This window comes from Ranitomeya variabilis, chromosome 2, assembly GCF_051348905.1.
Source record: "Ranitomeya variabilis isolate aRanVar5 chromosome 2, aRanVar5.hap1, whole genome shotgun sequence".
NCBI classification, from domain to species: domain Eukaryota; kingdom Metazoa; phylum Chordata; class Amphibia; order Anura; family Dendrobatidae; genus Ranitomeya; species Ranitomeya variabilis.
Genome location: NC_135233.1, coordinates 53,108,009 through 53,252,187, shown reverse-complemented (window position 1 = coordinate 53,252,187; position 144,179 = coordinate 53,108,009). Strand labels below are relative to the sequence as shown.

Below are 144,179 nucleotides of genomic sequence, written 5' to 3'. Positions count from 1 at the left end.
ATATATGCGCGATTTGAACCCGCCAGAGTGGAGGCCCCTCTTATAAAGCGGATCCATTCTGGTTTATAGACAGGGGACCCCTCTATGACATCTATATATCGCATATGGCCAGTGTTTCTCCCTTATCCCCTGTTCTTCTCTTTCTACTCCTAGATCTGGCATGGAAGGTTCTCAGTCATCACCAGCTCCTGACAACAGTGTTTGGTAAGAGGTACATAGCTGTCCTTCCCCGAGAGCCACTTTTGCTCTGCCAGCTGATAACTAGATCTGCCTATGCTAAATGACATGAGGGATTCACCCGTGATACACGTGTATCTCCTAGCTGATAAATACATGATAAGGAGGGTTCAAAGCCAATGTTTCATAGGAGATTAAAATGGGTCTTTTTAAAACAAGGGTCCAAAGGCTGACAGTAACTTTAAGGGAAGCAGCTGCTAGATAAGGATGGTTAAATAAATCCTGATAAAGGTTTATTCTCCAAAAATTCAAGTTATACCTTAACACCAGTGTGACGACACAGAATTTAATCTTAATTATTCACACGTCTGTTTTCAGTAAGCCAGGAGGCACAGACTTTTATATTTATATTGTTTATATTGACTCTTCTTGTAGGTTAAATTGATATTTGTAATTTGAATGTTATTTACCTCTTATGTCAGCTCCTACAGTTTATTGTACTGCTATCTTTGCAAAACAGGGACACAAGATCACTGATCAATGGATGTTTGCTTAATTTGTTGAATGACTATTGCTTGGGCCCTGTGGCTTGTTGACTTACAAAACAAAAAAAGGAAAAACTATGCAAATTGGTTAAATAAATAAATAAACAAAGAAAGGTAATCTTATCACCGCTTCCCTTTGGACTGTGAATAATGGCTTGAAGGACAACAGTTGTGAACTATAAAAAGGGAATATGCCTCTATAACTAGACATCCAGAGAACCAGAGACTCATTACAAAATCACAGTCATGATCACTCTACAGGATAGCTGCCAGAACATCATGGCTCCATCACAAGGAACTCAGACTTGACATTCTACAGGGTAACAGTTTAGGGGACCACGGCCCCGGCTGAAAGAATACAGATCTACTCGGCGTTTGGTGAGATAAGCACTGGTCCATGCGGCTTCAGCTAGCAGATTAGAGCACCTGCTGACTCCTCGTGTCACCACAATTAGGATGGTGGAACCCGCAGTGATCCCAACAATGGGGCTCTGCAGTCCCATCCTAAATGGATGTGCAGTTCTGCTTCATTCAAGGTCCATACCACCGTTCTCTGGGTTTCTGAGCCCTAATCTTCCTTATTTCTCCGTGATCAGACCACCAGAAATAATCAGATTTTTGGGGAATAACCATTTAATGATTATCTCATTCTGAGGTCTTTATACTTCTGAAAACTATAACAATCAGCTGGAATCACTATACCTTTCTTTGAAGTCAATGATTGTCAATGCCTTGGGGCGGGGGAGCCTTCAGGTTCATTATGATCTTGCTGTCTCCTTATATACAACCAAAACCCTAAAATAAACACAATTTAAGAATTTCATACAAGAAATGAATAAGACAATTATGGCTTTAGGGCTTAGGAGACTAGATCAGGGACTCCATCCTTCACTCTCTGCACAGACACCGGATTTCATAAGCTTCTCTACCACTATTTGGTGGTGCCTTCTCACCCATCTTAGGCTGATGGTGATGTCCACATGATCTCCAGTCTGGGTCACCGTCCATCTGTCATTCAGTTCTCAGCTTCCTTGCGTCGTTTATGTGTGATTGGTTGCAAGTATGACTAAAAAGATAGTAGAAAATTAGCTGAACATTGATTTATGAGCGGAAAACTCCATTCACTTAGAAGTAACAGCAGATAATGAAAACATTTGCAGAACGAATGAAGCGTCTCACATTGAAGACAATACGTCCATTTTGCAGAATAAAACTTTACTACATGAATAGTAAGTCTGCATCTTCATATCGTGGCTTGTGAAAAGCACATGCCTCCATCACAAGGCACAAACTCTCCATACTCCTGATAAACTTTTATTAAGGGAAATCAGTCAGCAAGTTTAATTCCTCTTACCCACTTATACGATCATGTAGGTCATTGTTGGACAGATGCATTGATACCTACCGAGAGCATCCAAAGAAAATCGGCCTTTCTGGTGTCACGATTCCTCCGCTCAGTGTGTCTTGGACGTAGTGACTAACAGCTCATTCATCCAATCTAGTGCAAGGTGTGCTGAGCTGTTGGTATTTTGATTGACAGCTCATTCATTCAAGCTAGTGTAGGGGCGTGCTGAGTTGTCTGTGTTTTGATTGACAACTCAGCGGTCCAATCTGAGACTGGGAGGTGCTGAGCTTCCTTCAGGTGTTACATGTTCTAAGTGATTACCTGGCTACTTAACTAAGTTGCAGGTCCCAGATAGCTTGTACATTGTGCTGTGAATTCAGACATTCTGATCTTCTGTTGCCGGACCCTGGATTTACCTTTTGACTATTGTATTACCCCTTTTGCCTTCACACACTCTGATCTTGGAATTCTGACTCTGAACTATGACCTGACTACGCCTTTGTCTCTTCCCTCTGTTTATGACATACCCTTTTGGCTCTTGACCTCGGACTACCCTGTCTCACTTATTTAACGTATTTTCCGGATTATAAGATGCACTTTTTTTCCCAAATTTTTTTTGGGGAAAATGGGGGTGCGTCTTATAATGCAGATATACTTTATCGGCCGCAGTAGAGCAGGATCCCGGGGTCGCTGCTGGAGGAGGAAAGAGTGGAGCGTTGCTGCAGGCTGGGATGAGGGGTGTTCCAATGTGCGCCGCTGCGGGTGTTCGGTGGTGCGGGCGCTCTGCCGACATTTTGTGAAAACCCAGAGCCCTCGCACTTACAGTACATGGAAAACAAAAAGACGGAGTAAAAAAGTCCCACAGAACATAGTAGCAATAAAAAAAACTTTGATTAGGACAAAATCACATGTAAATCAATTAGTAAAACACTAATGTAGCACATACAGAGAGGAAATATGGAGGAGACATGAAGGTAAGCTGGGTTAGGAAGGAAAAGCCAGATACATCCTGAGTAAGCTAAATAGGAATGACCGTCATCTAACCATAAAACCCTAATGGCTTAGGAAAGCTGAAGACATATATAGTGTCACGCCGTTTTGTCTGTATCTGGTTTTCGGCGTGACAATGCATGTCTTTGCCTTAACCCTTTGCTCCTTTCCCCCTAATTGAGCTGGGATACTGTTGGCTGTTACCTGTATGGAGCCTGCTCTGTTACTTGCTCTGCGGCATAGCCGTACATGGGTGGTTAGGTCTTTGCTCTGCTGCATTACCTTCCTCATGTGCGGTCCCTGGTTGCCGCTGTAGAAGCTGTCCACGGGTTGAGGTCATTTGCAGCTGGTGCATGACTTTCCACATGTGTCTGGGCGTTCAGCTGCTGCCAGGTGCCCTGAGCCTCAGTTCCTGCACTGATTGTGCTGTAATGGTTTCTGTTTGTGCTAAAGGCGTGCACGGCCACACCTCCCCTGCTTTTATCAGGGTTAGTGTGTGTACTTGAAATGCTGTCCCCAGCCAATTGCTGAGCGGCAGCTCCTATATAAAGTTCCCCTGCCCTATGGGCGAGGCCTGAGCTACTCACAAAGCTCCTGAACTTTGCTATGTGTGTTTCTGTTCCTGCACCTCTCCTGTCTATGTTTTGGTACCAAAGTCCTTGCCTTGATTTCTGTTATGTACTGTTCTGGCGCCTGTCCTGGAGGCGGTATATCCAGGCCTGAATCCTTGATCCTGTATCTGACCCTATCTGAACTGTGTCTGCTGTGTTATGTTCCTGGAATGCCTCTGCATTTGGAGCCTCGCACCCAGTGACTTTGAGTCTCTTGTAATAACCGGTGCTTCTGCTGAGCATCTACTACTCTGTGCTCTGGCTACCATGCGGTGCTAGCTCCTGGCAGGCCCAGCAATCCTGCAGTTCTAGCACCATCCCGCTTGAGTTCCTTCCTAGGCCCGATTCCCGGAGCCTGACGACCGCAGTCTGGAACCTGATGACAGCTGCCTGGAGTTTGGAGCCTGATGGCTGTAGTGGTGCCAGTAGGTCGTGTCGGATGTCCGGAACCGAACGACTCCTGTCTGATATCTGCTGGTGACCCTGTGTCCAGATGTCCTGTCTGTACCCTGATGTCCTGCCTGCATCCTGATGACCTCGTGTTCCCTGATGTCCTGATGACCTCATGAACCCTGATGTCCTGACGTCCTGTCTGTGTCCTAATGTCTTGCCTGCATCCTGATGACCTCATGTACCCTGATGTCCTGCCTGTGTCCTGATGTCCCGCCTATGTGTGCCTCGATGATCCGTTGGTGCCTTGGGGTCCACTGGGTGGAAACCTTCTGGGAGGTGTGGAATCGGGAGCCTGGCATAGTCATGTTTGGTTTATGTACTGTGTGACTTTACTTTAGTAAACCTTACTTTCTCTATACCTGAAGTTGTGCGGTGTAATCAAGTTCTACGTGTCTCTTTCCTTGTCCACATGCTCAGCTGCCACAGAACCCCGGTCTCTGGCCTTCCCTAGTTCAGGTAGGCCCGGGTCCCCCTTTGCGGTATGAAGGGTCCGTATTGCGTCCCCAGGGGACGCGCGCCCCACGCCGTCGTGGTCGGTCGGCGTGGGGACATCTATGGGCTGGGCCACATCAGGCTGCAGCTAACCATGACATATAGGTGCCAAAAGCAGCACCCCATAGTCACTCCTAATCAAATAGTCATACATGTTTACCCATAAATAAATGGATGGCTCCCCCAACTTGCCCAGCAGCCCCTTGATGCACGTTTTGCGGTCCAGCTTTCTGTCATATAGACCCATCAAAGTGACCTCAAATGTGATGTGACCCCTAAAAAATATGGTCTTGTAAATTTTGCTGGAAAAATGAGAAATCGCGTGTCAAATTTTAGCCCTTATAATTTATAATTTTTGGTTCCAAAATTGTGCTGATGTAAAGTAGACATGTGAGAAATGCTATTTATTAACTGCTAGATGGAGGCCCGATGCTATCGCATCGGGAGAGCGGTAAAGTCACAATGGGGGCTGGCATGCGGCGCTATTGTTACCTAATGGCATCCTGTGATAATCGAATGACTTTTGCATCAGGGGACTGATGTGCTTGATGCCTACGCTTATATGCATTTAGTCCCAGTGATGCTGTTGCTCTTCAAGAGTCTCATTTGCCCTTTGTTGTCTTCGACATTGTGCCTTTGCTGCTTTCCTTTCATTGTCATTGGCGTATTTTTTATGAAGAGCCATGTTGCCATTGTTATTTGCTTTTTAAAGGGGTTTTCCCACGAATAAAAGTTAATTTTAAAAATTGTCTGTCTGACCGTGTATCAAACATACCACAGCTCCTGGGCAGGAGAGGAAGCAAAAGACAATACTGACATTACAGCAGGAGATCGCAGAGGATACATTTTGTGAGGTAAAATATTTTAAAAAAACAGTCAGTGAAATATTTTACCTCACAAAATTAATCCACTGTAATCCCCTGCTGTAATGTCAGTATTGTCTTTTGTTTCCTCCCCTGCCCAGGAGATGTAGTATGCTCCATACATGGTCAGACACACTCACCTCTGTGTCTGAATGTCTACAGAACATACCACAACTCCTGGGCTGGGGAGGAAGCAAAAGACAATGCTGACATTACAGCAGGAGATCGCAGAGGATACATTTTGTGAGGTAAAATATTTTTTAAAACCAGTCAGTGAAATATTTTAACTCACAAAATGAATCCACTGTGATCCCCCTGCTGTAATGTCAGTATTGTCTTTTGCTTCCTCCCCTGCCCAAGAGATGTGGTATGCTCTGTACACGGTCAGACACAGTCAATTTTTAAAATTAACTTTAGTTCGTGGGAAAACCCCTTTAATATAACCGGCTTCCTCTGCCTGTAGACACGTCGCGCATCTGCCACCAGGATCAGCCGAATGATTCGCATAATTCGCCAGGTGCAGTAAATCAGACCGGTGCCATCTTTGTGCAGACAGATAGTGGCGGTCACATTAAAACTGCGCATGCACTCCTCCTGTACAAAGATGGCGGCAGTCAGTGAATCATTTGTCTGATCCCGGCGGTGGCATGTTCACAACGGTGTTCTGCTGATGGTGCCGCGCAAGAGGCTGTGTGAGTGTGTGTAAGGCCGGTTTCACACGTCAGTGGCTCCGGTATGTGTGGTGACAGTTTCCTCACGTACCGGAGACACTGACTCACGTAGACACATTAAAATAAATGTGTCTCTGCACATGTCAGCGTGTTTTCACGGACCGTGTGTCCGTTTTCAAAACATGGAGACATGTCAGTGTTCGTGGGAGTGCACGGATCACACGGACCCATTAAAGTCAATGGGTCCATGTAAACACGTACCGCACACGGATGCTGTCCGTGTGCCATCCGTGTGCTGTCCGTGTGCGTTTTTTCCTGTCATAGGGTTAAAATTGTAAAAATTGTTGCAATACACAGACACGGACACACGTACAGCACACGGACCCTAAAAACGTACTCACGGACATCACACGGATCCCGCACGGATGGCCTACGTGAGCACACGTACTTCCTGTGCGGCACAGTGAACTGTGGGATTCGAGGACGTCCAGACGGAAGTGGATGACAGACAATTTAAGGTAATTATATAAATAGATTTTTTGTGACATCTCTGTGTGATTTAAGGGCATGAAAGTTCAAAGTTGGAAAATTGCAAAATTTTCTAAATTTTAGCCAAATTTCAGGTTTTTTTTTTTCACAAATAAACGCAAGACATACCGAATAAATTTTACCACTAACGTGAAGTACAATATGTCACGAGAAAACAGTGCTAGAATCACCGGGATCCGTTGAAGCGTTGAATCCGTTGGGTTATTACCTCATAAAATGACAGTGGTCAGAATTGTAAAAATTGGCCCGGTCAGGAAGGTGAAAATCACCCTCGGGGGTAAAAGGGTTAAATGGGTTATCCACCTTTTGGGGGCTTTTTTTTAAGTGCATGTAATTTTTGCAAAAAATAATTTTGGGCATTGGTTTCATTCACAATGTTGTGGCTTTGCCTTCTTTCACATTGTCTCCATGCAAAGGTGGAGTGACCATACCAACAGTGTGGACACTCCCGCTGATTGGCTATACACAAGTTGATCAGCGGTTGTTTAGACCCCATTCACACAGGCTGACAGAACTTTTTTGAGACCGAACATATTGACACTGGGCAATTATTGCTGAGTATTGGCCCATACAAATGGGTATTTATAGTATACTAGCTGTACTACCCGGCTTCGCCCGGGGTAATAACTGCTGTTAGCAAAATAAAATGTGTTAACAAAAATTTATTCTGCACAAAAAACACACAAAACAAATAGATAGAAATGTAATTATTAAAAGGCAAAAACTAAGCTAATAGAAGCATTTTACAACATATATTTCAACACCAGAGATATTCCACACAGATTTAACTAAATTGGCCAAGTAATGTGAAGTAATCTTCTACTACTTATTCGAGAGCCTTTTGATAAACGACATTCTTAGTTTTTCCTTGAGGTGCAAAGACAAACAGATTTTTGGCTGTTCCAACTCTTGAACAGGCCACATAAAGTTGACCATGAGAAAAGCATGGAGATTGTAAATCTAAGCTAGCTGAAGAGCCCGGCGTTGCCTGGGCATAGTAAATATCTGTGGTTAGTTATAGCACCTTACTTCTCTTATTTTCCCATCACGCCTCTCATTTTCCCCATCACATCTTTCATTTTCCCCTCACATCTCCCATTTTCTCCCTCACACCTCTCATTTTCCCCCTCACTCCTCTCATTCCCCCCTAACACTTGTAATTTCGACCTCACATCTGTCATTTTCCGATCACTCCACTATTTTAACTCACTCCTCTCATTTTGCACTCACACCTTTTCATTTTCACCTCACACCTCTCATTTTCACCTCAGTATATACATGTTTGTCATCTCCCTTATATATAGTATACACCTGTATGTCATCTCCTGTATATAGTATATACCTGTATGTCATCTCCCCTGTATATAGTATATACCTGCTGTGTGTCATCTCCCCTGTATATAGTATATACCTGTATGTCATCTCCTCCTATATGTAGTATATACCTGTATGTAATCTCCTCCTGTATATAGTATATACCTGTATGTCATCTCCTCCTATACATAGCATATACCTGTATGTCATCTCCTCCTGTATATACTATATACCTGTAGGTAATCTGCTCCTGTATATAGTATATACCTGTGTGTCATCTCCTTCTGTATATAGTATATACCTGTATGTCATCTCCTGCTGTATGTAATATGTACCTGTATGTCATCTCCTCCTCTATATAGTATATAACTGTGTGTCATCTCCTCCTGTATACAGTATATACCTGTGTGTCATCTCCCCTGTAAATAGTATATACCTGTGTGTCATCTCCTCCTGTATATAGTATATATCTGTATGTCATCTCCTCCTGTATGTAGTATGTACCTGTGTGTCATCTCTCCTGTATATAGTATATATCTGTGTGTCATCTCCTCCATATAATATATAGCTGTGTGTCATCTCCCCTGTAAATAGTATATACCTGTGTGTCATCTCCTCCTGTATATAGTATATACCTGTGTGTCATCTCCTCCTGTATATAGTATATATCTGTGTGTCATCTCCTCCTGTATTAGACCTCGTTCACACGTTATTTGGTCAGTATTTTTACCTCAGTATTTGTAAGCTAAATTGGCAGCCTGATAAATCCCCAGCCAACAGTAAGCCCACCCCCTGGCAGTATATATTAGCTCACACATACACATAATAGACAGGTCATGTGACTGACAGCTGCCGGATTCCTATATGGTACATTTGTTGCTCTTGTAGTTTGTCTGCTTATTATTCAGATTTTTATTTTTGAAGGATAATACCAGACTTGTGTGTGTTTTAGGGCGAGTTTCGTGTGTCAAGTTGTGTGTGTTGAGTTGCGTGTGGCGACATGCATGTAGCGACTTTTGTGAGATGAGTTTTGTGTGGCGACATGCGTGTAGCAACTTTTTGTGTGTCGAGTTGCATGTGACAGGTTAGTGTAGCAAGTTGTGTGCAGCAAGTTTTCGCATGGCGAGTTTTGCGCGTGGTGAGTTTTATGTGTGGTGCCTTTTGAGTATGTGCAAGTTTTGTGTGAGGCAACTTTTGCATGTGTTGCAACTTTTGTGCATGTGGCAATTTTTCCGCGTGTGCAAGTTTTGCGTGTGGCGGGTTTTCCATCAGGTGAGTTTTGCACGTGTGGCGAGTTTTGCATGTGGAGAGTTTTGCGCGTGGCGAGTTTTGAGCGGCGACTTTTGTGTTTCGACTTTTGTGTTTCAACTTTTATGTGGCGAGGTTGGTGTATGTGTGGTGAAATGTGTGCTGAGGGTGGTATATGTGTTCGAGCACGTGGTAGTGTGTGGCGCATTTTGTGTGTGTGTTCATATCCCCGTGGTGGTGTGGTGATTATCCCATGTCGGGGCCCCACCTTAGCAACTGTACAGTATATACTCTTTGGCGCCATCGCTCTCATTCTTTAAGTCCCCCTTGTTCACATCTGGCAGCTGTTAATTTGCCTCCAACACTTTTCCTTTCACTTTTTCCCCATTATGTAGATAGGGGCAAAATTGTTTGGTGAATTGGAAAGCGCGGGGTTAAAATTTCACCTCACAACATAGCCTATGACGCTCTCGGGGTCCAGACGTGTGACTGTGCAAAATTTTGTGACTGTAGCTGCGACGGTTCAGATGCCAATCCCGGGTACACACACACACACACACACACACATTCAGCTTTATATATTAGATGAAAAAGCCATTCCAGGAGGAGCCATAGACTACAGGTTTAGATACATTTCTTACTGATGTAATCAGAGTGTGATACGATTTTTTTCCGAACAGAAGAAGACAGAAAGCAAAATTTCCCTATTTTGTCAGTCTGTGAAAATTGGACTGCACTCAGATGTCATCCGAGTGCAGGCCAACTTGTATGACTTCTATGGCTGAGTGCGATCTGAATATCGGATGGAATTTATGCATGCTGCGATTTCTTTTCTCGGACAGAATCAGACATGTGCATGACCCCATACAAGAACATTGGTCCCAATGCGATCTGACAAAATATCGACCATATGCCCATCTGCACAAGCCCTAACTCTAGCCCTGGTGGCCGTACATCGTGCAATGGTCCTTGAGGTAGAGCGTCATGGTGTGGAGACTAGAGAACTACTGGAAATTAACCTTTTAGCATCAGCAGCAAGTCCTAAAGTCCCTGCAGAGTTTTTTTGTAATGTGTGACCCCATATATGACAACTGTCTCGAATTTTTCGGGGTGTTGTGAATTTTTTTTTTTTTTAAACAACGGTCCTGAAAAATTTGCAATGTCCTAGACACAGTTTACATAAACTCCTTCCACAAATGGGCCTTCCATTTGGTAACTACATTGAATGGAGGGTTAAAAAATTCTGTTTATTTACTTTGCAGTGTACTTAGAGCTTTACAAAGTGGAAAACGTGCTGCAGATCCTCCCCATGTGCACAGGTCTATACGGCGGTACAAAACAATGGAAAATATATGTATAGGGTCTGGGAGTGTGATACTGATGATCAGTAGGATAGGTCATCGATATCACATTGGTGGAGGTCCGACACACGGGATCCTCACTGATCAGCTGTTATCAGCTCCGGATGGACACAGCGTAGAACAGCACAGCTCCTCATTGTGGCAATTCCCCAGTACTGCAGCTCAGCTCCTATTGAAATGAGTAGGAGCTGAACTGTAATACCCAAGAACGGCCACAGGGAGTGCTGTTGTGCTGTTCCTCTCTGTACATCCGGCCTCCACCGGAGCTAATAACAGCTCATCAGTTGGGGTCCATGGGGTCAGACCTCCACCAATCTGATATCAATGACCTATCAATATCACAGTCTTGACGTCGAAGGGGAAAAAAAATATCATGCCAGTGACGAAAGATAGTCCTATGCACATGGCCTGATATTGTAAAAGGCGTATGATGACACAGCCCCTCAGAGGCACACCACTGATCGGAGGCTCCCTGACATCTCTCACATACAAGCGGCCATTATATGAAAGCGAGTGTGATCCCGCACAAATGGAGACGCTGTCAGATAATTCATTGCCTCCGAGCTACCATTTAGCTAATGTGCTTTGTGCTTTTCAGTGAGTCAGTGCCGATGACTGTGCCGCTTCCGTAACGTACGCAGCCATTAATTGCGTTAGCGCCGACGTGATAGATATCTGCTACACGCTCCCTGCCATTAATATGTATTATCAATGTGAAAAAAAGCTCTCATTAAAGGGAACTTGTCAGACCCCCTCGCTGTTCCCAAAGCTCGAATATTAGAATATAAGACAGGATCTGGATTATATACCTTATAGTAGTGATTGGGAACAGTGAGGGGGCTGACAGGTTCCCCTTCAGATTTCCCATCTCTTTTCTGTGTAATTCTCATTGCAGATAAGGAAACATACAACAATATTTCCAATACATTAATATAAACCCGTGAGCCATAACATTAACACAAATGGCAGGTGAAATACATGATATCTGAGCAAAAAGATCCACAGGTCCAGCGATCACGTCGGTAGTCCACGGCCAATGGATCAGAGCCCTCCAAACTGCCTCCTAGATGCTAGTGCAGTGCCCCAGAGTCCTGGTCGTTGCAGTACTGAAGCTCTGCCGCTAAGGGGGGCTATGGTACGTCTGATGGCACTGAAGGAGTTCATCTGACCAGGTATCACATACACCAATACATTTCACAGTCGGGCCTCCAGGGGGAGCTAAGGGTGCTATTTATTAGGCCACTCCTCACCATTGTGGGTAAACTGGGGGTCAGGCAGGAAGTTAGTCAGAAGCTGACTGGGTTGGGACCAGGCAACACCTTGTGGCAGCGGGTGTTGTAGGGGAAGATTCGGTAGGGTCTCTGTCAGGTTTGGGACCCTGACAGAGGCCTGGCTACAAGGAAGAACGTCACGGGACCGTGCCTGCTCAGCATATCGGCGGTGCCCTAAGAAAGGATCAGAAGCGAGATAGATTGTGCTGAGTGAGAAACGAGATCAAAGCAACAAGGAGAAGACCAGTAGGAGTCGTGCTGTAAGATCGAGGCAACATCCTACTGAGGTGCACAACCGGCGGCCGGAACGCCGAGGAAGTATTTATATATCTAGCTCCAAGCAAAACTTCAAACCAACGGCAGGACAGTGTTATGAACTATATTTTTTGGCTCCCTCTTGTGGTCACTAGCAGTATGGCTCTTGGATACTCTTTCCCCAGGTTGGTAGTCACCTGGTTCGTTAAGACTCTGGGTGTTTCTATTTAAACTTCCTGGATTCTTAGTCCATTGCCTGGCAGCAATGTAATCAGTCCTTGTCTGGTTGCTCTTGTCTACTGGTCCTGATTTTTGCAACATAAGCTAAGTCCTGCTTTCTTGTTTTTTGTTTATTTGTATAATTCTGTTTTTTGTCCAGCTTGTTCATAATGTGATTCCTGATTTTGCTGGAAGCTCTAAGGGGGCTGATATTCTCCCCCCATACCGTTAGTCGGTACGGGGGTTCTTGGATATTCAGCGTGGATATTTTTGCAGGGTTTTTCGCTGACCACATAAGTCCGCTTTCTATATTTCTGCTATTATTTAGTGGGCCTCTCTTTGCTGAATCTAGTTCATACTTACGTTTGTCCTTTCCTCTTACCTCACCGTTATTATTTGTTGGGGGCCTGTATCTACTTTGGGGTACCTTTCTCTTGAGGCAAGTGAGGTCTGTATTTTCTCTGAAAGGGTTAGTTAGTTCTCCGGCTGGCGCGAGACGTCTAGAACCAACGTAGGTACGTTCCCCGGCTGCTATTAGTTGTGGGCTAGGATCAGGTATGTGGTCAGCTCAGTTACCACCTCCCTATGAGCTAGTTTTTATGTTTGCAGACTTTGCTGAAGACCCTGAGATCCTCTGCCATTAGGATCACAACAGTATGCCAGGCCAGTGAATAGTTAATGCATTGCAGAAGTGGGATTAAAAGAAAAGAAGTTCTGAGTTTTTTTTTTTTTTTTTTCTTTCTTCCTTCCCCTTTATCTCTGAATGGCTTGAAACTCTGCTGCTGACATGAATCTGCAAACTCTGATTACTAGTGTGGATCAGCTTGCTGCACGAGTGCAGGGCATTCAGGATTTTGTTATTAGCAGTCCTATGTCAGAGCCTAAGATACCTGTTCCTGAGCTGTTCTCTGGAGATCGATTTAAATTTAGGAATTTTAGGAATAATTGTAAATTGTTTCTATCTTTGAGACCTCGTTCGTCTGGAGACTCAGCTCAGCAAGTTAAAATTGTTATCTCCTTTTTGCGGGGCGACCCTCAGGATTGGGCTTTCTCATTGGCATCGGGAGATCTGGCATTGGCGAATATTGATGCGTTTTTTCTGGCGCTCGGATTGCTTTATGAGGAGCCCAATCTTGAAATTCAGGCAGAGAAGGCTTTCCTGGCTATTTCTCAGGGCCAGGATGAAGCCGAAGTGTATTGCCAAAAATTTCGGAAATGGTCCGTGCTTACTCAGTGGAATGAGTGTGCTCTGGCCGCAAATTTCAGAAATGGCCTTTCTGAAGCCATTAAGAATGTGATGGTGGGTTTTCCCATTCCTACAAGTCTGAATGATTCTGTGACGCTGGCCATTCAGATTGATCGGCGTTTGCGGGAGCGCAAATCCGCTAATCCTTTGGCGGTGTTGTCTGAACAGACACCTGATTTAATGCAATGTGATAGAATTCAGACTAGAACCGAACGGCAAAATCATAGACGTCAGAATGGGTTGTGTTTTTACTGTGGTGATTCTACACATGTTATATCAGCATGCTCTAAACGCCTAACAAGGGTTGTTAGTCCTGTCGCCATTGGTAATTTGCAGCCTAAATTTATTTTGTCTGTGACTTTAATTTGCTCATTGTCTTCCTACCCTGTTATGGCGTTTGTGGATTCAGGCGCTGCCCTGAGTCTTATGGACTTGTCGTTTGCCAGGCGCTGTGGTTTTGTCCTGGAGCTTTTAGAAAATCCTATTCCTCTTAGAGGAATTGATGCTACGCCATTGGCGGAGAATAAACCGCAGTATTGGACACAAGTGACCATGTGCATGACTCCTGAACATCGGGAGGTGATTCGTTTTCTTGTTCTGCATAAGATGCATGATTTGGTCGTTTTGGGTCTGCCATGGTTACAGGCTCATAATCCAGTTGTGGATTGGAGGGCTATGTCTGTGTCAAGTTGGGGTTGTCAGGGAATTCATTGCGATTCCCCGTCGGTGTCTATTGCTTCTTCTACTCCTTCAGAAGTTCCTGAGTATTTGCTTGACTATCAGGATGTATTCAGTGAGTCCAGGTCCAGTGCTCTTCCTCCTCATAGGGACTGTGACTGCGCTATAGATTTGATTCCGGGTAGTAAATTTCCTAAAGGACGATTATTTAATCTGTCGGTACCTGAGCATGCCGCAATGCGTTCTTAGACTTAGACTATCGGCTTCTGAATAAAATCACGGTTAAATTTCAATACCCTCTGCCACTATTGTCGGACTTGTTTGCTCGGATTAAGGGTGCCTGTTGGTTCACCAAGATAGATCTTCGTGGTGCGTACAACCTTGTGCGCATTAGGCAGGGAGATGAATGGAAAACTGCATTTAATACGCCCGAAGGTCATTTTGAGTACTTGGTGATGCCTTTTGGGCTCTCTAATGCTCCTTCAGTGTTTCAATCCTTTATGCATGACATCTTCCGGAAGTATCTGGATAAATTTGTGATTGTTTATCTGGATGACATTTTAGTTTTTTCTGATGATTGGGATTCTCATGTAAAGCAGGTCAGGATGGTGTTTCAGGTTTTGCGCGATAATGCTTTGTTTGTGAAGGGCTCAAAGTGTCTCTTTGGAGTGCAGAAGGTTTCCTTTTTGGGTTTTATTTTTTCCCCTTCTGCTGTGGAGATGGACCCAGTCAAGGTCCAAGCTATTCATGATTGGACTCAACCCACGTCTGTTAAGAGTCTTCAGAAGTTTTTGGGTTTTGCTAATTTCTACCGTCGTTTTATTGCTAACTTTTCTAGCGTTGTTAAACCTCTGACGGATATGACCAAGAAAGGTTCTGATGTCGCTAATTGGGCTCCTGCGGCCATTGAGGCCTTCCAGGAGCTGAAGCGCCGGTTTACTTCGGCGCCTGTTTTGTGCCAGCCTGATGTCTCACTTCCCTTTCAGGTTGAAGTGGATGCTTCTGAGATCGGTGCAGGAGCTGTTTTGTCGCAGAGAGGCTCTGGTTGCTCTGTGATGAAACCATGTGCTTTCTTTTCCAGGAAGTTTTCGCCTGCTGAGCGGAACTATGATGTTGGTAATCGGGAGTTGTTGGCCATGAAGTGGGCATTTGAGGAGTGGCGTCATTGGCTCGAGGGAGCTAAGCATCGTGTGGTGGTCTTGACTGATCACAAAAATCTGATGTATCTCGAGTCTGCTAAACGCCTGAATCCTAGACAGGCTCGTTGGTCATTGTTTTTCTTCCGTTTTGACTTTGTGGTCTCATACCTGCCTGGTTCGAAAAATGTGAAGGCTGATGCTCTCTCTAGGAGCTTTGTGCCTGACTCTCCTGGAGTCTCAGAGCCGGCTGGTATTCTTAAAGAGGGAGTGATTTTGTCGGCCATTTCTCCTGATTTGCGACGTGTGTTGCAGAGATTTCAGGCTGGTAGACCTGACTCTTGTCCACCTGATAGACTGTTTGTTCCTGATAAATGGACCAGCAGAGTTATTTCCGAGGTTCATTCCTCGGTGTTGGCAGGGCATCCTGGGATTTTTGGTACCAGAGATTTGGTGGCTAGGTCCTTTTGGTGGCCTTCCTTGTCACGGGATGTGCGTTCTTTTGTGCAGTCCTGTGGGACTTGTGCTCGGGCTAAGCCTTGCTGTTCTCGTGCCAGCGGGTTGCTTTTGCCCTTGCCCGTCCCGAAGAGGCCTTGGACACACATTTCCATGGATTTCATTTCAGATCTTCCGGTGTCTCAGGGTATGTCTGTCATCTGGGTGGTGTGTGATCGTTTTTCCTAGATGGTCCATTTGGTGCCCTTGCCTAAGTTGCCTTCCTCTTCCGATCTGGTTCCTTTGTTCCTTTGTTTTTTCAGAATGTGGTTCGTTTGCACGGCATTCCTGAGAATATCGTGTCTGACAGAGGATCCCAGTTTGTGTCCAGATTCTGGCGATCTTTTTGTGCTAAGATGGGCATTGATCTGTCGTTCTCGTCTGCCTTTCATCCTCAGACTAATGGCCAAACGGAGCGAACTAATCAGACGCTGGAGGCTTATTTGAGATGTTTTGTTTCTGCGGATCAGGATGATTGGGTGACCTTCTTGCCATTGGCTGAGTTTGCCCTCAATAATCGGGCTAGTTCCGCTACTTTGGTTTCGCCATTTTTCTGCAACTCTGGTTTTCATCCTCGTTTCTCCTCGGGTCATGTTGAGCCTTCTGACTGTCCTGGGGTGGATTCCGTGGTTGATAGGTTGCAGCGGACTTGGAATCATGTGGTGGACAACTTGAAGTTGTCACAGGCGAAGGCTCAGCATTTTGCCAACCGCCGCCGCGGTGTGGGTCCCCGACTTCGTGTTTGGGATTTGGTTTGGTTGTCTTCTCGGTTTGTCCCTTTGAAGGTTTCCTCTCCTAAGTTTAAGCCTCGCTTTATTGGTCCTTATAGAATTTTGGAGGTCCTTAATCCGGTGTCTTTTCGTTTGGATCTTCCTGTGTCGTTTGCCATTCACAATGTGTTCCATAGGTCTTTGTTGCGGCGGTACATTGTGCCTGTGGTTCCTGCTGTTGACCCTCCTGCTCCGGTCTTGGTTGAGGGCGAGTTGGAGTATGTGGTGGAGAAGATCTTAGATTCTCGTCTCTCTAGACGGAGGCTTCAGTATCTGGTCAAATGGAAGGGCTATGGTCAGGAGGATAATTCCTGGGTGGTCGCCTCTGATGTTCATGCGGCCGATTTGGTTCGTGCCTTTCACGCTGCCCATCCTGATCGCCCTGGTGGTCGTAGTGAGGGTTCGGTGACCCCTCCTTAAAGGGGGGTACTGTTATGAACTATATTTTTTGGCTCCCTCTTGTGGTCACTAGCGGTATGGCTCTTGGATACTCTTTCCCCAGGTTGGTAGTCACCTGGTTCGTTAAGACTCTGGGTGTTTCTATTTAAACTTCCTGGATTCTTAGTCCATTGCCTGGCAGCAATGTAATCAGTCCTTGTCTGGTTGCTCTTGTCTACTGGTCCTGATTTTTGCAACATAAGCTAAGTCCTGCTTTCTTGTTTTTTGTTTATTTGTATAATTCTGTTTTTTGTCCAGCTTGTTCATAATGTGATTCCTGATTTTGCTGGAAGCTCTAAGGGGGCTGATATTCTCCCCCCATACCGTTAGTCGGTACGGGGGTTCTTGGATATTCAGCGTGGATATTTTTGCAGGGTTTTTCGCTGACCACATAAGTCCGCTTTCTATATTTCTGCTATTATTTAGTGGGCCTCTCTTTGCTGAATCTAGTTCATACTTACATTTGTCCTTTCCTCTTACCTCACCGTTATTATTTGTTGGGGGCCTGTATCTACTTTGGGGTACCTTTCTCTTGAGGCAAGTGAGGTCTGTATTTTCTCTGAAAGGGTTAGTTAGTTCTCCGGCTGGCGCGAGACGTCTAGAACCAACGTAGGTACGTTCCCCGGCTGCTATTAGTTGTGGGCTAGGATCAGGTATGTGGTCAGCTCAGTTACCACCTCCCTATGAGCTAGTTTTTATGTTTGCAGACTTTGCTGAAGACCCTGAGATCCTCTGCCATTAGGATCACAACAGGACAGTCAGTCATAGGCGGGCTGTCTCACTAAAATCACCTAAGAAGACATAGGGGGCAACTTGTGGAGAGGGGCGACTCTAGGGTCCCGGAAGAGCTCCGAGCCTACCCGTCATATGGGTGCGTCCCAACCATAACACCGGGAGGGACGGATTAGCAGAACATCATCTAATCGAGTTGTGAGGGAACATGAGAAACAGACACAACAGTTGTGGGGACTTTCCGTAAGCACAGCAGGGAAGGACCACAACACATAGCGCTAGCAGGAAGGCACAGATTTCCACCTGCAAAGAGAACTCTGGAGGTGCCATTGGACCGGCCGGACTTGCGCGGACTGAGGACCCAGAGATCTTCAGTAAAGAGGTAAAGAGACTGCAACCTGGTGTCCTCGTTATTTACTGCGACCGGCACTTCACAACTACACCATCATTCACCACTCTCTACACCGGACGTCCCCCTGACAGGCAGGGCCACGGACCGGGCCTAGCCACCGTGACAACCCCCAGAACAGAGACTCTGAGGCCCGGTACCGGGTACCCCTCGGCCCTGCGGCAGTGGGGGCGCTCCACTGATATCTCGGGGGTCTCTGTCATTATCTCCTGTTTCCTCCTATACTCCATGACATACTGATAGGGAATGTAGAATGTGAGCCCCAATGGGGACAGCGATGATAATGTCTGTAAAGCGCTGCGGAATATAATATAAGCAAAGCATAATAAATAACAATAATGTGACACATGCATGATGTCCGGCTGCAACTACCTTAAAATTAGCCAGGAAAGGCATTCGATTGGTTGGTACGTGGCGCAATACTATTTATTCAGAGCGCCCCTTATGGTGTACCATATTGTGCCCAAAGATTAGTCCTACTGCATCCAGATAATAATGCCAGACAGGTTCCTAAATAAGACAGCCTAACGTTCCCCATACACATTACGTGAAAGTCTACTGGACCCATCGATTTCAGCCGGACAGGCGGATCTGATGGGTCACGGACAAAGATGAGCTTCTGACAGAGCTTTCTCCTCTCCGCTGAGAACACTCAGCCAAGCTGAGCGCTCAATTATAGGGAGGATTTTGGAGAGAAAGCTATCTGCCAAGGTGCCGAGGTTTTGGACACTTAGGAGCCATTGACCCGGTGTAGATTTGACTTTCTTATGCTTACACCTCTTCCAAAATTAGGTGTATCACGATCTGGTTAGCTAGATATTAGTGATGAGCGAGCATGCTCAGATAAGGTGTTATCTGAGCATGCTCATGTCCTAATCGAGTATTTTGGCGCACTCGAAAAAAATGATTGAGCCGCTGCAGCTGCAAGTCTCATGGCTGTTCGATACCGCAACACATGCAGAGATTGCCTAACAAACAGGTTTTTTTTTTTTTGAGCACGCCAAAGACACTCGATTAGGACACGAGCATGCTCAGATAACACCTTATCCAAACACGTTCGCTCCTCACTACAACAGTCCTTATAAATTTATCCGAAGTGTAGGATAAGCAGCGTGAGCATCGGGAGCCCAGGTCATCATCATGGTCACAGGCCAGTGACCATGCGCCCATATCTAATCCCCTCCAACAGCGACTAGCGATGCCACGTGAAGCTGCTCCAGTAGCGACCAACGTCCCTGGGGTCTGATGAGCGCCATCACGGGCCAGTAGCAGGATTTTAATCAATGTAGTTTAGACTTACATTTTCCAGCTTTTATTTGGATTTTTCTTGCCATTTCAGAGAAATCTCGGAACGATCCTGAGAAAACCTCTTTAGAGTCAAGTCCAAGTATCAGATGAGGCCTTTGATTTTGTTAAAATTTGGAATGCAGAAAAAAATGTATTAAAGCGAAAGCCTGATGATATTCATGTGATGTAAAGGTGCATTACCAACCCACCCATGTGATGACGCACTGCGGCCAACGGAGATCTGCATGAAAATCACAGAAAAATGAACATTTGGGACTAATTATGAAAGATTCATCACATGAGGAAACAGCTCCTCGGCCTGGAAGCCTCATAGATAATCATTTCTTATCACTGGCAGATATCTGACAATATATGGAAACCTGTCACCGGGTTTACAGGGGGTGACCTGGACTTTAACATTGATGGCCCATCCCTAGGATAGGTCAGCAATGCCTGACTGGTGAGGGTGCGACACCCGCCTCCTCCGCCCGTTAGCTGTTTCCGGTGGCGGCACAGTGATATTTCAGTTTTTCTATTTTAGTAAATTTGCAAAAATTTCTACATTTCTGGGTTTTTTTTCAGTGAAGATGGGGTGCAGAGTGTACATTAATGAGAAAAAAAATGAACTTTTTTGAATTTACCAAATGGCTGCAAAGAAACAAAGAGTGAAAAATTTAAAGGGGCCTGAATACTTTCCATACCCACTGTATTCCAATTATTGGCTCCAAGAAGGTATTAACCCTACTGGGCTGAACATAATGTTAAGTCGGCGGAATACGAGAGATGATTATAGGATCCGTAGTACGGAGCACAATGAATATTGCAATGTGGCATCACAGGAGCCTTTAGACAAAAAGCGGACCCTCAGTTTTCAAGGATTTGATACAGAATGGGGGGGTCAGAGTCAAAAATATGCATTTTGGTAACTCCTTCATCGGGGGTTCATGAAGGAATTGCCAAAACACACGACAGGGGCTTACACCATCCCGGACAGCTTGTACTTGCTACACTACCTCACGGGTATGCATTCAGCCTGACATTGTGCTTTACTTTTTCCTGCATTTCCTACATTCATCTACCTTTGCACTTGGCCCTTTTTACTTATGGAGATTTATCTTTGGATTTTTTTGCCATTTGCAACGTCATTATATTATATGCACTTATTTACCATTTTGGAATGATGCATGTCTGACCCGTGTAAGGCTAGTTTCACATTTGCGTTTAAAAACGCAGCGTTTTAAACGCAAACGCAGGTGGTGAAAAAACGCATGTAAACGCGTGCAAACGCTGCATTTTTTAGACCCATGCGTTTTCGCATGCGGTAAAAAAACGTGGCGTTTTGACGCGTTTATTTGCGTTTTTTCCTGCGTTTGCGTTTTTGAAACGCATCCTGAGAAGTGTGTGACAGCTGCCAATCATCAAAATCAACAAGAAAACCCACTATAAATAGAAATAGCTAGGGTTAGGGTTAGGATCCCTAGGGTTAGGGGTAGGGTTAGGATTAGGGTTGAGCGACTTTTCCTTTTTTGAGGTCGAGGGTTAGGGTTAGGATTAGGGTTGAGCGACTTTTTCCTTTTTTGAGGTCGAGTCGGGTTTCGCGAAACCCGACTTTCTCAAAAGTCGAGTCGAGTGAAATCGGCTGATCTTCTTGAAAAGTCGGGGTCGGGGGATCGGCCGAAACACGAAACCCAATGCAAGTCAATGGGAAATCTATATATTTTTATATTTACTTCAGCGCGATATAGCAGAAAAGCCAGTAATTCAATTGCTGGCTTTTCATTTCTCCTGCCTAAACCCGACATGATATGAGACATGGTTTACATACAGTAAACCATCTCATATCCCCCTTTTTTTTGCATATTCCACACTACTAATGTTAGTAGTGTGTATGTGCAAAATTTCGGCGCTGTAGCTATTACATTTAAGGGTTAAATCGTGGAAAAAATTGGCGTGGGCTCCCGCGCAATTTTCTCCGCCAGAATGGTAAAGCCAGTGACTGAGGGCAGATATTAATAGCCTAGAGAGGGTCCATGGTTATTGGCCCCCCCCGGCTACAAACATCTGCCCCCAGCCACCCCAGAAAAGGCACATCTGGAAGATGCGCCTATTCTGGCACTTGGCCACTCTCTTCCCATTCCCGTGTAGCGGTGGGATATGGGGTAATGAAGGGTTAATGTCACCTTGCTATTGTAAGGTGACATTAAGCCAGGTTAATAATGGAGAGGCGTCAATTATGACACCTATCCATTATTAACCCCTTCATGACCCAACCTATTTTGGCCTTAATGACCTTGCCGTTTTTTGCAATTCTGACCAGTGTCCCTTTATGAGGTAATAACTCAGGAACGCTTCAACGGATCCTAGCGATTCTGAGATTATTTTTTCGTGACATATTGGGCTTCATGTTAGTGGTAAATTTAGGTCGATAATTTCTGAGTTTATTTGTGAAAAAAACAGAAATTTGGCAAAAATTTTGAAAATTTTGCAATTTTCACATTTTGAATTTTTATTCTGTTAAACCAGAGAGTTATGTGACACAAAATAGTTAATAAATAACATTTCCCACATGTCTACTTTACATCAGCTCAATTTTGGAAACAATTATTTTTTTTGCTAGGAAGTTATAAGGGTTAAAATTTGACCAGTGATTTCTCATTTTTACAACAAAATTTACAAAACCATTTTTTTTAGGGACCACCTCACATTTGAAGTCAGTTTGAGGGTTCTATATGGCTGAAAATACCCAAAAGTGACACCATTCTAAAAACTGCACCCCTCAAGGTGTTCAAAACCACATTCAAGAAGTTTATTAACCCTTCGGGTGTTTCACAGCAGCAGAAGCAACATGGAAGGAAAAAATGAACATTTAACTTTTTAGTCACAAAAATGATCTTTTAGCGAAATTTTTTTTATTTTCCCAAGGGTAAAAGGAGAAACTGGACCATGAAGGTTGTTGTCCAATTTGTCCTGAGTACGCTGATACCTCATATGTGGGGGTAAACCACTGTTTGGGCGCACGGCAGGGCTCGGAAGGGAAGGAGCGCCATTTGACTTTTTCAATGAAAAATTGGCTCCAATCTTTAGCGGACACCATGTTGCGTTTGGAGAGCCCCCGTGTGCCTAAACATTGGAGCTCCCCCACAAGTGACCCCATTTTGGAAACTAGACCCCCCAAGGAACTTATCTAGAAGCATAGTGAGCACTTTAAACTCTCAGGTGCTTCACAAATTGATCCGTAAAAATGAAAAAGTACTTTTTTTTCACACAAAATTTCTTTTAGCCTTAATTTTTTCATTTTCACATGGGCAACAGGATAAAATGGATCCTAAAATTTGTTGGGCAATTTCTCCTGAGTATGTTGATACCTCATATGTGGGGGTAAACCACTGTTTGGGTGCACGGCAAGGCTCGGAAGGGGAGGCGTGCCATTTGACTTTTTGAATGGAAAATTAGCTCCAATCGTTAGCGGACACCATGTCGCGTTTGGAGAGCCCCTGTGTGCCTAAACATTGGAGCTCCCCTACAAGTTACCCCATTTTGGAAACTAGACCCCCAAAGGAACTTATCTAGATGCATAGTGAGCACTTATAACCCCCAGGTGCTTCACAGAAGTTTATAACGCAGAGCCATGAAAATAAAAAATAATTTTTCTTTCCTCAAAAATGATTTTTAGCCCAGAATTTTTTATTTTCCCAAGGGTAATAGGAGAAATTGGACCCCAAATGTTGTTGTCCAGTTTGTCCTGAGTACGATGATACCCCATATGTGGGGGTAAACCACTGTTTGGGCGCACGGCAGGGCTCGGAAGGGAAGGCATGCCATTTGGCTTTTTGAATGGAAAATTAGCTCCAATCATTAGCGGACACCATGTCGCGTTTGGAGAGCCCCTGTGTGCCTAAACATTGGAGCTCCCGCACAAGTGACCCCATTTTGGAAACTAGACCTCCCAAGGAACTAATCTAGATGTGTGGTGAGCACTTTGAACCCCCAAGTGCTTCGCAGAAGTTTATAACGCAGAGCCGTGAAAATAAAAAATAATTTTTCTTTTCTCAAAAATGATTTTTTAGCCCACAATTTTTTATTTTCCCAAAGGTAACAGGAGAAATTGGACCCCAAAAGCTGTTGTCCAGTTTCTCCTGAGTACGCTGATACCCCATATGTGGGGGTAAACCACTGTTTTGGCACACGTCGGGGTTCGGAAGGGAAGTAGTGACGTTTTGAAATGCAGACTTTGATGGAATGCTCTGCGGGCGTCAGGTTGCGTTTGCAGAGCCCCTGATGTGCCTAAACAGTAGGAACTCCCCACAAGTGACTCCATTTTGGAAACTAGACCCCCAAGGGAACTATCTAGATGTGTGGTGAGCACTTTGAACCCCCAAGTGCTTCACAGAAGTTTATAACGCAGAGCCGTGAAAATAATAAATGTGTTTCCTTTCCTCAAAAATATTTTTTTAGCCCAGAATTTTTTATTTTTGCAAGGGTAACAGGAGAAATTGGACCCCAAAAGTTGTTGTCCAGTTTCTCCTGAGTACGCTGATACCCCATATGTGGGGGTAAACCACTGTTTGGGCACACGTCAGGGCTCGGAAGGGAAGTAGTGACATTTGAAATGCAGACTTTGATGGAATGGTCTGCGGGCGTCACATTGCATTTGCAGAGCCCCTGATGTGCCTAAACAGTAGAAACACCCCACAAGTGACCCCATTTTGGAAACTAGACCCCCCAAGGAACTTATCTAGATGTGTGATGAGCACGTTCAACCCCCAAGTGCTTCACAGAAGTTTACAACGCAGAGCCGTGAAAATAAAAAATCATTTTTCTTTCCTCAAAAAAGATGTTTTAGCAAGCAATTTTTTATTTTCACAAGGGTAACAGGAGAAATTGGGCCCCAATGTTTGTTGCCCAGATTGTTGTGAGTACAGTGATACCCCATATGTGGGGGTAAACCACTGTTTGGGCGCACGTCAGGGCTCGGAAGGGAAGTAGTGACATTTGAAATGCAGACTTTGATGGAATGGTCTGCGGGCGTCACGTTGCATTTGCAGAGCCCCTGATGTGCCTAAACAGTAGAAACACCCCACAAGTAACCCCATTTTGGAAACTAGACCCCCGAAGGAACTTATCTAGATGTGTTTTGAGCACTTTCAACCCCCAAGTGCTTCACAGAAGTTTATAACGCAGAGCCATGAAAATAAAAAATAATTGTTCTTTCCTCAAAAATTATGTCTTAGCAAGTAATTTTTTATTTTTGCAAGAGTAACAGGAGAAATTGGACCCCAACAGTTGTTGCCCAGTTTGTCCTGAGTACACTGGTACCCCAAATGTGGGGGTAAACCACTGTTTGGGCGCATGTCGGGGCTTGGAAGGGAGGGAGCACCATTTGACTTTTTGAATGCAAGATTGGCTGGAATCAATGGTGGCGCCATGTTGCGTTTGCAGAGCCCCTGATGTGCCTAAACAGTGGATACCCCTCAATTCTAACTTCAACACTAACCCCAACACACCCCTAATCCTAATCCCAACTGTAGCCATAACCCTAATCCCAACCCTAACCCCAACACACCCCTAACCACAACCCTAACCCCAACACACCCGTAACCCTAATTCCAACCCTAATCCGAACCCTAATCCCAACCCTAACCCTAATCCCAACCCTAACCACAACTGTAACCCCAACACACCCCTAACCCTATCCGTAACCCTAACCACAAGCCTATTCTTAACCCTATTTCCAACCCTAGCCCTAATTCCAACCCTAACCCTAAGGGTATGTGCCCACGTTGCGGATTCGTGTAAGATTTTTCCGCACGATTTTTTAAAAATCTGCAGGTAAAAGGCACTGCGTTTTACCTGCGGATTTACAGCAGATTTCCAGTGGTTTTTTTGTGCGGATTTTACCTGCGGATTCCTATTGAGGAACAGGTGTAAAACGCTGCGGAATCCGCACAAAGAATTGACATGCTGCGGAAAATACAACGCAGCGTTTCTGCACGGAATTTTCCGCACCATGGGCACAGCGGATTTGGTTTTCCATAGGTGTACATGGTACTGTAAACCTGATGGAAAACTGCTACGAATTCACAGCGGCCAATCCGCTGCGGATCCGCGGCCAATCCGCTGCGGATCCGCGGCCAATCCGCTGCGGATCCGCAGCCAAATCCGCACATGCCATAACCCTAACCCTACCCCTAACCCTAACCCTACCTGTAACCCTAACCCTACCCCTAACCCTAACCCTACCCGTAACCCTAACCCTAGTTCTAACCCTAACCCTAGTGGAGAAAGAAAAAAAATATATATATTTTCTTTATTTTATTATTGTCCCTACCTATGGGGGTGATAAAGGGGGGGGTTTATTTATTATTTTTTTTATTTCGATCGCTGTGATAGAACCTTTCACAGCGATCAAAATGTACTTTTAACGAATCTGCCGACTGGCAGATTCGGCGGGCGCACTGAGCATGCGCCCGCCATTTTGGAAGATGGCGGCGCCCAGCGAGGAGGCGGACGGACACCGGGAGCCTCGGTGAGTATAAGGGGGGGGGGAGATCGGGGCACGGGGGGGGCGTCGGAGCACAGGGGGGTGGCATAGCAGCACGGGGGGAGCGGGCAGGAGCACGGGGCAGCGGAGCACACGACCGAGGGGACCGGACCCCATAACGGAGCACTGGGGGGGCGACCGGTGGGGTGGGGGGGGGTCACATTAGTGTTTCCAGCCATGGCCGATGATATTGCAGCATCGGCCATGGCTGGATTGTAATATTTCACCAGTTTTTCAGGTGAAATATTACAAATCGCTCTGATTGGCAGTTTCACTTTCAACAGCCAATCAGAGCGATCGTAGCCACGGGGGGGGTGAAGCCCCCCTGGGCTGAAGCACCACTCCCCCTGTCTCTGCAGATCGGGTGAAATCGGAGTTAACCCCTTCACCCGATCTGCAGGGACGCGATCATTCCATGACGCCACATAGGCGTCATGGGTCGGATTGGCACGGGTTTTCATGACGCCTACGTGGCGTCATGGGTCGGGAAGGGGTTAATCCAATTGAATGAAAGGGTTAAAAAAGCACACACACATTATTAAAAAGTATTTTAATGAAAAAAACACACAGGTTTTTTTAATATTTTATTGCTCTCTCAATCCACCTGAAGACCCTCGTTCTGTAACAAAGGAAAAATAATAAACCAACAATATACCTTCCGTTGATCTGTCACGTCCCACGATGTAAATCCATCTGAAGGGGTTAAAATATTTTACAGGCTGGAGCTCTGCTAATGCAGCTGTGCTCGTGCCTGTCAAACCCCGGTGAATGAAGGTAATGTAGGTCAATGACCTGTAGTTACCTTCATTCGCAGTGATGCGCCCCCTGCTGGATGTCCCTCGAACGTGGGAAAATATTCAGAAAACTTACCAGGCTCGAGGTCATATGAGGACATCCAGCAGAGGGCGCATCACCGCGAATGAAGGTAATGTAGGTCAATGACCTGTAGTTACCTTCATTCGTGGTGATGCGCCCCCTGCTGGATGTCCTCATATGACCTCGAGCCTGGTAAGTTTTCTGAATATTTTCCCACGTTCGAGGGACATCCGGCAGGGGGCGCATCACCGCGAATGAAGGTAACTACAGGTCATTGAATTACCGGCTTTTCTGCTATATCGCGCTGAAGTAAATATAAATATATATATATATATATGTGTCTCAATGATATATATATATATATATAGTATATAAAAAACGAAACCCGACTTTGGAGCGAAGATCGCCGACCGCCGACCCGATCCCACATTGAGATCGGGTCGGGTTTCACGAAACCCGACTTTGCCAAAAGTCGGCGACTTTTGAAATTGGCCGATCTGTTTCGCTCAACCCTAGTTAGGATCCCTAGGGTTAGGGTTAAGGGTAGGGTTAGGGTTTGGATCCCTTTATCACCTTGACGGTGGGGGGTGGCTTATCAGTGTGTATTCTTGTTTTTTTCTATTGAAACGCATGCGTTTAAAAACGCAACCAAACGCATGTGCTTAAAAACGCATGCGTTTACATAGACAGCAATACGTTTTTTTGCCCAAAAAAAACGCATGTGTTTTTTTGCCCAAAAAAACGCCTCTAGAAATTACTACATGTTGCATTTCCACAAAAAAACGCAAGCATAGAAACGACGCATGCGTCGTCAAAAGCGGCAAAACGCATACAAAAAAAACGCATGCGTTTTTAATGTTAAATATAGGAAAAACGCATTTTTTGCGCTAAAACGCAGCGGCAAAAAACGCAAATGTGAAACCAGCCTAACTCATTTTTTATCTCTGTATTGTACTTTATAGTGTATAACGTCTATCCAGGTGTTGCATTATTCCTCCCGTGATGTCGCCATTTCTATGGTCTTATTTTTAAACTTTATCTGTTTAATAAAATATATTCATTTTTACTTATATCTTTTATTATTCATGATTTGCGTTAGCCTTTCTATTGTAGTAATAGGTATTAAGTGGATAGAACTATCAAACCCATAGAAAGTTCTGTGTGAACGGCTCATGCAGGAACTGTGGACTGCAGAGTGCTATTTTGACTGATCGGTGGGGTCTTAGAACTAAATGGTGGGATTTCAGAACTGATCGGTGGGATCTTAGAACTGATCAGTGGGGTTTCAAGACTAATCAGTGGGGTCTTAGAACTGATCGGTGGGGTCTCAGGACTGATCAGTGGAGCCTTAGAACCGATCACTGGGATCTCAGAACTGATCGGTGGGATCTCAGAACTGATCGGTGAGGTCTTAGAACTGATTGGTGGGGTCACAGAACTAATCGGTGAGGTCTTAGAACTGATTGGTGGGGTCTCAGAACTGATCGGTGAGGTCTCAGGACTGATCAGTGGAGCCTTAGAACTGATCATTGGGATCTCAGAACTGATCGTTTGGGTCTCAAAACTGATCGGTGAAGTCTCAGAACTGATCGGTGGGGTCTCAGAACTGATCGGTAAGGTCTCAGAACTGATAGGTAAGGTCTTAGAACTGATCAGTAAGGTCTCAGAACTGATAGGTAAGATCTTAGAACTGATCGTTGAGGTCTTAGAACTGATCCGTGGAGTCTCAGGACTGATCGGTGAGGTCTCAGAACTGATCGGTGAGGTCTTAGAACTGATCAATAGGGTCTCAGAACTGATCGGTGGGGTCTCAGAACTGATCGTTGAGGTCTCAGAACTGATCATTGGGATCTCAGAACTGATCGATGGGGTCTCAGAATTGATCGGTGGGGTCTCAGAACTGATCGATGAGGTCTTAGAACTGATCATTAAGATCTCAGAACTTATCGGTGAGGTCTTAGAACTGATCGGTGGGGTCTCAGAACTGATCGGTGAGGTCTTAGAATTGATCGGTGAGGTCTTAGAACTGATCAGTAAGGTCTCAGAACTGATAGGTAAGGTCTTAGAACTGATCGTTGAGGTCTTAGAACTGATCCGTGGAGTCTCAGGACTGATCGGTGAGGTCTTAGAACTGATCAATAGGGTCTAAGAACTGATCGGTGGGGTCTCAGAACTGATCGGTGAGGTCTCAGAACTGATCATTGGGATCTCAGAACTGATCGATGGGGTCTCAGAATTGATCGGTGGGGTCTCAGAACTGATCGATGAGGTCTTAGAACTGATCGGTGGGGTCTCAGAACTGATCGGTGAGGTCTTAGAATTGATCGGTGGGGTCTCAAGACTGATCAGCGGGGTCTCAGGATTGATCTGTGGGGTCTCAGAACTGATCAGCAGCACACTGCATCACCTGTCATATACAAAAACATATACCTGCACTTTAACACAAAACCATTTACTTGTTTTTTATGTTTTTTTTAAAGATGTAAAATTCTGTGCTGATTCTATATTTTTAAATCAATCTTAATAGCAGTCAGACCTCCAAATTCTACATATAGCCATAGAGTCTAAGACTAGAGGGCCCCAACAAGGAATTTCTGCTGTAGGAAATAACTAGAGAACATCTCTTCTCGGAAGGCTGCATTATTCCCCCGTTATTCCTCCTAAACATTAAAATTGAGAACTGGGTGTTACCATTACCCTTGTAAAATGGCCTTGTCCCTACACACAGACACCCCAAGCTGGTAATTACCAGTTTTCAATCTATGCATAAATTTCCAGGAGGAGTAAGAGAGGAACAGGTAAAAATGAAAAGTCTTACTTCACTAAAGCAGCATTTAACGGGTTAATAGCCACGGTGGATCGCGATACCACCCACGGCTATTGCGGGTAATTGTCAGCTGTTCAAAACAGCTTACATATCCCGGGAAAGATGTGGGCTCACCACCGAAGCCCACATCAAAGGAAGGGTGTCCGAGAATGCAATTAGAATGCTATGTCTCACTAGGGATTCGGGCTCTAGATCAGAAAAACAAGAGATTCAAATGCTGCAAACATACACTGCTCAAAAAAATAAAGGGAACACTAAAATACCACATCCTAGATATCTCTGAATTAGTGATGAGCGAATATACTCGCTACTCGAGATTTCCCGAGCACGCTGAGGGGTCCTCAGAGTATTTTTTAGTGCTCGGAGATTTAGTTTTCCTCACAGCAGCTGAATGATTTACATCTGTTACCCAGCTTGATTACATGTGGGGATTCCCTAGCAGCCAGGCAACCCCCACATGTACTTATGCTGCCTAACAGATGTAACTCATTCAGCTGCAGCGATGAAAACTAAATCTCCGAGCACTAAAAAATACTCGGAGGACACCCGAGCGTGCTCGAGAAATCTCGAGTAATGAGTATATTCGCTCATCACTTTATCTGAATGAAATATTCCTGTTGCAAATTTTAATTCATTGCATAGTGGAATGTGTTGAGAACAATAAAACATAACAATTATCAATGTAAATGAAAATGAATATCCCATGGAGGTCTGGATTTGAAATGATACTCAAAATCAAAGTGGAAAATCAAATTACAGGCTGATCCAACTTCAGTGGAAATGCTGCAAGACAAGGAAAAGATCCTCAATATTGTGTGTGGCCTCCACGTGCCTGTATGACCTCCCTACTGTACAATGCCTGGGCATGCTCCTGATGAGGCGGCAGAAGATCTCCTGAGGGATCTCCTCCCAGACCTGGACTAAAGCATCCGCCAACTCCTGGACAGTCTGTGGTGCAACGTTGGTGGATGGAGCGAGACATGCCCCAGATGTGTTCAATCGGAATAAGGTCTGGGGAATGGGCGGGCCAGTCCATAGCTTCAATGCCTTCATCTTGCAGGAACTGCTGACACACTCCAGCCACATGACGTCTGGCATTGTCCTGCATTAGGAGGAACCCAGGGCCAACCGCACCAGCATATGGTCTCACAAGGGGTCTGAGGGTCTCATCTCGGTACCTAATGGCAGTCAGGCTACCTCTGGTGAGCACATGGAGGGCTGTGCGGCCCTCCAAAGAAATGCCACCACACACCATTACTGACCCACTGCCAAACCGGTCATGCTGAAATATGTTGCAGGCAGCAGATCGCTCTCCATGGCGTCTCCAGACTCTGTCACGTCTGTCACATGTGCTCAGTGTGAACCTGCTTTCATCTGTGAAGAGCACAGGGCGCCAGTGGCGAATTTGCCAATCCTCGTGTTCTGCGGCAAATGCCAAGCGTCCTGCACGGTGTTGGGCTGTGAGCACAACCCCATCTGTGGACGTCGGGCACTTAGACCATCCTCATGGAGTCGGTTTCTAACCGTTTGTGCGGACACATGCACATTTGTGGCCTGCTGGAGGTCATTTTGCAGGGCTCTGGCAGTGCTCCTCCTGTTCCTCCTTGCACAAAGGCTGAGGTAGCGGTCCTGCTGCTGGGTTGTTGCCCTCCTACGCCCCCCTCCATGTCTCCTGGTGTACTGGCCTGTCTCCTGGTAGCGCCTCCAGCCTCTGGACACTACGCTGACAGACACAGCAAACCTTCTAGCCACAGCTCCCATTGGTGTGCCATCCTGGATGAGCTGCACTACCTGAGCCACTTGTGTGGGTTGTAGAGTCCGTCTCATGCTACCACGAGTGTGAAAGCACAACCAACATTCAAAAGTGACCAAAACATCACCCAGAAAGCATTGGTACTGAGATGTGGTCTGTGGTCCCCACCTGCAGAACCACTCCTTTATTGAGGGTGTCTTGATAATTGCCAATAATTTCCATCTGTTGTCTATTCCATTTGCACAACAGCTGTGAAATTGATTGACAATCAGTGTTGCTTCCTAAGTGGATAGTTTGATTTCACAGAAGTTTGATTTACTTGGAGTTATATTCTGTTGTTTAAGTGTCCCCTTTATTTTTTTAAGCAGTGTATATCCTAAAATTAATCAACAAGGAAAATTAACCCTTTACATGACAGGTTTGACATTTACCTTTATCGGCTTTCTCTTTTCATACATGGAACTGAATATTACTTCCATAATTACTTGCATATTTGTGTCTACACCCAGCATTACAACTCGACCATGTTCTGCTATATGCTTCATTACTAGTGTGGTAATTGCAAAATGTGTGAAAGCGTTATGAATGGGAGGGCAAATGGCCAGCTCATCTGGAAGAGCAGCATAGCTAACCTGTTTATCAGATGCCCCCCCCCCTTACTTCCATTCATGTGCATCAGTCATATGCAATTGAGCCTGAGGGAGAAGAGGCCATGCCACTGGAAAGTCAGAACGTCACAGATTGTCATCGGAGATTGGCCTTGGTGCTCTGGAGATCTATAAATACGGAGGATTCCCTGAATGAGTCTGACTGATCCATCAGAGCTGCCATTGCACTGTCCCTGTGACCAATACCATCCACCATGAACAGCCACACGAACGGAGAAGTCAACCGCAACTATCTCACCAGTTACAATGGAACCATGGACATGAAAAAGACTTTGGTGCAGCAGAGTGTGAACCAGTGCAATAAGGAGCACCACGAAGAGAAGCTGCTGGCCATAGAACGTGCCTACACCACCATCCTGAAAGAACTGGGGGAGAATCCCGAAAGGGAAGGCTTACAGAAGACCCCTCTTAGAGCTGCCAAAGCCATGCAGTACTTCACCAAGGGATATCAGGAGGACATCCATGGTGAGTTCACCGGCACACTGCAGGGGTGGGCAGTAGGTCGGGGGGCACAGATATAGATGGTGAATTGAGACCGGTAACAAAATTGCACATAAAAACACATTCAGTCCTCTGCAGTGTTAGTCATTGTTTACTTGGCGGGAGCGATGACATCACGTACGTCCATGTGACTGCTGCAGCCAATCACAGGGTATACATTCTAGCAGTACTGCTGCGTCTAGTGATTGGCTGCAGTGGTCATGTGGCAGTACAGGATTACAGTCAAAAACTCAATGTTTGATCTGCAGGGGCTTGAACAGCTGAATATCTATTATTAACTTTCCTGCTATTATTATTATTATTATTCTTTTTGTTACAAATCCCAGACAACCCTTTACATTACATCTCTGATAGACTTTACAAGCTACAGAAAGTCTCTGATAAATCACATAGATAATGCTAGTGCAAGATCTAGGACTTCCCTGCTGGCTCACTTCCACAATTCTAGTGTAAACAGTTGTTGGACAAGTTACCCTATGGTTACTGTGCTGCGGGGCAATAATGTTTACACGAGGGGAGATTCTGGTTTTAGCAAATGAAGACGGAATTTTGCTGAACAAAGACATGCAATTTTCCATTATGCTTCTGTATCTCTGAAGACTGATCACTCCAGTGCATTGCTTGTTACGAAGCACAGCTGTAACTATGGCCCTGTACCCAGCAGTGCACCTGAGTGACCATCACCATCATAGGTTATTCCAGATCTACAGGAATGGGGAGAACTTGCTGATTGCTGGAGGTCCGACTGCTGGGACCCCCCAGTGTCCCTGATTGGAGTGGATGTGTGCATGTTGGATTTCCGCTCCATCCTTTGTCTCCTGGAGGAAGCGGAGTTCAGCGCTTGTCTATTTCCGACAGTCCCACTGACAGTGAACGGAGCGGAGGTCAAGCATGCGAACGTCTGCCCCATTCAAGACCAGGCTGCCGACCCCGCTACTCACAATCACAGGGGTATTCCCGCGGTCAAGACCCTCCGTCATCAGCCATGTATCCCCTTTCCTGGCGGTTTTGATATCTACATAAAAAGTTGAATCACTTGTATGTACTTTCCTTTAATTTTGCACCAATTATGATCTAGATTTTGTTTTGTTCTCACTTCGCACCCAAAGCAAACGTGAATCTTGTTTGTTATGTTCACTTTGCAGTCATGTGACTTCATCCGTCATCCACAATGCAGTAACATTAACATCCAAAATAAACAGAAAATGAACCGCTGGACCAGGAAAAATGGCCTTCATGATCCATCCTGAACTATGGGCATTGATTGTGCCTTCAAAATGCTTATATCCAAAAGTAAGGAGTAATCTCTGACCCCAAATATTACTTACCTGACGTCCTGACAATAGGGGGTCGGTCTCCCGTTCCCCTTCTTTGGGGTCATAGCTCGATTAATGTCACTAAGGGCAATGTTGAGCCCATTCATATTAATGTGAGAACGGGACATTGCCAGAAGGCGGGATCCCTGGGAAAATTTGGATAAGAGGTGAAATGAATGGCTAAAGGGGTTCTCCAGTGAAAACAGGCTATCACGTATGGACAGGATGGATGATAACTTACTGATCGGTGGATGTCTCACCGCTGGGACCCACATACTAGGAATTTTTATCTAAAATGGATCAGCAGGTCGGGCACTTGATGGCCGCTCTATTCATACTCTTTGAGCTAGCTGGAAAAAAGTGAGTGCAGTCCTCGGCAGCGCCATATGCAATAAGTGGAGCTCAGGTCACCCACGTGCACTAACGTTCCATTCTAATGGGAATAAAAGTGTCCCGTACCGCAGATCGGTGTCAGATGCCCGCTGATCAGCAAGGTATCCTCTGGATAAGTGATTATTTGTTTTCACCAGACAACCCCTTGAGGCTAAAACCAGATACAAATGCAATTTTCCGAAGAACCCACAAAACAGGTATTTCCAAATGGCACACACCCACTTGTGTACTGGAGACTGAACCCAAGTGTTGGTTACGTAATGCTACATACCGGAAGGGAGCAGACTGCAGAGTAGGGTGCGGGAAGAGGGAAATTTAGGAGAATATACATCTCAAACATGATGAATGCAGATTGTCAGTGACACATTGCAGATTAATACACATGAAAAAGGAAATCCAATCTTACACAATGAGGATAAGACCTGCAGTCAGGCCGGGAATTTCTCTCTGAGCACTGATAATAGGAATGTGTCAGATTGGACAGTGACATTCGCCAATTTATAACATTGTTCAAGTATTGCCATGAAAAAAAACAGAGGAACAGTTGAAAAACAAAATGATGTCTCAGACATAACATTTTATGAGGAACAAAAGTATTTATAGACGTACAAACATGTTAGAGATGTGTCGGGAGTTTTACACAACCAGTCCTCCATTTACTCCTACCTTCCACATGTGACTGCAAAAAAAAGGGTTAAGGTGGTGAACATTCTCCTAGGTGAGATGCTTGGGTATTTATGGAATATAGAATGGAGGGCACTATTATCCCATCCACTTTTATAGAAGAACAATTTAAGGGGGAAGCGTCGTTATGTGCAATTTCTTGTTAAATTTGGAATTAAAAAACAAACAAATCATAAACATTTACTGTAACGATATCTGGATACATTTGTTACAATTGTCAGAATACTGAACTAATGATTTCTGCATCTGTGTATTGCAGATATTCTCAACAATGCCATATTTGATGAAGACCATGATGAAATTGTCATTGTGAAGGACATTGATGTTTTTTCGCTCTGTGAACATCACTTGGTGCCGTTCTTCGGCAGGGTATGTACTAAAAACAACAAGGACAATACACACTAACGCTGTCAGCTATTAAATAAAAGGATCAAGTTATAGATTATTTTTTAGAAAACTGTTTTACCCGATTGTTCGTTGTTATATTCCCTAGTAGTCTCAGACCTTCACTGCTACATACAGGATTTATCTTGCGGTGCATGTGCGGTCGCGCGGGTCTCAGTGTAATGATTATTTTTATTTTTTATTTCTAGGTGCACATCGGCTATTTACCAAATAAAAAAGTTGTTGGCCTGAGCAAACTGGCAAGGTAAGACTCTTCTGGCAGCGACTGCTCTTCCCTGAATAAAAAAGAATCATACTGTCACGATTCTCCCACAATGTCCTAGGGATGGTGTGAGTGACAGCTCAGCCGCCCTATGGAAAGCAGGGGAGTGTCTGGCTGTCAGTGAAGTGAGTGACAGCTCAGCTGTCCTATAGATAACATGAATCATCAATCACTTTGAAAAAACTTGCTCCTCCTTGCGCGAGACAGGACTGAGGGCAAGCTCAGACTACAGAGAAAGAATGAAAAAACAGGCAGAGGGAGGCACACAAAGATTATGCTGAGCTTTCTAACAAGTCTTTTACCTCACTCAGAGCCAGATTCACATCTTCACTGCTCAGTACTGCAGAATATTATTCTCCATGCTATTGCTTCTTTCTGTGTGCAAAGTAAGCAATGAAGAACAGGAAACCTTCTCTCTGTGCCATGTATTGGAGACATCATAGCAGCTGGTCTCCTCTCTCCAGCTCAGAGTCAATATATATACAAATAACTAATGATCTATGCCCATTTTTTTGCTGTCCCCCTATAATTAATCAGCCATTTGATATATTTTTTTTTCCTTCTTTCAGAATTGTTGAAATCTTCAGCCGGAGATTACAAGGTAAGGTTTCATACAGGTTTACAATTTTTTTGTACCATAGATAAATTTAGAACTGAAGGCCGAGAACTATTTTAAAGTAATAAAATTCACAGAAGAAATGAAACAACTTTGTGAAACATTCGGACCTCTTATTACCAAACTAGTAATCATCTGTGATCTCCAATTATACTACTATTGTATATTTTACAGTTCAAGAACGACTTACGAAGCAAATTGCCCTTGCCATCAATGAGGCGCTCCAGCCATTGGGAGTGGCAGTTGTGATAGAGGCTTTGTGAGTAGCATCTTTCTTGTATTGTTTTCCTTTTCTAAAAATTAATCTCTTTAGGATATTATGGATGCTTTTTTTTTTACTAAAATGAATGTATTTCTGGCTAAAAATAATTTGTGCAATTGAGTTTTAGTAAAACTGATGCACCGTTTGTCTTCTATAGCTTCTGTGTTGCACTTAGTATTGCTGGCTGCAGAATGAGTTAAATAAGAGTCCATTAGAAAGCTCATTCTAACTTCCTTCTCCTGAGATATTCTCAGTTGATTTAGGTTGGGGCAACATGGTGACATGTGTAGAGTGACAGTAGGTCACTGAAAAGTCGTGTGCTTTATGACATGCTTACTGACAGATTATCTAGTTAACTCATTTTGCAGCCAACAAGACAATGCAACACATTGGCTACAGAAAGCAACCAGTGAAATTCTTTTTTTTTAATAAAACCCATTTGCAAAAATGAGATTTAGTCAAAAATGAATGCATATAAGTAAATAAAAAGAAAAGGCCCAAGAGATTTCCTATAATTTACACCAGAAATCAGCATGAATTATAAGGGAAATTTGTACCATTACGAGGGGTTGAATACTTTAATTGCACCACTTCCAGGGCTCATATATTGAGGAAGGTTTGTGTTCTTCATTACAGGCACATGTGTATGGTAATGCGAGGAGTACAAAAGATGAACAGCAAAACGGTCACCAGCACAATGCACGGCGCCTTCAGAGACGATCCTAAGACCAGAGAAGAATTCCTCTCACTGATCAAACAATGATCTATCAGCAATATGTAAAAAATGCAAAGTATTATATTCACACAATCAAACTGTAATATTTGTGATTTATTCACAGACGGTGCTCAAAGTTATACAAAATTTTTATCAAAAAAAAATTAATAAAACAAATTTGACTATTGACAGATTCACAGTGAATCGATGAGAGATAACGCTATTGTTGTAGGTGCTGTGTTTTCTTTGTAGGCCTCACTTCGTTTTCAGTAGAATGATGTGCTTTACCAAAAAGCTCTATCTTGGTCTCATCTGTCCACAAGACGCTTTCACAGAAGGATTTTGGCTTACTCATGTACTTTTTGTCAAACTGCAGTTTAGCTTTTTTTTCTGTCTGTGTCAGCAGCAAATTTTTCAACAATTTTGGTTCTCAAGTCTTCTGGTAGTTCTCTTCTCCTCTTTCTGTTCTCCATGCTTAATGTGCAGCACAGACACACAATGCAAAGATTGAATCAACTTCTCGCCTTTTTCCCTGGTTCCAGGTGTGATTTTCATATTGCCCACACCAATTACTTGTCACAGTTGAGTATGAAAAGCATCACATGCTTGAAACAAAGTGGTCTACCGACAATTTTAGAAAACTTACAATTTTATCTGGCCCATTTTTGGGGGATTTTATGTGAAATTATGTTCAATTCGCCTTTTTTTCCCCCTCTTTTTTTTTGTGTTGCTCCAAGACGCACAAAGGAAAGAAACGTGTATAACAAAGCATGCATAACTGCAATAATTTTCTGGAACAATTTCAAGGGTGCCAACACTTTCGGCAATGACCTGCCCCGTAGTTTGCATAATGAATATCTGTATATACTTAAAAAAATAAAAAACCTTCTGCAGGTGGGTGTCGGCCGTGGCACATGCTCTGTAGCATAATTGCATGTTTTATGTGCCAATAACATGTTATTCAGGCTATTCAGCTACAAAAAAAAATCAATTTGAAACTGGCGCCTGCCGCACCTGCGCAGTAGCAGCTATCGGTGTCTATAGCCGATCTGATAGCTGCTACTGCGCAGACGCCAGCTACTGGGGAAGAAAAAATAAATTTCCCCTCCAAGATGGCGCTGCCATCAGACCGGCTATAGCCACAGATTTTTTATTTTTTTTTGTACTTGCTCAATAACGTCAACCACATTTATTACTAGAACACTAAACATGATATTATGCTGCAGAGCAGGTGCCATGGCTGCCACGTGCCTTCAGAAGGTTTTTTTTTTTTTTTTAAGTGTACGCAGATACTCATTATGTAAACGGGGGGCAGGTCAGTGACCTGTCAGCAGGCTGCATTATTAATATCTTATGAAGACCCCCACAGGCCGCCCCGCAGCACGGGCCTATCATTAACTACAAACTGAAAATAAAGAGTAAACAACAATCACAAGACAGATTTAATCAACCAAGGTATCATTGTAATAAGTATAACGGCGCCAACCTGAGACTGTCCGTAGGTTACTGTGCACAATCCTGCTGACAGGTTCCCTTTATTATTATTTATTTATATAGCACCATTGATTCCATGGTGTTGTACATGAGAAGGGGTTACATACAAGTTACAGATATCACTTACAGTAAGCAAACTAACGATTACAGACTGATACAGAGGGGCGAGGACCCTGCCCTTGCGGGATTACATTCTACAGCAGATGTGTCAAACTGCATTCCTCGAGGGCCGCAAACAGGTCATGTTTTCAGGATTTCCTTGTATTGCACAGGTGATAATTTAATCACCTGCACAGAATGATTCCAGCACCTTGTGGAATGCTAAGGAAATCTTGAAAACACTCATGGTTTGAGGCCCTCGAGGAATGCAGTTTGACACCTCTGTTCTACAGGATGGTGGAGAAGGAGACAATAGGTTGGGGGTTGTAGGAGCTCCGGTGTTGGAGAGGCGGTAGCTCCGGTAGTGGTGAGGAGGCATTGCAGGCTGTAGGCTTTCCTGAAGAGATGGGTTTTCAGGTTCTGTCTGAAGGATCCAAATGTGGTTGATAGTCGGACGTGTTGGGACAAAAAATTCCAGAGGATGGGGGATATTCTGGAGAAGTCTTGGAGGTGGTTGGATGAGGAGCGAATAAGTGTGGAGGAGAGAAGGAGGTCTTGGGAGGACCGGAGATTACGTGAGGGAAGATATCGGGAGATTAGTTCAGAGATATATGGAATAAGATGTAAGATGATAACTGAGCTGGGATAAAGGAAGTTACACAGCCCTAATATTGCAGGACAGTTACTATTATATGTGCAAACAATTTTTACTGAATTGCTTTTTTAACATTAACCCCTTAACGACCTTGGACGTATAGGTATCCTGCCTTTGATATTGTCATGCGCCTCTAACAGCCATGGGTGTATCTGAGACCAAAAGCAAAAAATAAACCATCACCCGGCCTCAGATCACAAAAATGGAGATGGTACAGGTCTCAGGAAAATAGCGACAAGCAATTTTTTTTTTCTTTCTACAAACTTCGGAATTTTTTTTTCACCACTTAAATAAAAAACAAGTATCTATAGGCATGTTTGCAATCTGCATACTTGGACTGACCTGGGAAATCATATTGCCTGGTCAGTTTTACTATATAGTAAACATAGTAAATAAAAATGTTTAAAAAAAAAAATAGTGAAATTGCACTTTTGTTGCACTTTTTTTTTTCCTGTTTTCCAGCAATCTATATGGTAAAATCAATGGTGCAATTTGAAAGTCGTGCAAAAAACAAACGCTCATACGGCTATGTTGACAGGGGAAAAAAAAAAAAAAAAAGGTATGGACCTAGGAAGAAGGGGAGCAAAAAAGAAAAATCGCAAGGTGCTGAAGGGGTTACAGGGAAGCACTGGTAAAAACTCATTAAAATTACAAATCTCCTGCTCCTTTTTTGCATCATACTTACAATACTTAAAGCATGAAGGTTGGGGCAGTACCAAGGCAGGAAATATGTGTGCCTGCAGGTGACATCACAGTATTTATTGCCTTCTTGAAGCCTGAGGAAGCTTAAAATGCAGCCGAAACATTGCATCATTAGATTCTAATATCCTGTGTTTGCATCTGCTTCTGAGAGCAGACTTCCTTCTATATTCGCTAAGGCATAAAAGAATAAGGACATCTTTGGAGATTGCTTTTTTTTTTTTCTTTTTTACTTAAATACATGTACACCGTATATCTTTTACACTTTGTTCCCCTGCACCTTACTGGCTGGAGAATGAGCTAACTGAGAATCCATCAGAGAGCGCACTCAGACGGGAGAGCTTAGAACGCTTTTATCTGTCTTCTAGCTTCTCTGTGATCATTTAAGGCCACATGAACATTGGGTCGAACTTTATGATGATAACTCGGCTGTGAGGACAAACTCCGTCAGATCGCGCTCACTGACACATTCTCAGCTACCAATTCAGCAGCCAGCGATGTGCGGGGAAACAAAGCTTGCAAAAGTCAAAACGGTGCAAAATGTTAATGAAAGCCTGATAGCATTTAAGTAAGAAAAATAAAATGCCCTTAAGCGTTGTCTTTTCTTTTAGGTAATGACTTAAAGGGGTATACCCATCTCCAAGATCCTATGCTAACATGTAGTAGGTGTAATAATAATAATAATAATAATAATAATAATAATAGCAGGTACCTCCAACTAAAAATGTAGTATAGTTCTCCTGATAACATGTTGCTTATCCCATGTAGAGGACATTGCAGTAGCTTAGCTATCCATGGTTACGACCAACAGCAACTGTCACTGTATGGGTATGTGCACACGTTCAGGTTTTTTCGCGATAAAAACGCTATAAAAACTCATTAAAAACGCATACATTATGCATCCTATCATTTAGAATGCATTCTGCATGTTTTGTGCACATGGTGCGGTTTTTTCCGCGAAAAAAACACATTGCGGTAAAAAAAAGCAGCATTGTTCATTAACTTTGCGGTTTTTTTCGCGTTTTTCCTGCTATTCTATGCATTGGGAAAAAACGCACACAAAAAACGCACAAAAAACGCGGCAAAAACGCATGCGGATTTCTGGCAGAAATGTCCGGTTTTTGTCAGGAAAATTTCTGCCAGAAATCCTGACGTGTGCACATAGCCTATGAGTGGTCGTAGCCATGGAAACCTAAGCTACTGCAATGCCTTGCACATGAGGTAAGTGACATCGGTTATCAGAAGAACTATGCTACAATTCTAACTGGAGGTATTTGCTAATATTATTATTATTACTACACTACTACTTTTTTGGATAGGATCTTGGAGATTGGGAATTACCCTTTAAACTCAAAGTTCCCCAATTCTCAATTTGGTCAATCATCTGTATGGCAGGCAAAAATTGCATGATCACTGTGGATCGGGCTGCAGAGCCCAGAGAAATCCTGAAGATGGGGAATCCATGGTTTCCTTGTAAAAAAAAGCATTGGTGAGCATGGGAGACCACCCAACCTACGAGCAGTGAACCAGCCGGGGGTCAAGGAACTTCGGATCTCCCATTGTTATGATCGGTGGCATTCCCAGCGGTCGGACACCCAAGGAGTCATACATTCATCACCTTTCCCGTGGATAGGATATACGGTATATGTTGTCGGTTAGACAACCCCTTTAACGTTTCTGTAAATAATACAGGGATATCTTAAAACTAAAGTCTGTAAAACACGGCTTCTATACACAACAAACATCACACGACATAACGTTTTAAAACATTCAGCTTCTTTAATTTACAATACTCATAACTCCGGATCTGCTGATGTTATTCCGTGCGGACCGGGAGCTGTTCACACTCACAGCTGGCGTCTGTTGTGCCAGATTTCTACTATTCCAATCAAGAGAAATAATAATAATAAAAAAATAACCTATTTAAAGACCTATTTACTTCGGCTGAAAATCGTAAGAACAAGCTTTCTCAAAAGGGAATGTATCAGCAAAAAATTACCTACTGTATTGTTTAAATCAAATTTTTGTGTTACATGTATTTTTTAAAAAGGTTTTTTTTTTATATTACGATCTTTATAAAAGTAAAAAATTAGTAATCTTGCAATTTTAACACTGGCCACTGGGGCTTTATTTTTTAGACTCTTGTTTCCTGTCTTTTCAGGAACAGTTTACAGCAGGCTCTTTATCAGCAGAGGCAGGATTAAAATGACAGGTAACGCCTCTATACACAGCTGATAACACAGGATCCACCAATCACAACACAGGATGTCACAGCTCCCCCTCCCTTCACACTAACTTTAGCACACGCTCATTAGATGCTTCAGTACATAAGATAGGATCAGGATCCGACTATTGTTGCTAATGTACAGGTGTTCTTTCCAGAAACAATAAGAAAGTCTAAAAAAGCCTCAGCGGCACACGTGAAATTTGCAAACGTTCTTATTTTCAAAACAGAATGTGACCTGAAAATAAAAATATGCCAAAAATATAAAAAAATTTTTTTATTTAAACGGGTTATATTCTGATGATGCATTCCCTTTAAGAACTATAGTTCCTTTTTTATTAAATTGGAAGCAATGACGCTAAAGTGATACTACAACTCTGCACTGCGAAAATTACAAATTAAATGCAATAAAATAACATAGTAAAGATGAAGCGGAAAAAAAAATAATTCTAAATTCACCCCAAAAGGAAAAAACACAGATCGAGAAAACGTTCATTAATGTCAGAAATGGAAATCTCAGATAACTCGTGTGCTCAGAAAAATAAAAGCGGGACATGAAATATTTACATGGATAATACAGAAGTACATTCTCCGTCCATGGCATTATGCTACAGTCTTACAGCTCTTTACACGGAGGTTTGCTTATAGTTCTTTGTGTCCAGGACCTTCTTGCCACACATGGCGCAGATCCCTAAAACAAGAAAAATAAAAAGTGTGAAGGAGTGAAGATGTCGCCATCGCCTTACAATGATTTATACAGTGCGTTGCCCCTAGGAGATGCAGACATTTTTTTTCCTCCACTTGTTCCAAGAGCCATAACTTTTTTATTTTTCTATCACCATAGCTTTCTTTTGTTGCAGTTTTAATGACACCACTCATATTACTATATAAAAAAAAAAAAAAAAAGTTGAATTAAAAAAATAAATACATTAAAAAAAACAAAACAGAAATTGAGCTGTTATTTTTTGGGGGTTGTTTTTACGGTGTTCACTTGACTTTGTTCTATGGTTCAGTACCATTATGGTGATACAAAATTTACATAGTTTTATATATTTCTTTTACTACGAACTTGGCTTCAGTTGACCATATTCTGAAAGCCACAGTTATGCTGATAAGAATAATAGTCCCATCAGCTGTCGCCTGCTGTTATCAGTTGAATTTAACTTTAATCATTCTCCCCTGCTTGTGCTGATCGCCGGCAAAGCAGGGGAGAATGATGAGAGCCGTCTTCAGCACCCGGGGAACAGTGCTAACTATACCGCTGCTTCTCAGACGCTGGTACATGTCACACTGATGACATCCCTGTGTGTTATATGTGTGTGGGACGTTTTGTGGGCCGTGCTGCTATTTAAAAACTGGACATGTCAACGTATTTGACCGCGGACACACGGTCCATGGAAACACTTGAATGGGTCTATGTGTGCAAGTGTCTCCAGTACATGTGAAAACTGTCCCCACTTGTACCGTACATACTGACGTAGGAAAGACTTAAGAGGGTAAACCATTGCAGCCAGTGCGAGCTCCGATTGCTGCAGTCACTGTCAGGTGCCAGCTAGATACCACAAACAGTTAAGTGCCCATATCAGCCGGAAATGTACTGCGGATGTTGACAAGGGGTTAAACGGATCGTATCCTGTGGACAATCCCCTTTTATTACAATGGTCCTAAGTGATGATCACAGGTGCGGACTTCCAGAAATCAGCTGTAACCTGAAGGAGAATCCAGCAGTAAGTGTTCAGATGTCCTGCAGCGCCACCGCAGGGGAAACAAAGCATTACAAATGGTTCAAGAGCTGATAGACATGTGTTGGGCCCTATAGAGCAAAATATGCTCTTCAAACTTAAAAAACAGGGGTCTTGAATCTACTTCTATAAAGCTCTTGTAATAAGGATTTGCATACTGCCTCCAGACTTTTCTCAAAAAGTTTTGCCAGAAAATCTCGGGGAAATCTGGTCTGCAACCAATCAAGGTCTAGACCACATTCAGACATGGCAGATGTGTGCCACAGATTTCCCTCCAGCAGCGTTTTCACACCCACATACACATGTAGCTAAAAAAATATCTGGAAAAAAAAAAACGACTGTGCTACGGAAAAGCCGTACAATGCATTTAGCGAAATCCGCAGCAAAATCAGAGATGGAAAATATCTGCCTTGTAGTGACGCTGCCTTACTGACACCCCGCTTTCCCAGACTCCAAGATAGGAAGTCGAATATATCTTTCTCGTTTATAAATGTGCAAAGCAGCAGATCAGCCATTCAGGATATCAGAAAAGCTGGGTGAGAAGCCAGTCAGTGACAGCCCTGCAAAAGCTGAACCCCAAAACTTACAAGAATAGGTAATACGGGTTTCTTTAGAGATAAATGCCTATACGAGAGGTCGGTTGTCCTGTTTGGTATAGTCTTGTGATGAGCACCGCAGGGCACTTATCCTGACAGTATTAGATTGCCAGGGGAGCACCTCGTAGTGCTAAATCTTACCTTGGGGCCAGAGGTGCACGACCGTAACGGAAGGTACGAACTCTTTAAAGTGGGTATCAAGGTCGTGCAGTAAACTGTAGGACTAAAGTGGGTCACATAGTGAATTGTCAGGGTAAACCCTTTGCAATGTGCAGACCCCAGTGGGCACTAGCTTTCATCATCCTTTATTTGAATGGGCATCATATACTAATACATTTTCCCAGCGGTGGCCACTAATGGCCGCAGCTCATGGCCAGGGATTTCAGCTAGTGCATCCTTGCAATTATTCCACGGTTTTCTTTTCCACTGCTTACCCTTCTTGTAGGCACATCCTTGGCAATAGTGCGATCCTGGCTGATGAACAGAACTCTTGCAGATACGACATATCGCAAATCGATTTTTTCCATATGGGTCAAACCTACGACAGAAAAAAAATAAAAAATATATATGACAATACTGCATTAATAATTCTGCAAGATTTACTAGGAAATAATAGGTTTGAGCTGAAAGTATCAGAACATGGACATTAATAGCTGTGAGTATTCGTGTGTGAATGAAGATTTGAACACTATCACAAATATATTCCCAAATAACGGGACAGATGGAGGGGACTTGTCTGCAGGATGATGAGATTAAAGCAAGTACTAGTAAATCGGATGATACTTCACCCATTCACGTCTACAGGTGCAAAAAGACAAATCATGTGATATTTACAGATTCATTACAATTAGGTAACATAGGGAACTGTAAATGATTAATAGCTACAGAGAAAAAAGAAAAAAAAACACTGTACACGGATGACGAGGAAAAAAAAAATTATAAAAAAAATAAATCGCCCCACTTTTCTAGATGAATGTCTGACCGAGTTCTTATACGCCAGTGTGACCCTTGTCTCCCCCCATTTGTTGTATATCCTGGAGCATCGGTGCCAATAATTCGGACCCTGCCAGCAATGACTGGATAGTATCAGTCTTTGTAGAGACAAGACACAATGACCTGGGGAATGGGAACGTCCATTGACTTCTTATTTCCAAGAGGAATAGCAAAAAAGCAAAATGTCAGAATTGACAGGTCCTCTTTTTAGGGAAATTTATAAGGGTTGTCCCATAAACTAAAATTGAAAAGGGCCCAGGGTGGAAGAAATAATAATAATAACTAAAAAAAAAAAAAACACCTATACGGACCTCCTAACCTGCACTGCTCCTCCGCCCTCAGTGCTGTGGCCACTGCTGATGTCCCAGTATCCTCATCTGGCAGCGGCCGCAGCCATCACTTTTCATCCGAATAGGAAGATAGACAAAATGAGAAGGCGGCGGCAGCGGCTGATGATTGGCTGCAGCGGTCACATGATGCTCCCTGGTAAATGTGAAAGTCAGGAGACCGGCAAGGGGTACAGTACGACGTGAAAAAAAAAAAGTTGCGCAGGTTAACAAAATGAGTGCAGTTTTTTATGTCTTCCACTATCCTGGGCCCATAAAGGGGAACTTTTAAAAATAGGAGACAACAGCTAAGGCCACATTCACACGGTCAGTATTTGGTCAGTTTTTTACATTAGTATTTGTAGCCAAAACCAGGAGTGGGACAATCAGAGGAAAAGTATAATAGAAACATATGCACCACTTCTGGATTTATCACCCACTCCTGGTTTTGGCTTACAAATACTGAACATGTGAACGTGGCCTTAAACCATCCCTCCTACTTTGCCTCTGCGAAATAGAAGCGAGTTGCTGTCCACGGTATTAGGGAGACTATAGGTGAACGCTATTATTAGTGATTTATATACAACACCCCCTCAGTGAATCTGGTATTTTGGGTTGAAATAAGGGTTTTCCATCTTACAAAAAAAATATTTTTAAAATGCGGGAAATGTTATAACATAAAGGAATATATGCTCAGATATAACCCAGCGCAGCCCCTACGGTGGTCTCTGTAGGGACGGGAATCAATAACGGCCCATTCTTCAATCACCTGACTGCTGGGGCAAGTGATTGGCTGCAGTGGTCCAGAATATCATTGCACCACTGTGCTGGGGCGATCAAGGGTTACAGCTGGTAAAAGTGTTAGCACTATATAACAATCCCTGCATTTTGAGAAAAAAAAAAATGGCCTGGCCAGACAACCCCTTTAATTGTTGGTGACAGATATGACATTTCTTGTTGCTGCTTGGTCTCTACATAGTGATGATTTCATGTAAATCAATGGAGGGAAGGAAGGATTGTCCTATTCTGTAGGCTGGAAATAGCAGTAACCTTTACCGGAAAATTTCCTGGCTGAGGAATTATTAAGTGTTGCCATGGTCACATCTCGGTAAGATCTTCCTGGAATACCGCGCCGTCCTGCGATAGATAGGGTTTATATACGGCGAGCAGATTTCCACTACACTGAAGGTTAGCAACTAAAGGCGCGCCATTCATTGAACTCAACAGGATTTTGGGGTTTCTGATTTTTTTTCCTCCATTTTTTTATTTAGTTTTCTGGGGGGAAACGGGTAAGTGGGGTTTCCTTTCCATCTACCCCATAATTTTATTTTTTTTTACATTATTTTTTAGTCCTCTTAAGGGGATTTGAGCCTGCGATCGTAGTATTGCAGTATATAGGAAAAAACCACGGTTCTGCTATGGAGCTTCGCCTGTAAGTGAGCTTCATTGGAGGACCAAGATGGCAGTCACAGAGGCCTTTAGTAGGCCCCCAGCTGCCATGATAAGCAATCGTTTCCAGAGATCGTGTTGCGGGGAGCCAATGGAAGCCTCTCACCATATTCCCTGGCACGGATATCATTCAAATACTACTGTCAGAGCATAACAGAGGAATTTTAGTGGTTATTTGCAGCGATCAGGGAATGCTCTGGTTGCTGCAGCTACATGCAGATGTCGGCTATGTAGCACAACCGTCATCTGCCTGAGACTGCTTCATACACACATTGTTGGTGCAAGTCATTAAGGATTTAAAGGAGGTTATCTGGTACCACCCGGAGCCGCTTACATTACAATCTTGTATCTCGGTAGGTTTGTGAGGCCGTAATCGGCACTGCTCACCTCTGATGCAGAAGAGAGCGGCTCTGGGCAGCACTTGATGACCCCTTTAAGTGTCTTTTGATGAGGACCCAGAATCTGCTCCTAAATCCTTGTGAAAAAAAAAAAGTGTGTGAACCTACCCTAAGTAACACAGCATCCCCTGCAGCACATTCTTGCATAAAGTGTGGTCATGCCTTTACGATGACCGAGACGCTTAGGTGTTCTTTCCAGTGTGAACTCCCAATTTAAAGCGCTCAGTCATCAGATATATAACATATTACCCTTTTAAGTACCTGGACACTTTTCATTTTTGCACTTTTGTTTTTTCCTCCTCCTATTCCAAGAGGCGTAAATTTTTCATTTTTCCACAGACATCATCATATGAGGGCTTGAGTTGTAGATTTAACCTCTTAACCCCTTCACCCCCAAGGGTGGTTTGCACGTTAATGACCGGGCCAATTTTTACAATTCTGACCACTGTCCCTTTATGAGGCTATAACTCTGGAACGCTTTGACGGATCTTGGCGATTCTGACATTGTTTTCTCGTGACATATTGTACTTCATGTTAGTGGTAAAATTTATTCGATATAACTTGCGTTTATTTGTGAAAAAAATGGAAATTTGGCGAAAATTTTGAAAATTTTGCAATTTTCCAACTTTGAATTTTTATGCCCTTAAATCACAGACATATGTCACGCAAAATACTTAATAAGTAACATTTCCCACATGTCTACTTTACATCAGTACAATTTTGGAACCAAAATTTTTTTTTGTGACGGAGTTATAAGGGTTAAAAGTTGACCAGCAATTTCTCATTTTTACAACACCATTTTTTTTTAGGGACCACATCTCATTTGAAGTCATTTTGAGGGGTCTATATGATAGAAAATACCCAAGTGTGACACCATTCTAAAAACTGCACCCCTCAAGGTGCTCAAAACCACATTCAAGAAGTTTATTAACCCTTCAGGTGTTTCACAGGAATTTTTGGAATGTTTAAATAAAAATGAACATTTAACTTTTTTTCACACAAAATTTATTTCAGCTCCAATTTGTTTTATTTTACCAAGGGTAACAGGAGAAAATGGACCCCCAAAGTTGTTGTACAATTTGTCCTGAGTACGCTGATACCCCATATGTGGGGGTAAACCACTGTTTGGGCGTATGGCAGAGCTCGGAAGGAAAGGAGCGCCATTTGACTTTTCAATGCAAAATTGACTGGAATTGAGATGGGACGCCATGTTGCGTTTGGAGAGCCCCTGATGTGCCTAAACACTGAAACCCCCTACAAGTGACACCATTTTGGAAAGTAGACCCCCTAAGGAACTTATCTTGATGTGTGGTGAGCACTTTGACCCACCAAGTGCTTCACAGAAGTTTATAATGCAGAGCCGTAAAAATAAAAAATCATATTGTTTCACAAAAATGATCTTTTCGCCCCCAATTTTTTATTTTCCCAAGGGTAAGAGAAGAAATTGGACCCCAAAAAATGTTGTGCAATTTGTCCTGAGTACGATGATACCCCATATGTGGGTGTAAACCATTGTTTGGGCGCATGGCAGAGCTTGGAAGGGAAGGAGCGCCATTTGACTTTTCAATGCAAAATTGACTGGAATTGAGATGGGACGCCATGTTGCGTTTGGAGAGCCCCTGATGTGCCTAAACATTGAAACTCCCTACAAGTGACACCATTTTGGAAAGTAGACCCCCTAAGGAACTTATCTAGATGTGTGGTGAGCACTTTGACCCACCAAGTGCTTCACAGAAGTTTATAATGCAGAGCCGTAAAAATAAAAAATCATATTTTTTCACAAAAATGATCTTTTCGCCCCCAATTTTTTATTTTCCCAAGGGTAAGAGAAGAAATTGGACCCCAAAAAATGTTGTGCAATTTGTCCTGAGTACGATGATACCCCATATGTGGGTGTAAACCATTGTTTGGGCGCATGGCAGAGCTTGGAAGGGAAGGAGCGCCATTTGACTTTTCAATGCAAAATTGACTGGAATTGAGATGGGACGCCATGTTGCGTTTGGAGAGCCCCTGATGTGCCTAAACATTGAAACTCCCTACAAGTGACACCATTTTGGAAAGTAGACCCCCTAAGGAACTTATCTAGATGTGTGGTGAGCACTTTGACCCACCAAGTGCTTCACAGAAGTTTATAATGCAGAGCCGTAAAAATAAAAAATCATATTTTTTCACAAAAATGATCTTTTCGCCCCCAATTTTTTATTTTCCCAAGGGTAAGAGAAGAAATTGGACCCCAAAAAATGTTGGCCAATTTGTCCTGAGTACGCTGATACCCCATATGTGGGTGTAAACCATTGTTTGGGCGCATGGCAGAGCTTGGAAGGGAAGGAGCGCCATTTGACTTTTCAATGCAAAATTGACTGGAATTGAGATGGGACGCCATGTTGCGTTTGGAGAGCCCCTGATGTGCCTAAACATTGAAACTCCCTACAAGTGACACCATTTTGGAAAGTAGACCCCCTAAGGATCTTATCTAGATGTGTTTTGAGAGCTTTGAACCCCCAAGTGTTTCACTACAGATTATAACGCAGAGCCGTGAAAATAATTTTTATTTTTTTTCTCAAAAATGATTTTTTTAGCACCCAGCTTTGTATTTTTACAAGGGTAACAGAATAAATTGGACCCCAAAATTTGTTTTCCAATTTGTCCTGAGTACGCTGATACCCCATATGTGGGGGGGAACCACTGTTTGGGCGCATGACAGAGCTCGGAAGGGAAGGAGCGCCATTTGGAATGCAGACTTAAATGGATTGGTCAGCAGCCGTCACGTTGCATTTGCAGAGCCCCTGATGTACCCAAACAGTACAAACCCCCCACAAGTGACCCCATATTGGAAACTAGACCTCCCAAGGAACTTATCTAGATGTGTTTTGAGAACTTTGAACCCCCAAGTGTTTCACTAAAGTTTATAGCGCAAAGCCGTGAAAATAAAAATTCTTTTTTTTTTTCACAAAAATGATTTTTTAGCCCCCAGTTTTGTATTTTTACAAGGGTAACAGGATAAATTAGACCCCAAAAGTTGTTGTCCAATTTGTCCTGAGTACGCTGATACCCCATATGTGGGGGGGAACCACTGTTTGGGTGCATGACAGAGCTCGGAAGGGAAGGAGCGCCATTTGGAATGCAGCCTTAAATGGATTGGTCTGCAGGCGTCACGTTGCATTTGCAGAGCCCCTGATGTACCCAAACAGTACAAACCCCCCACAAGTGACCCCATATTGGAAACTAGACCTCCCAAGGAACTTATCTAGATGTGTTGTGAGAACTTTGAACCCCCAAGTGTTTCACTACAGTTTATAACGCAGAGCCGTGAAAATAAAACATCTTTTTTTTCCCACAAAAATGATTTTTAGCCCCCCAAATTTTTATTTTCCTAAGGATAACAAGAGAACTTGGACCCCAGAAGTTGTTGTTCAATTTGTCCCGAGTACGCTGATAACACATATGTTGGGGTAAACCCCTTTTTGGGCGCACGGGAGAGCTCGGAAGGGAAGGAGCACTGTTTTACTTTTTCAACGCAGAATTGGCTGGAATTGAGATTGGACGCCATGTCGCGCTTGGAGAGCCCCTGATGTGCCTGGACAGTGGAAACTCCCCAATTCTACCTGAAACCCTAACCCAAACACACCCCTAACCCTAATCCCAACGGTAACCCTAACCACACCCCTAGCCCTGACACACCCATAATTCTAATCCCAACCCTAATCCAAACGTAAATGTAATCCAAACCCTAACCCTAACTTTACCTCCAACCCTAGCCCTAACCCTAACCCTACCCCTCACCCTAACCCTAAACGTGACTGAAATACGTGTCACTAAAATACGTGTCACTAAAATACGTGGCACTGAAATACGTGGCACTGAAATACGTGGCACTGAAATACGTGGCACTGAAATACGTGGCACTGAAATACGTGGCACTGAAATACGTGATACGTGGCACTTAAATACGTGGCACTGAAACACGTGGCACTGAAATACGTGATACGTGGCACTGAAATACGTGGCACTGAAATACGTGGCACTGAAATACGTGGCACTGAAATACGTGGCACTGAAATACGTGGCACTGAAACACGTGGCACTGAAACACGTGGCACTGAAACACGTGGCACTGAAATACGTGGCCCTAAAATACGTGGCACTGAAATACGTGGCACTGAAATATGTGGCACTGAAATACGTGGCACTGAAATACGTGGCACTGAAACACGTGGCACTGAAATACGTGATACGTGGCACTGAAATATGTGGCACTGAAATACGTGGCACTGAAATATGTGATACGTGGCACTGAAATACGTGGCACTGAAATACGTGGCACTGAAATACGTGGCACTGAAATACGTGGCACTGAAATACGTGGCACTGAAATATGTGATACGTGGCACTTAAATACGTGGCACTGAAACACGTGGCACTGAAACACGTGGCACTGAAATACGTGGCACTGAAATACGTGGCACTGAAATACGTGGTACTAAAATATGTGGCACTGAAATACGTGATACGTGGCACTGAAATACGTGGCACTGAAACACGTGGCACTGAAATACGTGGCACAGAAATACGTGGCACAGAAATACGTGGCACTGAAATACGTGGCACTGAAATACGTGGCACTGAAATACGTGGCACTATGACTGTCAGAAAATGTTCATTAAACGGTTAGGGGTGAGGTTAGGGGTAGAGTTAGGGTTAGGGTTTGGATCCCTTTATCACCTTGATGGTGGTGGGTGGCTTTTCAGTGTGTTTTCTGTTTTTTTTCGATAAAAATGCATGCGTTTTTAACGCAAACAAACGCATGTGCTTAAAAACGCAAGAAAATACTGCAGGTTGTATTTCTGAAAATGAACGCATGCAGAAAAAAACCGCATGCGTTTGAAAACGCGACCAAACGCGTACAAAAAAACCGCATGCGTTTTCAATGTCAAATATAGGGAAAAAACGCATGCGGTTTTTTGTGCAAAAAACGCTGCAGACAAAAACGCAAGTGTGAAACCAGCGACGCTTTTTATAGCAAAAAAGTTTTTGCGTCTCCACATTTTGAGACCTATAATTTTTCCACATTTTGCTCCACAGAGTCATGTGAGGTCTTGTTTTTTGCGGGACGAGTTGACGTTTTTATTGGTAACATTTTCGGACACGTGACCATTTTTGATCGCTTTTTATTCCGATTTTTGTGAGGCAGAATGACCAAAAACCTGCTATTCATGAATTTCTTTTGGGAGAGGCGTTTATACCGTTCCGCGTTTGGTAAAATTGATAAAGCAGTTTTATTCGTCGGGTCAGTACGATTACAGCGATATCTCATTTATATCATTTTTTTATGTTTTGGCGCTTTTATACGATAAAAACTAAAATATAGAAAAAATAATTATTTTGGTATCGCTTTATTCTCAGGACTATAACTTTTTTATTTTTTTGCTGATGATGCTGTATGGCGGCTTTTTTTTTGCGGGACAAGATGACGTTTTCAGCGGTACCATGGATATTTATATCAGTCTTTTTGATCGTGTGTTATTCCACTTTTTGTTCGGCGGTATGGTAATAAAGCGTTGTTTTTTGCCTCGTTTTTTTTTTTTTTTTCTTACGGTGTTTACTGAAGGGGTTAACTAGTGGGGCAGTTTTATAGGTTGGGTCGTTACGGACGCGGCGATACTAAATATGTGTACTTTTATTGTTTTGTTTTTTTTATTTAGATAAAGAAATGTATTTATGGGAATAATATATTTTTTTTATTATTATTTATTTAGGAATTTTTTTTTTATTTTTTTTTACACATGTGGAAAAATTTTTTTTTTACTTTTTTACTTTGTCCCAGGGGGGGACATCACAGATCATTGATCTGGCAGTGTGCACAGCACTCTGCCAGATCGACGATCTGCTGTGCAGGGCTGCAGGCTTTCCAAGTGTCTGCTCTGAGCAGACACTCGGTAAGCCACCTCCCTCCCTGCAGGACCCGGATGCCGCGGCCATCTTGGATCCGGGACCTGCGGCGAGGAGGGAGGTAGGAGACCCTCAGAGCAACGCGATCACATCGCGTTGCTCCGGGGGTCTCAGGGAAGCCCGCAGGGAGCCCCCTCCCTGCGCGATGCTTCCCTATACCGCCGGTACACTGCGATCATGTTTGATCGCGGTGTGCCGGGGGTTAATGTGCCGGGGGCGGTCCGTGACCGCTCCTGGCACATAGTGCCGGATGTCAGCTGCGATATGCAGCTGACACCCGGCCGCGATCGGCCGCGCTCCCCCCGTGAGCGCCGCTGATCGATGATGACGTACTATCCCGTCGGCGGTCATACGGGCCCACCCCACCTCGACGGGATAGTACGTCAAATGTCGGGAAGGGGTTAAAGACCTCTAATACACCTTTTAACGGTGGCAGTTAAGGGGCCTTATTTCTCAGCGCCGCTTTTTAACGGAGGTGAAAAATAAGTGGCTAGCGTTCCCCAGCGTCGGAAAATCTCTGGGTCTTGGCCTATATCTGCTGTCCGGTACCCGGCAACAATAGCAGATTTTTCCTATTGGTTCATTTTGATCAAACAGTGATCCAAATAAAAAAAATAGTAAATCAACCCCCCCCCTTTATCACTCCCTTAGTTAGGGAAAAATAATATTAAAAATTCTCAATTTTTTCTATTCTTTGCAGTTAGGGTTAGAGTTGGGTTGTGGTTAGGATTCGGATTAGGGATTTGTTAGGGTTGGAGTTAGAATTGGGGGGATTCCAATGTTTAGGCACATCAGGGGGTCTCGAAACGCGACATGGTGCCCGCCATCGATTCCAGCCAATTCTGCATTCAAAAAGTCAAACTGTGCTTCCTCCCTTCTGAGCCCTGCCATGTGCCCAAACAGTGGCTTTCCCCCCACATACGGGGTATCGGTATACTCAGAATTGCACAACACATTTTGTGGTACATTTTCTACTGATACCCTTGTGAAAATAAAAAATTTGAGTCTAAAGTAAATTTTTTGTGGAAAAAAGTTAAATGTTAATATTATTCTGTCCATGGAGCTTTGTTGGTTTTTTTTGCCTGCTAAGCTGCACATTATATTCATACCATTTCGAGGTAGATAAGACTTTTTTTTTTTTTTTTAAAGAGTGATAACTGAAAACCTACAATTCTGGCAGGGTTTTTTTTTTCCTCCATATAATGTACAGATTAAGGTTTAAATAATTCTGTATTTTGATAGATTGGATTTTTTGGGACTAACGATATTAAATAGGTTTATTTTTTAACATTTTTTTTTTATTTCCTTACTATGATATTGAAGTATATAGTGTAATTCTGGCTCTGCAATTTTTCTCTGTTAAAATAATTGCCACCCAAACAGAAACCAATTCGACACCATTATAGTCAATGTTGTCCATCTGGTGCCATAGGACAAATAGGGATTTTTGTGTACTCACCGTAAAATCCTTTTCTCAGAGCCATTCATTGGGGGACACAGACCATGGGACCATGGGTGTATGCTGCTGCCACCAGGAGGCTGACACTAAGTATTACAAAGAAAGTTAGCTCCTCCCCTGCAGTATACACCCCTCTGCTGGCTCCCAGCTAACCAGTTCGGTGCAAAAGCAGTAGGAGATCAATAACAACATATAAGCGTATAGCATGTCACATTATATATGAGAGTATAACATATCAAATGATAAAACAAATACAACTAATAATAGGGAGGGAGCTGTGTCCCCCAATGAATGGCTCGGAGAAAAGGATTTTACGGTGAGTGCACAAAAATCCCTATTTCTCCTTCGCCTCATTGGGGGACACAGACCATGGGACGTCCCAAAGCAGTCCCTGGGTGGGGACAACATCAGATCAGGCCGTGTAACCGCTACTTACAAGTGCGCCAAGGCGGCCTGCAAAGTCCGCCTGCCCAGACTCACATCTGTGGAAGTGTGTGAATTATAGTGCTTCAAGAATGCATGCGGACTGGAGGAATTCGCAAGCTTGCGGTCGTGCTTGCCGACGCCTGGTGCCTAGAGCCCTGAGACAGGGAGATAGGCTGACATCTAGCACGGAAGGACTCCTGGATGGTGAAAAGAATCCACCAGGCTAACGTGGCCGATGAACACGGCTAAACCCTTCCTGTGACCGTCGGGAAGCCTACTTACCATCGAGAAGCCCAAGCAAAGTGTGCAACCTTCGGAAGGACGCCGTCCTCGATACGTACCCACTTGGAGCACTCACTTCTTCCAGATTATGGAGAACCCATTCCATTGTGTGGACTGGAGCCGAAAGAGATGAGAGGACGATGCCCCTGCAACAGTGGGAATACAAAACCACCTTGGCAACGAGGGAAGGGGATGGCTTGAGGGCAACGATGCATTGATGGTAATAAGGAAAAAAGACTGAAAGGAACAGAGTGGCAAGCTCTGAAGACTCATTAGGATGACAAGAACGCAGAGAAAAAAGGGGAGTGACGTTCCCTGATAGTAAAGTCTTTCTGGATCGAAAAAGGAGTCTACTGTAAGATCCCCAGGACCATTAAGGTCCCCCAGATCTAACGGTACGCGGTAGGGAAGAACTACAGGTGAAGGCTCCCTGCGAGAAGGTCCATATTTCCAGTTTTGACGAAATAAGACGGAGAAATACTAGTACCGCAAGCGAGAAAACCTGACATGGTCAGTGCGGGTCTCCCGGGATCACTGGGGGCCTTTTCTGCTTCCAAAAAGATCTCAAGACGTAGTGGAAGAGGAGTTATGGAAATTGGTACCGTGGAAGAAACGGAGCATGCACTGCGATGGACTTGGATCTTGAAGCCAAACCATGAACTGGAGTACATAGGCGTTCAGCTTGGACGCCATCCGACCTACATCTGGAGTACTCCAGTGAAGGCAGATGTGAAGGAAGACTTCCGAGTGAAGTTCCCACTCACATGAGGAGAAAACCCTGACGGCTGAATATGTCAGCCGCCCAGTGTTCTACTCCAGGGACATGTACTGTTGAGATCACCGAATGATAGATCTCGGCCCATCAGAGAGTGCGAGGTACCTCGGCCATGGCGCTTGACTGTGGGTACCTGCGAGATGATTGACGTATGGCACAGCCGTGGCATTATCCAAATTGAAGACGGATGGTTGACCCGCCTAAGGGCAGTGGACCTGCTGTAGGATTAGCCGTACTGTTCGGATCCCCAGAGAAATGATCGGGAGAAGAAGACGGGCATTGGTATCCTTAATAACCATTGGACCAAGAAGAAGGCTCTGGATGAGGAAGGAGCTTAGAGACTACCTTTTGAAAGCCTGATTGACTTGCTGAAAACGAGCGGAGCAAAAGAAAACTACTTCCGTTTTCGTCTTATTGCTCAGAACCCTCCTAGCTAATTGAATGAACCGAGGGAATGAGTGATCAAGTGCATAAGCTCCGTGTTGAAGGGCCACGACCTTGACTCGAGAGAGAGAATTACCATCCTTCTTGTGCAGGATCATCGTCAAAGAGGATCTGCTGGGCTGGGAATGAGGAAAAAACTTGTCTAAGTTTAGCTGCTAGCCCAAGTGAGAGGGTATTGCAAGTGATATAGACGACTTAGCGTAGTCCTTGTAGAGCGGCTAGAAAGTCGACCGAGTAGGGCAGGACGACCATGTTTCTAGGGTGCAAGAAGCACATGACAACTGCTATGAGCGTTGCGACCACTGTGGTGCGGTAGCCAGGCTGAAGGGCGAGGTCGTGACTTGAAAATGCTGTTCGCGAATGGAAAGGAGAAGAGATAATTGTAGAGGGGAAAAAAGTAGGCATGTGAGGGTAAGAAAACCGAATGTCGAAAGATGCCAGAAAACTCCATTTTTTTTTTTTTTGTTTTTTTTTGTTGAAGTAATGGCTGAGCGGAGGAACTGCATCTGAAAAAGGAGGGCCTTGTCAAAGGTTGTTAGAAGTTTGAGGTCCAGGAATGATCATACTTTTCATTTTCTCCTTCGTGAAACCAAGATCTCTTAGATCTAGACTGTCCAGGACAATGCTTCTACTGCTGGATGGGTCTGTAGAAAAAATACGATCCCTTGTTAGTCTCCCGCTCAGAAGATTTGAATTGAAGTCGGTAAGGTCTCTGACCAGGAGACTATTGGTCAAGCAACATCATGTGGCGCTAAAGAAGGGTAGAGCGCTGAACCCGAAGCCACAAGACAGAACGAACCAGATTTGCTATCCGACCGTCTGTGGTTTTTTAATTGATGATACATCGGGCAGGGATACTGGTAGGTATACCACAAGAAATTCCACCCGGTTAGACTGCCAAGTGGCAGAATGAGGGGCTGCAACCAGCAGGCCTCTTGCCATCTTCGTGCAGAGTAGAAAATTAGGAACCTTCGATCCACCATTCTGTTAACAGGGACGTGGAGAGGAATCGTCCGCTTTCTTGCATCATCCCCTAAATTGATACAAAGGGGGGTGCTCGGATGCCAAAGATGTGTGCCTCTGTACATCCCCAGAGTTGAGGTCCCCGGGTGGACAGGGCAGGTTGTTTGGCATTAGGCCTGGATGCAGAAGAGGATACATGGAGGCGACACTGCATGTGTTCGTCTGTTGAAGATGTGGGGGGAATCGGTGCCCTTAAAAGGACCCGTCGCCCATAAAAATCAGACCAGGTATGGCAACCTACTTAGCGGCTTCTGTCCAGTGAATTGCTCGTCGATTTGTTGATGGTATAAATAGGAGAGTCCCTCCTTTTCTGAAGCTCTTGCAATCCAAGGCAATATGCGATCCATATTCAGCGTTGTTCTCAACAAATCATGGGGGAGAGATTAGGAAATGAAAAACTTCCGTTTTGCAGATGCCTGTACGTTTTTCTAGAACACTTGCGGCCCCTGCTAGCGGACGCTCCCATGTAGGAGAGGGACCATGTATCTCGGTCCTGCGAGCACTCTGAGCCACAGAGGGTTCACAGAGGGATTCAATCTCTTGGTCCGAGAAAACCATGGGTTGCGGTTAGGGGATGAGTGGCGAAGGCTCCAGAGCTCAGTTAGGGTGACCAGCTTCGGATTGATGATGTGCCCTTAAGACCAGTAAATACTGGTCATGCGCCTTTAAGACTAGGGAATACTGGTCGTGCGTCTTTAAGACCAGGGTATACTGGTCTTGTGCCTTTAGGAGGAGGGCATGCTGGTCATGTGCCTTTAAGAACCAGGACATACTTGTCATATGCTTTGAAGACCAGGGCATACTGGTTATGTGTCTTTAAGTCCAGGGCATATTGAACACGTGCCTTTAAGACCAGGTCATACTGGTCATGTGCCCTTAAGACCAGGGCATACTGGTCATGTGCCCTTAAGACCAGGGCATACTGGTCATGTGCCTTTAAAAACCAGGTCGTACTGGTCATGTGCCTTTAAGACCAGGGCATACTGGTCACGTGCCTTTAAGACCAGGACATACTGGTCATGTGCCTTTAAGACCAGGTCATACTGGTCATGTGCCTTTAAGACCAGGTAATACTGGACATGTGCCCTTAAGACCAAGAAGTACTGGTCATGCGTCTTTAAGACCAGGGAATACTGGTCACGTGCCTTTAAGACCAGGAATACTGGTCATGCGCCTTTAAGACCAGGGCATACTGGCCATGTGCGTAAGACCAGGGTATGCTGGCCATGCGCCTTTAAGACCAGGGAAAACTGGTCACGTGCCTTTAAGACCAGACAATACTAGACATGCGCCTTTAAGACCAGACAATACTGGACATGCTCCTTTAAGACCAGACAATACTGGACATGTGCCCTTAAGAACAGACAATATTGGACCTGCGCCTTTACGACCAGCCAATACTGGACATGCGCCTTTAACCCTTTCACGACATGCGCCGTACATGTACTGCGCATGTCGGGTCCCCTGCTTTGATGTGCGCTCCGGCGGTGAGCGCACATCAAAGTCGCGACATGTCAGCTGTTTTGTACAGCTGACATGTGCGCGCAATAGCGGCGGGTGAAATCGCTATTCACCCGCCGCTATTAACCTGTTAAATGCCGCTGTCAAATGCAGACAGCGGCATTTAACTACCGCATCCGGCCGGGCGGCCGGAAATGACGTCATCGCCGACCCCCGTCACATGATCGGGGGTCGGCGATGCATCAGGAAGGTAACCATAGAGGTCCTTGAGACCTCTATGGTTACTGATCGCAGGTAGCTGTGAGCGCCCCCCTGTGGTCGGCGCTCACAGCACACCTGCAATTCTCCTACATAACAGCGATCTGATGATCGCTGTTATGTAGCAGAGCCGATCGGGCTGTGCCTGCTTCTAGCCTCCCTTGGAGGCTACTGAAGCATGGCAAAAGTGAAAAAAAAAAGTTTTTAAAAATGTGAAAAAAATATTAAAAATATAAAAGTTTAAATCACCCCCCTTTCGCCCCATCCTAAATAAAACAATAAAAAAAAAACAAACCTACACATATTTGGTATCGCCGCGTTCAGAATCGCCCGATCTATCAAATAAAAAAAAGCATTAACCTGATCGCTAAACAGCGTAGCGAGAAAAAAATCCGAAACGCCATAATTACGTTTTTTTGGTCGCCGCGACATTGCGTTAAAATGCAATAACGGGCGATCAAAAGAACGTATCTGCGCCAAAATGGTATCATTAAAAACATCAGCTCGGCACGCAAAAAATAAGCCCTCACCCGACCCCAGATCACGAAAATTGGAGACGCTACGGGTATCGGAAAATTGCACTTTTTTTTTTTTTTTTTAAGCAAAGTTTGGAATTTTTTTTCACCACTTGGATAAAAAATAACCTAGACATGTTAGGTGTCTATGAACTCGTAACCTAGAGAATCATAATGGCAGGTCAGTTTTAGCATTTAGTGAACCTAGCAAAAAAAACAAACAAAAAACAAGTGTGGGATTGCACTTTTTTTGCAATTTCACCGCACTTGGAATTTTTTTCTCATTTTCTAGTACATGACATGGTAAAACCAATGATGTCGTTCAAAAGTACAACTCGTCCCGCAAAAAATAAGCCCTCACATGGCCATATTGACGGACAAATAAAAAAGTTATGGCTCTGGGAAGGAGGGGAGCGAAAAACGAAAACACAAAAACGAAAAAGGGCCGCGACTTGAAGGGGTTAAGAACAGAGAATACTGGACATGCGCCTTTAAGAACAGAGAATACTGGACATGCGACTTTAAGACCAGACAATACTGGACATGCGCCTTTAAGACCAGACAATACTGGACCTGCGCCTTTAAGAACAGACAATACTGGACATGCGCCTTTAAAACCAGACAATACTACATGTGCCTTTAAGGGGGGAGAATACTTGCGCGTTTAATGCCTTGATGTAGAGTGGTTGTGCCCCTTAATGCTAAAAATCGTTGCCTCAGTGTGAGCCGGCCGGGTGGACCAAGATGGCCACTGTGAGCTGCAGAGTAGATAAAATCTCGCAGAGAGCGAGAAGCGCCAACTCGGGGGGGCGGAGCGACGGACACGATGCTGAATAGGCCCAAGCCGGGGCCTAAATTTCTGTAGCAGGCGGGCGACACCAGCGGGGCATTTCAGGAGACTTCCGGGATGCGGCCTACACATCGGCCGAAGCCAGGGGCTAAATTTTTGTAGCCGGCCAGAGCGTTACCTCAGAGAGGTGGGCCACAGGAAAGTGGCTAAGGCTGCCTGCGCCTTTATGGATATCCCTCTGAAGATGGATCCACTCACCATTGTTGCGCGTCCCGGCATGGAGCCGCCGCGGATGTGGGTTTCAGCGCTGTTCTGTGCAGTGTGGACGGTGCAGGGATAAACCTCAATCCATCATCCGTTTGTTAGGGAGGTGGAGAGGAACCGTCCGCCTCCTTGTACCATCCGCTCTTAATAGTGGTGGTGCAGTGGGGGCTGCTCGGACGCCACATTGGATTGTGCCTCTGTACAGCCGAGGGTAAAACCTGGTGGGCAGGGCTGAATGTCCGGCAATAGGCCTGGCTGCAGAAGAGGATACTGGAGGTGACACTCCAGTGCTCGTCTGATAAGGGAGGGGGGAGATCGGTCCCATGAAAGGCCCGTCGCCCCTAGAATCAGCTCAGGCAGTGGCTTCCCACGTCGCAGGAGAGGATACGGAGAGGTGAAACTCCCGTGCTCGCCTGTTGTTGGTTCGGGGGAGATCGGAACATGAAAGAATCCGTCGCCCCCTTCGTCCGGTAAAAGGTAAAAGTAAAAAGATTCTTCGGGTCTGAATAGCAGACCAGTCCGTGTGCCTCCTACGGACACTAAGCAAGAACTGGTTAGCTGGGAGCCAGCAGAGGGGTGTATACTGCAGGGGAGGAGATCACTTTCTTTGTAATACTTAGTGTCAGCCTCCTGGTGGCAGCAGCATACACCCATGGTCTGTGTCCCCCAATGAGGCGAAGGAGAAATCTATTTTTGCAGGAGTACTGAATTTCTTTTCCTGCAACGAAATGATTGTAATTAAAATGCTTAAATGATAAAAGTAAAAAAAATGTTAATCATTAAGTGCAAATGGTTGTCGTCCAACTTTTCCCTAAGTAACTATAGTGCATGGTGGATAAAGTGTCTAGGTGCTGCAGGATAGTACATAAGACTCCATCTGTAGATCTGTGTACGTGGGCATCCAGACACAGCAAAGAGGCAAACGACCAAATCGTGCAATATCCTGGGAGAATACAGGAGAGGACATGGATGTGATGGAAGCGGGCTCTGTACACACTAACCTTGCTCTCCTTGATGTCAGGGCTTTGTTTTCATCCAGTTTTCGGCCGCCGCTTTCTGCAAGATAATTGATAAAATAAATTATAGTTTCCGAACATCATTAAAAAAAAAAAAAAAAAAAAAAATGCAAAGAAATCACAAAAATACTAACTACATTTATTATGCATCTGAAGCCTATTCTGGTCTTAATATGGAGCATTAGACCATAGACATAACTGAGGGAGCCGATATTCTGCACACACTTTTATTGTGTTTTTCAGCCTCCATACTAACCTACCAGCATAAGTGCTGGGTCAGATAGGAAAACTGTGGAGGACATATACACACACACACAGACATGTGCAGGTTTACATTAGGCATAAATACTGTATATCAAATATGCACCTGCTAATACATAAGTCTAAGTTCACATTTGCGGTCAGCGCTGCAGCGTCGGGCGCCGCAGCGTCGGCGCATGCATCATGCGCCCCTATATTTAACATGGGGGCGCATGGACATGCGTCGCACTTGCGTTTTGCGTCGCATGCGTCACTGCGTTCACATTCGCGTTGTGCATTGCGTCGCCGACGCTGCGGCGCACAACGCAAATGTGAACGTAGCCTTACACACACACATATATATATATATATATATATATATATATATATATATATATATATATATATATATATATATATATATATATATATATATAGTAAACACAAGCATATAGAAAACACGCACATTAATCCAACAAATACACTGACATAGTGATGCACACATTATTCATAGTTGTAAGACATTGTTTATGCCATTTACCAATCACCAAATATGTGAAAATTAATTACTGGTTTGTGACATTCATTTTTAGAAAGTATCTAAAAAGTGTGATTATTATCACTGTTTTTCATTAGCTAATTTTATAGAAAAAAAAAAAAAAAAAGAAAAAAAACTCCCTGACTTTTATTTTGCCCCCAATATGCATATATAAAGAGGTGTACATTTATAAAGCAATATCAGATTTCTATGTACCAGTACAATATGCCTATAAAGAAGAAGAATACTTCAAATACAGTTAATCTTCCTATACTCCATTACTACTGGAGCCACAACAGTTATAACGGTTATAACGAATGTGAAAAGATCCCATCGCTCTCAAATGTGTCTTTAAGATTTTCTGTTATGGGAAAGCATACCCTATGCTATCTTTAGGCTTCAAAAAGAGCGGAAAACTTAAAGAAATGTGTTCTAGTATGACTGCCATCTTGGTACACTTTAGTATCATCATGTATCTACATTTCTATGATGTCCTGCTACTATTAAAGGGAACGTGTTATCAGGATATACCCCTAGAAGGGAGCACTTTATCAGCCTCCTAATACCCTCTTTACTGATGCTTTTAATAGCCGTACTCCGTGACTGCAGACTGGTGAATCCTCACATCATGCACACTGAGCGATGTGAGGATTCTCCGGTGCTGGAGAATGTGATCGCTGGTATGCAATTCGAATACTTCCAGACACATTTCGACTAGACTATATTCGGCCTTGCTCATTTCACTGGAACATAGTATTCGAGCACGCTGGTTAGCACACGAGCATGCTCAGATAACACCTTACCTGACCACGTTCGCTCTTCACTACTTATTCAGACTGTTAGACATCGGCACATTTCACTCAGTTTGTTCACACACGCAGAACAAAAAAAAAAAAAAAGTAAAAAAAAGTAAGAAAAAGACACACAAGAGACAATAAAATGTGACTTACCGGTGGTATTCCTGGCTCCTGCCTTCCATGTGTCAGGCGTGATAACTGTGCCCAGCTTCTTCTCACCTGTAACACAGATATCACATCTGCAATAATCATTGTGATATCGACAAAGAACATTATAAAATAATAGTAGTCAGTGCTCTCAAATGGGATTCCCATCTCTTATAATAATCACCAACATGCTGCAAACTGGTGAAAGAACAATCAGTGTAGGCCATGGCGAGCAGTGGGGAACCTCAAGCCAGAAATCTTACTCCGGTCCCTGCTTGTAGTAAGATTTGCAGTGAGGTGCATGGACGCACGCCATTTGTCAGACACTCCTGATTTATTAAGAGTTGTGCGCCTCTTAATAAATCAGGTGCCCCTGACTCCAGAACGCCCCCTCATTAACACTGACAAGAACATCTCCAGTCTTAATGAATCAGGGACATTGAGTCCACGATATGTCACAATGCAGAGGATTTAAGTAAAATGTGTCAGGAAACAAGGCATTGGCAGACATACCGTAATTCATATTACTGCATGTGATGATCATCCAAGAGCTACGGTACACCCTGTACACACAGGATGGTTTTCAGACCTACCAATGCCAGATTATGGAAATCTTACTCTATTTACTTCCATATTTAATACTATAAATTAATGTCCACATTAATCATTATTTTCCTCCAATTAACACCTTATTGAGCAGTCCTGAAAGAGGCATAATAACCAGTTTTATTTTTTCCCCCATTTCTGTTTCTCCACTTTTGAGCAGTCATAACTTTTTTTTTTCACCCACACCACTAATCAGACTCTGTTTTACGCAGAACAAACAATAATATTTCTGTAAAATTGTTTTGGCATGCACATAATTACAAGTATAATGCATATAACAGTCTTGAAAAAAGATACAGGGGTGTGGGTCTCCCACAATGGAGAAGATGAAAATTGGAGTCTTCGCATAAAGTAACTATGATGAGAAAAATGTCTTTTAGTTTAAAAACAGTGTAAAAACACAAGACGTTTCGACTAAGTCTTCCTCAGGAGCTACAGTTAAGGGGAAAAAAAGCTCCCTACAGAGACCTAAGTCACTGGCAAAGCTCATCTGGTCCAATAGAACCCAGCAGCTCCGCTATGACAGGCACAGCGATCATTGCCAATGCTTCTATTCAGTACACAACACTTACTGAGTGCAATGTATCTAGGAAAACAGAAGTTGCAACCAAAAACAGAAAAATACTTACGGTATCTTTTCTGGTTACTGCAGACAGTCTAATATACATAGAGGCACCCCCCTGCCAGAAGATGTCGGGGGACATATGCAAATCGCCCCCACGTAAGGGCAATGGGGTACTCAGTACCGGGTCCTTCAGTTCTCGACGGGGATGTCACGGTGGTCCGACCCGGCCCGTGGCCCTATGAGGGGCGTCCAATAAATGGGTAAAGTTTATAGAATGGTGATGTTCATGACGCTACCTGTGGTATTCGGTCAGGGCGACCGACGCTGCTTAGGGGTCCGCTAGTGAGATGGAATGGCAGCTAGATGGTATACCTTCCCACAGGTGAAGTATATCCCCAGGGCTTCCCAAATGAGTAGATGGTGATGGTGGACGTTGTAAGGCGCAATGAATAACGAGGACACAAAGGTTGCAGTCTCTTTACCTTTTACTGAAGACTTCAGCGTCCACAGGACAGGCAGAGTCCGGCCGGTCCGAAGGCACATCCAGAGTTCCCTTAGCCAGGAGGAAATCAGTAGCCTTCCTACTAGCGCCTGTGTGTTGTAGTACCTCCCTGCTGAGCACCACGGGATAGTCCTCACAACTATTGTCGATGTTTCTCATGTTCTCTCTCTCTGTCCCCCAGATGATATGGATAGGACAAACCCGTATGACGGGGAAGGCCTGGAGCTATTTTATAGGGACCCTAGAGACGCCCCTCTCCCACAATTTGCCTCCGTTGTCTTCTTAGGTATTTAGGTCGGGCAGCCAACTTGGAATTGACTGTCCTGCCGGTCTCTGAAGTAATACGTAGAGTCAATTACTCCCTCGGTGTTCCGGCCACGCGCCTCAGAAGGAGGCTGCCGATCTTGGGGCAGAGCTCCTCCCGGTATTATCTCCTTGTGCTGTGACTTCGTTTCTCACTCTCCACAATACAATTCCTTTCCTGTCCTTTCTTAGGATGCTGCAGCAATGGGTGCAGGCGCAGCTCCGTAACATTCTATCTCGTGCTTGGCCTCTGTCAGGATCCCACCCCTGACAGGGACCTCTGTCTACAGCTCAGATGTTCCTCCTTCTCCCCCTGTCTGCCTGACAGGTCCTCTCTGGGTCGAACCCAGGTAGCTTCTGACTGACTTCCTATCCAACCCACCAGTTTTACCCGTGTGTGAGGAGTGCCCTAATAGATAGAAGTTTTGCTCCCCCTGGTGGACTGGAGTGTGAAGTGTAGTGTGTGCCTTGTGATACCTGGTCAGGTGAACTCCTTTAGTACCATCAGATGTAATATCACTCCCCCTGGTGGAAGAGCGACATTACTGCAATGACCAGGACTCTGGGGAGATGCATATGGATCCAACATGACTGATGTCGAACTAGCGATATTTTTGTTCTCGAGACAAGCCACCGACAGATGTCTCATAGAGAACACAGGACACTTGGCAAAGCGAGCGCTCTCAAGTATGCGAGAGACGGTCACACTGCTCGTCCCACAGCCATGTAAGGTGTATGGGGGAACGTTAGTAAATAGTTACATTCCCCATAATATGAGAATCCTTTCTTAGAGCACTGCATAGTAAAAACGCAGTGTGATGGGGTAGGGACCTCCCCTCCACACCCGGACCACCCATTTGTCAATGTATATACAAATTTTCCTATTGAATAACAGAGGAACAATGTGGAGCTCTCAGAAAAGAAGCTTCAGAAGTGTCAGGTTATGAGGAGAGTAAATATTTACTAAATATAAATCAGGAGAGGCCGCAGGTTCTTTTTAACCCCTGACATCCTGACTAGAGTTGAGCGAATTTGCTCGGATCCCTGCAAGGTATAGCGCTGACCGAATAAGCGGCAGAGGGAACCCGGATACCTAGAGCACTCCCGATAATCGGCTGCGTGGGTCGCGGCTGTGTCACCGTCACGATACATGCATGGAGCGCGCCTGTGTGTTGGGATCTCCATACATGTCGTGACTGTCACATCCTGACCCCTCTGACTTCCATTAGTGCTATATTCACCGTCAAATGTGCCATAATGTGCGATGAAGCCTCCGACACAGAAGGGAACGTCGCCTGAAACTGTGACCCTGACCGTCAGAGTTGTCATAGGGCCATGATCACATTGGTGCTGGAAGCTGCACCACAAATACTCTGTTTCCTGAGAAGATAATGAACACTTCATCTGTCGCAATACTACAACCCTCACCATGCTCTGACTCACTGGGGAGTTGTAGACCCTGGAGGAGCGCGGTCACATCACACCGGGTATATACGGGCCCGGACAGCTGTGGAGTCAGGTGACACTTACATTTGTCGCACACCATCTTTTCCCGACCTCCTCTCTGCTCCCGGCAGCGGAGAACTGTAAACAACAGGACACTTCCGGTGTCGCCACTTCCGTTTGAACACGTGTTGCCGCCTCCTCGCTCGGATTGGCTGCGCGTCCTCGCTGGTTGTGGGCGGAGCTAGGCTCAGGTGTTAGAGGAGGAGGAGGAGTGGTGAGCGACAGGTGAGTGCTGAGCGCTGCGCTCCGGTCACGGTGACCGGGGAAACAGCAGGTAACACTGGCCATGTAGTGTGCTGGGTGTCCTGCCTCGTACACGGTGGCGGAGCCCTCTAAGGACAGTGATAGATGCTACTGACGTGTGCACAGCACAGGCTCTGAGCCTCAGCCCTAATGTGCGAGTATACCGGTGGACACTGTGTGCTTAGGCCAGTCTCACACGTCCAGATTTTTCCGGTACATGAAAAAACGGTCCCGGAGCTATCCGTGTGCGCACGTAGGCCGTCCGTGTGTCATCCGTGTTTCTCGTCCGTGTATTGAAGCATTTTTTTTCAATTTTAACCCTTTGACTTTAAAAAAGCACACGGACGGCAGCCGTGCAGTACGTGTTTACACGCACCCTTTGACTTTAATGGGTCCGTGTGATCCGTGCGCTCCCACGAACACTGACATGTCTCTGTGTTTTGCACACGGCCCGTGAAAACACGCTGACATCTGCAGAGACACGTTTATTTTAATGTGTGTTCGTGTCTCCGGTACGTGAGGAAACTGTCACCACATGTACCGGAGCCACTGACGTGTGAATCCGCCCTTACATGTAGGGATAAGCCACTATGGCCGCCTGCAGGATTGTCTCCTAGACGTGGCGTCCCGGACCGTGCGTGGTGTCCCAGGCGGTGCGTGACGTCCTGGACCATGCGTGGTGTCCCAGGCGGTGCGTGACGTCTCGGTCCGTGCGCGGAGTCCCAGGCGGTGCGTGACATCCTGGACCGTGCGCAGAGACGCACACCTCCAGAGATGAATGTATGCCAACTCCTGCATTGGTTGGCAGGGAAACTAGAATCAAAATTTTAGAAGCTAATATCTCTGCAACAGAGATGAGAAATTAAAAAATAAAACTACATTTTACCGTGCTCGTGGCTTGCAAAAGTATTCACCTCCTTGGCATTTTCCGTGTTTTTTTTTTTTAAGGGTTTGCATCAATTCATGTAAAGAGCATGCCTGTAACTGTGATCACTTGTTTTTCTTTTTAACAAAATAACTGAAAACTTCAGTGTGCATATTCACCCCACCTTAAAATCTGTACTTTGTAGAGCCTCCATTTTGTGACAATTACAGCTGCAAGTCACTATAAGTCTCAATGAGCTTTCCACATTTAGCCACTGGGACTTTTGCCCATTCCTCAATGCAAAACTGCTCCAGCTCCTTCAGGTTAGATGGTTTCCTCTGGTGAGCAGCAATCTTCAAGTCTGACCACATATCCTCAATTTGATTAAGGTCTGGGCCTTCACTAGGCCACTCCTAAACATTTACACTCTTCCACTTAAACCACTTGAGTGTTGCTTTAGCAGTATGCTTCGGGTCACTGTCATGTTGGAAGGTGAACCTCCGTCCCACTCTCTAATCACTGACAGACTGAAATAGATTTTGCTCAAGAACATCCCTGTATTTCACGCCATCCATTCTCCCTGTCCTTGCTGCCGAAAAACATCCACACAGCATGATGTTGCCACCATGTTTCACTGTGGGGATGGTGTTCTTGAGGTGATGAGCTGTGTTGGTTTGCCGTCAGACATAGCGTTTACTTTGGTAGCCAAAAAGTTCCGTTTTGGTCTCATCTGACCACAGCACCTTCCTCCATACATTTGGGAAGTCTCCCATGAGCCTTACAATGTTTGTGTGTAAGGCTAAGTTCACACTAGCGTTGTGCGCCGCTGCGTCGGCGACGCAACGCACAACGCACGCAAAAACGCGGCAAAACGCACGCAAAAACGCTGCGTTTTGCGACGCATGCGTCGGTTTTTGCCGAAAATCGGACGCAAGAAAAATGCAACTTGCTGCGTTTTCTTGGTCCGACGCTTGCGGCAAAAAAGACGCAAGTGTCGCACAACGCAACACAAAAAAACGCATGCGTCCCCCATGTTAAGTATAGGGGCGCATGACGCATGCGTCGCCGCTGCGTCGCCGACGCAAACCCGACGCAAATTAGCTTAACGCTAATGTGAACGTAGCCTAAGTAAAGGCTTTTTTTCTGCCCACTCTATGGAGGGTACGGCGTATTGTGGTCATATGGACAGATACTTCAGGCTCTGCTTGGGAACTCTGCATCACCTTCAGGGTTACCTTTTTGTCTCGGTGCTGCCTCTCTGATTAGTGCCCTCCTTACCCGGGCTAAGAGTTTTGGTGGGCGTCCCTCTCTTGGTAGGTTTGTTGTAGTACCATGTTCTTTCCATTTGATGATAATGGATTTGTTATTGTTTCGGGGATCATCAGAGATTGGGATTTTTTTTATAACCCAACCCTGACTTGTTCTTCTCAACAACTTTGTCCCTGACATGTTTGGAGATCTCCTTGGTCTTCATGGTGTTTGGTTAGTGGTGCCTCTTGTTAAAGGGAACCTGTCACCCCAAAAAATCGATGATGAGCTGCGGCCACCGGCATCAGGGGCTTATCTACAGCATTACAGAATGCTGTAGATGAGCTGGGGCCACCGGCATCAGGGGCTTATCTTCGATTTTTGGAGTCACAGGTTCCCTTTAATGGTGTTACAGCCTCTGTGGCCTTTCAGAAAAGGTAAAGTGTATATACTGACAGACATGTGACACTTAGATTGTACACAGGGGGGCTTCCTGTCACTAAGCATTTGACTTATGAAGGTAACTGCTTGAAGTAATTGCTTGCACTAGAAATTTTTAGGGGCTTCATGGCAAAAGGGGTGAATACATATGCGCATGCTAATTTTTAGTTATTTGTTCCCATAAATGTAATTTTTGCCTATATTTTTCCCACTTCACCAACTTAAGACTATTTAATGGTGATGCATCACACGCAAATCAGATTACAAAAATATACAAACACAGGTTGTAATGTAACAAAATAGGATGTTAAAAAAACAAGGGGGTGAATACTTTCGCAAGCCACTGTTCCATGATGTGGCGAATTTAATATGCTCAAACGAGTGAAAGGTCCTCTTTAAGGAAAAAATAAATTAAAAAGGGATATAAAATAACGAAGGGAAAGACATCAAAATGTAAACGGGTGCAAGGAATATCCTGCTTAGGGGATGTAAATAGGCCCTGGAGCACTGGGCTGCAGCCAGATGTGGTGTGGAATGATAAAAGATGGATGTTCGGTGCAGACCGACCGAAGCTTGCCAGAGTCTCATATCTGGGGCTAATGAAAAGGGGCAAATTAGGCTACTTTCACACATCAGGTTTTTGCTGTCGGGCACAATCCGGCGAATTTTGAAAAAAAACAGATCCGGCAAAATTTGCCGCCGGATCAGTTTTTGTTTTTTTCCTCATAGACTTGTATTAGCGCCGGATTACGCCAGATGGCCTCACGTTTTGTCCTTTTTTTTGACGGATCCGGCAAAAATTTTCTGTCCGGCGGCCGGAGACAACGGACAGAAAAATGTTTTTTGTGTCCGTCGAAAAAATGAACAGCAACCGATCCAATGACGGAATCAGGCGACAGATTCCGTTTTTTTAAACTGAGCATGCCTCTTTTTTTTTTTAGCTTTTGTGCACGATTTCCTTTCTGGTCTCTCTCTCTATCCAAAATAGCCGGCAGATGAACATACTCGGATAAGGCGAAAAAACGGATCCGTTGCATCAGTTTTTTTTTACAACAACCTGATGTGATAAAGTAGCCTTATTAAAAAGAAAAAGAAGCACAAGAAGATTTTTACAAATTGTTTTATATCTGTGACATTTATGTTTGGGTTGTTATCATGTGTGTGTGTGTGTTATATATATATATATATATATATACACACACACTCTAACTATATATATATATATATATATATAGTGTGTGTATATATGTATAATATACGTTTTTGGTTTTTTTACTGTAGGATCATGGATGAAACGGAGATCAGGAGACTCTCAGTAGGACACGTCCTGTGTGGGTTGGCCGTTCTCCTCTCTCTTTGTGTCCCACCACTCCTCCTAGATGAGTTCTCACTTTTGGGAACGCACCTCACTTGGATTTGCATCTGCTCCGTTTGTGTGATTACTGTTAACGTTTTCTTACTACTGACCCTGAAACCAAATCCTTCAACCAAAAGAAGCTCATTGACACACAAGGTATTAAAGTTGTCTGAGATTAGAAACTAAGGTGTTTTCTTTTTTTTCTAGAAACAGCGCCCCTTTTGTCCACTGGCTGTGAATGGTATTGCAGCATATTAGGACGGAATTGTAATATCAAACACAACCTGTAGATTAATGTAAAAAGAGAAACTAAGGCCCCTTCTTCTAATTTCCAAATAGAGAGCCTAACATAACTCCAACGCCACTTTATTATTTCAGAACCGATTTCTAATATTTTCTGTTTATTTCAGATCAATAAACTGTACAGATCCTGCCTGTACTTCTCTGCCTCCTGCCTGCTGTTCCATGGGATTATAGTCTTGTACGGAGCGCCTCTTATAGAGTAAGTTTTATGTAACGCCATGGCTGACTGAGGGAATGATACAATATCTAAGCCACTGACATTCTAGCCGAAGCCTTAAGGCTATGTTCACACTGGGTTCTTTGACGTGAATTTTTCATAAGTTTTATTTTTTTTTTTGGGGGGGGGGGGTGGATTTTGACACTGCTTTTGTTTTGGGGATGTTTTTTTCTGCCCAATCAGAAGTGAAATTTGGAGTTGTTTTTTTTTTTTTTTTTTTTGCACCATGAGCACTTTAGGAGGGTTTTCTCATTGTAATGAATAGAAAGGGTATTTGAAGTTATTTTATATGTGGGTTTTGGGGGATGAATCTGTTCCAAGATCATGTGCAACTATCTGATTTTACTCATAAAATTGAATAAAATAACTTTTTTTTTTCCCCACATCGCACCACTATTATCCATAGGGTATGTCTTACAGTAATCAAGTGACTGCATAGATTTTAGTAAAGGGTAGTGAACGGGGCGATTCCACAGAGATTAGACGGAATGTTGTTACAACTTTGGCTAACAGCCGTTTCGCTTGGAGATCACAGTTCCCCTGAGCCATCTGATGGCTCAGAGGAAGCATAATCGCGCGAAACGGCTTTTAGCTAAGTTTGTTATAAAAAACAATCTTTTTAATGCTAAGTGAAGGGTGCCCTGGTTTCTACTTATTACTTTATCAGTGGGCTTTTTCGCTGATTATCATTGCCTGAGCAGTATGGTATGAATAGGGTGAACTGTACCAGATCCACGGTTTTATCTGTATTGCATATATATATTTTAGCTACAACATACTTTGTTTTTTCTGCTTTCTATACAGATCAGTGGGAGAAACCTTTTTGTTGGCTGTCCTGCTCTCGTCTTTCACCACATCTCGCTGTCTCTGTATACTAGGACCAAACTTCCATGCTTGGATCAGGGTGTTCAGTAAAGATGGGTATAACCTATCCGGATATTTTATATAATATACATTTAACCCCTTCTTACACAGCATGCTATGGGAGCTGGTAGGAATCACACCATTCTGGGCAATTACAGCGCAATCTCTGTAGCTGTGGCCGGCAGCCCCTGCATCTGACTCCCACCTAGAATCCAGTCTACCATGTACTGCAGCCAAGCAGGCCCTGCGTAAGGCAAGATCTTTTCGGATGCAATGACAATACAGCAGTATTACAGTGTATTAGCTAAGAAGTAAAAATAAAGGGTTACATTTAGTGATAAGGTGTTATCCACCATGCTCCGGTGCTAACAGTCTTCGGCGTGCTTGAATAATATGTTCGAGTCTCTGCGTCTGCATGTCTCGCAGCTGTTCCATAGCCGCAGCACATGCAGGGATTTCCTAACAAACAGATAATCCCTGCATGTGGGACTAAAGGTACCTTCACACTGAGCGACTTTAGAACGATAGCGATCCGTGACGTTGCAGCGTCCTGGATAGCGATATCGTTGTGTTTGACACGCAGCAGCGATCAGGATCCTGCTGTGACGTCGTTGGACGGAGCTAGAAGGCCAGAACTTTATTTCGTCGCTGGATCGGTGTGTGTGACACGGATTCAGCGATGTCTTCACTGGTAACCAGGGTAAACATCGGGTTTCTAAGCGCAGGGCCGCGCTTAGTAACCCGATATTTACCCTGGTTACCATTGTAAATGTAAAAAAAAAAAAAAACACTACATACTCACATTCCGGTGCCTGTCACGTCCCCGGCGTCCGCTTCCCTGCACTCCTCCTGCATCCTGTGTCAGCGCCGGCCGGCCGGCCGTAAAGCACAGCACAGCGGTGACGTCACCGCTCTGCTTTAGGGCCGACGCTTACACAGGATGCAGGAGGAGTGCAGGGAAGCGGACGCCGGGCACCGGAATGTGAGTATGTGTTTGTTTTTTTTTTTACATTTACAATGGTAACCAGGGTAAACATCGGGTTACTAAGCGCGGCCCTGCGCTTAGTAACCCGATGTTTACCCTGGTTACCCGGGGACCTCGGCATCGTTGGTCGCTGAGAGCTTGTCTGTGTGACAGCTCTCCAGCGACCACACAGCGACGCTGCAGCGATCGGCATCGTTGTCTATATCGCTGCAGCGTCGCTTAATGTGACGGTACCTTTAGACATATTTTTTGAGCACACCAGAGACACTCGGCCAGCACCTTGTCCGACACATTCACTCTTCACTAATTAAGTTCTATTGTAGGGTGAAAAAAAAATCCTGTACAGTGTTTTTTTTATAAAAAGAAACCCCTAAATAATACTTCCACATCCGAAACAATGTTATTTATCCAACAATGCAAAAAAAAACGCAATGCCTCAAAAGCTGTACATCTCCTCCCAAAAAACTGGGATACAATGTTAATTTTAATTGTGCTTGTTAAATTATTTTTATGTATTTTTAGGGCAATGTCGGTCTGGGACCACAGCTTACAGATAACCACGATCTGCAGTATAATCGGAGCCTGGCTGGGAGCATTCCCTTTACCATTAGACTGGGATCGGTCTTGGCAGGTGAGTTCGTCACCGATACGTGGCACACTGTAATAGCTGCGTATTGTATGGAGCACAACTCTTACGGGGGGCCGTGTCTATTAGATGCGCTACCAGTAGATCAGTGCTATGTACAATATAAGAGAAGAGGCTCAGGAGGGGAGCGCGCTTACATATGCTTAACATCTGCTCCAGAGTTCTGTACAAGAAAAAGCAATTTACAACATAACTACAGTGAAGCTGCTGTGAAAGGGATGTTTGTTTTTGTGGGGCATCTAAGTTACAAGTGGGAAGCACTGAGAAAAAAAAAGCCATACTTACCACTGGAATCTGCCCCGAGTGAAAGTGATGATGCCCGAACCTCCAGTCATCTGACCATGCAACCAGTTGGTGGCCTCAGAAATGAGATCACTTATGGCCCAACGGACACTTAAGTGCGGCTTCTTTATGGGAAAGCTCTCTGCTGGTCATAACCTGAATTAGTCCTAGAATATTATTTCTTGTCGCCTGATCTGGTACGGTCTGGCTAATAATTATTTATAATATGGTATGAAATTGGTTGGTGACCTCCTATGTCCTGCACATGGGCTCATGCAGACGTCCGTACAAATTCGTCTGAGCAATGTCCGGACAGGCTGAGGATCTTCCAACCTAAGCGTGGCAGCGTCTTTTATTTCTAGGAAGCTGTGACGCTTAGGTCGGGAGATCCGCAGCCAGTCCGGGCATTGTGGTACGAGCTCGGACCGATTTGAACGGACGTCTTGAATTATTATTATTATTATATATTGTTATAGCGCCATTTATTCCATGGCGCTTTACATGTGAGGAGGGGTATACATAATAAAAACAAGCACAATAATCTTAAACAATACAAGTCATAACTGGTAAAGGAGGTGAGAGGACCCTGCCCGCGAAGGCTCACAATCTACAAGGGATGGGTGAGAATACAGTAGGCGAGGGTAGCCCATAATGAGAGAGAAGGGGCTACACTATCAATTCAGCATTGCAGCCCTTTACCTTTATCCTTACAGTAAGAGACCGGACGGCGCGGCAGTATTCAAGTGACTATGACTTTTTGCAGTTCCCTGCACAGCTGGAGGCCGGGGTGGCACTGTGCAGAGGAAATGTAGAACCCAATGTGTGCTGTGGTCCTTTTGCGCTTAATAATCAGCAGGCAATTCTGCGGACCCTGACAGATTTATAAAGTGATTGCTCCTCGTGGACATGAATTGGGAAGACGCCCTTTAATTTCATATCTCAAACATATACAATTGGGAAGTGATCCAGCTAAAAACAGTCATGTCAATGAGACGCAGGTGGCCTCTACCGGCGTGTTGGATATGCATTGGCCATCTTTTACTAGAAAGACAGTGATCACACAGAGACGCGAGTAGCAAACACTGCATGGATTTATTAGGCAATGAGAAATGGACTCCGCTCATCACAGATAGTTGCTCCAAAGACAGACTGAGGCACATTGGCGTGATCAAGTTGTGCAGAGGCTCGCATTAAAGTTTTTGTTTTCCAAGCTTGCCTGTGTTTTCACAAGACATTGTCAATACCTCGGCTCTAGGCAATGCAGTTTCCTTATCAACAAGTGCGGCTTAACGGAGCCTTCAATGTAAAAAATAGCAAAACTTTTTCTCCCAGTCCTTGTATGTCTCATACTTAGTCCTTAAATAACCCTATCATTCTGTACCGTTTCAATGTAGATTAAAAAAAAAAAAAAAAGAAAGCAATATCAAAGAAACACAGTGCCTTGTAGGTAGTCATTGACTAATAGAAAAGACCTAGACACCATCTATATAGAGGCTTAATGTAAACTATACAACATGCAGAAATCTTAAAAAAAAGAAAGTCACACGGGATTCACCGTAGAGGAGTCTCGTATATAACCGCCACGTTCTCTATTACTTCCATACACTTAGGGTTTGGGTATAAATCAAGATGTGGACGTTCAGTGTGTTCTGTATCCGGTATATGGGATTTTCATTATTTCATGTTCACTAAAGAGGTTGTCCACTACTTTACCCATTGACCTACCCTTAGATTGGCGGGGTGCCAGGGCTCCGACCCCAATCAGCTGTTTTTGGTGTCAGCAGCCAGAACACTGCGTTGTGGAGCTGCTCAGTCATCTCCCCCTATTCAAATCAATAGGAGGCGCAGAACACTGAGCAGTTTCGCAATTGAGAATTTCCATCACCAACACCGAAAACAGCTGGTCAGTGCAAGTGCCGGACCTCAACAGATTAGACACAGGCGTAAGGATAGGTGATGATAAATGATAAAGTAGTGGATAACCTCTCTAAATCTGAAATTAAAAAAAAAAAAAAAAAGGGTAAGGGTAGTGTTCTCTACTATTAGAAAGTAATGGTTGCTTTATTTTGGAAACCACAGCACAGATTGAAGTGAATAGAGCGGAGCTGCTATACCACACAGAATGGAGATGAGATGCAGTACCAGAAACAATCCATTAGTCAGTGGTGGCGCTGTTTCCAACAAAGCGACTATGGTTTTCCTAATTGTAAACAACCCTTTTAGAGGGGTCATTTTTAGATTACTCGTCTGTCCATATGTCAGCGTCATGTACTTTAGATCTGTGGTGTGGGACAGGTTATATATAAGGCCATGCCTGTTATAGGTTAGACAGGTTACAGGGTCAGCTCATTGACCCAATTCAGGGAAAAAGACCCCTGATAGTTAGTATAGTAGATTTCTAATCATTTCGTTGATGAGACAATCCCTTTAAATAATTATGTTTGGAGCCACAGCTGTGGATATAGCTGTAAGAAAAGTTCTGGATAAAGGGCAATTATCTCCTAGTAAACAGTGGGGGATGAATATAAGCCCCTTGTGTCATCTCCACATAATATGGCTTCCTACTACAGTTCCACAGGGATGATCACAAAGCCTACCTGTAAACCTTCATGCACCCCAGATAGTGTGTCTGCGACTACTCCTGTTGGAGATGGCACGTGGACAATTGGGTCATAACATGAGGATTTTTAATAACTGTACAAACCGGTATAGTAAACACTTGTAATCCCCATGAACTAATAATACTGGAGCATCTCTTTATGTGCGGCTCCTTTATTATTCCTCTTGGAAAATTAAATAGTCATTTGAGAGTTACCTGTGTGTGGGGGGGGGGGGGGGGAGGTCCATTTATATTCCACAATGTCATAACTCGGACGAGAGTCGCAACGCTCGGACTGGCCATCGGCCTTCCCGACCTGAGCGTGACAGCATGTATTTCTAAGCGGCTGTCATGCCCAGGTCAGGAGGGCTGCTGGCCAGTCCGAGCACTGCGTTGTGACCCTCGTCAGAGTTCTATGGCCGTCTGACTATTCTCTTAGACTGTATGGACACGTCCCTTTGACAAAGGGAATAGTGACACCCAGATGCCAATTTAGCTATACATTTCTAGGAGGAATAACAGAGGAACAACCACACAATTACAAGACGAACACTGTTCAGAATTTTTATTTCATGGGTAAAAGACATGTCAGAAGAGGTAACATATCTTTTAAGAGTTCAAAAATAGTGTTTGGTAACCTTTGTGGCTCATTTAATGGCGGCTTAATGTCTGGTATCTACCCTGCAGCTCACAGTCTTATCGTATGTTCATCTTCTTGAGTCCTGACAAGAAGCAGAAATTAACGGCCCGAGCTTTTTTTTCCCCTAGACCTCACAAATGCAGTGGTCCCCATACATATCAGCTAGTCAGCTGCGACTGCCAGCTTTCATTTAATATGAATGGAGACCGAGTGAGATACATCTATCACGGGACGTGTGCCATCTGTCCTCATAGACTCGCGCTCAGTGTGGATTATGGTTTATTCTTAGACTGGGTACAATTGTAGTAAATAGCCCCTGTTCTGTTGGGGCTGGTGTTATATGTGCATCGCCCCTGCTAGAAAAGAGCGTCCACCCACCTGGCCCTTTAAGAGACACCATCCTGTCCGTCATGATAGAACATGTACCGTATATAGGAGACCAATCCTGGTAAAACTAACCTAGGACTCTTAATGCTTTCTTACATTAAATCTGTAACTGGAAATGAAATCCAGTCAGCGTATGTAGCGGACATATCTGGTACTGGTTTTACCTGCGTTTCTACCTTTTGTGCTAAAAAATAACTTGGTTTTCTTTCTTTCTGCAGGTATGGCCGATCTCCTGCTCCCTAGGTGCTACATTCGGCTATGTTTCTGGTCTTCTACTGGCTCCATTCTGGATTTATTGGAACAGGAAAAGGCTCACATACAAAAGCAGATAGTGAAAACTGGAGGATGACAAGGACATGAGCTCCTGTTTGTGCGAAACCAGACCAGACAGCGTTAATGCACTGCACACATCTAGTGTCACTGTGAACGAGACCCTGAGAAACCACATCTGTCCTTCAGGAGGTTTGTGACCCATCATGTCCTCGATGACCACATATCTGTAAATCGGGTCAATAAAGGTCTTTTGTGCAGCCGTGGCACCGCTCTCGTGTGCAGGGGACTTGTATTGGAGGCGCAGGGCGCCCGTCTCACGTGATCAGACAGCAGTTTATACATCTCGAGCCTATTCTTCTCTTCATGGCGTTCTTCTTTGGAGTTAAAATAGCGATGATGGACTCATCAAAGACGGCTTTCAGTCCTTTCTGTGTCAACGCCGAACACTCCACGTAGCAGCACGCCCCAATCTGCCAGGAAAAAAAAGCCATTGGTAAAACTTCAGTTTACAATGTCAAAAGCGTTTATCTATGGCGCATAGTTGGGATGGTAGCTATTGGAAACATAGTTCTCAACGCTTTCTTCTACCAGAGTTCATTTCTGTGCTCCGAACTTCCTCGCTAGCACATAAGTGCTGTCATCCTGGGCTCAGCTGACATTAGCCGAGTGACTATTCATGAAGTTGAGGCTAGTAACTGCAACAGATGCCCATGAGGCCGGCATTGCGGTACTGCCCTGGCTCAGCTGCTACGTTGAACCACAGTGGACACTAGACTAGGGTAGTGTGAATATTTTTGCTAGTATCTAATGAATACCCATTAGCAATGAGCGAGCACGCTCGTGTCCTAACAAAGAGTATTTTTGGCATGCTGAAAAAAAAAAAAATGCTCCAGGTCTCACGGCTGTTCGACAGTCGCAACACTTGCAGGGATTGGCTGTTTATTAGGCAGTCCCTGGATCTTTTGCAGCTGTCGAATACCCACGGAGTCTCGAGCATTTTTGTCGAGCACACTAAACACACTTGATTAGGACACGCTCGGATAAAACCTTATCTGAGCACCCTCACTCATCACTTAACCCATACCACGAGGACCTCACCGCTGTCTGTACGGATTGGGGGATAAAGCATGTCCATAAGCAGGGCTGTGGAGTCCAGAGGTTTGGCTTACCAACTCCACAGCCCTGTTCATAAGGTCTCCATATGGACCCCAAAGATAGAAACAGCTGCGACCCCTTCTATGTGCAATCGCTGGAGGTCCCAGCGTCAGAAACCTTTTATGACCATGAAAGATTATAGATTATTATGTCTGCTACACTGATGTTTTCAGTGTCAGGTACAGGTAATGAGACTATATTAGGCAGTCGGTGCTGTCACATATCATCAGCTTCCTTGCAATTATTCTATGAACGGGTGTAAAGATGTCAGTGGTGGTTGCACTATGAGCCTTTGCTATTTGGCAGCAGAGTCAGTTTTTGCATAAGCCCCCTGATCTTCTGTATTTGCTGTAGAACGGCTGCTCCTTGGCTCCATTCCCTGTGATCCTGGGACAGACTGCAGCTCGTGAGTCACTATGTGCTGGGAGACAGGAGGAGGGAAGCTGCGATATCTGAGCTTACATCATTTTGCAGGCAAATGGAAGAACCGCTTAGTGTAAAAAAAAAAAAAAAAAAACGCTGGTAAATGCATATAAAATTCCTTACTAGTCTTGACAATACTAAGTATAAGCAGAATCCTGCTCACTGCTCTGCAGGGCAGCGGACATATATTTATACTTGCATATTAAAATGATAGCTTTAAAGGGAAGCCATCGCCCCCAAAATGCAAAAATCAGCCACTAAGGCATTTATGTAGGTGACAAAAAAAATAATTATACAGCAGTAATATACATACATGATTTTTTTGTATGCAAATGAGTGCACTTTGATGCAGTTACACCCTCCAATTTACATGTTTATCACTGATCCTGATGGACAGTTCTCCATTGCCAAAAGTGAGCACTGCATAAACTCAAATCCCTGTTCCTGTGTGTGCACGGATACTGGAGGAGCCCAGCACACTCAGTGTCAGGACCTCGATCGAGGGCTTTATCTTTTTGCTTGCATGTATTTTGACTAGTGATGAGCGAATATACTCGTTACTCGAGATTTCTCGAGCATGCTCGGGGGTCCTCAGAGTATTTTTTAGTGCTCGGAGATTTAGTTTTCCTCGCCTCAGCTGAATAATTTACATCTGTTAGCCAGCTTGATTACATGTGGGGATTCCCTAGCAACCAGGCAACCCCCACATGTACTTATGCTGGCTAACAGATGTAAATCAGTCAGCTGCGGCAAGAAAAACAATCTCTGAGCACTAAAAAATACTCGGAGGACCCCCGAGCATGCTCGAGAAATCTCGAGTAACGAGTATATTCGCTCATCACTAATTTTGACTACAAGTTTCATTAAAAATGTTGGAAATTCTGGCTTCTTCAGCCACAGTGTATGACAGTTCATAAACTACAGAAAGAGTTACCAATGAACCCATCTGTGAGCTCAGCTGAGGTCAGGGTCATCGTATTGCATCGTCATTGCAGAATGCTGTAGATAAGCCCCTGATGGCAGTGGGCTTAACTCAACTTCCATTTTGGGGGTGACAGATTCCCTTTAAAGATATGGCTACAGGGCAGCAAGTATCGAGCCACAGCAACTCTCAGAAAACAAGTACTAGCTGTGATTTTGCTCAAACAAAAAAAAGTTGAACAACAGAAGTATCGCACAAGTTGCAGCTCCATGCGACTTGCATTGAATCCTACGGCAAGTGACAGAAAATCCAAGGTATTTGTAAACATTTGCAACTTTGTTTCGCAGGAGGTTGCAGATCGTTGTCTGACACTATAGGAAATCACTAGATGTCTTGCGACACATAACCACAACCTAAAGATTGCGCAAAACATCAGTGAGTGCTTATTTTAAAGGAATTGCTACTTATGCAAGTTATTTAAAGTGACCCCCAAAGTGCAGCTACAATCAGCTGTGGTTACTGGAAACTTCTTTTATTGAAACTGGAGCAATTTGCATTAAAAAAAAAAAAAGCCCACAACATGAGAAGTGTTCGCTTTATGTGTAACGGTTTGCATTACTCAATAGTGTTCCTATGTTACGTAAGGTGCAGCTGCACCACTTAATCATTTTGTTCAATTGTATCACTGCCATATAACTGGTTCATATACTTCTGAATCCCGAGACTTGAGACAAGAAGATCTGAGGTAAGAAGAGGCTGCTCACACTGCTGTCCATCTGATCTAATACTGGATATACCGGGGGTACAGTGGTAAGAAGAGGCTGCTGTCCATCTGATCCAATACTGGATATCCCAGGGGTACAGTGGTAAGAAGAGGCTGCTCACACTGCTGTCCATCTAATCTAATACTGGATATACCAGGAGTGCAGTGGTAAGAAGAGGCTGCTTACACTGCTGTCCACCCTGTCTATTTAGTCTGGTACTGGGGGTCCTGAGAAGTGATGAGCGCAAAAGCTCGTAACTCGAGTTTGCCTAGGATGCTAGGGTATGCAGAGTAGCGCGGGTGCTTGAGTGAAATGTTCACATCCCCGAGGCCGCATGTTCCGTGGGTATGAGGCAGCCACAAAACATGTGGCTGCAGGGACACGAACATGTCACTCGAGCACTTGCGCTCATCACTAGTCCTGAGGTAAGAAGAGGCTGCTCACACTGCTGTCCACCCAGTGTATCTGAATGATAAAACACGGTACAGTATTTCTAGGCCACAGCTTCCTAATGCACCCTCACATGCTCCCGTCCTAACATTCTAGGAGAGGCTTCTGTCACTGTAAGAAGACGACAGCCATCTTAATTGTACAGTGATCTTACCTCTCTACAGAAAACCATTGTGATTTGCTAATTAAAAGAATTTTTAATGACATTTCCTTTACTTATTTTTTTCTATCCCAGGGAAACCGATGGTGTTTCATTCAGCCTTAGGGTTCAGCGAGTTTCCTACTGTATGGCAGAATAAAATTTCATCCATTAAAGTATTTATAAAACGACTCAACATTTTATGTATATTGCAACTAATGAAATCATAGTGAACCCCCCGTGGCCCCCCACCCCAGAGACACTGCAGCAGCGATACTGATGTAAAATGAGAATATCCGAACCAGTCTGGTGAAAGTGACACAGGCGCGAGTGCAGGATAACCGGCTGAGGAAGGTAAAGCTAAATTACCTGGAAAAGCTAGAACATAATACATTGTCCTTGAAATAAGACCACTTTTCTAAAAGACAATTTATCTTCCTGTTCAGTAGGCAGCGAAAATTGCAAGCACCGGTTCTCATCCGCCTTCGTTGAGGGATACACGTAGAATAGAAATGTCAGACAAAACTGCAAGCTGATCCAGCATTCAGCGGAAATACAACCAGGAGCTTCAGACTAATAACCGGCCATGTAATATCAGTGAGGGAACAGGACTGGATTGGCAGCTGGCATGGGAACACCAAGCGTAGACCCCCTTTGAGATACAGTCAATAGAAAGCAGTTTCCTTTGCCAGGATCTAATCCCACCTTGAGTCCCTCAGCATATGACCCCTAATGTAAATTTGCCTCTTGTTAAACTGGTCACAGATTAATTAGTATGCTGTCAAAAGGGATTTTGTGGTGAAAACAAGTTTTCATTTATCTGCAGGATAGGCGATAACTTACTGATCAGTGGGGGTCAGACTGCTGGGACGCCGCACAAATTGGCAGGATGGGGTACTTTAATTTGATAGAATGGACCAGCCGTGCACATGCTCGACCGCTGCTGCACTCATTCTCTTGTGTTGCTGGAAAATAAGTGTGCAATTGACTTGATTTTTTTTTTTCTAGCTAATGTTATTTGCAATGATAGCCTTTACTGTACATAGTGTACAGGTGGTTTCCATGGAACTTGGCTAAGAGACTGGCCATGTGTGTGCAGTAGTAACATTCCAGGAGAGGAGTTAACTCCAAACATCCCAGACACCCATCTCCATCCTATTCATTTATATAAAGCAGATAGCAGCTCTCCTCCCTACCCCTCAGCTCCTGACAGGGCTCTTATCATCCCTGCATAATCACAACCCCATGACACCAAGCATTAGCAGTTTCTAGTGCATCACCAAGAATATTAGATACAGTAGTGCACAAAATCATAAAGCTTAAAAAGAAATATACTATAAATAAGACATACTGTTTATTAGATATGCTAATCAGGGCAGTTCTCCTGATCATGGCTCTCACTTTCCTGAGCAGTGAGCTTGATCAAATAGCATGGTTATCTCTATATGAAAATGTCATGATAACTAGACTCTGAACATGACAGATCGGTAATCTGTAGTAGTAGGACAGAGCTCCTGCCCAGAACAAAAAAAAAAAGTAACTGCCCCCCTGCCAAGCAACCAAGAAAAAGGAGCTTGCATAGCTATGCTCCACTAAAGAGACAATTCCTGAATAGCCACCTCTATTCAGACCAGCTGGGCGCAGCAGCCGCCCAACCAGCAGAATGGAGGTTGGGACTGCGTGGAAATGCTACTGACGACCACAATAGGAAAACCCCATTTAAGTATCAATAAGCAGCACTTGTAGCACACCGCACCTACACGAAGAATCATGTCATAGTGACCGCTCCTGTTTTATGTAGATTCTTGTATAATATTTTAGAAGGAACAAGTAATGAGCCGAGCTCAGATTTCATCCTAATATATTCCTGGCAGAATACTGATGTAAATGTCCAGGGCTGGTAAACCCTGATTAATGATGTGATTGTAGTCAAGCTCACTGCAGGGAGATGTAGGTAAGATCCCCGGCAAGGTGTATGGGAAGTCTGGTGAGGAAAGTGGGGGATCAGGAGACATTCCTCTACCCTCTGATTTATAGTAATATTACTACCCATTGTGCAGACAGTATAACGGGAGCGGTGCTTTACCCAATTTGTAAAGTGTTGCAAGTCTCAAAAACAAACAATGTCTTTAAAGTTATCCACAGGAGGTAATTTACTGATATGTGGCAGTTCGCCTGCTGAGACCTTCACATATCCGAAGAAAGGGGGTCTACAGTGATCCTCGCCTGAATGGAGTGGAAGAGTATGCGCCCCTCTACTCTATTCATCCTCTATTGGACTGCTGGATATACCCGAGCACCGTACTCTACCTCCGCTCCATATAGAATGGATGGCTGCTATTCCGAGCTAACATTCTTGGGATCGCAGAGGGTACCAGTGGGTGGACCATCAGCAAGTCATCCCCTACACCACGGGTGGGCAAATCATTTTTCCGAGGGGCCACATGAGAGACCGTAACTGTTGTGGAGGGCGAACAGATTAAAGAATTTGTCCACTACTTGGACAATTTCTTTTCATACCCCACGCCTCGTTCTGACATGTGATGTCGGCGCCCAATCAGCGCTGGCGTCACTGTCCCCGTCTTTTGTCGAATAGAGCAGGAAGTGGAAGTCCAAGATCACCAGCAGCCCAGACTTCCTCTTCCTGTTCGATTTGTCCGAAGGCGGGGACAGTGACACCAGCGACGATTGGCTCGTGTGTAACGTATCACAACACCGCACAGGAGTCCCGAGAGCGCGAGTGCTGACACCATGGAAATGGCGCCAGTACGGTAAGAGAGTATAGGCTTTGTTAATTTATGGAGGCCAAAATGGGGTTGTCAAAGTAGTGGAAAACCCTTTTACTTATAATTCTTAATATTAATTGTATCACTTATGAATTAAGGATGCTGACATCCCCTTATATAGAGTGTGAGCCCCCATTTAGCTTCCTATATACATAAGAATATCACATGAAAAAAAAACATGACTCAAACTCACCTTGCTCCCCTGGCGCACAAGTGTCAGCAGCAGACCATGAAATGACGATATCACTTCTGCTGTCTCACGATGGAGCCTGGAGTGTCATCCTGGACCAATGTATTCACCACTGTCTGAATCCTGACGATGCAGATAGCAGTGACAGCGGATGAACGGCGGGTGGGAGAGACCATGATACGGCCCATGAACCACTGTTTCAGCCTCTTAGCTGTCTCTGCTAGCAGGCCAGATGTGGCCCACGGACCGCATTTTTGGCCAGGTCTGCCGTACACTATTTCGACAGCCAACGCTGCTCCTCAGCAGTTGCAGCACAGATTTTAAGGACACATAGGTCCTGCGTCAGACTTCCCGGGTCCGTATCTGAAATCCAGGTGTGTCCCACTTGATCCAGAACAGCTGGGAGGTATGCTCCAGGGAGGGAGTCCAAAACAAAATCCTCCAGACATTTACTGGTAAAGGGGGATCTTACATTTTGTATCTGACCGTTAATGCACAGACTCCGATCAGCTGCCAAGTGTTCAGAAGTGGAGACGCGTGCCACATGGACCTGTGCGGTGTACACCTTTAGGCTGGGGCCACATGGACCTGTGCGGTGTACACCTTTAGGCTGGGGCCACATGGACCTGTGCGGTGTACACCTTTAGGCTGGGGCCACATGGACCTGTGCGGTGTACACCTTTAGGCTGGGGCCACATGGACCTGTGCGGTGTACACCTTTAGGCTGGGGCCACATGGACCTGTGCGGTGTACACCTTTAGGCTGGGGCCACATGGACCTGTGCGGTGTACTCCTTTAGGCTGGGGCCACATGGACCTGTGCGGTGTACTCCTTTAGGCTGGGGCCACATGGACCTGTGCGGTGTACACCTTTAGGCTGGGGCCACATGGACCTGTGCGGTGTACACCTTTAGGCTGGGGCCACATGGACCTGTGCGGTGTACTCCTTTAGGCTGGGGCCACATGGACCTGTGCGGTGTACTCCTTTAGGCTGGGGCCACATGGACCTGTGCGGTGTACACCTTTAGGCTGGGGCCACATGGACCTGTGCGGTGTACACCTTTAGGCTGGGGCCACATGGACCTGTGCGGTGTACTCCTTTAGGCTGGGGCCACATGGACCTGTGCGGTGTACACCTTTAGGCTGGGGCCACATGGACCTGTGCGGTGTACACCTTTAGGCTGGGGCCACATGGACCTGTGCGGTGTACACCTTTAGGCTGGGGCCACATGGACCTGTGCGGTGTACTCCTTTAGGCTGGGGCCACATGGACCTGTGCGGTGTACTCCTTTAGGCTGGGGCCACATGGACCTGTGCGGTGTACACCTTTAGGCTGGGGCCACATGGACCTGTGCGGTGTACACCTTTAGGCTGGGGCCACATGGACCTGTGCGGTGTACTCCTTTAGGCTGGGGCCACATGGACCTGTGCGGTGTACACCTTTAGGCTGGGGCCACATGGACCTGTGCGGTGTACTCCTTTAGGCTGGGGCCACATGGACCTGTGCGGTGTACTCCTTTAGGCTGGGGCCACATGGACCTGTGCGGTGTACTCCTTTAGGCTGGGGCCACATGGACCTGTGCGGTGTACTCCTTTAGGCTGGGGCCACATGGACCTGTGCGGTGTACTCCTTTAGGCTGGGGCAGACTCTGGATACAGTTACATAAAAGGATTGTACGAAATCTCACAACTGTGTCTGCTTCAATTCTCACAGCCAAGTTAAAGGGTTTGTCCAGGACTAAGCTCAGTAAACGTTTTCCTGAACCTCGCCCTTTGACTTGGCTGCAGCAGACTATTGAGATATTCCTTTACTGTCCCTCTAGATACTGTCTAACACATAGAATATTCCCGCAGGTTTACAGGCCGGCCTGTGTGTACTTGCTGCATCAGATGTAGGTTGTTTCTGCTATAAAATTGTGCATGTTATTGAGATGGAAATTAATATTTCTACTAGGACGTCTCTCCCCTTCAGATAAACAGTGGCGGGCGATGCATAAAAATGTCATTAAAAGGAATTCAAATCTCAAGCGTCCAAGCACAGACTTCTATAAGGAGCAGTAAAGCATCCTTCACGTAATGACACCATCTTTCAGCCTGAGAAAATAAAAATGAGAAAGGAAAAAAAAAAAAAACAACCAGCGTTTTTACCTCTTTTGCCAACTTATGCCCTTGCTCAACAGTAATGGGTTTTTCCTTCACATCATTTAGCTTTGCCAGAGTCTTCGGATCATCTCTTAGGTCGATCTGCAAATCATAAAAATAAAAGTCACATTTTTTTTCCCCCGAATATTCTAAAACATGAAAAAGCAAATAAAAAGGTGTGAAGCGGAGAAATATCACAGGCAGCGAGAACATCCTATGCCCCGGTGCCCTCTGTGTAGTGAATCTTTTTTTTAATGACACATTTAATGAGAAGCAAGAAACGGGCACAAGCAAAACTAGAATGACCTGACCCAAAATTCTTACTGCACCAAACCGCGCTCCGAGCACAGCTACAAAGCTATCCCAGCAGGCAACGATCATTGCAGCCATGGACGCAAATTTACTCCCGGATGATAATCACATATAGGGAAGCCGATCGCTATTTATTTATTTTTTTATTATCTGTCCTTCTACAATACAATATAAAAAAAAAACAACAAAAAAACACAACTCTGATCCAGGCTGCACAATCCTGTTCACGAACAGAATGCTAGATCTGCAGTGATGACTGACACGAAGACATACTAAGTGGAAAAAGAAGTCACCGACACCTACCTGTGTGCCCACCAGCAAAAATGGCACATTTGGTGCATATTCCTTCAGTTCGGGCACCCATTCCTCCTTCACATTCTGAAATGAGGCCGGATTGACCACTGAGAAACATATGAGGAAGACGTCGGTCATGGGATAAGACAATGGTCTCAAGCGGTCGTAATCTTCCTGGAAGAAGAAGTAATGATTAGTGCTGCGGGCAGAATTGGGAAAAGAAAACCACCAGACAGTGGAAGTTTTATCACTCTGCTGACAAACATGTCTGAAGGAAATGTCTGTACGTGCTAGAAAAAAAATGGGATGTGGTCCCTCTGCCGAAATCTCATGGACCAAGCGCCAGGCACTGTCAGCAGACCTCCCCTGCCAAAAATACAATTCAAAAAAAGGCCAAAAGGCGATTTCCACATAAAATATACAAAAAGGTCTTAACTACTCTATACATGAAAAGTTCTGCAACTTTCTAACATTCTTTGTTTTCCTTCCTCACCATTTTTTGATAAAGGTTTTTTCATGTTGAATTGGACACGATGAACAGTGGAATAAAACATTAACATTTTTGGCACCTAATCAGTTAGTTTCTTTTTAAGTAGGCGTTACCAGAAAGATTTCACTGGGGGTGTTTCCTTCTTCCTCTCTCTGATCCTGACCAATCATAAGCAGGCAACAACACATGGGGTAAAGAAAAGCACGCCCCCACAATACCTTGGACTAGGCTCAGTGTGAGCCATGTACTGACTAACTATCTGCTCTCCTCACTAGATTGAGAACATGTGCTGAAGTACAGCAGAGCCCAGTGTGATTAACAAGCCTTTATCTCCAGCAGTCAGTGTGGGTGAGGCAGAAGTTAAGTATCATTACAAATACTTCCAGCAACTCTCCTCTCAGATTCAAAATTAGATTTATTACCAGGACCCAGTACACAATAGCACTGCCAAAGCAAGTGTAGTGCTGACAATTCTTTACCACTACTGTTCTTCTGGGGGTGCATTTATACACATACCTATTCCCAGCACCAAAACTAAAGTCTGGCTGCATCCTGCACAGGTAAAAAAAACAAACAAAAAAACCCACATGCTTTATGAACCTTTGAGTCACCCCCCCCCCCCCCCCATGTTGGACACACTTGTGGCTTTAGTTAAGAAAAAAAAAAAAAAAAGGTCTATGTTCTCACGTCTTTGCTGCGGCTGTCCCCCTGAGCAGGGATGCCTGAAGTGGTATTTATTGCAACGGATATCATTATGCCACGAACGTGATAGTTTGCATTGCAAATGTATAACTGCGCCTACATCCGCTGCATAAATGGACATGCTGCGATTTTGCAGACCTCAAACCTGCAGCTATTGCCAATTTATGCTGCGGATATATTTCACAGCATGCCTGGGTTTTCTTATAATTTCATGCACTATGCTGGCACTGTAAAACATGGGAGATTTCCCACAAGCGAATATGCAGCAGAAAATCTGCTACATTTTCCAAGTACTGTAGAAAAGCAGGCTGAGAGTATATCCTCGGCACCCTTGCTCAGCTGTTTCTATAACTTCCATTAAAAAAAAAAAAAAAAGTTGTTTTCTCCCGCTATTAATCTGACTTAGGTCATCTTCACACATTCAGTATTTGATTAGTATTTAACGTCAGTATTTGTAAGCCAAAATCAGGAGTGGGTGATAGAAACACGTCACCACTTCTGTATTTATTATACTTTTCCTCTGATTGTAAGGTAAAACGAGGAGTGGAACAAATACTGATGTAAAATACTGACCAAATACTGAACGTGGCATAAAATATACCATGAAGGTCTGTATTTGGAATGATAATTAAAATCAAAGTGGAAAATCAAGTTACAGGCTAATCCAACTTCAGTGGAAATGCATCAAGACAAGGAAATGATGCTCAATAGTGTGTGTGGCCTCTACGTGCATCTATGACCTCACGGGCATGCTCCTGATGAGGCGGTGGATGTTCTCGAGGGATCTCCTCCCAGACCTCAATTAAAGCATCAGTCAACTCGTGGACAGTCTGTGATGCAACATGACATTGGTGGATGGTGCGTGTCAGGACTCTGAACATTTTTTTACCTTTTGTGCATTACTGCCCTTTTCCAAGATGGCGTCTTTGGTCTCATGTGCACTGTGTCTTCCTGCTATAAAACTCCACCCCAGCCTTCAGTCTGTGCTAGAGTATTCCGCCTTGCATCCAGCTCCTGACCTCTGACTACTCCCTGGCCATATACCTGCTCCTGTGAACCTGTGTGGTGATCCTGCTACTCTGCTCTGAGTTCCTGCTGCATACACAAGTTTCCAGTAATCCGCCTTCATCTGCTGTTCGTGTTTACTTCCATCTGCATTTGCTGGACATGTAAGCTGTTTCTGCTTTGCAATAACCTGAGACTTAACCAGGACTTGAGTTTCTCTCTGCATCTGTTTGAATCACCGTGTGATAATATAGACCTTACCACTTATAAAACTGTGTCCTGTAGTTGTCTTGTTCCACGCAAAGAGTCTCCTGAGTTATCCCCTATAATTATTACAGGATACTCTAGCCATAAAAAAAAGGAGACTGCTGGAACAATGACTGCAGAGAGCAGATTAGAGCAGGTGTTTTCCATAATTAGATCACTGCAGAAAGATGTGGAAGGTCTGCAAAAGAAGTTTGGAAGCTTTGAACACAATCAACAAGTGCTTGGACAGACTTTGCAGGACTTGAGTAACCGCATGGCAGCCCAGGAAAACAAACTTGCTGGCATAGAGTCCCAGTATAGACGGGCTTTTCAGGACATAAGCACGCAAATAGCTGCACAAGCGACTTTTCCCTCTGGGCAACCGCCACCAGCTAGCCCACCTAAGTTGCCCCCATTCAGATTTAAATGGTGATCACGACAAATTTCGTGGTTTTGTGAATCAATGTATGCTATATTTTGATGTGCATGCTGACAGTTTTCCTTATGATAGATCCAAAGTATTGTGTGTAATAATGCTACTGACCTCACGAATCCGATGATTGAGTCTCGTGACCCACAGTTAAATGACTTGGATGATTTCTTGGCCGCTATGGCATTAATGTTTGATGACCCTAATCGCCGTGCAACCGCTAAATCTGCTTTGTTGTCTTTATACCAGGCTAAACGTTCTGCTATTGAGTATGCCACTGAATTCAGGAGATTGGCGGTAGATACCAATTGGGACAGTTATGCACAATTGCCTATTTTTAAAAGGGGTCTGTCTAGTATTGTAAAAGATGAACTAGCCCGCTGAGTCACCACAAGAGCTAGAGACATTTATACAGCATTGGTGCGCATAGACATTCGCCTTACTGAGCGTAGGCAGGAGAAATTTGCTGCATATAACCGTGTTTCTAACTTTTCCCTTCCTTCCAAAGAGCCTGCAGGTAAAACCTCTCGGGAGGTGGAGGAGGTGCCCATGCAAATTGATTCCGTTCAGAGGCGCAAGATCAATGAGTGCCGGGAGCATCGCCTTTGTGAAAGTCTATGTTTCTACTGCGGCCAGTCTGACCACTTCTTGATCAATTGTCCTAAGTATCCTAGAGGGCCTAACAAGATGCTAGCAGCAATAGGGGAGTATGACAACGGTGATGATGAATCTGACATCTCTGAATGTAGCCTGCCTTTAAACGCTGTATTCCATTCACTTTCTATGACTTCACCACCCAAGGAGCTTAAGGAAAAGAACTCTCACTGTTCTCTCCCTATTAAGATCCTGTGTTCAGAATAGTGGATTTCCAGTTCAGCTATGATTGACTCTGGTGCAGGTGGCAATTTCATGGATATCGCATTTGCCAAGGAACATGGTATTAAAATTCAGCAAAGAGCCTCTCCAATTACCATGGAAACAGTGGATGGTTCATCTTTAATCTCTGGGCCCGTGGATCAGGAGACCGTACCCCTTGAAATTTTGTTGGAGCCTAATCATCAGGAGAAACTTTCTTTCTTGCTAATTTCTTCACCCCATTTTCCTGTGATTTTAGGCATTCCTTGGTTGCGTTCTCAGAACCCAATTATCAACTGGGAGACCAAGGAGATTATCTTCCCAACAAGGTGCAACTCCGCGTTAACAGAAGCTGTCCCTGAGTCCACGGCTACGGAACCACATGTACAGGTATTTTCTTTACCTCCAGCATATAAAGAGTTCTCTGACATCTGTGACAAGAAGAATGCAGATCAGCTTCCTCCACACAGGCATTATGACTGTCCCATTGAGCTGCTTCCCGGGGCAGCCATTCCTTTTGGTAACATATACCCTTTGGCGGCACCTGAGCTTCAAGCCTTAAAAGAGTATATTGATGAAAATCTGGCCAAAGGCTTCATACGTCCTTCTTCCTCACCAGCAGGGGCACCTATCTTTTTTGTAAAGAAGAAGGATGGGACCCTGAGACCCTGTGTTGACTATCGAGAACTCAATAAGGTAACCGTACGAAACCGTTACCCTTTGCCTCTGATTCCCGAATTACTGGAAAGAGTCCGCCATGCTAAGGTGTTCTCTAAACTGGATCTTCATGGGGCTTATAATTTGGTGCGTATTCGTCCAGGGGATGAGTGGAAGACAGCATTCAGATGCCGGTATGGACACTTTGAATCTCTTGTGATGCCCTTCAGGCTTTGTAACGCCCCTGCAACATTTCAACACCTTGCTAATGACGTTTTCAGAGATTTGTTGGACTAGTTTGTAGTGATCTATTTGGACGATATACTAATCTTTTCTGACTCTCTACAGGAACATGAAGAACATGTCAAAACTGTTTTAAGACGTCTGAAAGAGAACCATCTATATATATAGCCGGAGAAATGCGAGTTCCATCGTTCTGAGATACAGTTCTTAGGTTATATCATCTCTCCCCAGGAGCTGAACATGGAATCTGGTAAGATTCAGGCTATCCTTGACTGGCCGGTACCCAAGAACGTTAAGGAGGTCCAACGTTTTATTGGTTTTGCAAATTTGTACAGACGCTTCATTCGAAATTTTTCTGATATTGTCCGTCCCATTACTTCCTTGACAAAGAAGAAAAAGCGCTTTAAGTGGTCATCACAGGCTCAAGAAGCTTTTGATCGGCTTAAGATCTGTTTCACCTCAGCACCCCTGTTGATACACCCAGCTCCAACACTTCCTTTCATTGTGGAGGTGGACGCTTCTGATAATGCTTTGGGGGCTATTCTCTCCCAAAGAACTGGAGAGAAGGGTCTGCTACATCCTTGTGCTTTCTTTTCCCGTAGACCAACCTCAGCAGAGAAGAATTACAACATGGGAGACAAGGAATTTCTGGCTATTATTGCGGCTTTCAAAGGGTCATTCCATGTCAAGTGAACCAATGATTTTTACCACTATATTTTTAATTCTTTTGAGATTTTGGTATTTGGTAATAGTTTGTCAGAGAATGCAAAATGTGAAGAGAAAAAAATTCTAGATATTTTTTTTTATTTTTTATTGATTTTCAAAGTTCGGAAAAAGTGCGAATTTCGGTGTTGCCTGCCCTTACATTTCTCCCCATAACTCAGGCTAGAAAAGAGATAGAGAAACAAAATAAACACCATTCTACTCAGAACTGTACATGCTTTCACCAGATATGTCACAAGAGTATCTTTGATAATATTTTACCTATGCGAACGCAAGCGCAAAACTTTAAAACCAATTTCCGAAAAAAACGTTTAATTTAAATATTTCAAAAACTGCACATGTGCCTGTTATGCTCCTAGCCACTTCTGCACCAAAATACAAGCTGGGATCGTGATGGGATCATATTTTAAAAAATAAAACTATTACAGTGTCAGTTCAAAAATCTTGATTTCCGGTCTGTTCAGCCTGTGGTGTAGAAGTGTGGGGTCCATATTTACCAAATAATCCATGATTGTTAGCTATTCCTGTATTATTTTATTATGTTAGAGTTAGAAGCAGGAGAGGACAGAGGAGAAGCTTTGTTAGGGCCAAACCTGAGATTGAACAGGGGTAGACGGTGACTGCAGAGCAGATGACAGGCCGGCAGCTCGGGCCTCCACAGGCCGTATTCACACCAAATCTTATCACCCAGGCAACTCCTCAAATGGAGGGAGAAAAATACTGTAACCTCCAGTTCATGTATTGTTCAAACCAGGACTACGAAGAGGAGGAGAGTTTGTTATAGCATCAGTTACAGGAAGCAGAACCCATCACACGGACTCAGCAATACCGGACTGTCATCCCATGTAGTGGAAATAAAGACAGTGCCGTCCATGACGTGGTAGAAGGCGGCACAAGATCGGCAATGGATGCCACAACTGGCGATGTGACCTGTGAATATGATTAGCGCTGACGGCTACTGGACTCTCCAAAGATTGTGAAAATGAAGACGTAGAAGTGACTCTTCTGCACCTTCTGGTCCAGCGCCGTCCTTTGTGTATCCAATAAAATCAGACATTGTAAAAGTGAACAAAAATCCGATATAACTCAGGTGGAGCCGAGCACCATGACAGCCGCACATACTCTGACACAGAAGGATACGGCCATTGCTAGTGAGCGCTTATGGACAAGATGACATTTCACCCACTAGAAGGGACACATTGATGATAGAAGACCAGTGTAAAAGCCTACTATTAATTGTTTGATTAGTTCATATTTTATAGTACGAGGATTTAACTACTGGACTATTCTTCTTAAACACTTCATAAATGACATGTTTAGTGATATAGTAGAAAAAAAATTGTTCCATGTATAAATAGGTGGTAGAAATATTGGTTCTTGTAATCTTGTTTTTAACATATAATCAGGATGAGACTGTATTTAGAAAACCACACTTGAGGATGTGATCACGTTTTATCTTTTGGCTTGTTCAATGAATTCAGGTTGAAAATGCTGAGCCAGTTGTTATGATGATTAAGATGTATTTATTCTGGCACTTTGGTAGTTGTTTTTTGTGTTTATTTATTGTTACATATAAATGCTGAATGCAATAAGTTGTAATTTGAAAAGAAAAAGGGAAGAAGCTCACACAAACATAAAATCAGATGATTCAAGGCTTAAAAAAAAATACAAATTTGATAGGTCCCAAGTTGAATCCCTGTACAAATATAAACAAGGACACAAGTAACACACATGAATGTTTTCACAATTTTAAAACATACGTTTTTTTCAGAATTGCGCATCAAAATGTTTAATTTGATTTCACCAAAACAAAATATAAAGAAACATAGTCTTGTGACATATCAAATGAAAGCCGGTACCGTTCTGAGAAAAATGATGCCTCTCCCACCTCTATATCTTAATCATAGCCCGAGATATGATAAAAAATGTAAAGCCATACCAGGCCAAAATCAGCGCTTTTTTAAAACTTTAAAAATCTGTAAAAAATTAACTGATGAAGAAAAAAATTCTAAACTTTTAATTTGTAATTAACTAAAGTTGTACTTCATAAAAACAAAAAATAAAAAAAATCTAAAGACGTCAGGTAAAAAAAATATTCATATTTGGATCACTTGATATGGAATGACCCCAAAGAATGGAGGCATCCTCTGCAAGGAGCTGCACAACAGATCATAGTGCTAACCGACCATCGCAATCTAGAGTTCCTTAGATCCGCTAGATGTCTTTCTCCTCGTCAGGCTCGTTGGAACTTATTTTTAAATCAATTTAACTTTGTTATCTCGTACCGTCCAGGTTCTCGTAATGGGAAGGCTGATGCTTTATCCCGGATTCATGCTGCGGATTCCGTACCTGGAGCCCCGTCCAAGACCATTCTATCTGATGCTAATTTCATCGGAGTTATCCACGATCAGGACTTGTGGAAGGAGTTCAGGGAGGCCTATGACGGTGATGCATTTCTGGCCAACCCACCTGTGAATATTAATCTTGTCTTTAAGGGTGGCATGTGGTTCAGAGATCGACGTATCCAAGTCCTGGAGGTCGTCCATCTGCAGATCCTCAAGTTGGTACATGACTCCAAGTTGGCTGGTCACAGGGGGGTACAGAAGACACAAGAGTTCCTGAGCCGATTCTTCTGGTGGCCAACTTGCCTGAAGGATACCAAGGACTATGTTCTCTCTTGCGAGGTATGTGCCCATTACAAGACTCCTCATGTGGCACCTACGGGTCTTCTACAACCATTACCTGTTCCGTCCCGCCCTTGGGGGTCTATATCAATGGACTTTATTGTGGAGCTGCCTACATTGGGGGGCATGAATACAATCATGGTGGTAGTTGATCGCCTGACTAAAGCTGCTCATTTTGTTCCGTGCACCGGCCTCCTCTCAGCTAAAGATACAGTGAACTTGGTTATACAGAATGTCTTTCGGTTGCACGGGGTTCCGGATGAGATCATCTCTGACTGTGGAGTACAGTTCACTTCAAGATTCTGGAAGGGGTTTTGCTCTGCACTCAATATTAATGTCTGTCTCTCTTCTGCTTACCATCCCCAGACAAATGGTCAGACTGAGCATACCAACCAGACGCTGGAACAATATCTAAGATGTTATGTCAGCCATCTCCAGGATGATGGGTTGGAGTTGTTGCCGTTAGCCCAATTTTCATATAATAATTCTCAGAGCGCCTCCACTAAATTTACACCTTTATTTGCCAATCTGGGTTATCATCCTTGTATTTTACCTAGGTCTCCAATTAATTCTCCGGTTCCAGCAGTGGAGGAAAGGCTGACTGCGATGAGACAGAATCTGGAGGTTCTGAAGGAATCCCTAACCAGAGCTCAAGAACGTTATAAGAGATCGGCTGATAGATTCCGTAAACCTGCACCCATGTTCAAGGTAGGAGATTCCGTATGGTTAGCAACTAAGAATCTGGTTAAACGTTCCTTCACAAAAACTTGGACAGAAATTCATTGGCCCTTTCAAGATCAACGGTATTGTGAGCTCTGTGGCCTGCCGGCTGAAGCTACCTAGGACCCAGTTTTTCATGTATCTTTACTAAAGCCTGTATCTCCTAATACCTTCCTGGGACGTGTTGTGCCACCTCCGCAGCCTGTGGTGATTGATGGGCAAGAACAATTCATGGTGGAAGAAATTATTGACTCCAGGATTCGCAGGAATCGGCTCCAATATCTGATAAGATGGCAGGGATATCCCCCTGAGGAAGACTCTTGGGAACCTGTGGAAAACATCAATGCCCAACAGAAGATTTCTCGTTTTCATCAGAGATTCCCTGAGAAACCAGGTCCAGGATCGTCCTGAGGCCGCTTCTAAGGAGGGCGTAATGTCAGGACTCTGAACATTTTTTACCTTTTGTGCATTACTGCCCTTTTCCAAGATGGCGTCTTTGGTCTCATGTGCACTGTCTTCCTGCTATAAAACTCCATCCCAGCCTTCAGTCTGTGCTAGAGTATTCTGCCTTGCATCCAGCTCCTGAACTCTGATTACTCCCTGGCTATACACCTGCTCCTGTGAACCTGTGTGGTGATCCTGCTACTCTGCTCTGAGTTCCTGCTGCATACACAAGTTTCCAGTAATCCTCCTTCATCTGCTGCTCGTGTTTACTTCCATCTGCATTTGCTGGACATGTAAGCTGTTTCTGCTTTGCAATAACCTGAGACTATTAACCAGGCCTCCCTGCTTGAGCCAAGATATGATTTGAACTGCCTAATAAGCATATCTATCTGTGCCTGGACTAAGACAAGGATTTATTTGTGTCAAGTATCCTCAAGAATAACTGTGCTTCATAGACTTTCTGCTTGATTGCATTTTCCTTTGAAGTTCCCTATAGACTGCTAAGCTGCGTTTGATATTTGCACCAAGTGTTGTGGACTTGAGTTTCTCTCTGCACCTGTTTGAATCACCGTGTGATAATATAGACTTTACCACTTATAAAACTGTGTCCTGTAGTTGTCTTGTTCCACGCAAAGAGTCTCCTGAGTTATCCCCTATAATTATTACAGTGCGAGACATGATGTGCTGGATTAGATTCAGGTCAGGGAAACAGGCGGGCCAGTCCATAGCATCAATGCCTTCATCAAGCAGAAATGCTGACACACTTCAGCCACATCAGGCCTAGTATTTTCATGCATCAGAAGGAACCCAGTGCACCTGCATATGGCCTCACAATGGATCTGAGGAACTCTTCCCCGGTACCTAAAGGCAGTAGGGCTAGCACAGAGGGCAGAACTGACCCACTGCCAAGCCAAACTGGTCATGCTGGAAGATGCTGCAGACAGAAGAACGTTTTCCACCGTGTCTCGATACTCTGTCACATGTGCTCAGTGTGAACCTGCTCTCATCCGTGAAGAGCACAGGGTGCCAATGTTGAATCTGCCAATTTTGGTGTTCTCTGGCAAATGCCAATCGCCCTACACGGCGTTGGTGTAAGCATAACATCCACTACTATTGGACGTCAGGCCCTCATACCACACTCATGGAGTCTGTTTCTGTCAGTTTGAGCAGACACAAGGAAGTTAGTGACCTGCTGAAGGTCATTTTGCAGGGCTCTGCCACTGCTCCTCCTGTTCCTCCTTGCACAAAGGAGGAGGTAGCAGTCCTGCTGCTGGGTTGTTGCCCTCCTATAGCTCCCTCCACGTCTCCTGGTACCTTGCTCCATGCTCTGCACACTGTGCTGACAGACACAGCTACCTTTCTTGCCACAGCTCGCATTGATGCGCCCTCCTGGATGTGCTGCACTCCCTGAGCAACCTCTGTGGGTTGTAGACACTGCCTCATGCTACTTTGCAGTACCTGTAGGGGTGAGCTCAATGACAAAATGCAAAAGTGACCAAAACAACAGCCAAAAAGGATCAGAACAGAGAAATGGTCTGTGGTCACCCCTTGCAGAAGCACTCTGGGGTTGTCTTGCTAATTGCCTATAATTTCTACCTATTTTTTGGTCCATGTGCACAACAGCAGGAGAAAATAGTAGTTACTCACCGATAACGGTGTTTCTCTGAGCCCATGACGGCACCACGGAGAGAGGGGATCCGCCCACCAAGGACAGGAAACCTACAGATAAAAAGGCGGTACCTCTCTCCTGCATCAGTTGTTTACTAGAGAACGATGGGAGACTATGAACAGAGACTTGCTTTAAACATTATCTAAATACTTAACATGAGATACCGCGTGACTATTATACTATTAACATTAGGCACTATAATGATGTGCACACCCAGGAAGTGAAGGGAGGGAATGTACGGGTGCCGTCATGGGCTCAGAGAAACACCGTTATCGGTGAATAACTACTATTTTCTCTGACGCCCATGACGGCACCACGGAGAGAATTGCAGAGATTTGTACATTAGGGAGGGACCACTGCTTCCAGAACCCTTTTACCAAAGGTAAGGTCCGAAGAGGAGGTAAGGTCCAATCTATAGTGCCTATAGAAGGTGGACGGTGAAGACCAGGTAGCAGCTTTACATATCTGCTCAATAGAAGCTCCGGCCTTCTCCGCCCAAGAGGTTGCCACTGCCCTTGTCGAGTGTGCCTTGATATTTCCCGGAACGGGTACGCCACTCGCTGAGTATGACAGGCTGATGGCTTCTGTAATCCATCTTGCCAGGGTGCCTTTAGATGCTTTCTTCCCCTTCCGGGGACCCTGGAAACACACAAAGAGAGAGGAATCCTCCCTACTCTCCCTAGTGGCCTCTATGTAACGTATCAGACATCTCCTTACATCTAATGTATGTAACGCCTCTTCCTCTTTGTTTTTGGGGTTAGGACAGAAAGAGGGCAGGGATATTTCCTGAGTTCTGTGAAAACGGGATGCCACTTTTGGGAGATATGCAGGGTCAGTGTTTAGGATGACCCTATCATCCAGGATTTGAGTAAAAGGGGGGTTGGTGGAAAGGGCTTGGATATCACTGACCCTACGTGCGGACGTGAGTGCAACTAGCAGGGAAGTTTTTAGGGATAAGATTTTTACTGAAGCATCCGATAAAGGTTCAATGGGAGGTTTAGATAATGCCCTAAGAACTAAATTTAAATCCCACTGAGGGGTAGATTTCACGGGTAGAGGCCTTGACCTACCGGCTGCTTTGATGAATCTAGATATCCACCGGTTCCCTGCTAGGTCATAGTTGAACAGAGCTCCTAGAGCCGCTACGTGAACTTTTAAGGTGTTTGTGGCCAGACCCAACTCTAATCCATTCTGCAGAAACTCCAGAATGGCATTAAGAGGGACGCCCTCCCCAATTTTGGAACCTGAAGATGAGAGAAATTTTTTCCAAACTTTCCCGTACTGTTTGGTTGTAACGGGCTTCCTACTTTGTAACAATGTAGATACTAGCCCCGGAGAAAAACCCCTGTTTTCTAGTAGCTCCCTTTCAAATGCCAAGCTGTCAAGTGCAAACTTGCCACCTGAGGATGATGAACTGGGCCTTGGGAGAGAAGGTTCGGGAGATCCGGCAGAACTCATGGATCGGAGATGGACATTCTCATCATCCAGGAAAACCAAGGCCTTTTCGGCCAGAAGGGGGCAATCAGGATTATGTGAGCCCCGTCCTCCCGAATCTTCCTCAGCACCGCTGGAATCAGAGCAATAGGGGGAAATGCATACGCCAGTTGATGGCTCCAGGGTATCAGGAACGCATCTAGGGAAACAGGGTTCCCCCACGGTGTTATGGAGCAAAAAGTGTTCACTTTTTTGTTCAGATGGTTTGCGAAGAGGTCTATGCTTGGTGAGCCCCATTTTACCGAGATTTGATTGAACACCGACTGATTTAGTTCCCACTCCCCTTGCCTCAAGCGGGAGCGACTTAAGTAGTCTGCCCTGAAATTGTCTACTCCCTTTATGTGTAGGCCCGATAGAGATAGAAAGTTGCTTTCGGCTATGTGGAAGATTGAGCTGGTTATCTCCATCAGACTCCGAGAACGGGTACCCCCTTGGTGATTCAGATATGCTATCACCACCTTGGTTGTCTGACATAATTCTGACGTGGTGAGACCGAAGGGGCCCCAGGAACTCTAAGAGTGCAAATTTGACCGCCAACAGTTCTTTCATATTGGAGGACGCTTTTTTCAGATATGGAGCCCAATCCCCCTGAGCTAACAGGTCGTTCAGGTGAGCCCCCCACCTGCTGGGACTTGCGTCTGTTGTCACTATCCGAGATACAGGAGTCACCCACGGGATTCCCTGAGAAAGATTGCTTAGCGATGTCCACCAGCCTAGAGACCGAATTGTGTTTAGCAACAAAATGAGCTGATCTTCTAAATTCCCTTTTAGAGAGACTTCTTCTGACAAGATTTGCCATTGAAGTTCCCTTGAGTGTAAGTGAGCCCATTGTACTGCCGGGATGCAGGCCGTCATGGATCCCAGGAGGGACATCGCTTGGCGCAGGGTTATGGAGGGATTGTCTCGCCTTCTGGATACCAGATTTATGATGTTTTGGATTTTTTCCCCTGGAAGGCGACATTCTTGTTTTATAGAGTCCAGAGTGAGACCCAGGTACTCCTGGATCTGGCATGGTAACAATCTGGATTTCTTTAGGTTTATTACCCAACCTAGTTCTTCCAGGGAATGTCTGATTGTTTTTAGCTGTTCCTCGCAGTGTTGTGGAGAGGAACCTATTATCAAAAAGTCGTCGAGGTATGGTACTATCAGGGTATCTTTCTCCCTCAGGTGAGCCATTGCCTCCGCAACTATTTTTGTGAAGACCCGCGGAGCTATAGCCAAGCCGAAGGGTAGGGCTAAGAATTGAAAATGGTATACCACCCCCCTTATATGGACCGCTATTCTGAGGAATTTCTGATGATCCTCGTGAATAGGGACGTGGTAGTAGGCGTCCCTTAAATCCAGGACTACCATAAAACACAGTGGAAACAACATCTTTATTGAGGTCTTTATTGTTTCCATCTTGAACGGCTGGATTTCTAGGAATTTGTTTAACTCTTTTAGATTCACAATAGTTCTGAATGAGCCGTCCGGCTTCTTCCTCAGGAACAGAGGGGAGTAGCACCCTAGACCTCTTTCTTGTAGGGGAACTTCCATGAGGACCCCTTTGTTTACCAGTCCTATGACTTCTTTTTCTAATGCCAGCTGCTCTTCCTCTGAAGATCTTAGAGAAGTCGTCCTGAATGAGGGGTGAGGGGGTTTCTGGAATTTCAATTTTAGTCCGGATCTTACGATGTTCAATACCCAAGGACTGTTGGTAATCTTTTCCCAGGCTGAGGCGAAGAGGGCAAGTTTTCCCCCCACCTGGGGCATGCCTTCATTGTGCGGGTTTTTTATTGTCGTTAGGGGTTTTGTTGAAGATGAAACCCTTGTTTTTGTTTCGCTTGTCTTCCCACCTATCCTGGTTTTTCCCCGGCTTCCTTCGGAAGAACCTCTTGCTCCGAAAGGGCCTTCTGTATGAAGGAAAGCCCAGGGCGGGAAAAGATTTCTTTTTAGCCCCTGCTTTTTCTAGTATGTCATCTAGAGTGGGCCCGAATAGGAACTCTCCTTCACAGGGAATTGTACATAATTTAGACTTGGTCTGGAGGTCTCCAGGCCAACATTTTAGCCAGAGAGCCCGCCTTGCGGCATTAGAAAACACCGCCGACCTAGCGGATAATTTGATTGAGTCCGCCGAGGCGTCAGCCAAGAAGGCGGCAGCTCCCCGCATAACGGGCAACATTTTCAGGATTGAGTCTCGGGAAGACCTGTTTTTGAGTTGGCTTTCCAATTGGTCTAGCCAAACCATCAGGGAGCGGGATGTACAAGCGGCAGCGACTGCAGGTTTAAGGCCTCCACCAGCCGCTTCCCATGAACCTCTGAGGAACCCATCTGCTTTCTTGTCCATTGGGTCTTTCAAGACCCCCATGTCCTCAAACGGAAGGGCATATTTTTTGGATGCTTTGGCGATTGCCACGTCCAGTTTAGGTGCCTTATCCCAGAAGGAACAGGACTGGTCATCGAACGGATATTTCTTTTTTGGAGTGAGTAGCGATTTTCTTACAGGCTTTTTCCACTCCTTTTTAATCAAAGATTGGATTTTTTCATTGAGAGGAAAGGCCCTTCTCTTTTTCTGGTCAAGCCCTCCGAACATTATGTCTTGGATGGATCTTTTGGGGTGAGGATCTGCCAGCCCCATAGTGTTCCTAACGGCTTTAACAAGGCTATCAGTTTCTTCTATAGGAAAGCAACTACGGCCCCCTGAGGAAGATGAAGATGATGATGAGGATGAGGAGGAAGAATTAGCTGAGTCTGAATCCATATCTTCCCCTGAATCATCCGATTCAGGAGATGGAGATCTGTGTTTAGTCTTCCTTCTCTTTTTTCCCCCTTTGAGGGATTTAAAGGTTTCCTCTACCTGGACTTTAATCAGGTTTTTTAGATCTGCCGCAAACTCGGGAAGGCCTTCTGACACTGTCTGCTGAATGCAAATACTGCAAAGTCTTTTGTCCCATGAAGATGGAAGATCTTCTTTGCATAGGGCACATATGACATGTTTAGTTTTACTTGTGCTTTTCTTCCCCTATGGTAAAAGACACAAAGATAGATTCTCACTATCGCTAACATTCACGGAGATCACTCACCGCCTTATGGACCCATAAATACCAGTTGGGCACGATCCGTGTTAGTCTTAGAGCCGGACGCAATGCTGGACTCTTTGCTGTGTAGCGATCCAGAACGCCCTCCGGTAGAGCCTTGGTGTGCTTTCTGGGTCCGCCGCTTCTGCTGCTGCTGCGGTGTTGGTTGTGGAGATGCCCTGGGCAGGGGAGATACCTGCTCCATATCGCTCACTGGTGAGCATTGGCCAGACTCCATTTCAGAAGCGCTTTTGCCCCCAGACGCCCCGCTTAAAATAGCGGTGGAAGGCGCCATTTTTTTTCCCCGCGCATGCGCAGTTCGCCCTGCGCATGGAATCCCGCGCCTGCGCAGATCGCCCGGGCACGAAATCCCGCACCTGCGCATTTCACCAGCGGCGACGCCGGCGCTCTAGGCGGGGAGCGCAGCGCTTGTGCGCACGCAAGCCCCTGGCGCTTGAAAACACATCCGTTCCCGCGCGGGCGCAGATGGGGCAAGATGGCGGCGCACTTACTACACGCTGACTCCACGGGACTCTCGGGAGCTCAGGCTGCAGACTGACGCCAGGGAGCCACATCGCTCCTATCCATAGGGAGGACCCTTGGACACGGCTGCTGCTGGTAAGTCTTCTTAGAGAGGCGGCTCCTGCCACCTCTCTCCGCGCACCCTAAAAAGGCCTACCAGCCCCTAGCGGTGGCGCTTCGGGTCACCACATCTAACCGAGGCAGGGGGGCCCCCGCTGCCTGGATCGGCTGATTGGCCCCGGACTCCCACGAAGAACTATTCCTCTGACGGAGGTGGATCTGTAGGTCTCCCATCAAGGACAGGAAAGCAACTGATGCAGGAGAGAGGTACCGCCTTTTTATCTGTAGGTTTCCTGTCCTTGGTGGGCGGATCCCCTCTCTCCGTGGTGCCGTCATGGGCGTCAGAGAAATTGATTTACGATCGCTGTTGCTTCATAACTAGGCAGGTTGATTTCACAGAAGTGCGATTGACTTGGAGTTACATTGTGTTAAAGTGTTCACTTTTTTCAGCAGTGTATGTTTTAATTACTGTATACATGAAAAGTTCTACAACTTTCTAAAATTCTGTGTTTTCCTTCCTCACCATTTTTTGAGAATTTTTTTTGCTGTCAGTGAATGAACACTTGCTTAAAATGGGTTTTGTTGGAATAATAATGACTTCCACAATTGGATGTGTTTAAATAAAACAAATGCTGTAGGATCAGACCATGTTCCTGTACGTTTAGTAACAAACTAATCGGAGTTCCATACACATAAATTACGGTAGGTAAAAAAAAAAAAAAAAGTAGATTTTATTATTAATACCATTACATGATATATCACAAATTAATCAAAAAACAACAAAAAAAGAACAATTATGTGTATCACCATGGTGCTAGTAATGTATCACTATTAATCATGTGGACCATAGATGCATCCAGCATCAAATGTAAACATAGTTCACGTATCCAGAGTGTTACTCCTAAAGCCCCCGTCACACTAAGCGAGGTCGCTAGCGAGATCGCTGCTGAGTCACAAGTTTTGTGACGCAACAGCGACCTCAGTAGCGATCTCGCTATGTTTGACACGTAGCAGCGACCAGGCCCCTGCTGTGAGATCGCTGGTCGTGTCGGAATGGCCTGGACCTTTTTTTGATCGTTGAGGTCCCACTGACATCGCTGAATCGGTGTGTGTGACACCGATCCAGCGATGTCTTCACTGGTAACCAGGGTAAACATCGGGTTACTAAGCGCAGGGCCGCGCTTAGTAACCCGATGTTTACCCTGGTTACCATCGTAAATGTAAAAAAAACCAAACACTACATACTCACATTCCGGTGTCCGTCAGGTCCCTTGCCGTCTGCTTCCCGCACTGACTGACTGCCGGCCGTAAAGTGAAAGCACAGCACAGCGGTGACGTCACCGCTCTGCTGTTAGGGCCGGCGCTCAGTCAGGGCAGGAAGCGGACGCCGGGGGACGCGAAGGTGAGTATGTACTGTTTGTTTTTTTACATTTTACACTGGTAACCAGGGTAAACATCGGGTTACTAAGCGCGGCCCTGCGCTTAGCAACCCGATGTTTACCCTGGTTACCCGGGGACCTCGGCATCGTTGGTCGCTGGAGAGCGGTCTGTGTGACAGCTCTCCAGCGTCCAAACAGCGACGCTGCAGCGATCGGCATCGTTGTCTGTATCGCTGCAGCGTCGCTAAGTGTAACGGGGCCTTAAAGCTAGATGTCCTAAGTATAAAGGAAAACCCCTCAGGCTATTCCATATGCCAGTGCTATCGCTGAGGAGAAAGAAAATAACAATGCATCTAATAGCAGCGAAGCTTACCCATGGTGAGTGTAACACAATGCCCAGGGACCGGATCCACCCCTGACGCGCGTTTCGCGTAAGCGTTATCAAAATGGAGTGTTCCTGTACGGTGAGACACAGCCATTACACAGTACACAGCAGGGGCACATTTATAAGATTATCTCAGCACAGGAACATTTGTTTTAAAAACATCCAATTGTGGAAATTCGTATTATTCCAGGATCTATTGAACTGGACACATTATGTACAGTAGAATAAAATATTTTTGTGTCTTACTTCACTTCTCTGTTGAGTACCCGTTCTATACACTGTAAGTTGCTAGATGCTCAATTGCAATAATATGTCATTATGATTGGAAACCCCCTTTAAAAAAATACTCAAATTTCTTACTATAATCTACCCTACTTTGGGTTTGGATTTTGATCTATCATGCAGTTTAGCAAGAAGATAGGCACAAATGATTCCTAGCATAGCAGAGTCTTCCACCAGTGGTGGGTAGCATTCACACTGTTATCTGTATCAATGCTCAGTGTATTGTGTATCATGAAGTTTAACTTAAGATATTCCCATCAGGTACATTTATGGCATATAACAGGATATGCCAAAAAAATGATTGATATCTGTCTTGAAAATGGGGCAAGCGTCCCGCGCTTTCAGTAATGATGAGATAGCCGTGCATATGCTGTTCTTTCTTCTTTTTTTTGTTTTAAATTATTTAAAATAGGAGAATAAAAATAACTAAAGGAAATGTCAGTATAAGTAAATCCCTAAGTACTTTTAATAAGCAAATCACAATTGTTTCATTTAGAGAAGTAATCTCTATAAATTTAAAATGGCCACTGCCTTGTTTCACTGTGAAACCTGTCTCCGAGAATATTAGGACAGGGGCCTGTGAGCATGCACAATAGGACAGGGGCCTGTGAGCATCTGCCATAGGACAGGAGCCTGTGGGCATCCGCCATAGGACAGGAGCCTGTGAGCATCCACCATAGGACAGGAGTCTGTGAGCATCTGCCATAGGACAGGAGCCTGTGAGAATGCGCAATAGGACAGAAGCCTGTGAGGATGCGCAATAGGACAGGAACCTGAGAGCATGTGCAGTAGGACAAGAGCCTGTGAGCATGTGTAATAGGAAGCTTTGCCCTCCTTCATAAGAAGGAAGATGCGCTCCACTAATACTACTGGAGATACCAGAGGGCCTGAGGTAGGAAGAGGTGGCTCAAACTTTTGTGTGCCCGGTCTTTCTGAATAACAATAGAAGTGTCTCCAGGTCACAGCAATGTGGCTTCCTACTGTACATGCTCACAGGCTCCTGTCACACTGTACATGCTCACAGGCTCCTGTCACACTGTACATGCTCTTATCCAGAAGAAACGTTTAGTGGAAATCCTCTGCACTGCTGAATGATTGAGGAAACATTATTATTATTATTATTATTATTATTATTATTTTAGCACCATTTATTCCATGGCGCTTTACATGTGAGGAGGGGTATACGTAATAAAAACAAGTACAATAATCTTGAACAATACAAGTCATGACTGGTACAGGAGGAGAGAGGACCCTGCCCGCGAGGGCTCACAATCTACAAGGGATGGGTGAGGATACAGTAGGTGAGGATAGAGCTGGTCGTGCAGCGGTTTGGTGGATCGGTGGTTACTGCAGGTTGTAGGCTTGTCGGAAGAGGTGGGTCTTCAGGCTCTTTTTGAAGGTTTCGATGGTAGGCGAGAGTCTGATGTGTTGTGGTAGATAGTTCCAGAGTAGGGGTGATGCACGAGAGAAATCTTGTTTGCGATTGTGGGAAGAGGAGATAAGAGGGGAGTAGAGAAGGAGATCTTGTGAGGATCGGAGGTTGCGTGCAGGAAAGTACCAGGAGACGAGGTCACAGTCCATATGTGGTTTAATAATACAATGTGGCTTTATTCTACGCTTTTCGAAGTTACAAGAACTTCTTATTCAGGAATATTAAGGACCACATTCTAAGGATGGACAACCGCTTTTCAAGACACATGGTAGCTACAGTACATAAATAAGCTTGTTTTGTCAGAAAGTTATATTAGATCTAAAGCATTAAGTCTATGCATCAATGTTAACAACTAAATAATCAGATCATGTTCCATCCAATCGAGGTCCCACTAAGACCCTAGAGCATTAAATATTCCATGCTCCAGTTACCTTGAAGACGAGAGGATTAATCAGATACCGACGGCCGGTAAGGTTCACTTTAGTAGACAGATCACGATACCTGGACTCTGCTTGTGGAAATGAAGCATCTTCGATGCCATAAAATGAAGGTTTTTATGACATCAATGCATTTTGGGGCCAGACAAGACGTTTTCAAGATAAAAAAAAATAAAAATGTTTTACATAAGATGGTCTCCAATGTTTCACTATTAAACAATTTGCGGTGTGGCTCTCTCCATTCACTTCTATTTGGGCTTTTAAAAATCGTCAGACAACTGAACGGCAATCATTTGGGTACAGAGGGCACGATGCTGCAACGGTATCAGGTGTATCGTCATTTCCTGACTCTGGGCATCGAAACATCCATGCAAAGCCGCCGGACTGAGTACTCATAACAACCACTACGATTACTGCCTCAGCGATCAGACGTCCGCACACAACACGCAGAACGCATTTTAATGGCCGTTATTACAGTTTACAACTATGAAAGAGAATCTGTCCGATGTCTAATGGGCAATGAATAGACAAGGACAAAGCGATAGGAACGCTGAACACTATTTTTAGATTGACAGTGATGAATGCAATGACCAGCATTACTGCCAGAGGCAGATGACCGAGCGATGAGGTGCACATGTAGGGTCATCAGATCCTGCATCACACACACACACACACACTACTGATCAGAATAGGCAATGTGCAATACTTCATTTCCCCTGTAGTGGCGCTGCAGAAGAATTTGAATGCATGAAAGTCATGCTTCCACACAGATCACAGCTGGTCACTGGGAGTCCAAGTAGCTCAAAATTGGCTTATTGTCAAGAGACCCTACTCACAAGAACGGATTATCAGCGGTGGCGAAACCCCTCTAAGGATCTAGACATTCCCGGCATAAGCTGCACAACAGATGAATTTCAGGTGCAAAAATTCACTAGACCATCCTTAATCTTGAGATACCTACCCTAAATCATGTCAAGATACCTACCCTAAATCACATTGAGGCGCTTACCTTAAATCTTCAAGACACCTACCCTAAATCACATCGAAGCACCTAACCTAAACCTTCAAGACACCTACCCTAAAATCACCTTAATGCACCTACCCTAAACCTTCAGGACACCTACCCTAAATTACCCCAAAGCACCTACCCTAAACCTTCAAAACACCTACCTTAAAATCTTCCGTAGGCACCTACACAATCACCTAAAAGCACCTACCCTAAAATCTTCCAGAGACACAGCCAGTAAATCAGAAGATCGAATTCCAAGGTCAGCATGTGATACCAAAAATCTTTCCTAAAATCTACAACATGAAGTTGCTGGTTGCATATCCTTCAATCAGATTTCACATACTACGAATTTGTGCATATTCTGAATTTCAATGAAATGCAAATTGCAGATTTTCATCTAAAGCTGCTTTGGAAAAACTTCTGGTGGCAGAGGACAATAGCAGTAAAACTAGAGCTACTCTGCATCTCCAGGTGACTGTCCTTGTGTGTGTTATCTGAAAGGGGGATGTACTGCACCCCAGTGTCAGCGAGTCCCTGAATAGTCCTGGATGGTGGAGTCTCGGTGGTTGGATCTACAATGATTAACATTCACATGGTATCCTATGGATAGGAAATAAATGTCTCAAGTCATGAAAAAAAAAACTTTGGGTTGTGCCAACTCTGCCAGGTATCGCCTATTGATACGATGGAGTCGGCGCACTGGAACCCCACCGGTCTGGAGAACATTGGAATGGAGCCATTAGTATTAATGCATGACCCCTCCGTTCATTGTCTATGATACTGCAGATATAGCTGGTTATAATCTGGCAAGAGTAAGTCAACCTGAGCCTAATCTACACATTCAGGGAAGCGGAGATTTGGAAGGAGGTTTGGAAGGCCGTTTGGTGAGATTTTGATGCTAAAGAGATGGAAGTGTGCAGAAGCCGTTGTTGAGAACTGCAGCTCAGCTCCGCAGCAGAAAACATCTGTTTGGTGGGGGTGCTGGACCACCATCGGACAGATAGAGATGACATATCCTAAGAACAGGTCATCAAAATCATATAGCTGGTAAGACAGCTCCACATTCTCCAAATCTCATTTTCTATATCCAAATGTGCCATGGGATATGATGGGGAAGATAGGTGGTGTGGGATAATAGGGTGCACTACTGTTACCGCCTCAGTTTTATGGCCAAAGTGGAATTAGGCCACGATTTATCATCTATTAACTTACTTCCCAAGCAACATGCCCGCTGCCTTGGGGGTCATACTTGATTCCGAGCTTTCCTTCACCCCCCACATCCGATCACTGGCTCACTCTTGTTATCTGCACCTCAAAAAACATTTCTAGAATTCGACCTTCTCTTACTTTCAACTCTGCAAAAACTCTTACTGTTTCTCTAATTCATTCTCGTCTGGACCATTGCAACTCTCTACTAATCGGCCTCCCTCTTACCAAACTCTCCCCGCTCCAATCTGTCCTAAATGCTGCAGCCAGGATCATTTTCCTCACCAACCGTTACACCGATGCCTCTACCTTGTGCCAGTCATTACACTGGTTACCCATCCACTCCAGAATCCAGTACAAGCTTATTACCCTTACCCACAAAGCGCTTCATGGCTCAGCACCACCCTACATCTCCTCTCTGGTCTCAGTCTACCACCCTACCCGTGCCCTCCGCTCCGCTAATGACCTCAGGTTAGCATCCTCAATAATCAGAACCTCCCACTCCCGTCTCCAAGACTTTTCACGTGCTGCACCGATTCTTAGAATGCACTACCCAGGTTAATAAGATTAATCCCCAATCCCCACAGTTTTAAGCGTGCCCTAAAAACTCATTTGTTCAGACTGGCCTACCGCCTCAACGCATTAATGTAACTATCCCTGTGTGGCCTATTCAAAAAACTTAAACCATAATCAGGTTCCTCTCATCATGTTCTCATACACTTTATACAGTTAATAGCCCTCTGTGTCTGTACTGCTACATACTTAGGCTGATAACTGGTTCATGCAGCTTTACATGAACACCCGAGCCTTACACTATGGCTGGTCCGAACAACGAAAGCAATTGTTACCATCCACCTCTCGTGTCTCCCCTTTTCCTCATAGATTGTAAGCTTGCGAGCAGGGCCCTCATTCCTCCTGGTATCTGTTTTGATCTGTGATTATTGTTATGCTGTAATGTCTATTGTAAGTACAAGTCCCCTCTATAATTGTAAAGCGCTGCGGGATATGTTGGCGGTATAGAAATAAAATAATTATTATTATTACTACTTCTTTGAATGCAAGATGTTCCGAATAGAACGTACATGAAGACAACTCGAGAATAGTTATAAGGCGTCACATCCAAGTTACATTACAGACGGGCAGAACTTACTTTCCAATCCTTAAATCAGAGACCATCTGCTACATCTGTGGCTTAAGGAGAAATTCTAGTCTGCCTCTCCAGGTGACAACCCGGTATAGCCGAAAATAAATGCTGGGCAAGACTCCAATGTTTAACCATGAAAGGACAGCGACTAGTGCAGATTAGGGTGTATGGTATGAACACACGGATGCAGCCCACGAGGACTACTTTTCTTGTATAGTAAACTTGTCCAGTCTAGGCTAGGTCATATAATGTTTAACAATTCCGGACATATTGGAAACACATTAGAAATTATGGCCCCTGGGCCGGGACCTCACTGAAGCGCTCACGCAACTCCACCAACAATTCAAGCCTGCAGAGAACAAGGAGTATTACCCTCACAAGTACATCTAATATATAAAGAGGAGTGAGACACAAAAAAGTTTAAGTATAATACAAAAAGTGTCTTTATTATATAAACTCACTCACAAGAATCAATACGGGCTTGTAGCCCAAATACATGTATGTTTACTTGCTATTTGAAACATTAGTGAAGGTTCCTTGGCAGTCTGTGACGTTCGTTGTTTTGTCCCCCCCCCCCCCATTTTATTCTCGTCATGTATTTTGTATTTGGGCTACAAGCCCGTATTGATTCTTGTGAGCGAGTTTATACAATAAAGACACTTTTTGTATTATACTTAAACATTTTTTGTGTCTCACTCCTCTTTATATTAGCATATGTACTTGTGAGGGTAATACTCCTTTTTCTCTGTAGGTTTGTATGTCCATATAATGCCCATAAAATGATAAGGAACAACAGGAACGCACTAATGATAAATCTCAGCAACCTGAACACACAAAAAAACAAACAAAAACATCAGCGGGGCAAATCCAGCAAAGCAATCAGATCACGAGGTCAGGTTGGGGAGTAGGACGCCCAAGGCTTCCCTTTCCCCTCAAGAGATGCCAATAGGCCCCCATACACATTAGATGGTCGACCAGACACAGAATTTAGCAAAAATTCCACCCAGTTTGCCATCAAAATCCGTCAGGCATATCGTGTGAGCGCTGCAACTAATCAGTGGCCGCTAATCGGCTGCAGCATTGATATTACATACCGTTTCTTACACTCCTCCTATTTCTTCCTGTAAAATGTGAATGCTGCAGACGATCACAGGTCATTAATCGGGCGCAGCGTTCATGTAGCATCCCTGCTGGATTTTGATTGGTAGAGAAAGAAGTGTTGAGTTTGGAGGAGCGGCACCAGTCTGTGAGCAGAGAATTCATTAACATTACTGCATTTTAACCCCTTCATGACCCAGCCTATTTTGACCTTAATGACCTGGCCGTTTTTTGCAATTATGACCAGCGTCCCTTTATGAGGTAATAACTCAGGAACGCTTCAACGGATCCTAGCGGTTCTGAGATTGTTTTTTCGTGACATATTGGGCTTCATATTAGTGGTATATTTAGGTCGATAATTTTTGCGTTTATTTGTGAAAAAAAAATGCAAATTTGGCTAAAATTTAGAAAATTTTGAAATTTTCACATTTTGAATTTTTATTCTGTTAAAAAAGAGAGTTATGTGACACAAAATAGTTAATAAATAACATTACCCACATGTCTACTTTACATCAGCACAATTTTGGTAACAATTTTTTTTTTTGCTAGGAAGTTATAAGGGTTAAAATTTGACCAGCAATTTCTCATTTTTACAACGAAATTTACAAAACCATTTTTTTTAGGGACCACCTCACATTTGAAGTCAGTTTGAGGGGTCTATATGGCTGAAAATACCCAAAAGTGACACCATTCTAAAAACTGCACCCCTCAAGGTGCTCAAAACCACATTCAAGAAGTTTATTAACCCTTCAGGGGCTTCACATCAGCAGAAGCAACATGGAAGGAAAAAATGAACATTTAACTTTTTAGTCACAAAAATGATCTTTTAGCAACAATTCTTTTATTTTGCCAAGGATAAAAAGAGAAACTGGACCCCAAAAGTTATTGCACAATTTGTCCTGAGTACGCCGATACCCCATATGTGGGGGGGAACCACTGTTTGGGCGCACGACAGGGCTCGGAAGGGAAGGAGCGCCATTTGACTTTTTGAATGAAAAATTGGCTCCAATCTTTAGCGGACACCATGTCGCGTTTGGAGAGCCCCTGTGTGCCTAAACATTGGAGCTCCCCCACAACTGACCCATTTTGGAAACTAGACCCCCCAAGGAGCTCATCTAGATGCATAGTGAGCACTTTGAACCCCCAGGTGCTTCACAAATTGATCCGTAAAAATGAAAAAGTACTTTTTTTTTTTCACAAAAAAATTCTTTTAGCCTCAATTTATTAATTTCCACACGGGCAACAGGATAAAATGGATCCTAAAATGTATTGGGCAATTTCTCCTGACTACACTGATACCTCACATGTGGGGGTAAACCACTGTTTGGGCACACGACAGGGCTCGGAAGGGAAGGAGCGCCATTTGACTTTTTGAATGAAAAATTAGCTCCAATCGTTAGCGGACACCATGTCGCGTTGGGAGAGCCCCTGTGTGCCTAAACATTGGAGCTCCCCCACATGTGACCCCATTTTGGAAACTAGACCTCCCATGGAACTAATCTAGATGTGCGGTGACCACTTTAAACCCCCAAGTGCTTCACAGAAGTTTATAACGCAGAGCTGTGAAAATAAAAAATCATTTCTCTTTCCTCAAAAATTATTTTTTAGCCCGCAATTTTTTATTTTCACAAGAGTAACAGGAGAAATTGGACCCCAATAGTTGTTGCCCAGCTTGTCCTGAGTACGCTGATTCCCCATATGTGGGGGTAAACCACTGTTTGGGCACACGTTGGGGCTCGGAAGGGAAGTTGTGACTTTTGAAATGCAGACTTTGATGGAATGGTCTGCGGGCGTCACGTTGCATTTGCAGAGCCCCTGATGAACCTAAACAGTAGAAACACCCCACAAGTGACCCCATTTTGGAAACTAGACCCCCCAAGGAACTTATCTAGATGAGTGGTGAGCACTTTGAACCCCCAAGTGCTTCACAGAAGTTTATGACGCAGAGCCATGAAAATAAAAAATAATTTTTCATTCCTCTAAAATTATGTTTTAGCAAGCAATTTTTTATTTTTCCAAGGGTAACAGGAGAAATTGGACCCCAATAATTGTTGCCCAGTTTGTCCAGAGTATGCTGGTATCCCATATGTGGGGGTAAACCACTGATTGGCCGCATGTCGGGGTTCGAAAGGGAGGGAGCACCATTTGACTTTTTGAACGCAAGATTGGCTGGAATCAATGGTGGTGCCATGTTGCATTTGGAGACCCCTGATGTGCCTAAAAAGTGGAAGCCCCTTAATTCTAACTCCAACACTAACCCCAACACACCCCTAACCCTAATCCCAACTCTAGCCATGACCTTAATCACAACCCTAACCCCAACACACCCCTAACCACAACCCTAACCCCGACACACCCATAACCCTAATCCCAACCCTAATCAAAACCCTAATCCCAACCCTAACCCTAATCCCAACCCTAACCCCAACACACCCCTAACCCTAACCATAACCCTAACCACAGGCCTAATCTTAAACCCTATTTCCAATCCTAGCCCTAATTCCAACCCTAACTCTAATTCCAACCCTAACCCTCAGGCTATTGTCATGTCGGACGTTGTTCAGACCAGGTCGTTCGACAGACAGCGGTAATTCCGCTTTTGACCACTATTTGCTCATTGGCGTCGGCTAGGTTTTGTCCAGCTGTTCCAGGGTTAATTTACCTGATCCTCAGATTGGAAGCTGGACCATGCCCATGGCCTTTAAATAGTTATCCGGATCATTGGGCGTCGCCGATTATAGCTTCTGTCTTGCGTTGTTATCTCGGTCTGGAGTGGAGAGCTGGTTGTTGGAGAATCGTTGCTGGTGGTGTATTTTCCTTTGTCTTATTTACTCCTTCCTATATTTGTGTTTATTTTGCCCTGCACATTTATAGTGTATTCCTGAGTGACTGCGGCGTGGTGTATATTTTCCTTTATCCTTGTCTGTGCTAACTGTGGGTATTGGTGTATTACATTCACTGGGTGGAGGGCAGAGGTTTTCAGCTTAGGATTGTAACAGAAGGCAGGGTGAGGTTCGAGGCCTGGACATGCACACCACCAGTGTAAACTTCAGGTAGAGGGTCAGTCAGCATTTCCCTAGTCTGAGGGAAATTGCAGGGGCCCGGGTTATTAGCTCTCACCCACCTAGTCTCCCCGTGACATTATAATCGGCCCAACAACAACAACAAAAAAAAAAGGGGGTTTCTTTTTTTTTGTGTTTTGTCATGGATCCCATGACTTCCATAACCCGCCAGTTGGAGGCGCTGTCCCTACAGGTCACTGAGTTGAGGGGGGCAGTACAGCAACAGGGACTAGCAGTATCTAATGTGCAAGCTGGAGCGACAGGAAGAGTTGCTGAGCCTAAATTTCCTTTGCCTGAAAAATTTGCTGGGGAACGCAGTAAATGTTTCTTTTCGTGAAGCTTGCAAACTATATTTCCGTATGCGCCCGATCTCCTCGGGTAATGAGGCTCAGCGTGTGGGCCTGGTGTTGTCATTGTTAAGCGGGGATCCCCAAGCATGGGCGTTTTCTTTGCCATCTGATTCTGCTGCATTTGACTCTGTGGAGAGTTTTTTTTCTTCTCTTGGGAAAATCTATGATGAACCTGACAGAATGGCTCTGGCAGAATCTAAGATACGCTCCATTCGTCAGGGGGAGCGAGTAGCAGAAGATTACTGTTCTGAATTCTGCCGCTGGGCGATCGATACCCAATGGAATGATCCAGCATTGCGGAGTCAGTTTATTCATGGGGTTTCTGGAAGGGTTAAAAAAGCCCTTCTGATGTACGAGACTCCAGCTTCTCTAGATTCCGCTATGAGTCTGGTTGTCCGCATTGATCGCCGTCTGCGTCAGGAGGAGCATGAGACACCGCCTGTGGGTGAAGGTTTAGGTTCACGTGAGGTTGCTGCAGGTGAGCCCATGGAGCCTATGCAAATTGCAGGGGTGTCACATGTAAAGCGTCGAGCCCCAGAGATCAGGAAGCAGGGAGCCTGTTTTTACTGTGGTAAAATTGGTCATTTTATTAACATCTGTCTAAGAAAAACGCAACGGCGGAAAACGTCTAAGCTCAGATGGTGTGGAGGAGACCAATCTGAGCTTATGTATATCCTCCATGGTGGTTTCTCAATGCATGCTCCCTGCTAAGGTTTTTATCGCTGGCAGTGAGCTGCCAATTACTGTTTTTGTGGATAGTGGTTCAGCCACAAATCTCATTGATGAGGAGTTTGCGCGCACAGCAGGTTTTAGGATTGAAAGACTGTCTCATCCTATCCATGTGGTCACCATCAATGCTGCTCCTCTCTCAGGGGGAGATTACTGAATTTGTGGCTGAGGTGAAACTCCACATTGGGGTTCTACATTCCGAGCGGGTTACATGTAAGGTGCTCAGGAATCTTCCTGCTCAGGTGGTTTTGGGTTTTCCTTGGTTGTCCATGCACAACCCAGTAATTGACTGGAAAACTCAGGACATAATTCGGTGGAGCGAGTTCTGCCAGGAGAATTGCCTGGCTACATGTGTGGCTGCGGTGACTTCAAGCGTTCCGGAGTCACTTCTGGATTTTGTGGATGTGTTCTCTGAAAAGGGTTGCTCAGAGTTGCCGCCACATTGTCCCTATGACTGTTCTATCAGGTTTAAACCAGGGGCCAAGTTGCCTAAAGCAAGGATGTTTAACATCTCCGGTCCGGAGAGACAAGCATTAAAAGATTATATTGCTGAAAGCTTGAGCAAAGGGCACATCAGGCCGTCATCCTCACCGGTGGCAGCAGGGTTCTTCTTCATGAAGAAGAAAGATGGCGGATTACGCCCGTGTTTGGATTTCAGGGAGTTGAACCAGATTACGGTTCGTGATCCATACCCGATGCCACTGATACCAGATTTGTTCAACCAGGTGGCAGGTGCAAAGTGGTTTACCAAGCTTGACCTCAGGGGGGGCGTACAACCTCATAAGAGTCCATCAAGGTGATGAGTGGAAGACGGCTTTTAATACCCCTGAGGGTCATTTTGAAAATTTGGTGATGCCTTTTGGGTTGACTAACGCACCTGCAGTGTTCCAACATTTCATTAATGATGTGTTCTCGCATGTTTTGGGGAAATTCGTTATCGTGTACTTAGATGACATCCTCATATATTCTTGCGACCGTGATGCTCATTTAGATCATGTCAGGCAGGTGTTACAGCTTCTCAGAGAGAATAAGCTGTATGCTAAACTTGAGAAATGTGTATTTTCTGTTCAAGAGTTGCCTTTCTTGGGCTATATTGTGTCTGCTTCTTGTATTAAAATGGACGCCGCTAAGGTGCAAGCTGTGCCGCATTGGGAACGTCCTGATAACCTGAAAGCACTTCAGCGGTTCCTAGGGTTTTCTAACTACTATAGGAAATTTATCAAGGATTTTTCCATCATTGCTAAACCGCTAACTGACATGACTAAAAAGGGTACCAATTTCTCCGTTTGGCCTGAGGCTGCTGTGCGCGCATTTGAATTTCTTAAGAACAGTTTTGTTTCAGCCCCCATTCTTGTGCAGCCAGACGTATCAAAACCCTTTGTTGTGGAAGTCGATGCGTCTGAGGTTGGTGTGGGGGCGGTACTATCTCAAGGCTCATCTTTGAGTGGTTTGCGTCCGTGTGCCTATTTCTCCAAGAAACTGTCGTCCGCCGAACGTAACTACGATATCGGCAACAGGGAGTTGTTGGCAATCAAGTTGGCCTTTGAGGAATGGCGACACTTCTTGGAGGGGTCGGTACATCAGGTTACTGTTATTACCGATCATAAGAATCTGCTGTATTTGGAGTCAGCCAAGCGTCTGTCCCCCAGGCAGGCTCGCTGGGCATTGTTTTTCACGCGGTTCAATTTTGTTGTCACCTACAGACCGGGGTCTAAAAACACTAAGGCGGATGCTCTGTCCAGGTGTTTTCCGGGGGGTGAACCTCGGGGAGGATCCAGTACCCATCCTCCAAAAGGGTGTTGTGGTTTCGGCTCTCACTACCGAGGTTGAGGCTGAGATTGCCGAGGCTCAGGAGGAGGTACCATCTGAGCTTCCCATCAACAAATCTTTTGTACCGCTTCATCTCCGCCTAAAGGTTTTGGCGGAGCATCATGATGCTGTCCTGGCTGGCCACCCAGGGGTTAGAGGTACCTTGGAGTTGGTGTCACGTCGGTTTTGGTGGCCCAAGATCCGACAGGATGTGGTCTCATACGTGTCAGCTTGTACCATGTGCGCTAGGGCTAAGACGCCCTGCTCCCGTCCTGTTGGCACACTACTTCCTCTTGAAGTACCTAGTAAGCCATGGATTTCATCACTGATTTGCCCTCATCAGCTGGGAACACGGTCATCTTGGTGATTGTTGATCGGTTTTCAAAAATGTCGCACTTTGTGCCTTTGCCTTTGTTGCCTAACGCTAAGACTCTGGCTCAGGTACTTGTGCAGGAGGTGGTCAGACTTCATGGGGTTCCGTCTGATATCGTGTCTGATAGGGGGTCTCAGTTTGTGGCAAAATTTTGGAGAGCATTTTGCTCACGGCTGGGGATCAAGTTGTCTCATTCTTCGGCGTTCCATCCTCAGTCAAATGGTCAGACTAAGCGTATGAACCAAAATTTGGAACAGTACTTACACTGCTTTGTCTCTGATAACCAGGAGGAGTGGTCTACCTTTCTTCCTTTGGCTGAGTTTGCCATCAATAATCACCGCCAGGAGTCGTCTGGGGAGTCTCCGTTTTTTTGTGTTTATGGGCTACATCCTCAGTTTTGTACCTTGAGTCAGAGGGGCTCTTCCGGCGTTCCGGAGGAGGATCAGTTAGGAGCACAATTATCATCAGTCTGGAGGAGAGTTAAACAGCGCCTGTTGAGTGTGGGTGCTAGGTACAAACGTGTGGCTGACAGTAGGCGTGTGCCAGGTCCGGACCTGAGTGTGGATGACTGGGTGTGGTTATCCACAAAAAACATAAGACTCAAAATACCATCCCTTAATTTGGGTCCACGGTTTATTGGTCCATTTAGGGTCACCGCCGTCATTAACCCAGTAGCGTACCGATTGGAGCTCCCTACAGTGTATAAGATACAAAACGTGTTCCACAGGTCTCTTCTAAAGAAGGTGGTGGGTTCTGTGGACGTGGCGCCTATGCCACCTCCAGTCTTGGTGGATGGTAATTTGGAGTTTGAAGTCTCCAATGTGGTTGACTCTCGTGTAGTGCGTCGTACTTTACAGTACTTGGTACACTGGCGTGGTTATGGGCCTGAGCAGAGGTCCTGGGTACCAGCCTCGGATATTCATGCGGATCGGCTGGTCAGGTTTTTTCATCGTCGCCATCCAGACAAGCCGGGTCCTATAAGCCGTGAGGGCCCTGGGGTCCCTCGTAGAAGGCGGGGTACTGTCATGTCGGAAGTTGTTCAGACCAGGTCGTTCGACAGACAGCGGTAATTCCGCTTTTGACCACTATTTGCTCATTGGCGTCGGCTAGGTTTTGTCCAGCTGTTCCAGGGTTAATTTACCTGATCCTCGGATTGGAAGCTGGGCCATGCCCATGGCCTTTAAATAGTTCTCCGGATCATTGGGCGTCGCCGATTATAGCTTCTGTCTTGTGCGTTGTTATCTCGGTCTGGAGTAGAAAGCTGGTTGTTGGGAGAATCGTTGCTGGTGGTGTATTTTCCTTTGTCTTATTTACTCCTTCCTATATTTGTGTTTATTTTGCCCTGCACATTTATAGTGTATTCCTGAGTGACTGAGGCGTGGTGTATATTTTCCTTTATAATAATAATAATAATAATAATTTTATTTATATAGCGCCAACATATTCCGCAGCGCTTTACAACTTATAGAGGGGACTTATACAGACAACAGACATTACAGCATAACAGAAATCACAGTTCAAAACAGATACCAGGAGGAATGAGGGCCCTGCTGCTCGCAAGCTTACAAACTATGAGGAAAAGGGGAGACACAAGAGGTTTATCCTTCTCTGTGCTAACTGTGGGTATTGGTGTATTACATTCACTGGGTGGCGGGCAGAGGTTTTCAGCTTAGGGTTGTAACAGGAGGCAGGGTGAGGTTCGAGGCCTGGACATGCACACCATCAGTGTAAACTTCAGGTAGAGGGTCAGTCAGCATTTCCCTAGTCTGAGGGAAATTGCAGGGGCCCGGGTTATTAGCTCTCACCCACCTAGTCTCCCCGTGACAGCTATGTGCCCACGTTGCGGATTCGTGTGAGATTTTTCTGCACCAATTTTGGAAAATCCGCAGGTAAAAGGCACTGCGTTTTACCTGCGGATTTACCGTGGATTTCCAGTGTTTTTGTGCGGATTTCAGCTGCGGATTCCTATTGAAGAACAGGTGTAAAACGCTGCGGAATCCGCACAAAGAATTGACATGCTGCGGAAAATACAACACAGCGTTTCCGCGCAGTATTTTCCGCACCATGGGCACAGCGGATTTGGTTATCCATAGGTTTACATGGTACTGTAAACCTGATGGAAAACTGCTACGAATCCGCAGCGGCCAATCCGCTGCAGATCCGCAGCCAACTCCGCACCGTGTGCACATAGCCTAATTCTAACCTTAACCCTAGTTCTAACCCTAACCCTAATGCTAACCCTAGCCCTAGCCCTAACGCTAACCCTAGCCCTAACCCGAACCCTAATCCTAGTGCAGAAAAAAATATATATATATTTTCTTTATTTTATTATTGTCCCTACCTATGGGGGTGATCAAAATATACCTGGAACGAATCTGCCGGCCGGCAGATTCGGCGGGCGCACTGCGCATGCGCCCGCCATTTTGGAAGATGGCGGCGCCCATGGAGAAGACGGACGGACTCCGGGAGGCTCGGTAAGTATGAGGAGGGGGGGAAATCGAAGCACGGGGGGGTGGATCGAAGCACGGGGAGGTGGATCGGAGCAAGGGGGGAGCGGGCAGGAGGATGGGGGAGCGGACAGGCGGACGGAGGGGACTACGGGACAGATCGGAGGACTGGGGAGGCGATCGGTGGCTGTGGGGGGGGGGCACATCAGGGTTTCCAGCCATGGCCGATGATATTGCAGCATCGGCCATGGCTGGATTGTAATATTTCACCACTTTTTATAGGTGAAATATTACAAATTGCTCTGATTGGCTGTTGCACTTTCAACAGCCAATCAGAGCGATCGTAGCCACGAGGGGGTGAAGCCACCCCCCCTGGGCTGAAGCACCACTCCCCCTGTCCCTGCAGATCGGGTGAAATTGGAGTTAACCCTTTCACCCGATCTGCAGGGACGCGATCATTCCATGACACCACATAGGCGTCACAGGTCGGATTGGCACCGACTTTCATGACGCCTACGTGGCGTCACAGCTCGGGAAGGGGTTAAAAAAAAAATTGCATTTTTTTTTTCAAAACACAATCTATATTAAGGTATGTGCAGACGTACCCACATCGTTTGTGAAGCAAAAGAGACTTTAAGAAAACTTTGGTTTTGTCTCTTCTGATGTCTTTTTCAGTGGTGTTTTTTTTTCCTTACACTTCCACATATAAAGATAATGTGTATTCTTCCTAGCAGAAACTGCCAGAAAAATGGAGAGGTCACTTGTTTCAGCGGCTGCACAGCTTTTAAAGATGTAACATGTGCACAGAAAATCCTTCTGACATCTGTTCAGTCTTTTTGGCATTTTTTTTTTAAATCACCTTTTCAAGCTGTTTAGATTCCTGAGATCTTCTATTTTTATTGCGAGACTGGATTTCCGGTGGACTTGGCAAGTATGTCATAGCAGAGACTTAAAAGGTGAGGAAACATATTTCCTAGGACGGGCAGCCTTGCATTATGCAACTACAACTTATATTCCAGGCTTGTATGAATGCCAGGGCTTCGAGGAATATCATCGGAGAAATCCACTTACTACTGATCGGCTGCCACTGAAAACTCCAGTCACAGAAACATTACAATATGTAAAGCCCAGCAATACAGACGCCGGCCATAATCTGCTCTCCGAAGCACAACTGCTCAGTGGAGAGTATAATCGCCTACGAAAATCAGATCCTCGTATGCATTTGTTGAAATTCCTTTCTCTGCTGCAGCGGATAATAAAGCTTTCCTCCCATTCATTTATACTCTGACTATAATGACAGATGACACATATGGCTGCCTGTACAGAACGGGTATGTCAAACACTCATATGATATAAAAAGGGATTAAAAATTGAAATACTTGTGCGTATCTTGTATTGCAAGGTAAAAGAAAAAAAATTATACAGCTTGGAAATAAAGATTAGTGAAATGGCAGGACCCTTATCCAGCAGCCATTTCAGTATCCTGTGACGGGATGGAGGGGCGGCGGGCCCGTGACCCACTGCAGCATGGGGCGGCGGGCCCGTGACCCACTACAGGATGGGGTGGCGGGCCCGTGACCCACTACAGGATGGGGTGGCGGGCCCGTGACCCACTACAGTATGGGGCGGCGGGCCCGTGACCCACTGCAGGACAGGGCGGCAGGCCCGTGACCCACTGCAGGACAGGGCGGCGGGCCCGTGACCCACTACAGGACGGGGCGGCGGGCCCGTATCCCACTACGGCAGAGGTGTCAAACTGCATTCCTCGAGGGCCGCCAACAGGTCATGTTTTCAGGATTTCCTTGTATTGCACAGGTGATAATTTTAATCACCTGCACAGAATGATTCCAGCACCTTGTGGAATGCTAAGGAAATCCTGAAAACATGACCTGTTGGCGGCCCTCGAGGAATGCAGTTTGACACCTCTGCACTACAGGACGGGGTGGCGGGCCCGTGACCCTCTACAGGAAGAGGCGGCGGGCCCGTATCCCACTACAGGATGGGGTGGCGGGCCCGTGACCCTCTACAGGATGGGGTGGCGGGCCCGTGACCCACTACAGGATGGGGCGGCAGGCCCATGATGGAAAGGAAGTTCTTACACCTATAGTACATGCAGAATGCTGGTAAAGAGGAAAAACCAACTGAATTGGAGCAGATGGAAGTTAATTAGTATGAGAATCAGGACAGTTCCTGGATATATTAGACTGATATGTGCACTAAAAGCAGTTTTAAAAGGAAATCTGTCAGTAGTAACAACCCTTCTAAGCTGTCTATATGGGCACGCAGATCATAGGAAGCTGAATAAATTGATACTTTCATATCGGTGATCCGATACCTTATTTACGAAAAATCCACATTTTATCTATATGTAAATGAGCTGTGAAGATCTATGGGACGGACATAGATCTCCCTGAGAATCTGCTTCCAGAGTTGCTAGCATATATGATACAGCGTCCCTCCACCCAGACGCGCGTTTATAGTTATTGATTGGCACATTCGCTTCTTATGATCTCAGAGTTACGTTTCTCAGACTAGGTTGATATAATTGCATTTTTGAAGTGCCCCTTTGTACATTTATTTGGACATCTCTTATGTTTAAGATATATGCACTTGCACTAAGCTCCACCTAACAGCATTTCTTAGACTTCCCTGCAGGAGTACACCAGAAAATAAACATATACATGAGAACCATTGGAAAGTTAGAAGTCACCCAAAACTAGCACAGAACTATACTCACTTGTCCTGCAGTGTCATATAGTCCGAGAAGGTATTGTCTGCCACCGACGGTCACACTGACTGAAAAAAAAAAAAAAACAAATTAAGTATAATATATACTTGGCAGGGAAGACAATTTGGCTGCGTTGTCACTAGAATACGGCCCACATTGATAAAGAACATCACAAACTCCTGTTGGATTACATTAAAAACAGCATATAAGACATACAGATTCCCATTCTTACAGATGAGCATATGGATGTACACATACCATAAACATACAAAGTACTTATGCAGGCCACCATTATAGAACCTTAAAATATCTTAATATATTATTTAGACATTTCTGGGGTCTTATTTTACATAAATACTTGCATTTCTGGATAAAAAGAAAGGGTTCTTTACAGAAAGAGCAGTCAGACTGTGGAATGCTGAGCACATAGAGGCTGTAGAAGCCAAGAGATTACAATTTTCAAATGAAACCCAATTCTAAAACAAAACTATGGTACCCCAAAATATCTGCATAAAAAAAAAAAAAAATTTCTGCGAAGGTGTCCATACCCTGTATAATTATCTATAAACTGAAATCTAAATTTGATCAGGTCACAATCCTAATATCCACACAGTCGCTTATTATCCACTACATCAGACATTTCGGCATCGGATACAGTTATTTTTGTACCTAATTTTGTGGGAGATGACACGGCTTATGTGACCATTTCTCTGAGTCACAGACTGACTCAACTCTTTGTCATCAGAATTTTCATAAAAATTAACAAAATCAGATGGTTAATATCCTGGAATTTAAAGGAGTAAAGAAAAAAAAAAAAAAAAGATATAAAAGTCTGACTCTAGAAGTGAAAATACAGTTGTGTGGAAAAAAAAAAAAAAAAAAAAAGTATTTGCCCCCTTCCTAACTTTTGCATGTGTTAATTAAATGTTTCAAATCATTTCTACACGCGCAAACCCCCTAAACCTCATTGATTATCCCCTTTCACCCTGTTCTGTGTCAGATTATTATTTTATTTTTTTAATATTTTTTTCATTTTTTACAGTTCGCTTTAGGCACTAAAAAAAAAATACTAGTGTTGGATTAGGCTTATGGCTCAGTGTTAGTGTTAGTTTTTTGTTAGGCAGGAGAATAAAGCAACCGCCCGCAGAACATTTAGCACGGAGGAAGGGTACAGCAATTTTTAGCCAGTCACTGCTGAATCTTCAGAGGCAGGACCAAGTACCGCAGCCTCCAACCCCCATCACTGTGGTATAATGATAGGGGATTTTCCCCTCAAATGCCCCCTTTTTTTTTTTGTTAAGCAGCCCCTTAAATAAAATTAGATGTCACCAATTTTACCACCTTTGATTTTTTCCAAATTTTCGTTAGCCCAGAAGTCCTACGATCGATTGCCCACCAAACAAGTTTATATGCCCAACAATATCTCCCAAAAATTTTCTGCCTTGCATTCCCATTCCTGGATCCCCACAAATGTCTACAGAAAAAAAAAAAAATTGGGGGGCCTTACCCTGAACATGGGATTGTTTAAAAAAAAAAAAGAAAACTGCTCCTACTGGGCAATACAATCTGTACACAGCACCCCTGTATTTGCAGCAGTCATGTCCTGAGCCAATTCTGTAGCTCTAATGAGATTCCTTCACTTAGTGATAATATCCAAACCACCAAGAACTGACCCCAACTATGATCAGCTAAACCAACCGAGACCCCTAATTTCCCCTCCTACAACATTAATTTCTTAATTCCTATACCCCAGAGCATAATGTGGAAGTTGACGAGTCCTTGATGAGTTTCAAGGGCACATCAGGGGCTCTCCAAACCCCAACATGACATAAGTTCTCAAATGCAGCAAATTTTGTGATCAGAAAGACAAATGGCACTCCTTCCCTTCCTAGCTCTGCTGTGTGCACAAACAGCAGTTTTCCCCCACATATTTCCAAGCTCTGCCGTGTGCACAAACAGTAGTTTTCCCCCACATATGGGGTATTGGCATGCTCAGGAGAAATTGTGCAACAAATTTTTATGGTTCATGTTCTCTTTTTACCCTTGTGAAAATAAAAAAAATTTGTTCTAAAATTTTTGTGAAAAAAGTTAAATGTTTATTTTTTCCTTCAAAATTGCCTCAGTCCCTGTGAAGCACCTGAAGGGTTAATAAACCTCTTAAATAAGGTTTTGAGCACACTAAGGGGTGCAGTTTTTAGAATGATGTCACTTTTTGGTATTTTCTGTCATATAGGCCTTTCAAAGTCACTTCAAATGTGAGGTGGTCCCTAAAAAATAAACAACGGTTTTGTGAATTTTGTTGGAAAAATTAGAAATTGCAGATCAACTTTTAACCCTTATAACTTCCTAACAAAAAAAATTGTGCTCATGTAAAAGTAGACATGTGGATTGCTAAATTTTCGCCAAACTTCAATTTTTCTTTTTCACAAAGAAAAGCAAGTTGCATCAAATAAATTTTACCACTATCAAAATCATTCTGAAAATTTGCTTCAATCAATAAAATAAGTTCTTATTTGCACGTGGTCATGATTTTTTGCAAAAATAGTGGTTTAGTGAAAATAAAAAAATGACGGTAAAAGATTTAGAAGCTTAATGTCATAGCCTATCCTAAAGAAAACCATGAATACTATCATTCCAAAAAATCCCTAATGTACATAGGATTTGTTCCTTTAATGCAGAGCTGTCAGAAAAAAAAAAAAAAAAGGATTCATAGGACCCTGGTCAAGCGGCCATTTCAGTAGTTAGTGGCTGCCGAACCAGAGACCTGCGAACCCCCCCATTACCTTCCGGGATCACAGCACTTTTTCTCAGACCTCATTTACGTCATTCATGACATACTACCAGTAAGAAGAAGCACTAGAAGTGCCAGCAGGTAGGAAGAGGTTCGCAGGGCCCTGGTCTAGTGGCCATAAACTACCAGTGTGACCCATGGTCCACAGTTCTGCAAATCTTTTTGGCCACTTCTAGTAGATACCCCTCTGGATTTGGCCTTCAAGTGAGCAAGAAACCTCTGCACCGTAATGTACATTATTGCCCCAATGGCGGAGATCCACTTTATAAATATATCCAATTCCAACAGTTTTTTTTTTTATTACACGATCCAAAACCTACGCTGCGATATACTCCAAGAAAAGACCACACGCCAGCTGACAGCTTTCCTGGCACATCAGAGGCTTATGCGGAGTATGTGAGAACACTGGCTCAATGTCATACACTTGTTCAGCTTTCCCATGACGGCCGGGTCAGACGGCGCAGAGTATCACATCCTAATATAGCCTAGAAAGAGGAAGCTTCAGAAGAGCCGAGTAGTAAGATCCAACTCCAGACAAAGATACGGAACGGAGAATTATCTAAGAATGTTGTCTCCAAACTTTTTCTCGATAAATTTCCCAACCGCAATTTGTTTTCTAGACTTTTGATGATCACATTTTCTTAGTGTTAAAAAAATGGTTTCGTCATAGCAACTTTTCTTCATATGTCCTATTACTCTATACAAAAAAAATGCCCCCAAGAGACATTGCGGGGGAATGACCACAGCTTTCCCCAACAATGAGAGCTAAAGTCACTGGGTGACTTCCATCTGGTACTGTGGAAGAGTGTAGGAAGAGCGACTTTAATAGCAGACATTGTTAGCCTCAGCAGCTGACTTAAGGGAATGAATATTCACTGCTCCCCACTCCCATGGACGTCACTGCCATGCTCTGCTTACAAGCATAAAGCAGCTGCTGGCATCTGAACAAGACGATTCCAGGGTAGGGCAGAAAACTAAGTATAATGGTTTATGGGTTTTTCTTATGGGATCATGCCTACCGGGTTAGGGAGGAGGGGGACCATGCCTACCAAGCTAGGGATGAGGGGGAACCATGCATACCAGGAGAGGAATGAGGAGGGACCATGCCTACCAGGCTAGGGACGAGGGGGACCATGCCTACCAGGCTAGGGATGAGGGGGACCATGCCAACCAGGCTAGGGATGAGGGGGAACCATGCATACCAGGAGAGGAATGAGGAGGGACCATGCCTACCAGGCTAGGGACGAGGGGGACCATGCCTACCAGGCTAGGGATGAGGGGGACCATGCCAACCAGGCTAGGGATGAGGGGGAACCATGCATACCAGGAGAGGAATGGGGAGGGACCATGCCTACCAGGCTAGGGACGAGGGGGACCATGCCAACCAGGAGAGGAATGAGGAGGGACCATGCCTACCAGGCTAGGGACGAGGGGGACCATGCCTACCAGGCTAGGGATGAGGGGGACCATGCCAACCAGGCTAGGGATGAGGGGGACCATGCCAACCAGGCTAGGGATGAGAGGGACCATGCCAACCAGGCTAGGGATGAGAGGGACCATGCCTACCAGGCTAGGGATGAGGGGGGCCATGCCTACCAGGCTAGGGATGAGGGGGACCATGCCTACCAGGCTAGGGATGAGGGGGACCATGCCTACCAGGCTAGGGATGAGGGGGACCATGCCTACCAGGCTAGGGATGAGGGGGACCATGCCTACCACGCTAGGGATGAGGGGGACCATGCCTACCAGGCTAGGGATGAGAGGGACCATGCCTACCAGGCTAGGGATGAGAGGGACCATGCCTACCAGGCTAGGGATGAGAGGGACCATGCCTACCAGGCTAGGGATGAGGGGGACCATGCATACCAGGAGAGGAATGAGGGACCATGCATATCAGGCTAGGGATGAGGGGGACCATGCCTACCAGGCTAGGGATGAGGGGGACCATGCCTACCAGGCTAGGGATGAGGGGGACCATGCCTACCAGGCTAGGGATGAGGGGGACCATGCCTACCAGGCTAGGGATGAGGGGGACCATGCCTACCAGGCTAGGGATGAGGGGGACCATGCCTACCAGGCTAGGGATGAGGGGGACCATGCCTACCAGGCTAGGGATGAGGGGGACCATGCCTACCAGGCTAGGGATGAGGGGGACCATGCCTACCAGGCTAGGGATGAGGGGGACCATGCCTACCAGGCTAGGGATGAGGAGGACCATGCCTACCAGGAGAGGGATGAGGAGGACCATGCCTACCAGGCTAGGGATGAGGGGGACCATGCCTACCAGGCTAGGGATGAGGAGGACCATGCCTACCAGGCTAGGGATGAGGAGGACCATGCCTACCACGCTAGGGATGAGGGGGACCATGCCTACCAGGCTAGGGATGAGGAGGACCATGCCTACCAGGCTAGGGATGAGAGGGACCATGCCTACCAGGCTAGGGATGAGAGGGACCATGCCTACCAGGCTAGGAATGAGGGGGACCATGCATACCAGGAGAGGAATGAGGGACCATGCCTACCAGGCTAGGGATGAGGGGGACCATGCCTACCAGGCTAGGGATGAGGGGGACCATGCCTACCAGGCTAGGGATGAGGGGGACCATGCCTACCAGGCTAGGGATGAGGGGGACCATGCCTACCAGGCTAGGGATGAGGGGGACCATGCCTACCAGGCTAGGGATGAGGGGGACCATGCCTACCAGGCTAGGGATGAGGAGGACCATGCCTACCAGGAGAGGGATGAGGAGGACCATGCCTACCAGGCTAGGGATGAGGGGGACCATGCATACCAGGAGAGGGATGAGGAGGCCATGCATACCATGCTGAGGGATATTAATACAGAATTTCCAACATTTTTTGCTTCATTTTTTTTCCTCTAATTTCCTCCTTTAAAACCTAGGTGCGTCTTCTCGTCCGATGCGTCTTTTAGTCCGAAAAAAAATGTAAGTCCTGTTCTTCTATTGTATCAAATACTTATTTTATGCAATAAAATGCAAGTTAATTATATAAAAATCATACAATGTGATTTTCTGGTTATTAGATTTAGATTTTGTCTCTCACAGGTGAAGTGTACCTAAGATAATTACAGATCTCTCCATTCTTTGTAGGTGGGAAAACTTGAAAAGTTGGCAGTGTATCAAATACTTATTTTCCCCACTGTATGCATGTATGACGTATAGACTAGTTGCAAGTCCCTTAACATGAACTTCACCGCCTCATAGGCTGTTAAGTTTGGTCCATGCATCGTGGACCGTACTCCGTGATATATGGATGTCTGAATTCTGCCTAAGGGTATGTTCACAAGTGTTGGATTAGCCTCCGCATTTAATGTAGGATCCGTAGCAAAAATCAGAGGATGACACTTGAATTTCTCCAACGGATGTGGGGGCCATGGATAGGCAAGAGGAACCTGATATCTTTTCCGCATGGAATCCTCAATAAATCGTATGCTACTTCTTTTTGGATATTTTTATCAGTGGCACAGACAAAATTCACATCAGATTTTTTGGGGAAAGTTGTATAATCTTACACAATAAATAGCCGAATGATCGTTCTACCAGTAGCCAACAACTCTCGCTCGACTCTGCCATACACAGGAACGCTCGCTTGGCCAAGTTCTCTACGAGAAAGACTTCTCAGGAGCGGCTGTATCTCACCAAGAATGAAAGGATCATCTGTCCAAAATCGGGTATGTCAGATGATTCCTGGAAAGAGTCAAGAGGCCTCCATACAGACTGTTGGCCGAAGTCTAGATTGTAAGATTTCACAAGAATTTCGGCATAGAATCCACAATGAAATCTTCATCAAATTTTGAACATGCCAACGGGAACTCGACCGCTCAGACGACCATAGCATGGTCACATGCATACCATAACTATAGTGATCTAGGTTCAGTTCAGAAGATCCATGGAGTACGTATCTTGTGGCCTTAATAAAGTGTGATCTCAAGTGAAGTTGGGCAGATGCGATGACAAATATCCCCCACAACATCCACATATAATGTCCCCACCACAGATCAGCAGAGTAGACCGTTACTGCCCTCAGCACGGACCAGGGATGGCACACCTGGCATCAAAGCATGCTTTATGGATTATTCCACTGCTTTCCAAGAAAACACTGGGCGGGGACGGAAAGCAGACAACAGGACTATTGTGCATGTGAATGGGAGGTCGGGGAAACTAGGAGACAGCCTCAGACAGCTCAGGAGCTGTAATCATTGCACTATGGCATCATAAACTGAGCAACCAGAGGTCTTGGCTGCTGCAGAAGCTCCCTAGTGAGGCGGACAATCAACAGGCACCATCTCTAATGTATGTATGATACAAAGACAAGTCTTATCCTGCAAGGGGGCGCATTACGGTGCCAACAAAAACGCACAAAATTGAGAAATACAGCTCTGAAACCAAGCAGGTTATACTAGATAAGCAAAGAAGAATGTGCCCAAGTTTTTCAGCAGGCTTATACCAGGTTCAGACTGCCATGAACTCAAGGTTCATTTACGGATCAGGACGCCTTACCGACCACGGGTCTCCTGCCCGGAACTAAACCTCTAGCCTCATGAGCACATGCTGGAAACTCACATTGAAATTTATGGCAAGCGAGTCGCCTGAGGCTTGTGACCAGCAACAGTAAATCTAGGTTGGCCTCCAATGATTCGTGAGTGGCAATGTGATCTGTGCCCTACTAGGCTGACACGCAGATTTGCAAATGTTCACAAACCTGATCGATCATATGGGACTTGTCTGATTGGGCTTTTTGGAGGTTTTTTTTTGTTTGCTATTCCCTGATAAACAAAAAACAGAAAAAACAAAAAGCATCACCGTGTAGTCCCAGACTTTTGGAAACATTTGAGACAGTGTCATGGTCAATCGTTGCATGACATCACTGTGTAGCCCAAACAATAAAGAGGTAGTCCAGGTTTGGTGTTTGCACACAGTAGTCAAATGCCGACTAGACATGTGTGGCTTCAGTCAACGCAAGTGAATTATCGAAGAGTACGCAAACCACGTGAACGGACGATGCCGGCACATCATGACAGCGTGCGAGCTGTGAGGATTCACAAGTCTTCAGTCACATACAGAAATTGCAGACTTGTAGCCGAAGGCCAGACAACCCCTTTAATGTTAGGATAGTCTGGAATGGAGCGGATCAATGGTACACGGGACCATTTATACTAAGGGTTCAACCATCGACATGGTGGACAATCCACAATCACCAAGTGATTGACCCTACACGTCCGACAGTGTCATACACATGTAGTTTTAGCCGGCAACGGTAGTAAAAAAAAAAAAAAAAAATCTGACGTTACAGATCACAGGCAACTTTACAGTTGGCCATTGGTTATATTGTTAAACAAGTTTCAGACAAAATTGTCAAAATGGGCTATTTTGACCCAACTTTTTGCCCCTCCCTCTCCAGGTCTGTTATTGTCTGAAGCACTGATACATTGACAGCGCTGCAGCCAATCACTGAGCTCAGCAACTTATGACATCAACTCGAACAGATTGGTTGAACTGATTGATTGGCTGCAGTGCTGTCGACGTGATGTCGGCACTGCAGACAATAACCGACACTGGCTTCCCAAAACTGGGAAATCCCTTTAAGGCCCCCTCCGGTACACAATAGATGAGGGTCATCCGGCCACATCGATACTGACGGGACCGTGTGAAACGTATGGAGCCCTCCCGACTGAGCATGGTGCCCGCTCCTTTTGCTTTGGCAGCGGCTTTCTTCTCTCTCCCTATTGTAAACACTGCTGCTCCGCGAGGACGGCGCTCATCCATCTGGGGGGGTCAGACCACAGATGAATGTTTGGAAATAAAAGCCAAATTTCAGTGTCTAAGACTAGAGTTGAGCAAAATGCCCGGCCGTACCCCGATCCGGTGGCCACGTCATCGGCGGTCCACGCCTGCACTGTAAACCTATGTGGTGCTCTTCGGGGGTGGTACCAGATATCGTCCAGCAGTCATGTGACTTTTTACTGACTCAAAAGCGCAAATAACGGGCGAAACACTACAATGACCACCGCCGATGGAAAGTGCGACTACACGGAGCGGAAAATAAAGTTGTCGGACTTAAAAAAAAAAAAAAAGTGTCGGGTGTCACCGGTGAGACTCACCTGCATAGTGGTCGAACACGGTGGGCACGTACTCCTCCGGGAAGGCGTCGTTGGCGTAGCTCATGAGCAGACAAGTTTTGCCCACCGCCCCGTCGCCCACCACCACACATTTCAGCATGCTACTGCCACTCCCGCTCGCCATGGGTCTTCCTCATTTTAGGGAGAATGCCCTGCATGTCATGTCCGCCAGCAAAGTGTGTGCCAGTCCCCGGCAGCGATGGTGGCACGGATGACACAATGGAGCTGCCGGGAAGTTTGTGGGGCGCATCTCCCGGCGTCACTGCCCTCCTGCTGGCCGGCCGCGCACCGAGCCGCCCTCCTCCTCCTCTTCCTTCCCCTGTAAAATAAGATTATTTCTTCCAAAGTGTGCACTTGTGCCCCCTCCCCCAACTTGTGAGGGCTCCGCACTTTCCGGCGCTGCAGTCTCAGCCTAGCTTTAGCTGTGGGGGGTGCAGACTGCTAATGTGCTGAGCAAGGGAGCGTCTGCAAAGAGCCTCCCGCGGCCCTGGCCGAAAAGGGGCTGCCACATGTCCTGCTGCCAGCTGCAGCCTGTCCACACACAGCAGCTGGCGGCTACAGGGCCTGCAACACCCCCCTCCATCACACCCTCCTCCATCACACACCCCCATCACACCCCCCCCCCACCTCCATCACACCCCCCTCCATCACACACCCCCTCCATCATTCCCCTCCATCACACCCCCCCTCCATCACACCCCCCCACCTCCATCACACCCCCCTCCATCACACACCCCCTCCATCATACTTCCCCTCCATCACACCCCCCCTCCATCACACCCCCCTCCATCACACCCCCCTCCATCACACCCCCCCTCCATCACACCCTCCTCCATCACACACCCCCTCCATCTCACCCCCCCCACCTCCATCACACCCCCCTCCATCACACCCCCCTCCATCACACACACCCTCCATCATTCCCCTCCATCACACCCCCCCTCCATCACACCCCCCTCCATCACACCCCCCTCCATCACACACCCCTCCATCACACACCCCTCCATCACACACCCCCATCACACACCCCCCTCCATCACACCCCCTCCATCACCCCCCCTCCATCACACCCCCCTCCATCACACACCCCTCCATCATTCCCCTCCATCACACCCCCCCTCCATCACACCCCCCTCCATCACACCCCCCTCCATCACACACCCCCATCACACACCCCCTCCATCACACCCCCCTCCATCACCCCCCCTCCATCACACCCCCCTCCATCACACACCCCTCCATCATACCCCCCCTCCATCACACCCCCCCTCCATCACACCCCCTCCATCACACACCCCCATCACACACCCCCCTCCATCACACACCCCCTCCATCACACCCCCCTCCATCACACCCCCCTCCATCACACACCCCTCCATCATTCCCCTCCATCACACACCCCCTCCATCACACCCCCCTCCATCACACCCCCCTCCATCACACACCCCTCCATCACACACCCCCTCCATCACACCCCCCTCCATCACACACCCCTCCATCACACCCCCCCTCCATCACACCCCCCCTCCATCACACCCTCCTCCATCACAACCCCCCTCCATCACAACCCCCCTCCATCACACACCCCCTCCATCACACTCCCCCTCCATCACACCCCCCCTCCATCACACCCTCCTCCATCACAACCCCCCTCCATCACACACCCCCTCCATCACACACCCCTCCATCACACCCTCCTTCATCACTTACTTTTTTTTTAATTTATTTATTTTTTGCAATACAATCTGAAGTTTTTATCTTTATAAGGCTACGTTCACATTTGTGTTGCGTCGGGCGCAGCCGCGGCGACGCATGCGTCATGCGCCCCTATATTTAACATGGGGGGGCGCATGGACATGCGTTGTGTTGCGTTTTGTGACGCATGCGTTTTTTTGGCGCAAGCGTCAGGGCGCAGAGGACGCAGCATGTTGCATTTTTTTTGCGCTAAAAAAATGAACACATGCGTCACAAAACGCTGCGTTTTGCATGCGTTTTTGTCGCCGACGCAGCAGACAACAACGCAAATGTGAACGTAGCCTAATTTTGTGATCCATGACCAAAATGACCTAAAAAAACAAACAGTGATTCTGTAGGTTATTTTTTTACTCATTTTTTTAGGAGATAGGGTGATTTAAAATAAAAAGTCATTTAATTTTTTTTAAAAAAAATTGTAACTTTTTTTTTTTTGGGGGGGGGGGGGTCAGGAGATTATAACTTTTATATATATATATATATATATATATATATATATATATATATATATTTTTTATTATTCAATTTTTTTTACTTTCTTGGGGGGGTGGAGTAAGGACTAGGAGATAACTTATATTTTTTGTTTTATTTGAACCATTCTGCCGTCTTGTTATTTATTTTTGGGGGGGCGTTCCCCATTCGGAATAAATATTTTTAGAAGTTACACGCGGAGATACTAGTTATGTTTATTTTTATTATTATTTTGTAGATTATAATTATTTATATTGTTATATTTTTTATTTTATCTTCTTTTTAAGTTTTATTAATTCCCCCTAGGATTCCCGATCCTGCAATGACTGGTATAATACATTACAATATTACAAAATCCACTTTTTTTTTTTTTTTTGCAGGACAAGTTGTAGTTTTGAATGACACCTAAAGTGCAATTCCATTACAGTTATTTAGACTTAGTTTTTACGTCTTTCAGGGTACAGTAAAACTGTCCCAGCAATACGATTTTTCAGGTCAGTACGATTGCGGCAATACCAAACTTGACTAGGGTTTTTTAATTATTTTCGTTGCCCCCCCCCCCCCCCAAAAAAAAAAATGTGGTTTCTGAGTAGTGGGATTTTTTTTTTAGTTCTACATCCATGGGCTTATTTTGTGCAATTTCTAGTTTTTGATGGTACCATAGGATGCTTTGCTCGCGTTGAATCGCATTTTTTGGGATATTGTTGTAAAAAAAAGGGCAATTGTGGTGGTTCGATTTTTTTTTTTTACACCTTTCGCCTTATGGGTTAAATTAATTTAGATCTTAATAAATTGTGCAAATATTCTTATTTTTAAATTGGAAAAATAGGGGAAATTACAACAATTTATATTTTATTTATATTTTTTTCAAATTTTTTATTTTGCCTTTTTTTTTGTTTCAGTCTCTCTGGAGACTTGATTCTGCCATCTATATATTATACTATATACCGCAAGGATTCAGTATTGCAGTATAGGGTGAAATGAACAATCTCCGATCACTGGGCTTCACAGGAGTACATTGATGGCAGTGTTGAGGATTTCCAGTAGACCCCAGGGTGCCTTGGCAACCCATCAGCCCCCCAAAATCACGTCATGGGGAGGTAGAGGCGATGGGCGCCTGAATAGACCCTTCACTATGTGGCATGTAAGTGGTTAAACAGCATTGGAGCTGCCACTGGTGACTTCTATCACAGGCAGATGTTGACTGTGTGACGTATTTGGAAGGGGTACCTCCACTTCTCCCGAAAGCCATAAAAAATACTGAACTTTGTAAGGCCTGTTTCACACGTCAGTGGCTCCGGTACGTGTGGTGACAGTTTTCTCACGTACCGGAGACACTGACTCACTTAGACACATTAAAATAAATGTGTCTCTGCACATGTCAGCGTGTTTTCACGGACCGTGTGTCCATTTGAAAAACACAGAGACATGTCAGTGTTCGTGGGAGCGCACGGATCACCCGGACCCATTAAAGTCAATGGGTCCGTGTAAACACGTACCGCACACGGATGCTGTCCGTGAGCCGCCCGTGTGCCGACTGAGGACCACACGGACCGTGCAGGAGACAGCGCTACAGTAAGCGCTGTCCCCCCAGCGTGTGGTGCTGAAGCCGGAATTCATTCCTTCTCCCCAGCAGCGTTCGCTGGAGAGAAGGAATGAAAAATCAATGTTTTTTTTATTTTTTTTGTGGTTAAAATAAAGTTCTTGGTCACCTGTGCACCCGCCCGCTTGCAATAAAATACCCAGCTCCCGCGATGCTTCCTCTCAACGTCACAGCTTGTCCTGTATGAGCGGTCACGTGGTACCGCTCATTACAGGGATGAATATGCGGCTCCACCTCCCATAGGGGTGGAGCCGCATATTCATCATTATAATGAGCGGTACCACGTGACCGCTCACACAGGACAAGCTGCCGGCGCTGAGAGGAAGCATCGCGGGAGCTGGGTGAGTATTTTAATGCCAGCGGGCGGGCGCACAGGGGGTGGGAGGCGGGAGCTGACCGGGAACTTTATTTTAAAAACAAAAAAAAATAAAAAAACATTGATTTATCATTCCTTCTCTCCAGTGAACGCTGCTGGAGAGAAGGAATGAATGGCAGCTTCAGCACCACACGCAGGGGGGACAGCGCTTACTGTAGCGCTGTCTCCTGCACGGTCCGTGTGGTCCTCAGTCGGCACACGGCTGCCGCACGTGTGCCACACTGATGTGCCACGTGAGCACACGGACACTGATAACTCCGGTACCGGAATTATCTGGACGTGTGAGACTGGCCTAGAAGAAAAAAAATGTGACTGGAAAAGAAAAAAAATACCCATTTGGATTTTTTTTGTTCTCTTTACGACATTTACCATTTGGGTTAATTAATTTTATATTTTCATAGTTTGGACTTTTATCAATACAACAATACCAAATATGATTTTTTTAAATTATTTCTCTTATTTCATTTTAAATGTGGAAAAGGTGCAGAATTTATATTTTTTTATATTTTATTTTATTTATTTTTTTTAAACGTTTATCAGTAAATTTTTAGCAATGTAATATTTTCATAGTTCGGACTTTTATAGACACAACAATATTAAATATGTCCCTTTTTATTTTTAGACTTTTTATTTTTTAATAGGGAAAAGGGGGTTAATTTATATTTTTTATATTTGTTTTGATTATTTTTTAAGCATCATTTCATTTTCTTTAATTTTATATTTTCATAGTTCGGACATTTATAGACCCGACAATACCAAATATGTTTTTTTGTTTAATTATTTAACTTTTTTAGTTTTCAATAGAGAAAAGAGTTTATTGATTTTATATTTTTTTTATTTATATATTTACATATGTTTTTGTATTATATTTATGTTTTGTTTTTTTTTTCAAACATTTATCATTTAATTTTCACTTTATTTTTAGTTCATGTTGTGGGACTTGAACCTGTGACTATTTGATCATTTGTGCTATGTAATATAATACTATTGTATTACAGTACATAGAGAAGTACATGTATTACAATATTGCAGTATAGAGGGAAGTAAATATATAGTATTGCAGTATATAATCAATGTTCTGATCGCCTGTGAAACCCGCTTCAGACCACCATTGGCTGTCATGACACCCTATCGGTCTTCCTCAAGCAGCAGGTAGGGCCACTGGTGCCGGTACACAAGTACAGCAGCAACCAAGCCATTTTAATGCTTCTGCCAGTGATTGACAGTGACATGTAAGTGGTTCAACAGCAGCAATCAGAGCTAGCTACGGTCGCTGCTGTTTGCGACAAGTGCTGGCTGTATTACACAACTGGCACCTATCCTGTATGGAGTGGGTCAGCACTCATGTACGTCAGCGTCAAGAAGTTAGAAGGCACATTTCCAGGATTGATGTTACTTCTTACATTTAGTCCGGCTCTACCAAACATACAGGAGAAAGCACAACAAATCAGATGCCATCACAGGGCGAAGACTCCATCCAGTCCATCCACATTCTCACACTTCCTCAGCTAATTAAGAAGTCCCTTAGATGTGAATGAAGTCTGCAGACAGGGTGAGCGGTGGACCCTTCTTCTGGAGATAGATGCAGGTTCTGTGGAAATGTCATAAATGTCTAAGATGGGAATACCATGGGAATACATTTCCTTGGATATGGGAAATTAAATAAGTTGGCCTTGACATTGGCTACGAATAGTAAAGTCACTTAAGAAGTATGGCCTTGTGGTATGGAAAGTGGGGAACATTAAAAGACCAATGAGACATGGAGAAGATAAATCCATCCATCATCAAGATGAGGGGAACTGATGAAGTGAGGCCACTAAATAAAGGGTGTCCCCCAAAAGGGTTCTCCTGAGGAGAATCGGGCCAAACACGATGCACAGCACTGGAAATTCCCAATAGGTAAATGCCGACACCGCAGGTTACCTAGCCCAATATACTGTGAATATCTCTAAGGAGCTGATCAGGGAGGTTAGCGAGGCAGCTAGAGCCAAATGATGTCCTCCCGTCCCATAGTAATGGTGTCTCCGAGGTGTGGGGGATGCCAGCGTCTTTTTACTCTACTATTAAGAGAGCAGGCAGCTTCCGAGCAGAAGCCGTCTGAAGAATGAACTTGATAATTCTATTAAACGCTCCAGGGTTTTCCAAGTTAAAAGAAGTGATAAGAGAGTGAATATATGCCCAACATGTTGTTTTTTTTTCCATATACATTTATATGTTCATTCTTCTAATGATTTTTTGTTAGATTTTCAGGCAGGAACCACCTGAAAAAGATGTTGTAGAGTAAAAACTCAGTTTTCGAAGTGTTTTGAGATTTGTAAGGACTAGAACTCTAGCGCCACCTATAGGAAGTAGCAATCCTAAAAGTCAATATCGACCCTTTAACGAGCCTCGTTACATGACTTAGGATAAAAGCAAAAATCTCAGTTTGCAGACACTGTTTTTTGGGGTACTGCCCCTCATCAGTGCAAAGTGTGAGATCTCGTTTAGCTGGGTGAGAGCCGTCTGACCGGAATACAAGGAGTGGAGAAATGTTACCCCTGAGATTCGTACGTGCACAGAGAATGTCTTCTTCAGGTAAATTCCGCCCATAATCCACCTGAAAAATCGCCTCAAAAGGTCCCATAAAATGAACATAACGCACAGCAATGTCAAAACGACTGTTCACATGTTCCATCTTGTGATAGAACATGTGCACAGCCAGGGCCGCCATCAGGGCATTACTGACCTGACTGGCGTATGGGCCCCGGTGAGCAGAGGGGGCCACATCGGGCCCCGTCTCATCTGCCCATCGAGCCCGGGCCCCAGCAGCAGGATTCTGACGGTACACTGAATCTGTGTCTGAGACGCAGGTTCAGTGTCCTCTATTGCCTTGTGGGCCCGCAAGGCAATAGTTAAAGCCGCCAGCCAATTGGAGGCTGGCAGCTGATGTCAGCGCGCACGTCGCCAGCGTAAGGCGTCATTGTCATTTGCCGGCGAGTTTGCGCTGAAATGCCTGGGATGGACGTCAGCGCTGGACAGCGGCTAGGTAAGAAAGGTGTTTTGTTTTTTTTTACGGAATGCGGCAAGCCCGGGGCATGATGAAGACACGAGGGCAGGATGGGAGACACAGGGGCTTGATGGAGACACGGGGGCAGGAATGAAAACACAGGGGGCAGAATGTGAAACACAGGGGCAGGATGGAAACAACACAGGGCAGAATGTTGGACACGGGGCAGGAATAGAAACAACACAGGGGCAGGAATGGAAACAACAGGGGGCAGGAATGGAAACAACAGGGGGCAGGATGTGAGACACGGGGCAGGATGGAAACAACACAGGGGGCAGGAATGGAAAACACAGGGCAGAATGTTGGACACGGGGCAGGAAAAGAAACAACACAGGGGCAGGAATGGAAACAACACAGGGGGCAAGAATGGAAACAACAGGGGGCAGGATGTGAGACACAGGGGGCAGGATGTGAGACACGGGGCAGAATGTGAGACACAGGGGGGCAGGATCTGCGACACGGGGCAGAATATGAGACGGGGCAGAATGTGACACACGGGGGCAGAATGTGACACACAGGGGGGTAGGATGTGAGACACGGGGCATAATGTGAAACGAGACAGGATGTGAGACGGGGCAGAATGTGAGACACAGGGGGGCAGGCTGGGAGACACAGGGCAGGATGGATACAAATGGGGCAGGAATATGGGGCAGGATGGAGACAGATGGGGCAGGATCATGGTGCAGGATGGAGACACATTGTGCTGGGTCATGGAGCAGCATGGATACGATGGAGACAGATGGGGCAGCAGGATCATGGGAAAGACGGGTCAGGATGATGGGTCAGGATGGGGAGATCATATGGGGGCAGAATGGATACTCATGAGGGCAGGATGTGAGAACATATGGCTGGAGCCAGGAATGAGATACACAGGGCCAGGATAGGGGATATTATTACCATAGGGGCTAATTAAGAGATATTACTATTGCAGTGATGTATTTATTTTATTTTTTGAACATACTGTTTTAAATGGGGGGGCGGTCCTGTTACTGTGCAGAGCGACACTGGGTCGCCTTTTTTTCTTCATCTGGTGTAGTGTAGAAGTTGGGAAAAAATTAAGCAATGTGTTCTGCAAGCGGAGCTCTAGATAACTGTGTTATTTCCTGCAGAGACGAGTCCTGGCTGGAAGACGTGATGGCAGTCTGTGCTGGATGAAGATGGAAAGCGAGGCTGAAGGACTTCACCTAGAGACATCACTGGTGAGTCAGTGTGTTACCTGTATACAGACACTGTATACTAAGTACAGATCTCCTGTGTATAATGGCACTTATGGTGACAGTATTGTTTTTTTATTAATGATCAGTGTTGCAGTATTCAGTCACTATGTGATGGTAATATGTTGTCCGGCCATGATGTGGCGGTATTTGGCCCTTGTATGTGCTATTAGTCTCTCACTGTGGTGGTAATATATAGTCTGGTCATGGTGTGGCGGTATTTCTTCCCTGTATGTGGTATTATTGGTCACCATGTTGTGGTAATATGTGATCTGGATATGGTGTGGCATTATTTGTTCCTTGTATGTGGTATTATAAGTCACTATGTGGTGGTAATATGGTGTCTGGTCATAATGTTGTGGTATTTGTCCCTTTGGATGTGATATTATTGGTCATTTTAAAAATTGAAAAATAAATAAAAATATACCTAAATTGTATTGCATATTTTAACAAATTTTTAATAGTTTAGTGTAGAGTAGGGCCCGGCCAAAAGAGTCTATCTTGTCGTGGTGGCAGATTAGAAAAATATTTTGGCCAAAACAAAAGGTGCTGGCTATATGTATGATCTGGTGATGGGAACTGTTAATGTGTGATTGGCGAAAAGTGGAGTTTTTCCAAGAGAGAGCGGTGGGACTGTGAACAGTTCGAAGGGTGGAGGCGGGGCTGGGGTGGAGCCTGTGCGGAGTCTCAAGGGGGCCCCGAAAATTTTGCTAGTATGGGGCCTCGAAATTCCTAGTGGCAGCCCTGTGCACAGCAATGTCGTTATATGAGGTGCTTTTGCCACGTTTTTTCAGGTAGATTCCGAGTGGAACCCATCTGAAAAAAAAAACATTCTGTACACATATCCTACTGATGGAAAATACTGGAGTAAATTATCTTTCTTTGGGGTACGTCAGGTACACTCTTTTTTTTTGTTAACTTTGGCTATGTGCACGCAAACATTTTTTCAGGCAAAACAAAACATCGCATAGCACTCGGGCCACAGTTAATCTATGGGGAAACAACTTTTTAATTCCTACATGTATCTATAAACAAACTTCAAGGGGGTAAAAGAAGTGACGGCCATTCTTTTAACTTTTCCCACTCGGAAGGTGCTTTGCACATTAGAATACAAGTCAATGTGAAAGCTAAAAAGAAGCACGGACTCCTTTTGTAGTGTTTGTCCATTGTTTTTGCTTAAAGGGACACTGTCACCTGAATTTGGAGGGAACAATCTTTAGACCTAGGGGCGGGGTTTTCGGGTGTTTGATGCACCCTTTCCTTACCCGCTGGCTGCATGCTGGCTGCAATATTGGATTGAAGTTCATTCTCTGTTCTCCGTAATACATGCCTGCACAACGCAATCTAGCCTTGTGCAGGCATGTACTACGGAGGACAGAGAATGAACTTCAATCCAATATTGCAGCCAGCATGCAGCCGGCGGGTAAGGAAAGGGTGCATCAAACACCCGAAAACCCCGCCCCTAGGTCTAAAGATTGTTCCCTCCAAATTCAGGTGACAGTGTCCCTTTAAACTGCTAGTGCTTTCTCGTTATATAATGGAGTGAAAAAATGACTGGAAAATGACAGCAAAAAACCTACCCTCCAGCTGGGTTGCCAACAGTCCAGAAATTCTAAAACAGTCCGCAAACATAGGGCACTTTTTTTTGCCCTTGTCCGTAAAAAAATTTAAGGCATCTCTGATATTTTTTGAAACTGAAGAAAATTATACAGATTATTTTGAGAATAATTATAATCATTTTATAGTTTACAGTGAAGGCAGTTGATGTCTACATATCAGAATTATGGGCATTAGACATGTAGGACTTATAATCAGAATGATTTATTGTGGTTTTCCAATGTGTCCATAAAAAATATTGTCCGTCCGTAATTTTTTGATAAAACGTCCAAAAAAAAAAAAACACAATAACAAAGTCAAGTTGGCAACCCTGCCTTCCAGAAAACCAGTGGCAGCCAAAACCGTCTGCTGAAAAATGCTCAGGAAATGACCAAAAAATGACACAAAAAAGCATCAGGAAAAAAAAGGGCCAAAGTTTCCTGAAGAGTCTTCTGCTTGAAAAACTCGCCACTGCGTTTAAGAGACATCATGTGTTCATACACTTTTGCTGACTTTTTGGAGTGGAAACTCCAACTTTTT

The 144,179-nt window shown here is 44.8% G+C and overlaps 4 protein-coding genes and 1 long non-coding RNA gene across 8 annotated transcripts in view; 3 read left to right on the top strand and 2 right to left on the bottom strand.

Annotated features, from left to right (window-relative positions):
- LOC143809079 (uncharacterized) overlaps positions 1-239 on the top strand; it is a 7,086-nt gene extending 6,847 nt beyond the window's left edge. The window contains exon 3 of the long non-coding RNA XR_013222063.1: positions 154-239. This is a non-coding gene — a long non-coding RNA (uncharacterized LOC143809079). The remainder of the gene's footprint in view (positions 1-153) is intronic.
- A 32,048-nt stretch (positions 240-32,287) lies between these two features.
- Positions 32,288-37,530, top strand: LOC143804377 (GTP cyclohydrolase 1-like). Its single transcript, XM_077282413.1, has 6 exons — positions 32,288-32,625; positions 35,314-35,423; positions 35,648-35,703; positions 36,291-36,322; positions 36,512-36,596; positions 37,236-37,530. The coding sequence occupies exons 1-6, from the start codon at positions 32,355-32,357 to the stop codon at positions 37,360-37,362; spliced, it is 681 nt and encodes a 226-aa protein (XP_077138528.1). The 5' UTR covers positions 32,288-32,354; the 3' UTR covers positions 37,363-37,530.
- A 4,485-nt stretch (positions 37,531-42,015) lies between these two features.
- Positions 42,016-68,020, bottom strand: CRIPT (CXXC repeat containing interactor of PDZ3 domain). Of its 3 annotated transcripts, none has more exons than XM_077282420.1 (5): positions 67,880-68,020; positions 64,380-64,445; positions 62,637-62,691; positions 45,258-45,361; positions 42,016-43,176 (listed from the first exon to the last, which is right to left on the bottom strand). In XM_077282420.1, the coding sequence occupies exons 1-5, from the start codon at positions 67,893-67,895 to the stop codon at positions 43,112-43,114; spliced, it is 306 nt and encodes a 101-aa protein (XP_077138535.1). In that variant the 5' UTR covers positions 67,896-68,020; the 3' UTR covers positions 42,016-43,111. The 3 variants fall into 3 exon arrangements, with proteins under 3 accessions (XP_077138535.1, XP_077138534.1, XP_077138533.1); XM_077282419.1 differs by having other exon boundaries at positions 67,793-67,917; XM_077282418.1 differs by having other exon boundaries at positions 67,778-67,910.
- On the top strand, positions 67,925-79,288 carry PIGF (phosphatidylinositol glycan anchor biosynthesis class F). Of its 2 annotated transcripts, none has more exons than XM_077282415.1 (6): positions 67,925-68,080; positions 71,934-72,165; positions 72,420-72,511; positions 73,334-73,450; positions 74,901-75,009; positions 79,151-79,288. In XM_077282415.1, exons 2-6 carry the CDS (start codon positions 71,938-71,940, stop codon positions 79,262-79,264), a joined length of 660 nt encoding a protein of 219 aa, XP_077138530.1. In that variant the 5' UTR covers positions 67,925-68,080; positions 71,934-71,937; the 3' UTR covers positions 79,265-79,288. The 2 variants fall into 2 exon arrangements, with proteins under 2 accessions (XP_077138530.1, XP_077138531.1); XM_077282416.1 differs by lacking the exon at positions 67,925-68,080 and adding an exon at positions 68,084-68,129.
- A 231-nt stretch (positions 79,289-79,519) lies between these two features.
- Positions 79,520-134,187, bottom strand: RHOQ (ras homolog family member Q). The gene is made up of 5 exons (XM_077282417.1): positions 133,564-134,187; positions 124,661-124,719; positions 88,791-88,955; positions 88,182-88,277; positions 79,520-79,675 (listed from the first exon to the last, which is right to left on the bottom strand). The coding sequence occupies exons 1-5, from the start codon at positions 133,703-133,705 to the stop codon at positions 79,520-79,522; spliced, it is 618 nt and encodes a 205-aa protein (XP_077138532.1). The 5' UTR covers positions 133,706-134,187.
- Between the last annotated feature and the right edge of the window lie 9,992 nt (positions 134,188-144,179).

Coding starts and splice junctions, on each gene's coding strand:
- PIGF (XM_077282415.1), top strand. CDS start 71,938: ATGGATGAAACGGAGATCAGGAGACTCTCAGTAGGACACGTCCTGTGT. Junction 72,512..73,333: donor TACGGAGCGCCTCTTATAGA/GTAAGTTTTATG, acceptor CTTTCTATACAG/ATCAGTGGGAGAAACCTTTT. Junction 73,451..74,900: donor AGGGTGTTCAGTAAAGATGG/GTATAACCTATC, acceptor ATGTATTTTTAG/GGCAATGTCGGTCTGGGACC.
- LOC143804377 (XM_077282413.1), top strand. CDS start 32,355: ATGAACAGCCACACGAACGGAGAAGTCAACCGCAACTATCTCACCAGT. Junction 35,424..35,647: donor TGGTGCCGTTCTTCGGCAGG/GTATGTACTAAA, acceptor TTTTATTTCTAG/GTGCACATCGGCTATTTACC. Junction 36,597..37,235: donor GCAGTTGTGATAGAGGCTTT/GTGAGTAGCATC, acceptor TCTTCATTACAG/GCACATGTGTATGGTAATGC.
- RHOQ (XM_077282417.1), bottom strand. CDS start 133,705: ATGGCGAGCGGGAGTGGCAGTAGCATGCTGAAATGTGTGGTGGTGGGC. Junction 88,956..124,660: donor TATATGACACTGCAGGACAA/GTGAGTATAGTT, acceptor TTCTTCTTCCAG/GAAGATTACGACCGCTTGAG. Junction 79,676..88,181: donor GGCATAAGTTGGCAAAAGAG/GTAAAAACGCTG, acceptor TTTTCCTGGCAG/ATTGGGGCGTGCTGCTACGT.
- CRIPT (XM_077282418.1), bottom strand. CDS start 67,895: ATGGTGTGCGACAAATGTAAGTGTCACCTGACTCCACAGCTGTCCGGG. Junction 62,692..64,379: donor AGGAGCCAGGAATACCACCG/GTAAGTCACATT, acceptor ATTATCTTGCAG/AAAGCGGCGGCCGAAAACTG. Junction 45,362..62,636: donor CTGACATCAAGGAGAGCAAG/GTTAGTGTGTAC, acceptor TTTCTGTCGTAG/GTTTGACCCATATGGAAAAA.